General features: G+C 35.9%; 17 protein-coding genes across 43 annotated transcripts in view; 9 read left to right on the top strand and 8 right to left on the bottom strand.

The window, feature by feature from the left end:
• Positions 2,021-8,441, top strand: LOC109712357 (subtilisin-like protease SBT2.2). The gene is made up of 10 exons (XM_020235881.1): positions 2,021-2,640; positions 3,136-3,286; positions 3,407-3,804; positions 4,184-4,279; positions 4,365-4,437; positions 4,521-4,803; positions 5,388-5,719; positions 5,792-6,062; positions 6,976-7,257; positions 7,738-8,441. The coding sequence occupies exons 1-10, from the start codon at positions 2,432-2,434 to the stop codon at positions 8,157-8,159; spliced, it is 2,517 nt and encodes an 838-aa protein (XP_020091470.1). The 5' UTR covers positions 2,021-2,431; the 3' UTR covers positions 8,160-8,441.
• On the bottom strand, positions 9,500-10,665 carry LOC109712490 (F-box protein SKIP19-like). Its single transcript, XM_020236076.1, has 2 exons — positions 10,158-10,665; positions 9,500-10,007 (listed from the first exon to the last, which is right to left on the bottom strand). Exons 1-2 carry the CDS (start codon positions 10,502-10,504, stop codon positions 9,530-9,532), a joined length of 825 nt encoding a protein of 274 aa, XP_020091665.1. The 5' UTR covers positions 10,505-10,665; the 3' UTR covers positions 9,500-9,529.
• LOC109713350 (reticulon-like protein B8) lies at positions 18,666-21,811 on the top strand. The gene is made up of 6 exons (XM_020237392.1): positions 18,666-18,788; positions 19,521-19,712; positions 19,799-19,979; positions 20,057-20,195; positions 20,896-20,965; positions 21,464-21,811. The coding sequence occupies exons 2-6, from the start codon at positions 19,529-19,531 to the stop codon at positions 21,631-21,633; spliced, it is 744 nt and encodes a 247-aa protein (XP_020092981.1). The 5' UTR covers positions 18,666-18,788; positions 19,521-19,528; the 3' UTR covers positions 21,634-21,811.
• LOC109712934 (uncharacterized oxidoreductase At1g06690, chloroplastic) lies at positions 29,099-32,771 on the top strand. Its single transcript, XM_020236752.1, has 10 exons — positions 29,099-29,744; positions 30,440-30,531; positions 30,645-30,682; positions 30,806-30,967; positions 31,077-31,099; positions 31,215-31,286; positions 31,378-31,545; positions 31,848-31,930; positions 32,016-32,078; positions 32,346-32,771. The coding sequence occupies exons 1-10, from the start codon at positions 29,528-29,530 to the stop codon at positions 32,529-32,531; spliced, it is 1,104 nt and encodes a 367-aa protein (XP_020092341.1). The 5' UTR covers positions 29,099-29,527; the 3' UTR covers positions 32,532-32,771.
• On the bottom strand, positions 39,304-40,897 carry LOC109712730 (uncharacterized protein DDB_G0271670-like). The gene is made up of 2 exons (XM_020236473.1): positions 40,423-40,897; positions 39,304-40,346 (listed from the first exon to the last, which is right to left on the bottom strand). The coding sequence occupies exons 1-2, from the start codon at positions 40,780-40,782 to the stop codon at positions 39,561-39,563; spliced, it is 1,146 nt and encodes a 381-aa protein (XP_020092062.1). The 5' UTR covers positions 40,783-40,897; the 3' UTR covers positions 39,304-39,560.
• Positions 50,033-60,042, top strand: LOC109712296 (protein RRNAD1). 15 transcript variants are annotated; one of them, XR_002216811.1, is made up of 18 exons: positions 50,033-50,207; positions 50,319-50,414; positions 50,561-50,641; positions 50,998-51,072; positions 51,225-51,305; positions 51,696-51,823; positions 51,918-52,029; positions 52,121-52,188; positions 52,382-52,556; positions 53,116-53,199; positions 53,592-53,826; positions 54,353-54,531; positions 55,245-55,452; positions 56,589-56,683; positions 57,584-57,994; positions 58,299-58,764; positions 58,961-59,080; positions 59,405-60,042. XR_002216811.1 is itself a non-coding variant. In XM_020235786.1 (14 exons), the coding sequence occupies exons 1-13, from the start codon at positions 50,079-50,081 to the stop codon at positions 55,446-55,448; spliced, it is 1,647 nt and encodes a 548-aa protein (XP_020091375.1). In that variant the 5' UTR covers positions 50,033-50,078; the 3' UTR covers positions 55,449-55,452; positions 58,299-60,042. The 15 variants fall into 15 exon arrangements, 3 of the variants coding, with proteins under 3 accessions (XP_020091375.1, XP_020091376.1, XP_020091374.1); XR_002216808.1 differs by having other exon boundaries at positions 58,299-59,080; XR_002216807.1 differs by having other exon boundaries at positions 58,958-60,042.
• Positions 61,815-67,032, top strand: LOC109712731 (NAC domain-containing protein 21/22-like). Its single transcript, XM_020236474.1, has 2 exons — positions 61,815-62,300; positions 66,788-67,032. The coding sequence occupies exons 1-2, from the start codon at positions 62,096-62,098 to the stop codon at positions 67,030-67,032; spliced, it is 450 nt and encodes a 149-aa protein (XP_020092063.1). The 5' UTR covers positions 61,815-62,095.
• On the top strand, positions 67,030-69,899 carry LOC109712297. The gene is made up of 2 exons (XM_020235788.1): positions 67,030-67,139; positions 69,062-69,899. Exon 2 carries the CDS (start codon positions 69,137-69,139, stop codon positions 69,563-69,565), a length of 429 nt encoding a protein of 142 aa, XP_020091377.1. The 5' UTR covers positions 67,030-67,139; positions 69,062-69,136; the 3' UTR covers positions 69,566-69,899.
• Positions 73,395-75,891, bottom strand: LOC109712824 (CASP-like protein 1B1). Its single transcript, XM_020236591.1, has 3 exons — positions 75,376-75,891; positions 74,611-74,722; positions 73,395-73,942 (listed from the first exon to the last, which is right to left on the bottom strand). The coding sequence occupies exons 1-3, from the start codon at positions 75,615-75,617 to the stop codon at positions 73,712-73,714; spliced, it is 585 nt and encodes a 194-aa protein (XP_020092180.1). The 5' UTR covers positions 75,618-75,891; the 3' UTR covers positions 73,395-73,711.
• Positions 76,813-80,082, bottom strand: LOC109712825 (protein LOL2). The gene is made up of 7 exons (XM_020236593.1): positions 79,726-80,082; positions 79,146-79,259; positions 78,220-78,333; positions 77,649-77,758; positions 77,473-77,550; positions 77,291-77,356; positions 76,813-77,184 (listed from the first exon to the last, which is right to left on the bottom strand). The coding sequence occupies exons 2-7, from the start codon at positions 79,255-79,257 to the stop codon at positions 77,143-77,145; spliced, it is 522 nt and encodes a 173-aa protein (XP_020092182.1). The 5' UTR covers positions 79,258-79,259; positions 79,726-80,082; the 3' UTR covers positions 76,813-77,142.
• On the bottom strand, positions 81,750-86,214 carry LOC109712826 (vacuolar protein sorting-associated protein 2 homolog 2-like). The gene is made up of 11 exons (XM_020236594.1): positions 85,958-86,214; positions 85,438-85,482; positions 84,980-85,014; positions 84,834-84,884; positions 84,284-84,388; positions 84,123-84,194; positions 83,934-84,005; positions 83,151-83,231; positions 82,883-82,918; positions 82,702-82,766; positions 81,750-82,114 (listed from the first exon to the last, which is right to left on the bottom strand). Exons 1-11 carry the CDS (start codon positions 85,989-85,991, stop codon positions 82,042-82,044), a joined length of 669 nt encoding a protein of 222 aa, XP_020092183.1. The 5' UTR covers positions 85,992-86,214; the 3' UTR covers positions 81,750-82,041.
• On the top strand, positions 87,296-88,719 carry LOC109713046. 2 transcript variants are annotated; one of them, XM_020236987.1, is made up of 4 exons: positions 87,296-87,447; positions 87,838-87,974; positions 88,035-88,084; positions 88,171-88,719. In XM_020236987.1, the coding sequence occupies exons 1-4, from the start codon at positions 87,391-87,393 to the stop codon at positions 88,410-88,412; spliced, it is 486 nt and encodes a 161-aa protein (XP_020092576.1). In that variant the 5' UTR covers positions 87,296-87,390; the 3' UTR covers positions 88,413-88,719. The 2 variants fall into 2 exon arrangements, with proteins under 2 accessions (XP_020092576.1, XP_020092574.1); XM_020236985.1 differs by having other exon boundaries at positions 87,297-87,447; positions 87,838-88,084.
• On the bottom strand, positions 89,130-92,658 carry LOC109713045 (putative serine/threonine-protein kinase). Of its 4 annotated transcripts, none has more exons than XM_020236981.1 (7): positions 92,551-92,658; positions 91,970-92,108; positions 91,527-91,648; positions 90,962-91,172; positions 90,594-90,831; positions 90,269-90,419; positions 89,130-89,745 (listed from the first exon to the last, which is right to left on the bottom strand). In XM_020236981.1, the coding sequence occupies exons 2-7, from the start codon at positions 92,037-92,039 to the stop codon at positions 89,467-89,469; spliced, it is 1,071 nt and encodes a 356-aa protein (XP_020092570.1). In that variant the 5' UTR covers positions 92,040-92,108; positions 92,551-92,658; the 3' UTR covers positions 89,130-89,466. The 4 variants fall into 4 exon arrangements, with proteins under 4 accessions (XP_020092570.1, XP_020092572.1, XP_020092571.1 ...); XM_020236983.1 differs by having other exon boundaries at positions 91,527-91,642; positions 92,551-92,657; XM_020236982.1 differs by lacking the exon at positions 92,551-92,658 and adding an exon at positions 92,438-92,523.
• LOC109712421 (AP-1 complex subunit sigma-1) lies at positions 96,366-99,238 on the top strand. 4 transcript variants are annotated; one of them, XM_020235983.1, is made up of 8 exons: positions 96,366-96,549; positions 96,700-96,803; positions 97,486-97,572; positions 98,015-98,106; positions 98,183-98,291; positions 98,400-98,435; positions 98,533-98,619; positions 98,973-99,238. In XM_020235983.1, the coding sequence occupies exons 2-8, from the start codon at positions 96,801-96,803 to the stop codon at positions 99,042-99,044; spliced, it is 486 nt and encodes a 161-aa protein (XP_020091572.1). In that variant the 5' UTR covers positions 96,366-96,549; positions 96,700-96,800; the 3' UTR covers positions 99,045-99,238. The 4 variants fall into 4 exon arrangements, with proteins under 4 accessions (XP_020091572.1, XP_020091571.1, XP_020091569.1 ...); XM_020235982.1 differs by having other exon boundaries at positions 96,703-96,803; XM_020235980.1 differs by having other exon boundaries at positions 96,367-96,444.
• On the bottom strand, positions 109,841-112,149 carry LOC109712303 (patatin-like protein 3). Its single transcript, XM_020235794.1, has 3 exons — positions 111,053-112,149; positions 110,664-110,726; positions 109,841-110,486 (listed from the first exon to the last, which is right to left on the bottom strand). Exons 1-3 carry the CDS (start codon positions 112,025-112,027, stop codon positions 110,139-110,141), a joined length of 1,386 nt encoding a protein of 461 aa, XP_020091383.1. The 5' UTR covers positions 112,028-112,149; the 3' UTR covers positions 109,841-110,138.
• Positions 122,479-134,748, top strand: LOC109712894 (endoplasmic reticulum-Golgi intermediate compartment protein 3). 3 transcript variants are annotated; one of them, XM_020236693.1, is made up of 14 exons: positions 122,479-122,903; positions 123,266-123,348; positions 123,582-123,627; positions 128,420-128,514; positions 128,682-128,764; positions 129,132-129,207; positions 129,335-129,402; positions 130,156-130,240; positions 131,009-131,130; positions 131,249-131,332; positions 132,698-132,844; positions 133,078-133,186; positions 133,267-133,386; positions 134,324-134,748. In XM_020236693.1, the coding sequence occupies exons 4-14, from the start codon at positions 128,427-128,429 to the stop codon at positions 134,395-134,397; spliced, it is 1,056 nt and encodes a 351-aa protein (XP_020092282.1). In that variant the 5' UTR covers positions 122,479-122,903; positions 123,266-123,348; positions 123,582-123,627; positions 128,420-128,426; the 3' UTR covers positions 134,398-134,748. The 3 variants fall into 3 exon arrangements, with proteins under 3 accessions (XP_020092282.1, XP_020092283.1, XP_020092281.1); XM_020236694.1 differs by having other exon boundaries at positions 122,500-122,903; positions 123,271-123,348; XM_020236692.1 differs by lacking the exons at positions 122,479-122,903; positions 123,266-123,348; positions 123,582-123,627 and adding exons at positions 127,691-127,829; positions 127,925-128,021.
• Positions 135,137-140,521, bottom strand: part of LOC109713369 (probable LRR receptor-like serine/threonine-protein kinase At4g20940) — a 7,065-nt gene continuing 1,680 nt past the window's right edge. The window contains exons 1-5 of one of the 4 annotated variants that reach the window (XM_020237424.1): positions 140,071-140,216; positions 139,830-139,882; positions 138,618-139,730; positions 136,219-137,781; positions 135,137-135,990 (exon numbers count right to left, since the gene is read on the bottom strand). In XM_020237424.1, the coding sequence (XP_020093013.1) occupies positions 135,407-135,990; positions 136,219-137,781; positions 138,618-139,683 (3,213 nt within the window). In that variant the 5' untranslated portion in view covers positions 139,684-139,730; positions 139,830-139,882; positions 140,071-140,216 and the 3' untranslated portion in view covers positions 135,137-135,406. Of the gene's footprint in view, positions 135,991-136,218; positions 137,782-138,617 lie in introns of all 4 variants that reach the window. The other 3 variants (XM_020237420.1, XM_020237421.1, XM_020237423.1) reach the window with 3 other exon arrangements.

Raw genomic sequence — 140,521 nt, forward strand, 5'->3', positions numbered from 1 at the left:
ACATAATATGGATAATATTATCAATGGAAGCACATTTTAATATTGACCAAAAATTAAAAGTATTTTTAGTATTTAATACTATACAGGTTTAATAGTCCAAAAACTCGCAGATCCTTATTGGCTAGTAGTAGAAATTTCTTTTATATCACTCTCGTAATTTTTGTTTTTAATAGCTATATTCAAGCAAAAGCTAATGATAATATATATATAAAAAAAAATCCATTAATTTGTGGGGTGCATCATTCATTGCAGAGGAAACACTTTTGTGCACCATTTGTTGAGAGTGGACCCATTTTGGTATATTCCATCCAAATAAAGTTTTTTTTAAAAAAAAAAAACTAAGAACACACTGATCAAACGGCTAGTGTAGCTCTCTGGTTACTGGTACAGTGATCCAACGGTGGGCTCACAAAGTAAACTACAGCGTTATTTTTTTGGACTCACACCGCGTCCACTACCGTATATTAAAATAAAAAATAAATTAGAACGTTGGAGAGAGAATCAATGCACAGTTCCCGAGGTGGTGAACCGAGCCCTAACCATTATTCTCCTCGCCCTTTTCGTTTATCTGTATTAGGAGAACTTATTCCCTGCACCTGATATATCCCAACGCTTTGTGAACCTCATTGTATGGTTGTGAAATGGTCTGTTCAAAATTATGAATATTAAATTCACCTATTTTTAGGTGTGTATTGTTTTAAATTTAAAGCATGAAATTTGCAAATTTGAATGTTAAATTATATTTATTATTATTCACTGGATACGGTTCACGATACGTACGGATGAACCGCGTCCACGCGTAGTTTCTCCTTTATTGCACTTGAGCCTTTTTTTGGGTAAATGCTGAGGTGTTGGGGTTTCCACTCTCGGGCTGGTGCAGAGAGAAATTATTTCGTGCACCGGGTGTATACACTATATCTAACTCATTAGATTTGGGCATAAATAAAAGGGAAACTTCAAAACCCCCCTGTGGTTTCATTGTTTCTTACTTTAGTACCCTGTGATTTAAAGTGTATCAATTTGCCCCTCTGTGGTTTCGTTTTTATCTTTTCGGTAGCTTTTTTGTTAATATTTTATTAAAGGAAAAACTTCAAAAACTCCCCTTGTGGTTTCACACTTTTTCATTTTAGTACCCTGTGGTTTAAAGTGTATCAAGTTAGTACCCTGTGGTTTCTTTATCACTTTAGTACCCTGTAGTTTAAAATGTATCAAATTAGTACCCGGTGGTTTTGCACTTTATCACTTTAGTACCCTGTGGTTTCACACTTTATCACTTTAGTATCCTGTGATTTAAAAAACCACAGGGTACTAACGTGATACAAAATTAAAACCACAAGGTACTAAAGTGATAAAATGCAAAACCACATGGTACTAACTTGATACACTTTAAACCACAGGGTACTAAAGTGATAAAGTGAGAAACCATAGGGTACTAACTTGATACATTTTAAACCACAGGGTATTAAAGTGAAAAAAATTGAAACCACAAGGAGGGTTTTTGAAGTTTTCCCTTTATTTATTAAATTATATACAAAAAAACTTCAGATACCTATCTAGATTTATCAAATATTCACTTTAGTATTCTTTAATTTTAACTTTATCACCGATTTAAGAAAAAAAAATAATGAAATTGATAAGAAAAAGAGAAAAAAGAAACCACAGAAGGACAAATTGATACATTTTAAACCACAGGGGGGCAAAGTGAGAAACTATGAAACCACATGGGGGGTTTTTGAAGTTTTTCCTAAAAATAAATACACTGTTGTTAATGATATGATAATTAAACATAGGCTCTTTGAATATTATACATGGATTAGATTTCGCCATAGATGATAATAATAATAATAATAATAATAATATAATATAATATAATATAAGGTGTAGTGTACAAAGTGTATGTATACACACAGTGTAGGCAACAATTTATCTCTGCAAAGGAGGTTTATAAAATAAAATAAAATATAAAAACTTCATATATACCCCCACACGGGCCACACCTAAAACGGACTACAAATAAAGGCTCTAATAAGATGCTCTCTCTCTCTTTCCTCTCTCTCTTTTGTTTTCACCCATGGCTTCTTTTAGAAGCCCCAATGCATTGCATTAATTACTTGAGCCCCATCACAGTGGGAGAATGGAGGAGTTAAACCCTTCTCTATTTGTGGGGTTTTTACTTCCTCTTTTTGGTGATGTAGTGTGGTGAGGAGGCCTAAAAGAGGAGTTTTGTGAGCTGGGCTTGGCTCCTCTGGGGGCTATCTCAACTGGGTTTGCTTTTGTTTCTGCTGGGGAGTGGAAAGAAGGGTGAAAGATGGGATTTTGCTTGGTGGGTTTGTGTCCTTCTTTGGTTTTCTCAGCTGGGTTTGTGTGGGGGGATTGAAGGTGTTGTAGGATCTGGATGTCTCTTGTGGTGCCAGGGTTGCAGTTCCATTAAATGGAGCTCATTTTTTGGATCAATTTGTTGGTCCTTTCCTTTTCACTTCTCTGTTTGGGAGGCCTCTCCCAAGAGGATGGAGCTGTGTATATTGTGACAATGAAGCAGGCCCCTGCAGTTCATTACAACAGTGACTTGAAGAGGTTTGGGAGTAGTAGCTCAACTAAAGGAGGAGTCTCTGGGACAACGAATATCCTCAACAAGCCAAGGTGCTTTTTTTTTTTTGCTCCCCCCCCCTCCACTTGCATTCTTTTTTGTTCTTATGAACATTGCAATTTTTCTCAAGTTGGTTAAATTTGTTTGTCTCAGTAAGAATAATGGGTTTTACTGCTGTAAAAATCTTCAAGGTGGTGTTCAACTGACAAGTACTGTAATCAGGGAAATATAATAATAGTGTTAGGTAATTGGAATTTGCTACTAATTATATCCTTAGGGGGAGTTCTATGGCTTAATTACGCCATCGAAGTCGTGTTCGTAATTGTACTATAATCAAGTAGAGGTAGGTATTTTGACTGCATTCTTGTTCTATTCCTCTCCCTAATCTAAAGAATGATTCTGGGCTTAATCTGCATCCTGCTTATCTACTGTGATTTTTGTTCCTATGACTTTTACTTGGTTTATTGAGTTTCATGCCTATATTTGTGGTCCATACGCTTTAAATATTTCTGTCCCAGGTGTATGACTCTGTGTAAATGCAAATGCAGGAATTCGACAGCGTATTCAGATTACAGCTCATATTTGGTCCGTCTTCAAAATTCGCTATTGAAGAAGGCATTAAAAGGGGAGCTCTATCTAAAGCTATATAGCTATCATTATTTGATTAATGGGTTTGCTGTCCTTATCACTCCTCAACAGGTAAATTTTTGCGTCCTCTTTGAGCCGTTCTTTCGTAGCCTTGACTTGCTCCCGTGGTATCTTGTCACAGTCATGTTATAGTATCTGATCTTTTTTTTTTTTTTTTGATCCATTTTAAAGGCAGAAAAGCTCTCTAGAAGGAGAGAAGTAGCAAATGTAGCTTTGGACTTCTCAGTAAGGACTGCCACTACACATACACCTGAATTCCTAGGTTTGCCGCAAGGCGCATGGGTTCAGGAAGGTGGGCCCGATGTTGCTGGCGAAGGAATAGTCATTGGTTTTATCGACACGGGCATTGATCCGACTCATCCCAGCTTTGCCGACGATCTTTCTACGAATGGCTACCCCGTTCCTGCCCATTTTTCTGGTGTTTGTGAAGTAACAAGGGATTTCCCTTCTGGGTCCTGTAATAGAAAGCTTGTCGGTGCTCGCCATTTTGCTGCTTCTGCTATAACTAGGGGAATCTTCAATTCTTCGAAGGATTATGCTTCGCCATTTGATGGTGATGGCCATGGCACGTAAGTTCTCTACTTAAATTTTGTAATCTGTGTACTGTTCTATGTACTATTAGAATTGTAAAATCTCTTCCCCAGCTTCTCTACTTTCTTGCTATACATGCATGCACAGAAGCATATATAACGTGCACGCATGCATGCGTGCATAACATCGATTGGCTTTAATTATAGATGAGTTCATACTTTTACCAGGGTTTATAAATATCCCTTTTTCGTCTTTTGGCTCTGGCAAGCTGTCAGAGTAAAATTATTCATTCCAATCCATATGTGTGAAAAATTAGAACTTTGTATATTGATTCTTTTGTTGAGTTTTTAACTTGTGGTTCAATCAGTACTGGCTAGATTGCTCTATGGTTGCTTATGCATTGCGAACTTCATACAGGCACACAGCTTCGATTGCAACTGGTAATCATGGAATTCCTGTTATTGTGGCTGGGCACAACTTTGGGAATGCAAGTGGCATGGCGCCTCATGCACAGTAAATGTCGAATTCTACTTTTGTCCTTTGTAAATCAGTTATTGTGTTGTACTCATACTGTTGCGACCTGTCTTTCACTTTACAGCATTGCTGTTTATAAAGCTCTTTACAAAAGCTTCGGAGGCTTTGCTGCTGATGTAGTTGCTGCTATTGACCAGGTAAATGACGCCCGCACATGAATTTCGCTCTTTCTGGAAGTGTTTGTACATAGAATTTTTTTTTTCATAAAGTGACTTCACAGGCAGCTCAAGATGGTGTTGACATTATAAGTTTATCCATCACCCCTAACAGACGCCCTCCCGGAATAGCAACATTCTTTAATCCTATCGACATGGCGTTGCTTTCTGCGACAAAAGCTGGAATCTTTGTGGTGCAAGCGGCAGGAAATACTGGGCCTTCTCCCAAAAGCATGTCTTCCTTTAGCCCGTGGATATTTACTGTAGGTGCTTCTGCTCATGATAGGATCTATAATAATTATCTGGTTCTTGGCAACAACTTAACCATTTCGGGAGTTGGTCTCGCTCGTAAGTTTTCCAATTCATGCTTGCTGCTATTATTATATGTGCGGTTTTATTGCTTTTGTTCTGAGTCTGAATTTCTTCTTGCTAATCTCTATAAATGTACCTCTCATCACTGTTTTGAAGTTGATTACACCACTAAGCACTAAACTTACTTTGTGGAGTTTCACTTATGTCACATAACCACAAAGCAAGACACCAAAATACTTCAATTTTTATAACCAATTTGGTCATTTCGTCAAACTCCGTTTGATTTTTCAAAATGGAGGAATGGCGTGACAACTGAATCATAATGGTATTGAGATGACATGGTAACTTAATGTGCTGCCTTATCATCACCAGCAAATCTCTCGGAGACTACATGTAAGTGGAGTTTCATAGAGTGACCTGGTTGAAATAGAAACTGAAGTTCTGCATGTCAACTGTAACAAAGTGAAGTTTTGTCACCTTATTTTAATTTCATGATAATTTCGGTGAACTATGGCGTGTTAATGATTTTAATAATCCTCTGATTCTTCTAAAATTTTTAATTACAAAGAGATTGAAGCTTGTGTTACTAAATGTTCTGCTTAACTTGATCATACATGCAGCTGGGACAGATGGCGACTCGATGTACACTCTCGTCGCTGTAACTCATGCATTAAAAAATGATACGACTATATCTACTGACATGTATGTGGGAGAATGCCAAGACCCAACTCATCTAAATCAAGATGTAATCAAAGGAAATCTGTTGATCTGTAGTTATTCCATTCGATTTGTGCTTGGCCTGTCCTCAATCAAACAAGCTTTAAACACGGCAAAAAATGTTTGCGCAGTTGGAGTTATATTCTACCTGGATCCATTTGTTATCGGGTTCCAGCTCAATCCGACTCCTATGGATATGCCTGGCCTGATAATACCATCTTCTGATGATTCTAAGGTATGGCAATCACCTTGTGATACACCATTATTTCATTTGATACTGATCGAATGCTCTGTAACATCCATGTAGATTTTTCTGGAGTATTACAATAACTCGTTGGTGGGAAATCAAACCTCTGGAAGAATTGCTAGGTTTGGTGGGGTTGCGAAAATATTAGGAGGCCTAGAGGCCAATTACAGCAAACCTGCGCCAAAAGTAATGTATTATTCAGCTAGGGGACCGGATCCTGAGGACGCTTCTCTTTCTGATGCTGATATCATGAAACCCAATCTAATAGCCCCTGGTAATTTAATATGGGGTGCGTGGAGTTCATTGGGCACGGACTCTGCTGAATTTGAAGGTAAATTTCTACAAATTCAACCTCTTGTACGTCATTGCCTTCTCCCTTTATCCTTGGGGGAAAAAACTAGACTCACTAGCATGTTCCCAGGGTATCACTAGGTTGTCCAGCTTATAAAGTTCATAATTAGACGTCCAAATTATACCAACATTGTTGAGGGTGATGAATGAAGTATCTGACAATCCGAATCCAGGGGTTTATATACATATTAGCATTCTGTAGCTCTACTTAACAAAGCCGGTTGTATGATTTTCAGTAATTCAGCAAATGTTTTCCTTTGATATTCTATCTATATGACTTAAGTGTTTCAATATATGGTGTACTTCTTTTGCTACATTGTGTAGCGAATGGTGTTGTTTACGATCATTTTCTCCCTTTTCATTGGTTTACCCACTGTGCACATCTATATGCTGGTCTGTAAAATACAGAAAACGCCATGTATGCAGACATAATATGTGTACATTTATGTTTTCTACTAAAATTTGTCTACATACTAAGGTTAGGGATTTATCATTCCATTAACAAATTAGTGGTCACTTGTTCTTCATTTTCAACATAACTTCGATAAACAATTGTAAAAAGGTCTGCTTGGCAAGAAGAAACCAAACTTGCTCGTTTTGAGCTTGTGGGTGATGCTAATGTCAAACTCCTCTCAGCAGGGCATCAAAATTTTCTTTTTTTTTTTAAAATTTTTTTTGAGAGATAGGTAGCACGCTACCTGCTTCGTTTATTTCATTTAGAAATAAACTTAGCTGGAAATGTGAATCAACTAGTATTCGAAGTTGGGTCTTGGGTACCAACCATCAAAATTTTCATTACCAGGAAATACAATATATTAACTTGTGATTTCCCCCTAACCCTCTATATTCCTATGATTTTACTTACAATCGAGGTTTTTCGTGGTATTTCTTAGGTGAGAACTTTGCAATGATCTCTGGCACAAGTATGTCTGCTCCCCACATTGCTGGGCTGGCTGCTTTAATCAAGCAGAAGTTTCCCAGTTTCAGTCCGTCGGCCATAGCTTCTGCACTCTCCACAACTGCTACATTATATGACAGGCAAGGCGGTCCGGTCATGGCTCAACGGTCTTATAGCAACCCAGATTCGACTCAGTCGCCTGCTACACCCTTCGACATGGGCAGCGGTTTTGTTAATGCTACTGCTGCTTTAGACCCCGGACTCATTTTTGATTGTGGTATGTTCTAAACTAAAATTTCTGTATTGTGACTCAAATACTAGCTGTAGTATAAATTTCCAACTTCATTTTGGAAAAAAAAAAGAAAAAAATAATCATGAGGAGAAAGTTGGTTTGCAAAATTGAACAATGAAAGCTTCTAACTGCACTGTTATTTTTTTATTTTGCCTTTCTATCAATTTCTCCTTAAAATTTTTTATTTTTGAGTGCCCCCAGATGTTTTCTCTTTATACTATGTGTACGAAAAATAACTAGGCCTTGAAAAACTTTATATTGCAACATGTGATTTTCATTTTACCCTTTCAAAACGGTAATTTCCTATGCATATATCCTCGTACTCACAAGAGTGAAAATGCACTTCTCTTCTTTTTTGTTTTTTTACTTTTCTTTTCCTTCATTATACTGCTTTAAAAAAATTTGCGGGGTTAGGCGATTATAGCTTCCCTTACTTTTTAATTACTGCTTTTGATACATGTGCAGGTTATGACGACTACCTTTCCTTTCTTTGCGGCATCAATGGATCTGCGCCAGTAGTTCTGAACTACACAGGAAATACCTGTGGGATTTCAACAACGACTGGGGCCGATTTAAATCTCCCCTCTATCACAATAGCACTGCTCAACCAATCAAGAACTATAATAAGAACAGTCACCAACATAGCTAATAATGAAACTTACACACTCAGTTGGAGCGCGCCTTATGGCGTCTCCGTCTCGGTCCAACCCCCACAGTTTTTTATCGCCAGCGGCCAAAAACAGAACTTGACCTTTGCTTTTAATGCTGCAATGAATAGCTCCTCCGCAAGCTTTGGAAGAGTTGGGTTCTATGGTAGCCAAGGCCACAAGTCGACTATTCCGTTGTCCGTCGTCTCGAAGATAACATATAACCATACAGTAAGCTGACTATATAACCATACAGTAAGCTGACTTGTATGCGGACCTCTGTTGCTTTTGCTTTTCCTTTTCCTTTCAAGTTTGACCCATTTTTTTTGTGTTTATTGATTTTGGTGTACATTTTGAAGAATGTGAGTGTAATCTTTGACCATTGCCACTAATTTGTACAGATGGCTTAAGTTTTCAGTAGCCCGGGGGCCAGCGGTGTCGCCGAAATGTTGTTGTTGAACAATTTGTTGTGGATTTGCTTTTTGGCTCAAACATGAATTGAGTTACTTGCATTTTTAGAAAGGTGAGTTATCTTAGCATAAGCTCTAGCTTGAGGGACAAAAAGAGATCTTTTGGGGTATATAAGTTTAGTATCAATCTTTATCTACTATATATATTATACTATTCTGGGTTAGAAATTGAGAATGATGGATTGTTGATTTTATCACAATACTGTTTGTGGGATTCTGTAATAATAGATTATAAGAGTGAAGCTGAGAGAGAATGGAGATCAAAGTTACTATTGATACTGATGTATTGAAACTGATTATTATTACTAACAAGTTTGATTAATGAATAGGAAAAACAGTTTTGTTAATATTATTACTTTTGCATAATTTTGGTTAATCCATGCACAAAATAAGGAAGAATAAAGCAAGGGCCAAAGTTTGCGGAAATATTTTCACCTACTTAAATAGAAGCAATCATTATTATTATTAATATTTCCACTTGATGGAGGAACCGAAATTGCTGGTGAACACATTGCTTCTGAATGTTCCACATTCAGAAGTTATTTTCAGCAACAGCACAAAGTTTATTAAAATAAAGGAAAGGAGTTCCTTGTGGGCTTAGCTTTTGGAATAAATTTTTCACTCAAATCGCACTAATTCAGGATCAAACATGTTGATGTAAAATATTTGCCAGAATTTTGGGGAATTTCATGGACAAGCTAAGAGATGAATGCGAAAACTCGAACTCATTAAAAAGATTGTTCTGATACCATCTTATCTATAGAATTGGTACGATGGAGAACAACCTGATTCATCATAACTCAAACTCTTTGCATTCCATCACCAGTACTATTTATTTTATTTTTTTTTTTGGCTTTTCTTTTTTAGTTATTATTATTTTATTTTTGGAGCTCTCATTAAATGGGTTGGCGAGTTGCGGTTGTAATAGGGTAGATGAATCAGACGAGTAGCGCTACTGATTAGGATTCTTTGTAGAGTTGTCAAAACCAACTTAATTATACTTTTTAATCTTTTTATCTTCTTCTTTTCCCCTTTTTCTTTGTTTTTTTTTTTTTTTTTTTTCCAATCACACAATCCTGTGTTACTTCACAATCGCCAGAAGAGAAACAATTAAACAAATAAAGAAACACACTACAATGATCAAATAACATGTACATACAAAGGATCACACTCATCCGTGTCATACCCAAACTCATCAAACACCTTGGACCCCTCGTGCTCAAAACTCTTTATCCCCGAACACCACTTCACCACCTCCTCATCGGCCTCAAACCCCACGCAATCCCTCGCACACAACCTCTCCAGGTTCTTGCACCCGTGCACTATCGCCGAGAGCTCTTCCCTGGGCAAGTATGATCTGCTGAGGCACAAGAATTTGAGGTCGGGGAGGCGGTCGACGATCGCGGCGGCGTCCTCTTTCTTGATCGCGCCGTGCATTTTGAGCCCGACGACGGAGTTGGAACTGCGGCCGATCTGGGCGGCGGTTTCTAAGAAAGACGAGGGTTTGGATTCCATTTCGAGCCATTCGAGCTCTCCCCATTTCGCGACGATCTCCGGGAGGTGCGGCTCGTCTTCCGACGCCAGGTTTGGTAGGATCACTTTCCTAAGTTTCGTGCACCTGCATGAAATTCAATTTACGATTTTAATTACTCTTAACACTTCTGTTCACGTGCATGGTGGATATGCAATTGAGTATACGTATACATATATATAGATAGATACGATAGAAAACGGTTCAGAAATAGTCACGTGTATGAGCGGTGCGTACTCTTTCGCGACGTGCAGGTCGCGTAAGGACGCACCGAAGAGGAGAGGGAAGGCGAGCTCGACGGCGGAGCCGCGGCTGCGGGCGACGCAGAGCCTGAGGAATCCGGAGAAGGAGAAGCGCGGGACGGCGTAGCGGTCGGAGAATTCGCGGGAGAAGCGGCTCCACGGCATGAAGTCGATGTCGTGGAAGTCGAGCAGGGTCCAGCAGAGGGGGTCGAGGGATGCTCGGTGCCACGACTTGCACACGAAGGGCACGCCGACCGCCAAGTCCTCGAGGCTGAGCCGCCGGAAAATGAGAGATAGGCAATCGGCCGCCATCTCCGACCACCGCCGACCTTCTGATTCCATCGATCTCTATTCTCTTATTCTCTCTTTGTTGTATCTCTTTGTTGTATGTCGAATGTGTGGGTCTACATATGCATTTATGTTACTAATTTTAAGGGAGTTTGGAGAGGGGAGTGTGAGGCATTTATGCAAACAGGTGAGTGTATTTGTGAAGGTTAATTCGGCCCGGGGAGTGGGGGAGTGGGGGAAAATTTTTGCATGGACCGTCGTCCACGGTGGACCGGTTTGTTAAGCTCAATTTACGTTAGGGTGCGTTTAGTTACACGTAAAATTGTGGAAAAAAAATTTTATGTCGTTTAGTGTTTGGTTTGTAGGAAAAGAAAATTAGTTTTTCGTAACTATTATTTGGTTGAAAGGAAAAAAGATTAAATAAAAAACTATTTAATATATTTTTATTATATAAATAATTAATAATATATAATAATTAATATACTATATATATTATTATTATAATTTCTATATATAGATTAAATATATTTAAAATTATAATAAACATAATACAAAATATATTAAATAGTNGTAGATCTAATGGCAGAAAACTCGATAGTATCAAATGCTTGGTACTATCGATAGTATAGTAGCCGACTTATATATATATATATATATATATATATATATAGTCCGGCTACTATACTCTTATGAGTACGATCGCTTTCGTACTCATAAGTTGTTTTCGATGATAGAGCTTCTGAATTGACGATCCATACCATTAAACATTATCTAGAGAATTTAAAACTTCTAGAAATCAAATTTTATAATTTTTCGATATCATTTACCTTACAATCAAAAGCTCACAAAATTGACAAATTTTAACTGCCGGTATGAGATATTTGCTAGTTTAACGGTAAAAAAGAATCGAAATATGTTCAATTTTTGATAGAAAATTCTATTCACTATCTAAATAAAGAGCAATAAGTCCGATCTTAAATTGAAAGATCCGATCATCCATTTTTAGGATGTCTTTCGATTTTAACCGTTTATTTTATACCCGCTTGATGGACTTTATAATGATTTCGAAAAATTATAAAATTTATTTTCTAGAAGTTTCAAATACTCTAGATCATATTTAACGGTGTGAATCGTCGATTTAAAAATCCCAACATTGAAAACAACTTATGAGTACGAAAGGCTCTATACTTATAAGAGTATAGTAGCTCTACTCTATATATATATATATATATATATATATAAAGAGAGATGTCCACCGTGGACCTGTCTCTCATGCGGCCCGTGAAAAAGCCCCGCCCTATGAGCCGCGATTTTGGCTCGGCTCTCAGGCATTTTCATTTTCCGCCATTCACACGCGGAAAACAAAAAAGCAAATTTTACCTCAAATAGGTAAAATTATTTTTTCCGAAATTTTTTTTTTCCGACAAAACAAACGAAGTGGTAAACTATTTTTCCATCAAAAATTTATTTTCCATCTATTTTTACAACACACCAAACAACCCCCTTACTGGAAAATACGGATAGCCGGATTTCACTTACGTTGACCAGGTCGAAGCAATGATTATGGCACTCAAGTGGGGAGTGGCTGTAAAAGTCGCGCCGATCAAGACGGCACGAATAATAAAGAGCGCGATAGCGTCGGATTGACCAACGAAACGAAATGCCCGCGCGCGAATCTTAAAGCCCGTGAGTGGCCCCAAAATAAAATACGTGTAAATAGGAAGGGTGGAGTGGTAGGTGTCGGCGTCACGCCAACGAGAGGCGTGAAACGTGCGAGAAAAATGTGTGGATGCCACGGACACATTCTAGAAGTTTTCATTTCATGTCTCGGTGATTTTGTTAGGTTAATGCTTAATTATCCAGATAATTTTAATTGCTTATTCGCTGATTATACTGTACTAATCAATCAATTATTGTACATATATCTATCTCATTTACACTCCCAAATTAATATGGTAATTAAATATGCATATTCATATTTTCAAAATAGAAAAGAGAGAAAAGAAAAAAGAGTGGTCCAATCAATGGCGTCATTATTTATAATTAAATAATAATCACTTTAGACTACTTAATTGTTACAAATATTCTAGAAGGATTTATTTTTTTCACTTACTAGTTATTATTATTAGTCCACATCGTTTAAAGACTTTTAACCGCGCGTGCATCTTCAAAGATTACTCTTTCTTTCTCGCATGCGATTTACTCTTTTTCTCAATTTCTTGCTAAAATACGTAACCATGCATTTTTGACGTTGGTCACTTTCATTTACTCCTAGAGGAGATATAATGCGTGCGTGCACGATTTAGCGAGATATAATGCGTGCGTGCACGATTTAGCGAAAATATTTTAAGCGAACAATTGAAGAACAAATCCTGGATTTGTACGATGAAGCTTCTAGAATCACATTTCTCCTTTGGAGACCCCTCATTCTGTGGCTCAGGTAGTTTTCTTGTTAAGATGAAGATACTTGAGGTTGCCCCACTTTTATTATTGTAATGAAGAGCAAATTAGATTGAGATTATTAACTTGTTTAGCCGTAATTGGTCACCAATGTTAGGCCCGTGTAACATATACTAACGTCTTGTTCGGGTTATATAATTTTATCAGCCATAATCAGCTAGTTATTGCAAAAGATATTTTTGAAATTAGTTTAATAGAATAGTGGTAATTAGCTTATCAAAACAAATTACATTCATCAAAATTATATATACTAGTGTACCCATGTTGTACCGTACAAACTGGTTAAACAAAACATCAAAATCACCATTAAAAATACGCTTTCGATATCTGTGCTACTACCAACCGTTCCTAGCGCAAGCGGCAAAAGACTTGATGGTTGATACACGAGATTCCAAATTCGAATCCTAGTTGATTCACATTTTTAGCTAAATTTATTTTTAAATAAAATAAACGAAGCGGATAACATGCTAGCTATCTCTTTAAAAAAAAAAGAGAAAAAGATATATGTGTTACTTGCAAAAAAGACTAATAAATTTTTCTACACATACGAGGATCTATAAATACCTAAATTTAGTCCATTTTTTTGCTGATTGGATCAAACCAAGGTAACTTTATATTTATGATTGAACTTTCTAAGAACATAATTATTCATCTATCTATTTCTATTCAATACATTAAATGAGAAAGTGGACGTTGTCCTTCAATCTTTCTTTTCTACTTGTCCTTATCTAATTTTTTTTGTTAGAGTTTGTGTTGTTTTAATACAATGGATTAAATCCTCATATCCTTCATCAATTATTAATTTCGTGTGCTTTTTATATTTATCGGAGTGAAAGTATTAATATATATTTTTGGGCTCGTTTTCTATCAAATCGATCTTTTGACAAAGTGAAATTGATGGTCATGGGACATGATTACAAGTAGGAGTGTTAATGAGCCGAACAAACAGGCTTGTTAAAGTATTGAGCTGAAAAATTTAGCTCGTGTTCGGCTCATTAATAAGTGAGCCGAACATGAATTGGCTTTCGAACTGAACAACGAATAATAAGTTAAATAGATTAGAGTGGATATATAAAAAATAAATTTATAAAATGTTATCCATTAGACTTTGATCTAATGGTTGAAACTTTATATATAAATGAGGTTTTTTTTTTATAACTAAGCTCGGTTTAATATTTGTTAAAAAAACAAATAATAAAATATATATTATATATAATTATTTATTATATAAAAATATATAAAAATATAAACTAAATAAATTATATAAATATAAAATATATATATTCGAGTTGTTATCGAGCTGAACACGAGCGAGCTGACTCCATCTTGTATTCTACTCGTTTATTAAAGGAGCCGAAATATTCAACTCGTGTTCGGCTTATTTATTAAACGAGCGATTCGATCTCGAATTTATTTTGAGCCAAACACAAGCTGGCACGCGAACAATGAGCTGAATCACAACCTCTTCTCCTATAGACACAAAAAGTGAAGTGGGGGGAAGGTCTCTTTAAAGATAAATCACTTCTCCTTAATTAGGCTATTTAAGACACAGCATTCTTGACCATTGATTGCCAAGCTCTTTTTGTCTTCTCATTTTCAAACTTGGTAGATGGGGGCAGTTGGTACAAGACAAAACAGGAGCATACCTCATGAGTCATGAATCATAACTTTTTTTTGAGAACAGCTTTATTCACTGAAGATATGAATTAGGCTATAGCTGTGAGGCAACCAGGGCCTCGTGAAAAGGGTCCGCAAAAAAAAAAAAAAGGAAAAAAAAGAAAAAAAAAAGGGTTTAGTGTTTAGGATTTAGTCAAAGGATGTTTTTCCAAGAATCAATCAGCTGCTTGAGCCTTCTCCCCACTATAACAGGATCTATCTGTATTTCGCGAAAGATAAGATTATTCCTGGCCTTCCAGATGGTCCACCAACATGCGGCCAAATCAGTCAATCCGTTTCTCATGCTGTGTCCATCATACCTTCCCTTCCACCTCTCCCAGACGTCGAGAACGTCTTCGCCCAACTCCCCTGCCCGAACGTCATGAATCATAACTTTGTGGAGTTAATCCCTTCTTCAAAATAAAGGGACTTTGTAGGTGGTGTTTCCTTTTTAAAAAAAATATTTTTTTCCTTTTATTTTGTGGTCCTAGTGCAAGTAACCATCCAATACATATATTTGAAATCACCATGAAGACTAGTAGGTGATTGATGCATATGTTTAAATAATATTGCTTTGCCTTTCCTGAGATTAGTATTTCTTGGGGGTAGGTAATTCATATAGAATTCGTATCTAATCAATCTTAAAAATGTTTAATTCGATGTTATTATTTCTATGTAGCCAAATTAGGCGCACACCTAGCAACTTTATTGAATCCTCCTTTCAAAATAAAACTTTTGTGAATTGTGGGGTGGTGTTTTTATTTTTATTCGTGGCCCGAGTTCAATTAATGGTCAAATAATGGGTTACACATGAATGGTTATTTTGTGGTGGCCTATCCTTTCTTGTGATAGAGTTTGTAAATCTTTTTATAATTAATTTGTCGAAGGGCTATGCTTTGGCATTAAAAAGTTGTTGTCAATGGAGAAGGACATCAAAGGCAATTGTGACAATAAATGTTGGTCTCAGGATGGTCTCAACATGAGAAAATGTAGCTTCTTTGGGCCAAATCTTCTTGGTCAATTAAGTTGTTTAGTCCCTTGGAAATAAAGTTAAAGTTGTTAGGTGAAAATATCTAGCTTACTCACTTCTACAAAGAAAATTTTGTATGTAATTTATGATATGTTGTGCATATTTTCCCTTTAGGTATTATTTGGTTCGGGGATAAGCAAAAAGTGGTTATTCTAGGGATAGATATAAATTGAGGTATAAGCGGGGATTATGTGAATAAGAAATTAATCATGTTAAACACAATGCCTTTCTTACTTTTTGGCTTCTTCATTATTAGTTGTTTGGGATTAAGCACACAAATTATAAGATATATAGAGATTAAAGAATAGTGGGTTGAGAGTAGAGGGGGTGGAACTTACAATTTGTTAGATATGTCTCGAGTTCTAGAACCGCAAGGTTTTCTAACTCTATTCTATTTTGGTTATCGTATTAAATTAAATTTAGATTATATCTAATCTAATTAAGTATTCCTAGTTTTAGTGAATTTGTATTCTTAATTATATTAAGATTTAGCTATTATTATAAATATACCTTTTATTCTATTGATTTGGTGCCACAGATCAGTGTGAGAGTATGGGTGTATTTTTGAAATTAAGATTTTGTGAGAGAGGCATATTTGTACACCACTTCGATTATAATAAAGATCTCCGCTTTGTCTTCGTCAGTGGATGTAGGCCGGTGATCGAACCACGTAAATATTGTATGCTATATTTTCCTTCTCTCTTTTTTGGATCTTGTTTAGTATTTTCGTATCCGGCGAATTAGATCTTTTCCGCGTTTCATTGGTCCAAACATCAAGTGCTTTCTTCAATGAGTTCAAGTCTGCCTTCGCTGATAAGCAAGAAAGGCTCCTCCCGCTCACTTGGCTCTTCTTTTTTTCATTGATCTTTTGTACCCCTCGCTCTATGAGGATGCGTGCCTATCCAGAACGTGCAAAGTCAAGTAGCGGTAGATCAACAAAGTTTTGGGTATAGTTGTCATAACACGATTAGTAAGACAAATTCTATGTCATTTTCTATTAATTTTCCCCGTACTTAATTCCTACATTCACTATATTATTGCATATATTTCTGTCGATTATTTTGTCGAAATACACGTAGCATGATTTATCTGATATTCACCATGCATGTAAGCAGGGGTGTTACGAAAAAAAAAAAAAAAAAGGAGCTTATGTTCATATAGAAACCATGATATTTGAGGTGGTTGTGATGTTAGTGTTAAGAAACCACAAGTAAAACTATTGTACCTATATATTATTGTTGCCTATGGCAATTAGCTTATACTCACAAAGGTTACATCTGTTGCATTTCTTAGTCATTTGTTCTTCCTTCAAGTAACAAAACTATGAAGTTTAAGAATATTTTCCTAGCCTTTACAGTGATGCCTCACTTGCTAGGTCTATCCTAAGTTCCTAACTTTGAATTCCTGTTGGTAGTGGTGAAGCTAATGCACAAAAATTGGGTGTTGGTGCAGTGTCTTAAGGAAAATTGCGAACTAATACGAAATGGTGGAACTACTTCCCCTATTCAAATTTAGGTTACTACTGAGGCAACTAATTGGTGTTAAAAGCTACTGAAAAATGGATGTATAGTTACATTTTTATATAACATTAGTTGTATAGTATCACCAAACATGAATGGATAGTCGCATTTTTTATATAACATTAGTTATGTAGCATAATCAAGCCACTAATAGTCAAGTACCAAGGTTCTTGATAGCCTATTCTATGATCAGGAATTTGAGTTTCTGTGCGTGCGATAATTTGGAGTGCGAATCGGAAAGTTTCTGAGAGTATAAAATTTCAAAGAAACAGCAATTTTGTATCCAATCATATTGCCCAATATTCAAAAATGGATTGGTGGTAATTACATAAGCTGAAACTAGTTTGGACTTGATCTGGGCTCAGGACATTTGTTTAACTTCGAGCCCAGCCCGCCTCGAACAAGGTTGAGACAGTCCAAATTTGAAGCCCATCAAGCCCACAATCAGAGGACTTTGGGCCTTCTTTGGTCCAAAATCTCTTTATCGTATATAGAAACAGAAAAACTATAAAAGGGAATTGATATTGTCAAAGATATTTTTAATAGTAAAAAAAATAATAATAAATCATTGCTGAATACAATATATAGGTTCTGAAAATAGTGAAACTAGCTTTGGCAATGCTAATTCCCATAGAAAAGCTTATTTTCTTATAAGTTTAATCTTATTCATTATCATATTCAAGAGCAAGTATTTGGCTCTTGGGAGTTAGAACTGGTTGGTTCACTAGTAAATCATTTGATTCAAATAAGTTCCGAAAGTATTGGGTTCGACTGAATTCGAGAGTGGGTTCAAATTCAACCAATCGGTTCGATATAGTCTCTCTTATCTTGAGAAATAGAAAGTACGCATCGATAGATGGGTCTTCGGTTTTCTAAAAAAGCATATAATTCAAAAAAAAAATCATAAAATTTTATTTTAAATTTTTCATAGACAAGAATAGATTCAAAATATCGATTTTTTTTTTAGACAATTTTGATAACATAATAATCAACTGGATGAAAAAGTAGTGTTTCAAAATTCAAAGTTGTTGCATTGGATTCGATAAACATTATTTAAGAGTAAGGTTGAGCCAGGTGGGACCCATTCTACTCCAGGATAAAAAAGTTAGAAACACTACTAAAAGTGTTTTTTTTTTTTTATGATTATATCATTTTGTGATGAATGTAGCTACACGTGTCCACATAACCACCTCTCATAATATGTTCCCAACTGTATATCTTTATCTTATTTGAAATGCATCTCGAATAAAATAAATAAAAAATATTCCCCCCCGTGTATATTTGCTTTTTTAAATAAAGATCCTGCATTAATTAAATACCCACCGTTAATTAACTATTTAATCACCCAACAACCCTGTTTATATTATATTATATTAGCAAGAATATCTGAGCTGGGTCCCACATGTCAGTGTCACATGCCTCCTCCAACAACCAACCAATATCCGTTGTAATCGTAATTACTTAGTTTTAATTTTAAATTATTATTCGGCCAAATTAAAGCACGCCTCCCTCGTGCTTCATCGTCTCCTCCCACATGACCGTTGAAGTGCCCTTTTCCCTTTTTCGTTTCTTTTTTAACTCCTCCTCCTCCTCCATTAAAACCCTAATTAGATCCTTCCCCCTTCCCAAGATCGCGTTTTGATATCGATCTCCTCTCCTCTCGTTTCATCTGGTGAGTGGTCCTTTTTTGAGGGTTTTGGGAGAGATCGTTGTGAGTTAGGGGTCTTCTTGTGCGATTTAGTGTCATACTGTTCTTTCGTTTTATAGGTTAAAAGGTTGGGTTGTTGTAAAAGTCGTAGCTTTTGTTGATATGATAGTGTATGATTTATAATTTCGCGAGTCAAAAGAGTTGGATAAAACTTTTTTTGTAATTTTTGGGTTCTAAAGTTGTCGAAACCTGATGCGAAAGGGTGAAATCACTTCGATACCTAACAACTGATTTGAAACTCAAATTCACTGCGTATTGGTTTTGCTTGCAAATTTATTTGCAACTCTTTGCTGGGTACTTTTTGTTCTTACCATCTTATTACAAAGGTCGCTGTCCCTGGAAAATATTTAGAGTTTAAAACTGCAATTTTTTATTTTTTATTTTTCCCCCTTTCCTTTTCGCTCTGCAAATAGGAATTTGGAGTTTTCTTTTTTGGTTTTGTTATCATCTGTTTTTTTCCTTTTGTTGTGAAATCATATATATTTGGTTGAAAGGTTTAGGGGAAAACGAGAAAAAGGTCTCATTTTTTTTTGCCGCTCGAATATTTATGAGGAGTACTACTTTTATTTTCCTTTTGCTTGGTATGAGTAGAGTGCACTAGTTTTTATGTTTTTTATCTTAATTGACTTTCAACTACTTAAATATAACTAATGGTGTAGATTGTTTAATGTGATCTGGATGTTTTTCTCGAGCCAGGAAGAAAAATGTCTGAGCATTCAGAAAATGCGGCTGAAAATATTATAAACAACATCATGGAAACCATTGCCGATAAAATCCCCAGACAGAAATCGGTGAGATTTTCTGAGGAAGAAAACACGGTCACTGCTCAGATGAATAAGCTTTTCGGGCGCCAGAAGTCTGTCCATAAGATTTTGGGCGGCGGAAAACGTATCTCATTTCTTATTCCTTGTTTTCTTCCTTCATATAATTTTGTCGGTCAAATATGATATCTTTTCTTTTGTCTGCCCTCGTAGCTGCCGATGTGTTATTATGGAGGAATAAGAAGATCTCATCGAGCGTATTGACTACTGCAACAGCTATCTGGACCCTTTTTGAGTGGCTCGATTATCACTTTCTGACTCTTGTTTGCCTTGGGCTTGTTGTTGGAATGCTTATCCAGTTTGTTTGGTCCAATGCTTCCGGCATGTTAAACAGGTTTTAAAGCTTTTGAAGTACGCGACTGAATTATTGACACGATGATATAGTTAAATACTGACTTGTTCTCCCTTCAGGTCTTCTGAGGTACCTCGCGTGCAATTGCCCAATGAACTGTTTGTAAACATTGCTGTGTTTGCTGGTACCCAAATCAATAAACTTTTGGGATATCTTCAAGATGTTGCATGTGGAAGAAATTTGAAACAGTTTCTGATTGTACGTGATATCCTTCTTTTTCTTTTTTAAGTGGTATTTTTCATTCAAGTGCTCTGCATGAATTTGGAATTCCAAAGAACTAGACGCAGGTTGATTGATTGTATATAACTGTATCTAAGCTGCAGTGTTCTTGAAGTGTGGAACTGGTCTTCTATAGATGTCATGACATCCAAGTGCATCTTTTTTCATTTATATGGTACATCAATGCTATTTTTTATGACTGTAGTGAAAACACACATTAACAATCGAGCCATAATTCCAACAATTTGGAATTTAGGATTAGTATTTTTACTATGAACCGCTATCAGCTCATCTCAGATAAGGTCTTTTCCATGTCATGCGACTTCAACAACAAAAGCTGAAGAGTTGTCGCCATCAACCATTGCAGGTTATCACATTGATCTGGGTTATATGTGAACATTGCCTATATAGAAGCTCTTTATGATGCAAATCCTCCATTCTTTATAATGGAAATCCTCCATGTTGTGCAATATTCAATCTTCTCAAATGGGAAAAAAAAATAGAAGCAATACTTCCTTTGTGTATGTTTTTATATTTCTTTCAATATTCTTTCAAAATGGCTGTATTACCACTCATATTGCTTAGTTTTATTCTTGGTGAATAACTAGGATGCTGCATCACCATTTTCTTTGATATGTTTAATTCGACATGCAAGCTTAAGCTGTTGTTCTTCTTTCAGGCCGTGGCAGGCTTGTGGGCTGCTGCCATAATTGGTAGCTGGTGCAATTTTCTGACTGTTCTTTATATTGGTAAATTACCTAACTCGTCTTAAGGCATTTCATTTACATGTGAGAATAAAAATTGACTTTCAGAAGATTATGCATCTACAAAACAGGATTATGCCGGTGGAGTTCTTATTGATTTCATCTCATTTAACTAGCTTTATGAGAATTGGCTTCTATCTTTTTGGATTCGTTAGTCTGTAGAATTGATACAGTATATTATAGCGATTTATTTGCTTCTGTAATTTGTTTTAACCCTTGTAATGTATGACATGTTCCGTATAGTTAGTTCTTCCATAGAAGGCATTAACTGATAGTGTAATGCAACATGGTAATTTTAACGTTATGTTAGCTTGAAGATCATGCAAAGTACATGCTAAAATATGTTTAATCAAGTTCAGAGATAGAAATTATATAGAGGAAAGTTCGTTCTGTTGAATTTTGTGGATTGCTCTTAATAGTATCATTATTTTTCCTGTCTCTGAGGTAGACAAACGAAAATCTTAGATCAAATATTTGATGCAGGATTTATTAGTGCTCACACTCTTCCAGTGCTTTATGAGAAATATGAAGATCAAGTCGATGACTTCGTCTACAACCTTCTTGGACTACTACAGAGCCAATATCGCAAGCTGGACACGAGCGTGTTGAGCAAAATACCAAAAGGAAATCTCAAGTCGAAGAAGAATGAGTAGAGATTTGGCAAGCTATTCTCCTTGTTTGCTTGGTGATTATTTTTGTGTGACCAAATGTTATTATTCCTATGTCTAAACAAAATTGAACCTTACTTTCTGCGCTATGACTGCTGCAGATATTTCCTGTGCATATTGTTGTGGCAATTGAAGCTATTTATATTGCTGCACTTGTTATTTATATTGTTCTTCATTTTTCTTTTGCTGAGAAATGGAAGTTTAAACATGGGAGCACAGTTCTGACCATGCTTATGTTTCATTTTACCTCATCTGCTCTGGTCGAGATCTGTGGCTCCCCGCAAAATGTCTACAAAATGTTTCCAAAAATGTTGCAGTAATTAGAGTGGCTACAATTCAGTGCCAAAGATTTCTGTTTCTCTGAGATGAACTTGTTAAGTTGATTCAGATAGTTGCTTGGGTTAGAAACAGAGCAGATGAGGTAAAATGAAAGGACAAGAGAGATGAATGCGCATGACACACCTAAACAGTCACACATGTGCATGACATACCTAAACACTCATCCTACATTCATGCTGTTAGGTTTTGCACCTGAGAAAGGGTTAACTCTCAACTGTTTCCTTGTACTGCCACTTTATATACAACTCATTATGTTCATCAAAGATCATTAGAACTCAATTCCACCACCACCAATGGATCCTAAGCTCCAGTTCCTCATGTTCATCAAACTCCTCATTCTCTGCATTAGTTTTTGTGATGGTGGCCGACCGCTTCTCAACTCAGCCAAGTCCGACAATCCACCGAACATTCAACCAATCTTCCCGTTCTCGCCAGAATTTGCGACGGTCAATGCTGAACCACACTATCATAAGCCCGAGCGCAAGTCTGAGACTGAACCCGAACTGGACTCATATGCCTTACCGCCGGCATCTGAACCTTCATGGCAGCCCGACATGACCAGTGCAGGAAAATGGCTACCAATTCCGGTTCCGTTCTTTCCGGTTCCGGGCAATCCGCCAATTCCTTTCTTTCCACCATTCCCTATGCAAGGCACCCCAGTTATCCCCCCAGGGATTCCTTTTGTGTCTCCTTACACTGGACTGCAGCAGCTGAGGGGCTGGGCCGAGATATCGAACCCGTCGCAGCCGAGAATGCCGATCGGGTCATTTTTCCGCGCGCACATCACCGATGAGAATAACTGAGCACTAGTTGGTTCCAACTTTGCGAAGTAGGCCTGATTAACTACTTATATTTAGTGTTGGCTAAAGTTTGTAGTGGTGTTTAAGGGTGTTTTGGGTCATCTTTGTTGCTGTGGTTAATAAACAGATATAGTATGTTTGAGAATGATGTAATGGATGTTAATTTGGAGGAAATCCATAGTTGTTAATCCTTGCAATGTGAATTTGCTATGAATTGAACCTCAAATTTTCAGAAATCAAGCTTTAAATCCCTCAAGTTATTATTTCCTCTTTTTCTAGAACTTGCTGCCACTTCAGGAATAGAGTTTGATTACAAAACAACATAGTTTTGACAAAAGTGCACTTGAAACACAGGCTATTATACGATCTAAATTACCGGAGCTTCAGCATTATATTCTCATTTTTTATTTTAGAGTGTTCAAATCAACGATCCACACCGTTAAAAATGATCTAGTGTATATGAAGTTTTTAGAAATAAAATTTTAATTTTTTCGATATTGTTTTCTTAATAAGTAAATCATAGCAAAAATAAACGGTAAAAATTGAATAATTTTAAAATTTGAGCATAAAACTTTTGAATTCAGGATGAAGGATGCTGACTTTGATATACATAGTGTAAAATATTTTCTACACTGTTGAACTATAAACTTGTAGTAGCAATTGAAAATTGACAATTTTCAATTAATTTAATTATAAAATAAACTACATCGAAAAAATCTAAAATTTTATTTTTAAAATTTTAAATATTTTAGATCAGTTTTAACGGTATGGATTATTAAATTAAACACCCTCAGATCGAAAACAATAACTATAGTAATAAAGTTCCGGTACTATGAATATTATTCCAGCCCCTCTCTCTCTCTCTCTCTCTCTCTCTCTCTCTATATATATATATATATACATATTCAGGGATTAACTTGGGGAAAACAGTAAAAAGAATTGTTGGGTGGATTTAAAAAATGATCCACGGATCTAAACTGACAGAAAAAATAAAAAATATTTTGTGTCTCAATCCTTTCTATATATTATTCCGATTACTTCTCCTTCAGATACTTGTAGTTTATAATAGGGATAATTGCCTATATACCCCTTCGTACCTTTGAAAATATTCGATTTATCCCTACTTTTTTTTTTTCTTTCTAAAATACCCCTCATATGTTTCACCGTTATTGCAAAATACCCCCCAGTTATCTTCTGTTAAGTTAACTTGGGTTAAACGTGAGTTAAATATCTACCACAGTTAGAAAAAATTAAAATACCAATTTTGCCCTTAACTTAAGAGCAAATAAGAAATGTTGGTGACGGTAGAGAGGTATATTAGAAAAGACTAAAAGTCAAAATATTTTTTGTGCTCCTGACTTTAAGGGCAAATAAGAAAGTCAGTAATGGTGAAAGGGTATATTTGAAAGGGCAAAAGTAATTTTATAGAAATAACAGAATTAATTAACAGATTTTAACTCTAGGAGTATATTAGAAATAGGTTGTAACGCAAAAGGATATTTTCAATAATAACCTTCTAAGAGGGTAAATCAAAAAGTCAAAAATTTTTCAGGGTACATAAACAATTGCCCCTTTATAATATGCACACACTTTGCAAAACCAGCGAGAACAAAAACAATATAAGCCCAAAAGACAAAAGAACACATTAAAATAAAAAAAATAAAAAATAAAAAATAAAAAAAAACACACGCACCACACACATAGACAAAATAGGACTCAGGGAGCCGTTGACCTGTCAAGGGACCTAGTCAAAGTAGGCAGAGACTAGTTTGACCACCCGGTCCTCTACAGTCCTACGTGGCGCCCCGGGGGGGGGAACGTGCATGGATCGCTCCCTCCACGTGGTGCCCGTGCACCGCGAACACCCCTCCATGCGACTCCACGCTACCACGTGCCACGTAGGACGCACAGACCAAAGCGGAGCCACCCACCACTCTCTGGTCTCTCCTTTCACTCTCCGGTTTAAGGAGGCATCTCTTTCCCTTTTGACCGTTCAAACCTCTAATAGAAATTATTGCGCGCACCGTGGTCTATACGCCTAAGCCTAAGCTCTCCAAAATTCACATCCTATTAAATAAAAAGAAATCAAATTATTATTATTATTATTATTATTATTATTATTTTAGTTGGCTATGCTACTTTTTGAAATACTAGAAAATCTTCGCTGAATCCCATCAGATTTCTAAGTTTTTTTTTTCCATTAATTTAAGTTCATAGTTTGTGTCTATCGTCGAAGTTAACATATTAGATATCGTCGCTAGCTATATATATATATATAGAACTTGATTTCAACTATTTGAATCGCATAAAACTGTTTCCGTGGGGATGTTTAGATATCACTAAATTTGAATCTTGAAGATCATGCATGGTGTACGTATAGACCATGGTCCATGCAATGTATAATGTTTCAACTTGTACGAACTAATAAGCACAAGCCTCCGACAAGCATGTATCAGGTGAAAATTGTTATGAAGAATGCATAAACAAAAACGAAAAACCGACAATCACAAAGTAGATAAATCATAGAATAGTAAAATAAAAATAGAACAAAAAGATTTACGTGAACAAATTCTTTGTAGGAAAAAAAATTATGGGCGAAAGAGGAGAAAAGTTTACTATACTAAAAAGAAATTAAGTATAATATTATAGAAGTACAATACGCTGTATCGTCTTTAGGGCAAAAAGAAAGAGGAAGTTTCCTATCAGCCCGAGCCCTCCTCCATCACATTTTTCAAAATTTGTCGCATCCGGAGCTATTGGCGAATCAGAAACACAAAATCAAACTCGATAACCAAATTTCAAGCCTAAGCTGGAGAGATTTTTTATATGCTTCTGCCCTTTTTCAGCTATAAATAGAGAGCTTCTCTCGCTCGCTCCGAAGCATCTCCAGTTTGTTCTAGTTGGATACTGCATTAGATAATGGTTGTAGCTCGCAGTGAGAAGAAGCCCTTCTCTCTTCTTCTTCTTCTCCTTCTTTGCATGGGGCTCTTTGAGACCCATGACATGGTAATTTCTCATGATCATATGGCCTGCGGAGGAAAACATGGCGATGGGGACGACGATGACGACGACGACGGTGATGTAGCTCCTGCGGCCTAATGGTTATATCACATGCTTATCCGAGGTTAATTTAGTAGTGTGGTGAGGTCGTGGTGTTAGTTATATATCTTAGCTACTACATACGGGATGTATATATATATATAGAATAGTTACAGAATAAAAAAAGGCCTTGAGTGTTGTGTTTGGGCATGAAATATATACATATATGTGTACCATGTATATATATACATGCATCGAGAACGGGGCTTAATAAGGAACGTATTTATTGGCCTTTTCTACTCTGAACTTACATACTGTGAGTTCATCATGTGTTAGAAAATATATAAATATGCAATAATATAACCACTGGATAAAGTTTTTTTTATTTTTTTCCCCTTTCATTTCGATCTGAGCCCAACCTGCTGGGTATATATTTTTGTTAATTTCAAGGACCATGTTGAACTATTGATAAACAAGTAATTAACTGCGAATTGATTTAGCATAGACATATAAACTTTCTAAAGGAGCTATTTTATTTCCATTTGGTTCAGATGCTATTTCAATATCATGTGCTGAAATTGTTTTTTCTTTTTAAATTAAATCTTTAGGCAAGATGGTGATTCTAATATATATATATATATATTGAATTAAAGTGAACCGAGAGTGAGAGAGAGATCAGTTCTGATTATATATATAGGTTTCATCAAGTACTTTAATTTCAAGTTTTAGACAATAATAATTTTGCCGTGAAAAGGGTTTAATTAGACAAACATAAAATTGAAATTAATTTCAAGGAAATTCTGATTATGTAAGCTACAAACAACTGTTTATCATGATCGAAAAATTTTTGTGTTAAAGGTTGTGTCTTGGCTAATTGGTTCCCTTAATTGTAAACTTCCAATTTTTAATTAATTCTTTTACCCATTGCTTGCTTCTCCAAAACTAGTCTTATTTTACCAGTGAAATAACATTAGCTTAATTCATTTCTGTAATACTAAAATATAACATTGATGTTTATGAGGTTGCCTTTTGATATATGAAACAAAGGACAGTTTTCGTAGATCATGTACAACATCAACTATTGCAATTTTGCTCAATCGATATCCTCAATTGCATGCATTTCCAAATTGTTTCTTTCACTGTTATTCTTTGCCTATTTGTGTTTATTTATAGTTCCATAACGGGATTCATTTACTTTTCTAGCTCTACAAACAAATTGCAATTATGTACCATGGGAATTACACTGGTGTTTTATTTTTCTTTTTTTTTTCCTGTTTTGGGCATATATATATATATATATGTCTCGTTTGAATTAAGTTGATTCACTTCATGATCTTATAAGTTTTTATTCGCATCTCTCTTTTTGCGATGATTGGGGGTCAAAATTAGGAGACTCTACAAGATGGATTATTTCTGAATATATAGTTTTAATTCAGTTTAACATGAATTAGTTGTCAAGGATGAAATACACATTTAATATATAGAAGTTCTCTTCCGATTTCAGGTAGTGACTTCACAAAGCGTGATCAAATTATATAGCGTCTTCAACTGCAAACTTGTTATCATCGTACGTATATTGTTTACAAGGAAGGTTCTTAAGTTGTAAGATTACAACCAAAAAGTAGCATTAATTAATTGTTCTTTTTGAAATTATCATTGCTGAATAATAGATTTTCAGTAGAGAATATTTGAATGGTTTAATTTCTCTCCTTGTTGAGAGTATTCCTTATTGTATTAAAATATATAGAAGTTACAAAATATTACAAATGGTATGATATGCATAAAAGAAAACAATTTGAAATAATAAAATACAATCATAATTTCCTTTCTTGAGTGGTTGAAATCAATTTTGGTTGAGTACAATTGATTCTTCACGAGATTTCATCAACCATTTTAATTCGTCTCTTGATCATGAACATTTTCTTTTTTGATGAGAATCTTCATTACTCCCCTACAAACTAGGCAGCTGTCTAGACCATATACCGAGTTTGGTTCATAATTGTGTAAAAACAGATTTAGAAAGCGGCTTGGTAAATACACTGGCAAGTTCACGAGATTTGATCAACCTTCCTAATTCGTCTCTTGATCATGAGCATTTTCTTTTTGATGAGAATCTTTATTAAATGATTCTTCACGAGATTTGATCAATCTTCCTAATTCGTCTCTTGATCATAAAACATTTCCTTTTTTATGAGAATCTTCATTAAATGATCCTTCACGAGATTTGATCAACCTTCATAATTCGTTTCTTGATCATGAGCATTTTCTTTTTTGATGAGAATCTTCATTAATTAGATCTTTGAGATTTTCATTGTGGAGTGCAAATTGATGGATATTACCTAGTAAATAACTGCTTAATTACCTTTTAATAGGTAGAGCAAGCGCATTGTACTTACATTTAGTTATTTTTATTTCCAGTTTAGCATGCCATGTACTGTACATTATTACATACCCTTCACGCGCGAGAAGATCTATTTATGGATAATACGCTTTTAGGTAATCCAGGTGACTGATTCCAATCATCTTACTTCAGAAACGCATAATACATTAGTTTTCTACTCTCGAACGGTTTGTACAATAAATATGAGCAAAATACTTCGTTGTCGCTGTAAAAATTGGACCAAACAATAGATTTTCTCATGGCATTTCAAGCACTGATCTTGCTTCCTTATCACGGATCTATGTACTTCAGATCAAGCCTATGTTTCATCTTGTTTCTGAGGAGAGACTACTAAATTATCTTTGGTTGGGGAAGCCTTGATCATCGCTATTGTTCTAGCTATTTCATTTTCTTCGTGATGATCATCTACACTCTCGGTTTCCTACTTTGCACAATTCGATTATCTTATTAAGAAGAATATTGATCAATATTCATATCAAATATGAACGTCACAAGTTCACTAGCTAGCTAAGCTTAAGTATCCAACAATTAATAAGTCAATAATCAAAAAAACTTAACTTGATCTTCATATTCTAATGCTGTCGCGCGATCGATGGCACAACAACATGAGCTTCTAGCTTGCTTGCTAACCGAAGAAGCTGTAGCTGTTCGTGGGTGCACCACCGATCGATCTCAAGTACTACTTCAACCGATGATTTTACATACACTCCGAAAAAAAAAAAAATGATGGTCATGGATTAGATTTATCAAGTTAATCCGTTAGTTTATGCATGCATGTTACTATGTTAGTGTTATTACACAACACTAGGGCACACAGGCATCTTGTTACTGTTTGTTTGTATTTTTTTTTTTTTTATATATAAAGCCATTTTTTGAGATCTCCGAACGAATACAATGATGCCACGTGGCGTACACTCGTGCGTCCACGTTCGGAGCTTATCCAGCGCACGCGGGATGGAATCTGTAAAATTGTATTGGAACCCCTCAACTACTCGTTATTGTCAATAAGGACCCTTCCGACTTGGTTTTCTTCTAAATAAAATTACTCAAACTTTATCAAGGTACTTAAACAAAAAGATCCGAAGGACTACTTTCAAAATTTCTATAGTTGAGGGTGGGGATTATCAGACTCTCAGTACATATATCACATCCAACACTAACCCCTTCCCTATCTCCCCTTTTTTTTTATTCAACAAAAAAAAAAACAAAAAAAACAAAAAAAATCTCAGTTTGCGGCTACATTTCGATTCAAGTCCCCGTCCTCGTCGTCTTCGTGGGAGTTGGGTTCTCACGTTCTCCCATGGCGCTCCAATTTTGCGGCGTAGGGTTCTCCCCCATTCGTTATCGGGGAGGTTTGGGGGCGAGAGCCGTTGCTTCGGAGAGCAACGCTACGGCGCTGAGAGGAGCGGAGGAGGAGAAGGTGAAGCTCGGGGGTTCGGAGGTGAAGGTGACGAAATTGGGGATTGGGGCTTGGTCCTGGGGAGACACCGCTTATTGGAACGATTTCGAATGGGATGGTGATTTTTTTTTTCCTAATTTGATTTTATTTTTAATTCTCTCTCTCTTTCCAAATCCCGATCTTTTTGTGTTATTACACTCTGTGATTAGTGCTGTGGATTTTGGTGCCCTAATTTGTGTTAAATTTTGTGATTTGGAGATGTGTTTACAAGTTTCATCACTCGAAAAGAGCCATTTTTCAGCCAAATACATCTCGTTGGTTGTTGTTTTGATTTGTTTGCGTTGAATTTTATGAAACATCGTTTGTCTCTATATTTTTATATTCAACACTTTCCCGAATTGGACTGAGGACATCCTGTTTTAATACCATGTTAGGCTATATGAAACAACCGTTGTTCTCTAAACGATTAAGCTATTAGCGAACGATTTGTTTAAGTTATATATGCAACAGTTTAATTGCAGAGTTTGAAGTAGCAAAAGTAGAGAAACAATTGTAAGGAATGGTTTTGTTAGAATCTAATTAAGCCAAATTCTATAATGCAATCTTTTTATTTATACTTTACATAGAGTGTTGCAAACACCCTGCTCAATTATGTTACTGCTATTTCTGTGTTTTTAACTTGGTATAAGACAGTGGTGATTTATTATTTAGTATGTAGACCGAATGTAGTTTGTTTGCTTTTTAGCTTAGTTTTTAGTTGATATATATATAATCGGAGATCTTCGTGTTTAATTTTCTCCTCATCATTATCAGATAGGAAACTGAAGGCCGCTAGGGCCGCTTTTAATGCGAGCATCGATAGCGGCATAACCTTCTTTGATACAGCAGAAGTTTATGGCGCTGGGGTATATACGAAACCAACTATTTATTTCCTTTTGTTCTCAAATTTCACCTATTCGGTGACTTGGTCGGAAATAGAGAGCTAAATAGCTCGCATGCTTATGTTTCTTCTTTGTAGGTCATGGGAGCCGTGAATTCTGAAACATTACTCGGAAGGTACTGCTGCTTACTTACTTCCTTAGATATCTGTCTGTATAAGTATCTCTTCGACATGTTTTAACTTCTTCTTGATTGCCACTTTGGGGAATGATGTTAATTGGAATATGCGCTTTACATTAGATTCATTAAGGAAAGGCAACAGAAGGAATCAGTTGAGGTAGCGGTCGCGACAAAGTTTGCAGCTCTTCCTTGGCGGTTTGGGCGGGGGAGTGTTCTCTCTGCTCTCAGGAATTCACTTTCGCGCCTTGGACTCTCCTCAGTTGATCTCTACCAGCTTCATTGGTCTGCTTATAAAACCCATTCTTACTTCTTTTGTTTGAAGCTTTTTTTAATTAAAATACTAAGGAAAAGTGGTTTTTTTTTTTTGTGTTGTTGTTCTTGTTGTTTTCAGGCCAGGGATTTGGGGAAATGAAGGTAGTTCATACTAGACATATCTGAAAACAAGGGGAAGTAACATGTTAGCTGTAATTTAATGAACTTGTTACTACAGTACAATGAAGCGAAACATAAATTTTTGGCAATCATTTAGGATACATTGATGGCCTTGGAGATGCTGTTGAGCAGGGCCTTGTTAAAGCAGTCGGAGTCTCAAACTACAGCGGTTATTTTCTTACTTGATCCTGCAGATCATAAACATACGATTGTGTAAAATATTATTATCTGATATTTTTTTCTTTATTGTAATGCGTCAGAAAAGCGCCTTCGAGATGCTTATAATCAACTGAAGAAGCGGGGTATTCCACTGGCCTCAAACCAAGTAAATTACAGTCTCATATACAGACTTCCAGAGGAGAATGGCGTGAAGGCTGCTTGCGATGAATTGGGGATCACCTTGATTGCCTACTCTCCTATAGCTCAAGGCACAAATTTTACTCCTTTTAAATTATATTCTTGTTTTATGTGTATATGTGAAATTCATTGCTTTTGTGCTTTCTATTTCGAGTACAGCATTTAGTTCGTAGGTTATCAAGTACAGCATTTGCTTAATCATCGGGTTTGATTGACTGTTAGAAAATTCTTCTTTATTTTATAGATTACATTTCAGATGCATTATGACAATCCAGCACAGGAAACTGCTTAGTAGCATAACATAGATGAGTAAATTTCTTTTAATCTAGGTTTCTTGAGCGGAAATTTTATATACTACGTCAATCCTTTTCAGGTGCCCTTACTGGAAAGTACACTCCGGAAAATCCACCAACAGGTCCTCGAGGCCGTATTTACACTCCTGAGTTTCTTGCAAAGGCAATATCACCAAGCACTGTACTTTGTTTGTCCTAATATTACATAAGCCATTTCTATTGACAAGCCGCCGCCTTTTTTTTTACAGCTACAACCTCTCCTGAACAGAATCAAAGAGATTGGACAGAATTATGGGAAAACCCAAACTCAGGTGCTACTCCGTCTTAGAACTACTTGCTTTTAAGTTCTCACTTAAAGCTACAGCAGTACCTTGGCATTTCCAAAGAGGATCTCTAAATGATCAACGAAATACGAACTTAGACTTCGTTCGGTAGTAGTTAATATTTTTGTTTTCTAAACTGAAATGCTATGTGATCGTATGTGCTGACAGATGACAGATTCTTTCTTTGAAAACAAAAAAGGGTAAGTACCCGACCCTATGGAATCTCGTCAACTAAGTAAACAAGCTGTTTCGCAGGTGGTTTTGAACTGGTTGATATGTCAAGGGAACGTCGTGCCCATCCCTGGCGCTAAAAACGCAGAGCAAGCCACTGAATTTGCAGGTGCTCTCGGCTGGCAACTTACCGATCAAGAGATTGAGGAACTCCGCTCTGTAGCATCAGAGACAAAACCGGTCATTGGGTTCCCAGTTGAGAAGTTATAGTCCCATTATGAGAAACAAAGAGAAAATTTTCGTGCGTACGATTGGAAATGTGCCTTTCTATACAAACTTGCAATACTTTGGAGTTTGAGTATACGATACTGTAAATACACAACAATTGTGGTGGGGGGGCGGGGGGGGAGAGGAAAGGTGACTAATTCTTTTCAACTGTATTAGTACATTTGGGAAAACATGTTAAATTAGAGTTTTATGATGAAGAATATACGGAATGTTCCTGACTAACTGTTTGTGGTGGTTCTTTCTCCGTTGACATTTTGTTGTTATACTCTTGTGTCTACTGCATCAAATGCTCGAGTCTGCGGTAATTTCTTACGATCATTCTTTTTGTTAACTTTCTCATTATGGGCAAGTCCTCCTCTTGATTCAAGGAAACTACCGTAAAGCTCTACTGATAATATCATGGAAAAGTTAGTTCTAATCATTTTCGAGTTCGGTAAGATTCTTCTCCATTTGTAGTTACCATTTTAACAGTGTCATGTAGACAGAATAAATTGATCGAACCCAATATCTTTCTATGGTTCATCTTTTGCGAGAATTTTTTAGTGTCTGTTCTGAGTTGCCAAGTAGGCAGAAGCAAGAATAAAACCACAAATCTTTCTTCATCAATGAGTCGTGTTCTTGCATACATCGTAGTACATCCGTAGGCTAGTATAAGTACATAAAGAGATACATTGGAGTGATACTTTGGGCGATTATTCGTCTAATATCATCACTGTTAACTTACTAACATGTGTTTTTCGCGCTGCTCCTTTCATGGGGGGTAAATTATCAACCTTTTTGGCAACCTGGGTTGTTCTCAGATCTCTGTTTCTCTTGCAGGGCCAGGGAAGAGACGTTGCGCTGCATCATCTCGGAGTTAATTACTTCCTCATGAATGGCATCACAGAGTTGATCATGGGTAACATCACCTACCAACTGAAAAACATTAAATACAAGTTTTAGTAGCTAGTCAATTTATCACAGCAATCAAGAGGCCTCAAAATGGACTATTTTTCACAACCAGTGTTAGTCAGTATGCTCGTTTAACGGACTCATATTAGAAATAGGTATAAAAGTTCTGAGTCGAGTCAAGGTCCAAGCCGGGCAAAATTTATCTAGCCCTAAATCAAACAAGGCTAGGGTCGACTCAACTTAGCTTATTTTTAGGCCTATTAGAAATGTTTCACTCTCATTCTTAGTTAGTGAGAGTTTCACTAATTTGAAGTATGAGAATTGATGGATAATATGTGATCATTTCACTACGTGACAGACAGCGATGTAGTACATCTGGTGTGATAAGACACTGAAAGGACCTTTGCATCTCGTGGAAGGTGGGCTCTCTCGCGAACGAGCTGGGCTTGGCCAGATCCTTCTTCTTCGTCTCTCCTTGCCTGCGACATAATTGTCTTTTCTCTTCCTCCTTTGTTTATATATGTATTGAGATGAAAAAGGCTCTTCTTTTTTTTGGAATGGATATTAACAAGAGAATTGTGGATTGAGAGAGAGATTATATATATGAGGAGGTAAATGAGGTGCAAGGCCCTGAAAACACTGTGGCTAGGGCAAGTGGTTGACCGCGAACAAAAGCCGTTCACGGGTTTGACCAGTTGTATTGGAGAAATTTTAGGGAGAGGTAAAAAAGAAAAAAAGAAAAAAAGAAAAAAGAAAACTTCTACTTTATCATCTATGTTATTACTGTACGGCTCATAAAACAAACCTAAACATTATTCAAAAATCTTTAAATTTTTCTGCGTCATTTTCCTCACAATAAATTACTCAGAAACCACAAAAGGACGAAGTGTTATTTTGTAAAGTACAAAATAATAAATAGGAGGAGAGGTTTTGATAGATTTTGAGCGGGAGCCCAGCATGTGTGGACGAAAAACTTACGAACTTACTGTCCCGAACGTTACCGTAAGAAGCATTTTTTTTTTTTTTTACTAGTCTGAGAGCTTAAACTAACAAAGAGTGACATTACCGACCGTCCCTAGAGCAAGTGGCAAAGAGTTTGGTGGTTGATATTCGAGGTCTCAAGTTTGAATCCTAATTGATTCACATTTCCAGCTAAGTTTATTTTTAAATGAAATAAACGAAGCAGGTAGTGTGCTATTTATCTCTTAAAAAAAAAAAAAAGAAAAAAAAAAGAGTGATATTTTTATCATTAAATTATACGCATGGAAAATCCCTGCTCATGCCTATTAATTGGTCCCCAGTTAGGTCGTAGAGAAGAATAGGAGCAGATGAGGAGGGGTGGGACAAGCAACAACTAATCAAAATTGCAACTCATTTGTGCAGCAGCACTGATCATGGATGATGGGGTACCACCTGAACAGGATTATGTAGCCACCAAAAGATGAGAAACATCTGTAGATGATATACTTATTCTTTTCTTCAGTACTAACACTGTTTGGAATTGTCCAGTGCCACCACCTTTGTTTGTTTGACCATTAAAACTTGATTTTAGACCCTCCTCTGGGGTCCTCAGGATCAGCTCAATTGTTAGTTACTTTACCGATTGATTCCCAATCAATTAATCATTTTTTTTCCCCTATTATTGGGCTTGTGAGTTTTAATTTTATTTACCTGGCGAGGCTTTGTACCAATTTTTTCGATTAGGTATGAGAAGCAAAAATTTGGTATTTAGCTAAAAGAAACTTTTTTTTTTTTCACTAGATCACTCTTTAAATTCTACCGTAGATGATGTGACGCTTTAATAGTGCTATATCAGATAAAAAAAAATTATATATAAAAATATAAGAATCAAGAGCCCTGATTCTCCAATGAATTATTAGTATATTAGTAAGTTGAATAGCTACATTTTGTATTATATTTGGTTTTCCAGAGTCATAATTAAAAATGAAAAATTTAGAGACCCTAATACTAATACAAACATAACACCCCGAATAATCCTACATTAGATAGCGGGGAAAAAAATTATATATGAAAAATATAAGAATTAAGATCTTTAATGATAATAACTGAGCTTAAATATTTTGGACAGATAATTTAGACGCGACGAGTTATTGTGGGTATAGATAATAGGCGGAAATTTGAATAAGTAAGAGGTTTGGGACACTACCTGCAAAAATGTGCTCCTGAAACTAATAAGCACGTCCCAATGTCCCCCAATTTTTCCATTGTTTTAAGACAAGCCTCGCATTTGAACTGCGCAACCAGGTGAGTCGGTACAAACTGCGCACTGTTTTCCTTTTTCTTTTTTTTTTTTTTCCTCTCTTTTTTGGCCTTTTATCCATTTGCCTACTTTTTATTTATTTTTATAATGCAACCATCCACTTGTGAGACAAAATAATAATAATAATAAAATATTATTAATAATTTATTTATTTTTGTGGAGCCAACACCGACGAAAATAAATACCTGATCCGTTAAGACATTTAACCGCATATATATATATATTTTTTCCTTTACTGGTAGAAGTAAAAAAATGGTCGAGCGATAATAAGACCCAAGCCCAGGGCCTAAATATCGGATACTAACCTATTTATAAAAATGAAAAATTAGAATGAACGGCTAAAGGCCTGGTTTTTCTGAGTGGTTGAAAGCATAGTTAGTAAATTCGCGATTAATACGCGAATTATTCGCGTATTTTTCAAAATGCGAATTAAATGACGAATTTCGTATTTTTCCGAAAAATTCGAACAAAATACGCGATTTTTTCATCAAAAATCATTATTCGCGAATTATTCGCAATTCGCGAATAATTCGCCCAAAAAATCGCGATCGCGCGGTCGCGGACTTGCTGCCGAGGGTCGCGTCGTCGCCGCTCGCGTCGACGCCGCCAGGGTCGTCGTCGTCCTCCGCCGCCTTTGCCGTCGCCGGGAGCGAGGGCCGCGGCGGCGAATCCATGTCCTCGCCCGACGCCGGCACCAGAAAAGTGGAAGATGAACAGTAGAATATCCGGACTTTTAGGAATTGGGAGGTGCGCGGTCCACGAGGCTATTTCAGCCTCGTGGACCGCATGAGGGGGAGGTCCACAGTGGCCACAGTGGACCTCCCTCTCATATATATATATATATATATATATATATATATATATGAGTACGGCTAAGATACTGTAAAAGTACATTGGGGTGATACTTACGTGTGTTTTTAGCCTTGGATGGAGAGAGTGCAGTTGAGACTGATGTGGTAGGTGTGGTAGGGACTGGAATAGTGTTTAATCCACAGGCTATAATAATCAAAAGTAGATCCAATGGCTTAAAACCTAAACCTAAAGTCACCATGATGGTGAATAACTTTAAAACGTATCATAGCTCAACATATATATATATATCATATATATATATATATATATATAATATATTTATATTATTATAAATATATATTTATTTATTATATTTTATTTTATTTTTATATAGAAATATTTATATAATATTTTATTTATAAATTTGTAATTATTTATTATTATTTTTAAATATATAAATTTTATTTATTATATAGCCGAATTTTTTATTCCGAATTTTTAATTGGTTAACGTATAATATCCGTATAAATTACGTATCCGAATAATTACTGAACCCGTTTTTTAGCCGTATTTTTCAACGAATTTAAAAATTAAAAAATAAAATTTATCCGAATTATAGCCGTACTGAATTTTTACCGAATCCGACTTAACTAACTATGGTTGAAAGCAGCGAGTTTGATTCACCTACTAATTAATTTATAAATAATTTAAAAAGCTAAATACAATAATGCGTGATCCTATATTTTATTTATCAAATATTAAAAACTACTTAAATAATGTAAAAGTATATTGCTATAAAGTTCAACTTTTACATATTATTTCTACAAAAGTTCTGACATTTTCTGATTATGTTCTTACTGTTAAGATTCGTTAGAAAAAATTAGTTAATCATAGGTAAAATACTCAAGCTTAGTTAATTAATGAGATAAATTAACCTTTTTATTTCTTTAGCAGTTGAAATTTTTTTAGGAACATATTTATGATTGCAAAAAGATTATTTCACTTGTAAAATAAATAATATTTTAACGGTAACAAATCAGAAGAATATATTTGAAAATATTAAAATTTTTAACAAAATAATAATCTATATAAATTAAATTTTATAAAATTATATATTTATAATTTACTATATTTATAGCGACCTGTATAAAATTAACTTAAAAAGTAAAATGTGTGTGGGCGCAGTAACACAACAACGGGGGCGCTTTTACGACCACGAGCCTGCAGGGAACGACAGAAGCAGCGGCGAAATAGAAGGGAATCTTGTTACCAAAAATAGCAGCAACGGTCACAGAACACTCCCAGTTTTTCTTTTCTTTTCTTTTTTTTTAAAAAAAATGTAAAATGTAATAATAATAAAAATAAGAAAAAAGAGTGGGTAAATCGGAGGCTTGATCCGGGCTCTGAAAAAGGAAATGCGACTTAATAGCATTTATATGTTAATTAGGAAAGAGAAAATTTTTTTTCTATCTCTCTCTCCTACAAATGATAATTATTATTATTATTATTATTATTATTACTACTACCACTACCGTTACTAATATTTAATTTAATTGTACAAGTCAATATAATCAAATTTGACTTGTATTGTCAAATTAAATAGTAGCAATAATAGTAATAATAATAAAAGAATGATCACTCAGTAATTATTTTTAAATATTATTGGATTGGGAGGAGAGAGAGATTTTTTTTTCTCTCCTAATTAACAAATAAATAAATGCTATTATGTTACATTTTCTTTTCTAAATTAGATTTTTTTTTTTTGAAAAAAAAAAGGCTTGATTTAAAATATATTTTTTTTAATAAGCTAGACACTGGAGATGAGAANTTTTTTTTTTTTTTTTTTTGGTCTTATATATCATCCTATATAAAAAATTTAAATAATACGGATCTTGTATTTTAATTTTGCCCCAAATAAGTTAATCCGTTCGAATTTTTTTTGGATACTTTTGGAAACCAAATTTTAAGAGAAATTATGAAGAAAGAGCTTCTCGTCATCAAGTGTGAGAATTCAAATATTTAAACACAAATTAACGTGTAGAATTAATATTGTTTATATTTTTTATACAAGAAGATATTTGAGATACGAGGCAAACTACAAGAAGAGTTTTTTTTATAACTAAGCTTTTAGTAATCACAACAATAATCATTAAATAATTTAAATCGGATAAATTAAAAAATTAAGTATTAATTTTAAAGCAAAGCTGAGCGTAATTTAAATAAGTTTTATTATACATTATTACATCAAATCCATACACACAACTCGTTAATCGTTATTTGGTATTTGTTTTTTTTTTTTTTTTTTTTGGTTCCGCTCATACTGCTTAAATAAAAGGAAAGTGATACTTAATTAATATATATATATATATTATTATGGCAATCAAATTCAATATATTAATTCGGATCAAATCCAGTCAATAAATAACGAATTAAATTTCATAAAATTCATAGCATTATCTAAAAATTACTATTGTAAAAACGCAAAAAGATCATAACTTGGATAGAGACCATTTGTTAATGTTTATTGCTAATTTTACACCTGAACAGTTATGCATCCGCTCAATCATGCTCATGCATCGCATCGCTGTATACAGTATATATACTTAAATAAATCATCTCCATATTTCAATTCAAGTAAATAAACTAAATTTTCATTTAAGAAAAAAAGTTTAAAATCAGAATTTTAGAAGGATTATAGTGGCTAAGCATAAACCCTAAAAATAGCAAAGATTCTCGAAACAAAGATCGTAAAGAAAATTAGCGGAAAAACTTCAACGCAAAGAAAAATACTGCAAAATAGAAAAACAAGAAGAACTGCATTGCAATCTACTTATTTACAACTATCCCAGAAGAGAGGAAAAAAAAAAAAAAGAAGGAAAAAGAACAAACGGAAAAAGTAGATTAAAAAGGGAAAAACAAAAACAAAACAAACCGAATTAAAATAAGCTACTATTTTTTCCCCAAATTTTCAATCTCCTTTCTCAGAAGATTTTTTTTTTTTTGCCTGAGAGTCTGAGACTGAGAGAAGAAGAAGCCCTTCCTCAAATTCAATGGCCTGAAGCTTTGTCCTTCTCCATCTTCGACCTACTCCCGCCCCTCGCCATGGCGACCGCCGAGGAGGAGGAGGAGGAGGAGGAGGAGGCCTCGCGCTCCCTCCGCAGCGAGGAGGAGGAGAAGAGCGTTCCGAGCGCGAACACGGAGGGGCCCTTCCCGGAGCCGCGGAGGGAGCACACGGGCACGTTGAGGACGGGGGCGACGCGGACGTTGGCGGAGTAGGAGCGCTCGATGCCCCGGTGCTTCACCCGCGGCCCCCCGTTGAAGGTGCTGGGGCTGCTCGAGCTCCGCTCCAGACTCTGGAACACAACCTTCCCCGCCGCGTTCAGCCTCGGGCTGTCCACCGACGGGCCCCTCGACGGCGGCGGAGGCGCAGCGTCCCCCTCCGCCGCCGCGTCCCGCCACATCGGGCTCTGCCCGACCCTCTGTGCCGTCGCGGACCGCGGCCACGAGAGGCGCAGCCGCGGCGGGGCCTGGATCTGGCTCTGGGAGAGCTTCTCCGAGTCGAGGGAGAGGCGCGGGTGCTCGTCGTGGTCGAGGCCCGAGGAGGAGGACGAGGAGGAGGAGGAGGAGGAGGAGGATGATGAGAGGGAGAAGCGGGAGGAGATGGAGACGGAGGCGACGTCGGGGTCGCGGAGGAGCGGGAGGCTCAGGGACGCGTCGAGCGCGGGGGTCCTGGGGCTCCGATGGAGGAGGAGGCGGCGGATGGATCTAGGGTTAGGGTTCCGGGACGGGGCCGGCGCGGGCTTCTGCGGCTCCGGCTTGGGGCTCTGCTGCTTCTTGAGCCACGAAGGAAACCGACATGGAGCTTCACGTCGACGACGCGGCAGAAGACGTGCGGGGGCACCTGAGCACCGCCGCGATCCGCGGCGGCGGCGGCGCCGCCTCCTCCGCCGCCCGTATCCCCCCCTCCCGCCGCTCCGCCGCCGCCACCTGGAGCGGCACCAGCCTCCCGTTGGAGATCAGCTCGTCGGCGGGGAGCATCGCGACGGGGTCGTCGAGTCGGAACTCGAAATCCGGGAGATCCTTGAGGGATCCATCCGGATCCGGCTTCTCCGGCGATCTGGGCGCCGCGGCCGAGCTCTCATCGCCGGCGAAGTCGCCGCTGAAGGAAACCCTCGGGCTGATCCATCCATAGGCGCCGGGTATCTTCGCCGGAGCTCCGAAGGCCTCCGGCGACATGGCGACGCTGCTGTTGACGCAGGCTGAAACCATACCCTAGCGTTTTCGCCCCGTTTGTGGTGGTTGTGGTTGTGGTTGTGGTGGTGGCGGTGGTGGTTGTGGTTGTCGTGAGAGAGAGAGAGAGAGAGAGGGTGGTGATGGTGGTGGTGATGCCGTGATGGTGCAGAGGAGAGAGAGTGAGGGGGTGAGGTTCCGCATAAATAAGCGTCCTTTTGGGATGCGAACAAATAACGGACGCCTACGTGGCGCTCTGTACCAAGTGGCTTTTGCTGTAATTTCCGCCACTGTATTCTGTAGCGGTAGCGCTCGCCTCGTTTCTGCGAATTTACTTTTTCTTTTCTTTTTTTCTTTTTTTCTTTTTTGGTTGCTTGTTTTTCTCTCTCTATCTCTCTCTCTCTTTCACAGGTAAAATTATAAACATTTTAAAACATAATCTACTATAATCTTTGCCTTTAAAAAAAAACTAATGTCTATATTTACCCATGCACTCCGTACATTACACACCTTATATAATTCCGCAAAATAGAAAATGATGCATTTTAATGAATGGTATATCTCCGAGCAGTGCGAGAACAAAATACTGAATATATAGTAAGTTATAATTTAAGAATAGAATCAGATATATATATATATACATAAAATCTAAATAGCACGCAAGCTATTCACGAGAATAGCACAATCGGAGTATGCACAAAGTTAACCCTCATTTCGGCTCCACACATCTCCTAAATCGACCAGTCATCTTTTTCTGGTATCATTTAGAAGCACGCAAGCAATTCACGAGATTAGCATGAGCAGGAAAATCTTATAATTCACTCTCGTCTACGGTAGGCACGTCACTGAAATTGTCTACTTCTCTCTCATCTGTCAATTTATGCGTATGTTAGCTCTACATTGACACAACAAGTTAATCGCACACACACACACAATTCGCCTCACATTTGCCTACCACATGCTCAAAATCGACCAACCTCTTTTGTCCCCGACTTACAGACGGTTAAACTTTATCTGATGGAAAAATTCTTCAATTGAAAGTATTTCCAAAAGCTTGAAATGTTATACGTGTAAACTTAAAATTTTGAGAATATCAAGTGGAACCTGGCTAAAAAGGAATCAAACTTCACCAATTACAAGTTCGGTATCCCAAAAGTGAGTATCAAAAGAAATTTAATCATTTTGGGAAAATAATTGATTACAAAACCTACTAATAAACAACCTTGCACTAATCACTATTCTAGTGTTGAGGACAGGGCAATACTAGTGATCGCGATGTATCTTGAGACTCGTTACATACCTTTCAATAATTCAAGGTTTGTCGCGCAAACAATAATGTTAATTTGTTTCTCCACTTAATTATGTGCAGGAAATGGGCCAGATATTTTAAATATGTATTAGCAAATTTGTCGGATCTTTGGAGTTTTGTCTAATTGTACTATTACAAAAATCGCTGGCTTATGAACTGCATTAATGATCTTCTATCCAAAACAATTCTTGAATCAACAATCCACAAACTAAAGATGCGTAAAGAGTGTTACTTATCCTATGATACTACTGAGAGCAACGCTATATATCCTTGCAAAAAATCTATAAACTCATATATCTCAATTATTGAAATATTTTCTCAGCTTTTATCGACCCTTCTCAACGTAAATGGCAAAATATTTGATGATTAATACTCGAAATTCTGAGTTCGAATTTTAAGCACCAGCGGCGGAAGGCTTAATGATTGATATCTGAGTTTCTATGTTTGAATAAGTCTAAATTACTTCTCATTTTAGCTAAGCTCATTTTTTAAAAAATTAAAAGAAGCGAATTACATATTATCTTTCTCTCTCAAAAAAAAAAAAAAAATCTTAGTTTTTCTAAATCTTGAAGACCTGTTAATGAAACACTATCATAGGTGCAGAGTTTTGAGGTGGTTGTTGAATGTTTGTTTCCTGACTAATACTATCACTATGTCATTAATAGTTAATACTACTACACAACAAATCCTGGAGTGTCTTTATATAATAATTTATTGTACCTCGTGAGTAATTTACACCTTGTTTGGACCATTAAGTACCAGAGGAAGTTGAACAGCATATTAATTAACACCACTCCAAAATATTCAAGTCCTGGTTATGTAGGCAAGCTAAACTTACCTAAGTTAGATGAATCTCTCCTCTTAGAAGCAAAATTTTTATGTCTCTGCATTTTTATTTTTATTTTTTTTAACCAGACCAAAAAATTTGTTGTCTATATGTTAGGAAATTGGTCTAAGATCCTTTTGCATTTATAACAAGGACAACTTTTCAGATTGGCCAAAAGAAAGTAGATACGTAATGATTCAACATGGAGATGTGCGCTGAATCTCCAGGGGGCGTCTCCAAATGGATTAAATGTTACTTTTGGCATAACCTAACTATATATATATATATATATATATATAGAGTGAGACTACTATGCTATCGGAAGCACGGAGCCTTTCGTGCTTGGGCTCCGTGCTTCCAGCTCGTTTTCGATGTTGCGACTTTCGAATCATCGATCGGCTCCATTAAACTTGATCTAGAGTATTTGAAGTACCTATAAAATAAATTTTATTATTTTTCGATATCATTTGCCTAGTGATCGAATGGGCTCAAAATCAACAAATTTTAACGGTCATAGTGAGCCGTTTGCAAGTTTAACGGTGTAGAAATATCCAAATCACGTAAAATTTTGATAGAAAATTCTTCATATTATATAAAACAAGATCAATATCTTTGATTTAATATTTTAATGTCATATTATCACATTTTGTAAGATTTTTATTTTTAAGCCGTGATTTTAATCCCCTTCGTTCACTAGCAAGTGATCGGTAAAATCATAAAATTTATTTTCTAGGTAGCTTAATACTCTAGATCAAGTTAACGGAGTCGATCGAGCGATTCAAATCGCAAACATCGATAAATGACTGGAACACGGGAAGGCTCCGTGCTCCGATAGCATAGTAGCACCACTCTATATAATAATATATATATATATATAGTATATATTATATATATAGAGCAGGGTGCTGTGCTCTCAGGAGCACGAGCCTCCGCTGTCCTAGCCGTTTCGATGATGAATTTTCGGAATTGCGAGATCGGCTCGTTAGACTTGATCTGCGCATTTGGAAGTTTCTAGAAATAATTTTTGCGATTTTTTCGATATCATTTACCTAGTGATCGAAAGGATTCACAAATCTATAATTTTAATGGGTTGATATCTACCGTTTTCAAGTTTAACGGTTGTGTAGAAGTATTCAAATCAGTGAAATTTTGATAAAATTCTTTATTAACTATCTTAAACACAGATCTATATTTCTGATTCGAAGAATTTTATCGCTATATCACACTTTTTATAGGCATTTTTATTTTCAGCCGTTAAAATATTGATTTGAATCCTTTCGATTGCTAGTATTAAATGATATCGAAAAATCGGCAAAAAATATTTTCTAGAAACTTTAAATACGCTAGATCAAGGTTTAAGGAGCGATCGGATTCGATAAGCTCGCATCATCGAAACGGCTCAGGAGCACGGAGGCTTCGTGCTCTGAGAGTACGATGCAGCGCCTGCTTATATATAATAATACCTCACAACAGCATATCGGTATATTATATATATATATATATATGTGTGTGTGTGTGGCATACATACCGGAAGATTCAAACACAGTATTATAAATATAAGGGGTTAATTGCATTCAGTTCGCTATAAACATATTGAATGACAGATATTTTTCTATAAAGTTTATTCTTTTATTTTTATCCTTATAAAAATTATAATATTTTCAAATATAGTAAGATCCGTTAGAAAAAATATAGTTAATCATAAGTAAAAATATTTAATTCTGATTAGTGAATTAGTTAAATTGACCTTTTTACTTCTATTATGTTATCGGGTAAAATATTTTTTGAGAGGATATTTCTGTATAATTCTAACAGCTCAGGCTTTTGAAGAGATATATTTGTATGTGCAAAAATATCATTTTACTTATCTATCGTTAAAAAATAAACCGCGCTCGAACGGTAACAAACAAGATGAGCAAATATGAATATCACCGGAATTTTATGGAGATAAAAATAAAAGTTAAACTTTGTAGGAATATATTTGTTATTCGATATGTTTAAGGAAAGCTTTATATAATTAACTCTAAATATAATTTTACCTTTTCTGAGAAGTCTAAGATCTTAGTGGAACATAAAATTGAAGAAAGTGCTTCCCTAAAAAGAGAATGTATTCAGAAGGTAATTAATTTGTTAAACAGTGCTTTTGAAACGAGAGGAGTACTACACTTAAATGAATGGGACCATCATATTTTATGGTTAGTTAAGTAGATGATTTGAAATAATTATTAAAGCTTTTTGTGTTATTATTAGTGTAAATTTTAAATATCACTTCTGTAATTTCACACTTTCTCACTTTAGCATCTTGTGATTTAAAATGTATCAAATTAGTGTCCTGTAGTTTCATTTTTATTTTTTCGTCAACTTTTTCGTTAATATTTCGTCAAATTATATACAAAAAACTTTAAATACCTTACCTAAATTTATCGAATATTTACTTTAATACCCTTTAGTTTTAACTTTGTCACTAATTTAATAAAAAAATAGTGAAATTGATAATAAAAAATAAATAAATAATCACAGGGCACTAAATTGATACACTTTAAATCACATAACACTAAAATGAGAAAGTGTGAAACCAGATCGGTGGTGTTTAAAATCTTTTCTTATTATTATAGCCCTTATTTCATTTTCTTTTGTGTTCTAGAACAAGCAAGTTTTAAAAAAAGAAAACGTAGCGTGATATCACTTATGAGAGTGGTTAGGGTAGTTGTATCCGTTTCCACAAGTAGCCTAATAGATGAATTAGCGAGTCTTATTGCATACGTTTTATTAAGGTTTTGTTTAGAATTGTGGGGAGATTGCATTACGTGCGGTGGAAAATTATAATAGAAAAATATATTGTTTGTTTCCGCATGTAATATTACGTTCGGCATATTGCGATAAGTCTATTATAATATATTTTCTACCGTCCCATCGGAGAACGCAGAAGCATATATCTATATGTTTTTTTTCTAACTCCATTTTATCTAATAGCGATATATCTAAATATCAAACTAAGACCCCGTTTGGTATTGCGGTTGGAAGCCCAAAACTCCTTTTTTAAAGTGCTTGGGCTAAGTACCCCGTTTGGTATTCCAAATAATATCCCACCTTATCCAACCGCTACCGCAAATATACCCCTAAAATATGGTACGTACGAAGCATCCCGCTCGATGCTTTCTCCAGATTAGAGTTTGGGATTTGTGCGTTCTGCACAAATAAAATAATTGATAGACCAAATTATTCCTAAATTTAATCAATCCCAACATAGATAATCTAAAATGTAATATGTACTATATACTATATATAAAGACACGTGTGTGGACAGATCTTTTTCAAATTATAAAATATAAGGATAAGAATAGAAACTGTTGAAAATGAATACGTAACGATAAGAATAGAAACCATTGGAATGTATTCGAATACATAATACAATATGTAACAAACAAATTTAATTTAATTTTTTCTCTAAGAAATAAATAATGAGAGGAAAAAAATTATTTATTTTTCTATTTAATTTCAAAATATTTTTTTTTCAAATCTATACTCTATATATAAACATATATTTTAAACTTCGATTTGACTAAATAATAGGTGGAAAAAGTTTGGCTCATCTTTTCTTATGCAAAATAAATAACACAATAAAACAAACTTTTAATCTTCTTGATTTCTAAACTAATAATAATTTAAATTTAAAATATAAATTTAAATTAAATTTAATTAAATATAACGTGTATCATAGGATACACTATACCTTGTCTATAATAAATGTGCATTTATTATATGCAAATTGCAAAATATTTTAATTAATACCACAAGATAAATCAAAGTCCGTGACGCTTATCGAGTACCAGATATTTACGGTGCCCAGGAACCAACACATCGTCGTTACGGTGGCAAATCCGTAATTTCGACCATCAACAGGATCATTTGCAATCGCCGTTCTCTACCCCGTTGTAACTCCGATTTGACGTGATCTCGTCTTTTTCCTAACGGTACTTTCCTTCTCACGTCGGGGCCCACACCGCCCCGACCAATCAGAATGAGAATATATTTCCTGCACTCGGTGTATCCTCGCACACAATGAACCATGATGAATTGATAATTTATAGTACTTTTAAACTTTAACAAAGGGTAATTAGTGCGTCTACACCGTGGATAAATCCTATTTAATATGTAGTGAATACATTTTACGGTGTTAATAAGTGTAAGGTGTAAGAGGTGAAACTGTACACGGGGTCCAGGGGACAATTTCTCTTTACCAATAGGACACTTTTGCCCCTCCCCCTCGCTCTGACGTTGACCACACCTCGAGTCCCCCGCCCCCCACAACCACGTGATTCGCTTCTCCGCCGATCACGTCCGTTCGTTTTCCCTGCTATTCCATCCGACGGGTGGGATGAGATCTCCGCTTATACCCAAACGCAGGCGGATCACATGATCGCCAGCTGTCCATCGTCTGTATACTCTTTTTATACTGCGGTTACGATTCCGTACGATACGATGACGTGGCCGCTTGTCGTGACGACATGTAGGCACTAGAGTAATTAAATGAGGTGGGGTTTTTGGATGCACCCGGTGCGCCGTACAATTCGATGCGATGGCGTTCTCTGCGGCCGCGATGGATTGGAGCCTCTGAGCCCCGAGGAATTCTACACTGTCACACTTACACCACGTCATCAATAACAAGCCAATCACATTCCTTCTTTTCAAACAAAAGTATAATAAAAATACTTTTTTACAATTATGATGGGACATATATTCTTAAAAGGATTAATTTGATTGGTTTGTTACGCCACGTCACTAATATACCCGTTGCATTCTAGAATTTTTCATGAGCCCCACCACTCCTGGTTATTATCAAAAAGACCACTTTACCCTTCCCCTTCGCGCATTAAAGGAAAATCCCGAAGGACATTTCCGTAATTTAGCATGACTTGCCGACATGGCCATGCACCAAATTTCGACGTGATTAATTTACGCTTGATAACAATTTTCGATTTTTACGGAGTTAGTTTATTCCTAATGATCATCCTAATCATGGGCTCCCACTTCTCCCGCCTCCACGTCAAATTACCCCGATGCCCCTACTACTCCTAGGTTGTCCTACAAATTCTTCATTCATGGAGGGGTAATTTAGTCAATTCAGTTAAAAGTGTTAGCCGTTAGAGGGGACAGCGGTTCAGGGTGGGGGAGTAACTGCCGTTCCGTACGATTGGACGGAACGGGGCCGGCACGTTGCCACGTAGATGCGTCCCAAAATGATTTTAATTTTTACCATATTTATTATCCATTTTTTATACAATTTAAAAAATTATTTTTGTCCGTAGATTGCAATTTCGTCAAAATGCGTTACGAAAATTCGACTACTTCGACTCCGAATCCGGTCAAAATAAATATAATACATAATACTTTGCATACTATCATTATCTTTCAGCGTTTGCTGCAAAAAGCAACAAAATAATAAGCGAAAATAATAAACAGATAATTAACCAGGTACAAACTCGACTGCTTCTTTGTTTTGTTTCATCAATCACTCACTAGTTTTTCTCAATTGGAATCAAATCTCTTTCCCCATATCCACTCAACATTAATTAACCATGTACAAATTCACCACATTAGTTTTGGAGTAGTTCCACTAATCCTCTTGGTTTGTCCTTAATATATATATATATTCATACTATATATAAACATACTGATATATTATACACAGATTGGTATATATGTATAAATTATAATACAAATATGAAGCACTACTAGTGCACTACACGTTGGGTGTCTATACAGAAGCTCCGGTAAAGATTAACGAAACTAATTTTGACGGAAGTTGTGCGCTTTGATCTTTACTCGCTCATGCGGTTATTCGGGGATTTGTTTAATTCTTCAGGTATTGCTACAGTTCATGTCATGCTCCATTGAAAGGGATCATGCTCAATAGGTCCTTTTCTTTAATTGTTCATGCGTTGATTACGCTTCGATCCACGGCGTGTATGCAAACAGTTAATTCTCAGTTCTATTCTAGAACACTTGGTGCAGGTATAATTTAATTAACAAAATAAACAGAGGTGTTGTTTAATTAATTTATAAGAATTCGGTGCGTCGCATAGAGATTGTTTTTTTTTTTTAAATTGCAATAATTAGAAGCTTCATCATTTTGGTTATATTTCGGTTTTCAAAATCATGATTTTTCAGGTTAATACATTCAAACATGGTTGTTTAATTAAGGTTCAACACCCCAAATCTTTCTCCTCTCTCTCTCTCTCTCTCTCTCTTCTTTATTTCGGTTTTTATTTTATTGTATTGTATTTATTTTGTCGAGTATTGTTGTAACGCTCCAACGTGAACTGATTCTCTTGGACGGTGCAAATTCCATTTGGAGAGTTTTGGATATTATTATATGGCATATTGGCTTTATCAAGCCCATAATTGATTAATTAATTTAACTAAAATTACATGGTTTTAAGCAATGCCAGGATATATATATATATGATTTTGGCACATCTTCTTCGATGTGTGAACACGGTCAAAGACGATAGTGCTCAAATCAATGCACACAACAAACCATGGAGATCGATTGGAGTGCACACATTACATATTTGATTGATGATTTTTCCAATATCACTTTGGACAAATCGCTGCTGTCCGTTGATTTGTGCTAGTGTGTCGTATGGATTTGAGGTGTACTGTATAATTTTTTGATTTATCCTTTCAAAAATTATGCAAAGGGTTTAGGCTAATTTTCTTTTCTTCCTTTTTTTCCGTTCTCTCCCTTCTATTAATGTGGAGGTGATATGGTAATGATACGACGTAAATTTTGATATTATGCCGCTGTCTCGCTAATATTTGGTTAAATCTGTTTGATAAAATTTGACAATAACACATAATTACGATAAGAAAAAGAAATTAAAATTTTAATTAACAAATGCAATTCACCCATTTTGCTTCCTACATCCATTGATCCACATGAATTCTGCAGCGAACCAGCTTTAAGTGCATTCGCCTCCCGTAATCGGCAGCGAAACTGCTCACAGCACCGACTTCATAATCACAAGTCGAGTTGATCCGAACCGGACCCGATAACGGGATCGGATCACGAACCCAAGACCCAAATTTCGAGCGCCGTGGACTCGATTAGACCCGCTTAGCCCCACCGATTCGCAATCCCATTTTTGGTTCTCATCCCCTCGCACTTCGTTTTCCCCGACCTCGACTCCCTCGCCCATGGCGACCCCGCTCCGCCGCTACTCGTGCGATTCGGCGCCGCAAACCGTAGAATGGATGAGCGCCATTGCCGAATTTCTCCGCCCTTACAAGCCACTCATGGACGCCCACGTCGTCAACTTCTTCAAGGTACGCCTCAAACCCTAACCTAGCTTCGCCCTCCGAGTACACTTCGCGGAAACCCTAGGTTTCTTTAGGATTTTTCCGTAGTTTCTGGGATTAAGATTTTGGATTATGCAGGATAGGTTGTGGGAATTGGTGGACGAGGAGTGGATGGAATGTCTCCGGAAGGAATCTGTTGAGATTTTACTGAAGTTGCCATCGGGATTTGTTCGGGTATGATTCGATGATCGGCTCAAATCGTTTTGTTTTATATTTTTAATCGTAATAAATTTTGGTGATAGTATCAGCTCGATTTAATTTACTGTTTTATCATAAGAGTAGGTTAGATTGTTTTTGTTTAATTCCCACATATGTGACAGGACTACTGGCCCGGATCCCTGCAAGAATTTGTACTTAAGCTGAGGTCTCTCGCTGTTCATCGGGAGCCAGTTTCACATCCGGTATGTTCTCTAAGATTGTTTCTCATTACTGCAATTTTATTGCTGTCAAAAAAGGTCTCGAAGTTCATGAGAAACAAATAGGCTAATTTCTTTTTTGGAATTAAGAGAATGCTCTTCTCAGGAAAAATCTGATAATGCACTTCTTTTGCTACCATACAAGTCTTATGCTCTCAAGAAAAGTATTAGAGTTTAAACACAACAATGAAGCATGCTTAATGCGAATTTTAGGCTCCTTGGCCAACGAGCATTGACTTTCTTATCAGCTCTGATTTCATTTCTATATTTATTGTTAAATTATATAAGTCATTTTTATATGAAATTCACTTGCTTGTTATTCAAAATTTCAAATCTTGCAGATTCTACACAATTTGCACATGGCGTCACTTGGTACTGTCATTGCTCAGGGCATGAATTCAAAGAAGAAGCATGAAGTAGGTAAATGAGGTGTTGAGGAGAAATGTGGCCTCGCTTTAACTTAGATGACCTGATAAAGCTTCATACATGTTATATTTGTACTTGTAACCTATTGTTACGAGATGTATACAAGCTGTATATATAATATCTTAACTTTTTTTTCAAACAGGTAGAAATTCTCACTGGCGTAATTAGCAGGATTGCTGGTGATTACGGAGCTGAAACAATTATTGATGTAGGTTCTGGTCAGGTAAGATATCTCTAAGCATTTTGCCTATATTTATTTTATTTCTAATAGGAACTTCGCTTGCTCATGATGTGGCTGAAGGTAATGGTTAGAACTTCAAATCACTGATCTACTTGGGTAGATAACAAAAAAAAAACTTGCTAAAAAGCTTTGCTGGGCTGTGCAAATTGAGTTTGAATCTAGGGCAGGCTTAAATTAGCTTGCCTCTGACATGTCAACAAATGGAAGTTAGTAATCTTTGCCCTATTAGCTTGGTTTAATCAGCTGATTAACTGTTTATTGGGCAAATAGCAGAACTTTTGCAGTTCATTATATATTAGGATTCCTTGTTAATTATGCTCGTTCTTTCTCAAGCTTTCATTTTGCTTACACCTACTTATTTGTTGTTATCAGGGTTATCTTGCACAAGTGCTGGCTTTTGAGTATCACTTCTCTGTGATAGCAATTGACGCTTCTTTGCACCATGCAGCTGTTACAAATTCTCGTGCAGAGAGAATAAAGAAGCATTATGCGGCTAGATGGTATGAATCTTTTAAGAAATAAGGATAATATATCGTCTTCAAATTTTTTCTTTTTTACTTGTCCAAGTTCATGATTATTCCATTAATGTGTTAGTGCAGAGAATCAACATCTGAAAGTGCCAAAAACTGTCACTTGCCATGTTCTATCAAGTGAATCCTTGACCTCATTTAGTACTGCTGTAATACCTGAAAATAGAGCTGAACAGGTAAAGGAGACTGAGAATAGTTTGAAGATTAATGTTTAAGATATTTTTTTAATAAAGTATAAGTAAAGCTTCTTTTTTGTCTAATGACCAGTGTATTGAGCCTTCATTGGTTCTCGCTGGACTTCATGCTTGTGGAGACCTTTCAGTAAACATGCTAAGGTTGGTTTTTTTTTTTTTTTTAAACTATATTCTAATCTGTGGAAACGCAATTGATTAATTATTTAGTATTAATATTTATTGTATGTTAATTTCTCTTAGCATATTTTATGTTCATAAGTCGATATTCTAAGGCTGCCACACACTGTTCTTGTGTAACATTTCTATTTGTTTCTAATACTTTTTCCTATCTCAGGGCATTTATTGACTGTGAGCGGGTTAAAGCATTAGTAAGCATTAGCTGTTGTTACAACTTACTATCTGAAGAAAGCTGCGAGAAGATCAGCGCATCTTCTGGATTTCCGATAAGCAGTGCTGCTAAATTATCTTCCTTAATCCTTGGAAAAAGCATGCGCGATCTTGCTTGTCAGGTATGCTTCTTCATCCTCTGTTATCATATGTCTCCTTATAAATTGTATGGTTTAATTTCTTTCTCTGCATGGAGGCCTTATGTTTGGAAAGTAATGAAGAGCATTGAACTGTACGTAATATCAGGGGTACTATGCAAAATGCATTATTTTAGCTATTATGGATGCAGATCTTTACTTGAATTGCCTTCATTTATATTAATCTTATAGTAGTGAGGTTCAAATGAGAGATGCTAGTTCAACTCTTGCCCTTGTTTTCATCTTAAAAAATCCCAGCATTCTTTTATTCCACCAGGCATCCATTATCATTTGCTGATTCATTTGTAAAACTTTCAAGAAAAAATTGAGGAATCAGATTGCTGTGATAAAAGACAGGACATTTTTATTTCCTGACATTTTTTGTGTAACTTTTACGCATTGGATTAGGTTTCTTGCCTTTCTGTCATAGTGCTTTTTGTATATTTAGGTTTCTTGCCTTTCTGTCATAGTGCTTTTTGTATATTTCTAGTTGAGAAAGTAGCTGATGTTCCGGCATATTTTAAGTGATCTGGGTACTTTGTAGAGTGCAGAACGATGGAGAAATCTTACGCAAGAAATTGCTCTTCAGAATTTTGATGTTCATGCCTTTCGTGCTGCTTTTCAAATGGTAAGTATCCTCCCTTTTCTTCAGTATCATGGTGCTTGGTGTGTTTACTGATGGGTTTGTCATTTGAATGCCTAAGTACTTTTTATTATATATGTTATTTGTCAGCAAGTTCAACTATGGTAAACGAGAAGGAGATTAATGCGTACTATTTTAAGAAATAAGGTTACCGTCTGTAACTTCATCTTGCTGTCCAAAAAATGAAATATCTCGCTTTTATGTTTAATGTTTAATGAAAACTTAGCTGTCTCTTCATAAGTAAGCAGTTCTATTAATGCCTCTTAGCTCTGTTTTATTTGAGATTCAACTTTTATTGTTGTGAGTAACTGATACTTGTGATATCATGTGATGCAATCAACACCCTCAGCCTTGACTAATTATCTGTTTACACTCAGCTTCTTGAGAAGCACTTTCCAGAGGTCCTAAAATCCAGTCCATCAATTGGCCGCCAAGGGAAAGCTCTACGTCGTCAAAGATTTAGGAGAGTGCTAGAATCTCATTTGGTTGCGGAGGCAAGTGACAACTTTCCTTCTGCTTCCAAGGAACAATGTGTGGTTGAAGCTAGTAAACCTGTGGAGACTGAAGAGGTTGAAGCTGTTGTTGGATGTTGCAATCACTTTGAGCCAACAGGTCAAATCGGAAAATTTTGATGATCTTGCGCATGCATTGTAATTGTTATTATCTAAACTTGTCTTCCAATGTAGACCTGCTAGCTATGTATCACGGACACTTCTATAATTCTTGCGTGTCCGACACTTCTACCGGTTCTCACTTGTCCGTGTCGGACATGTCCATGTCCATGTCGAACTCGGGTCCTATGCGGACATGCCATGGTCGTGCGTTCGACATGGGCTCATGACGCTTACATATTTTTTTTGGACAATATAAATAAATTTTATATGGTGGAGAATTCTTTCCTTAAAATATATAAGTTATCAATGAAAATTTTATTAAATTTCATTCGTGCGAGAAATATAACAATATTTTAGCAAAATTAATATTTTATATATAACAAAAATATATTATTATCTTAATAATATTATATTTTATTAGCGGTGTCCATGCCATATCAGTGTCTTAACTTTTCGGAAGCTGCCGATCTTCGTGGTCTTTTGAGAAAATGAACTTTGAATAACACTTCGTAGTTTGTTTGCAGACATCACATGTGCAACCTTGGATTTTCCTAGCCAACTCGGTGTGACCGACTCTCTTGGAAAGCCTGATAAGTACATGCTTTTCAAAGAGTTTAGCAAATCTGGACTAGGCCGACTTGGTTGTGGGACCTTACAAGATGCTGATTTCTGTGAAATATGGAAGGATGTGCTACCTTTCTGTGTATGTTACCTCAAGTACTCTGTTGTTCATTCTTACTGGAATTTTCACATGCGAAAACTCATTTTTACCTGGTTTAGGTTGCAGTTGATTGTTGCATTTCTCATCTGATGGATGTTACTATTCCACTTTACTACATTTTGTAACTATAGATTGATCAACATTTGGACGACACATTCGTTTGAATCAGCTTAAGGAACATCTTAAAATTGAAAATTGCTGCTTGAAAGTTCACAGACTTCGATGTGTCATGAATCTTGTTGTTGAATAACAAAAAGGTGAAACTTTTTGAAATGAAAACAATTAGCAGAGACCAGATGTTTTATTTCTCTCGAAACAAGATGTTTCGTATGTAAATATTACTTAGCATGCTTCTTAGGTAACTACTATGTAGCTCCTTCAAGTATTGATCTGCTAAATTCTTTTTAAATCTAAAATGGTTGAAAAGTCTATTTTTTCTGCCTTATCCTTTCCCTACGTGGCTTTGTTTGATTTGTTCCTCAGACATAATTCCTTAGTCTGTCAATTAGTTCACTATACTGTTTATTTTACCATTACAAATGTTTCTTTATCAATCCCTTACGCACATGTAACTGATATTTATGTGTCCAAATTGTGAGAATTTAAATACCTTATCACTCTGTTCAGTAGAGAAAACTGACTGGTGGCTAAACAAGATATCAAGTGGATCATAACTGATGCTTCTGTTGCTGCAGGAACTTATAGGTCCTTTTTGGTCTCTTCGGGCTGCTTTAGGTCCGGTGGTGGAAACTTATATTTTACTAGATAGATTATTATTCCTTCAAGAGCAAAGCAATTCAGTTGAAGCAGTGTTGGTTCCTATATTTGATCCTATTTTATCGCCAAGAAATATGGCAATAATTGCTCGGAAGACTGATGCAGATTCACCTAGACTGTGACATGGTAATTACCCTTGCAATCTCTGAATGTGGAAGTGCATAGCAGACCATGGTAGCTTGTTGATTCCTTGCGTTGTTTCTGATGTTTTGTCTTAATATACTAGAGGACCTCAATCATCATGTAAGAAGACTGTACTTTTCCTGTTAAACCAAATAAGCCCATAATAATTTGCATGAAGCTAATTGCCTATCTCAACAGCCATTTCTGCTGTAGTGTTTCCTTTAAAGTTGTAGGATGACCATATTGAAGGAGCAGCAGCTTCTTAGAAATAAATTGTTGTCTTGGGATAAACCAAACATTGTGGGTATGCTTATTCTCTGCTTGACTTTGGACAAAAGAACATGATAAATCTGAGGGAACTTGGTTAAGTGCCTGAAACACTGTTCTCTTTCCATGTTTTCGCATTGATTGTTTTATTCTTATTCTGTTTTTTATTAGAACAGGATGTTAGTTTGCCAATGTAACACCACTGTATGTATATGTCATTTGTCACTTGTTGTGTCTTACGGAGATGATTTAGTGCTTCTCTTGTCAAATGTCATGTTCCCACTGCAAGCGTATGAGCTGCCAATGAAGATAGGATTTTCTTGACTTCGGCTAGATTTTTCGTTTGTTTGATGTGTTACTCTATTTTTCTTGAATAATGAGATCTCCTTTCTTTACTTGAGTAATCTCCTTCAAATTTTGTTTGCCCTCTATTTTTAATCTTCAATAGTTTTAAAATAACAGCTTTAGGAAATGCATAATTGTAGGTTGATCCATTAGGCAACTGAAGGCATGCTGTTGTAGGTTCAGGAAGAATCTCGAGATATGGGTTGCTTAAGAGGATCTATGCAAAAGAATAATTTTCTTAAATTACTTTCGTGTGAAATGTCATCTGCCTTGTCGCTATGTATTTCTCAAACGTGTGGATAAAGACTCATATACATCATCTAGTTCTCGTTGTGATGATCAATACCATCTCCTTTGTTGTTACGTCAGTCTAAAAAGGGCATGATATTTCTGTATCAACAGTTTTTTGGACCAACCTTTAATTTATTTTGTAGCTAACTTCACACTTACCTACAGTTACATGTTATAATTACTTGGGTGGTTAGTTGAGAGATTTGACTTCAGTTTGTGCTGCTTTATGTTCTTAGGTGGGTTGCGGCAAGTTGGTTTTTACTATTTTTGGCTACCAATACTGCATTCTCTTTTGATGTGGTGATCTAGCAAGTTGTACTTGCTATTGCTGGTAATTGATGTTTTATATTTTCTCCGATACACTCTTTTTAGGTTGTTTATCTTCACATAGCCAAGCTGTTCCTTAAAAGATAACACATTGTTTTTACATTGCTCAGCTATTTGTACTGGCTGATTCTAATGGCGACTGGTCACAATTTTATTGTCACACCCCAATAATCCCATATCGGATAGGAATGAGGATGTGATTGGGTATATAAGAGACTTAGACACTAGTAATAATAACTGAGCTTAAGCATTTTGGGCTGGTGGTTTGGGCCCAACGAGTTATTATTGCTAGGGAGTCGGGTTGTTACATTTGGTATCAAAGCCAGTTCACCAGCCGGAAATGTGTGGCGAGTCTCGGCTGAGTCAGGGTCTGAAAGACAAGGTGATAGGCTATGCCGGAGTCTGGACGACAAGACTATCGAGACGAGTCTTACATCGCCTGGTGATCTTGGGCTGTGTGTGTAATTGGACTGACGAGGTTGTCAGGGCCTTAACGGGGGGAGTCTGTCACACCCCAATAATCCCACATCGGATAGGAATGGGGATGTGATTGGGTATATAAGAGACTTAAACACTAGTAATAATAACTGCGCTTACGCATTTTGGGCCGGTGGTTTGAGCCCAACGAGTTATTATTGCTAGCGGGTCGGGTCGTTATACTTATACTTTGAGCATACATCTGTTTGCAAGTTGAGGATGATCACTTGTTTCTTTTTGATGAATAAAATATCTTTCTGAATTGTTCTTCATCCTTCAACTAAATACAGCTATGTTAAGCTCCTTATACAAGTGCAATTGGTAACCTATTATTTAGTTTTTCTAAACTAAGCATTTAAGAGAAAGTCAGCTCTTGGTATGGTTGAGAGTGACATTACGTGCCTAACAACTGCTGACTCCTCTGCAGATATTGAATCCAAAGGTCTCCACGTCATCAGCCACCACTTATCCATCGAGCCACACAATCTATTGATATTTATTAGTAATATGATATCACCCATCGGAGAAAGAAGCGTGTGGAGGTTGACTCAAATTGGGTATCCACTGAAGATGTCTTAGTATATACTGCTTGGGCATGCCATTTTGTAGCTTTTATGGAGTATGATAGTATTTCCATGGCTCGTGTGGTCATGGAAAGTGATGTACCTTTATTGTATTTGGATGTTTTGTTCTTTCTTGCCAAAGAATTTTTATTAGACTGGGTGCAACTCAGTTGAATTTATTTCTCCCTTGTGCAGGCCCGGCCCACTAATTGTGGGCTTTGAGAAGGGGCCCAGTTGATTCAATTATCTATTGGATTTGTCGTGAGTTTTATCTGGTATCTTTTCGTCCGTAATCGCTGTTGTTCGATCTCTCTCTCTCTCTCTCTCTCCCTCTCTTTTCCTTCTTTTGGATACCTGAAAAAGGATTAAACTTCTTTGGTTGATGATAGGAAACATGAAAGGGTGGATTAAACTTCTTTGGATAGTAGCAGTTGCTTTATTAATAGCATCATCAAAGATGAGATTGGGTTTACATTTGATTGCCCTGTCTTGCGTAATTTATGATCTTATTCATAGCCAGCTGGTGATGTAATAGCCTGACTCCGGATGATGTTAACTGATCTTTTAGCCCTCTTGCAGGTTCCAGGTTCTGTATCATTTGGCCTCGTTTAGCTCTATGAGATGAGGACAACTGTGGAGGTCGTGGTCATGGGTGAAAAGGATGGTGCCTCTCTATAGTGCTGTGGAGATTATTCTGCATAATAACCAAGGAACTTCAGAGCCGTCAGGCTTCATCTCTCTTGTCTCGAGAAATTGTTGCCTCGACCTAATCTATCACTTCAGCTTTGAACCGGTTCTCTCGTCTGCATCCATCAATCTCAACTTTGGTTCCTCACGATCCATCCTCAAAACAATCAACTTTAATTTGATGAAAGGTTTCAATTCCTTTGGCGGCGGCGATAAAAGTGGAGGTGGATATTGGGTGGGAGTTAAGAGAACCGGTCGATGACTGAAGTGGTGAACCAGTTCCATGCAATAATTTCTTCTTGCACTCTTGTCTCTTCAAGCCTTATCCTTTTGCACACACCTGGACTCATCCTAGAAGGTCTCGTGTCATCAAATCTTATACTTTTAATTGAAAGAGCCAACATCTGAAGTGATCTTCTCTGGAGATCGACCAGGAAACTGTTCCTTGTCTTCTGGTTAATGTGCTGGTTTCACCACAGCCGATCAACTCATACGTAGTGCTACGTAGCATTTACTCGCTTTCTCTTTCCATACTTTTTGTTTGTTTGCAGCAGTGCCCTGTTAGCTCAATTAGGAAGCTCCAAGGTCTCAACCAATTGACTGCAACAGCGTAGGTGGCGGCTGTGACCGCTACAAATTTTACGCCGCGTGGAGGGGGCCGGATATGCGCATTGGTTAGCTCTATGACCCCTGCCTTTTGTTTGTTTCGGTATGGATGGTGATCTTAATACGACAAAATACTACTGATAGAGTAGGTATGTTGAATCTCAATGCATCTCTGTATCGTATATTGTTGGTTGGGTAAATGCTATTCTTACAAACAACTTCTACAATAATTTATTTATAAATTTTAAAACTTAGTGGTTAGATTTTATTCTTTGCCTTGTTAATTACAACAATCACCTCGTTGTTGATATCATTTTACTAGTTAAATCTGATACATGCCTAAGAATTCGTTTGTGAGTACAGTATTACTGTATTGGCTGCTTGCAATGTAGTTGGAGAATCTGGATAGGTACGCGCAAAATCGAAGTGGGATTTTGTGCAGGATCAATCATTAAGCTTATCGCCCTAACATGGGCGGATGCATCGAATGCGCCTAGTCAGCAGGCCGTGCGCCTAATCAGCAGGCCACGCGAGTTGCCAATATTTTGGAAGTCTTGGTTGATGGCAATAAGACGGTCCAAAGTCTTTCCTCAGAAATAAAGAAAAGCTTCCAGACAAAAGACGGACCCGAGTCCCTGTCACCGAAAAAGCTTCCTCTGCGTGATATTACAACTGGCGTCGAAGAAGCTCGGATTTGACGCGGCTCCAATCAATTGCCAAAATGTACGTTCAATTTCAAACCGAGCCGATTCGGTGAGGGCTCGCCCCAGCTCGGTCCGTTTTACACCCCTGATTACAAGTACTAGTTTGTCGTAACGGAAGAGCATCCTATGCGTGATGAGCAATGGAGATTAGCAGTATACTGTATGCCTAAGCATATGAAAGATGGGTAAATTGCCCTCAAAACTGCGAGGCGGTGGTATTTTGGTTCTCAAATTTTAATTTGTTATAATTTTTAGCTTGAATTTTTAAAATTATTATAATCAAGTTATATAATGTAATTTAGCTGACTAAGCATTAATTTTTGGCATATTATCAACCACTTCTACATTTATTGTATATATCGATATATAATCAATTAAATTGGACTATTTATTCTATAAAAGATTGAGAGGTTGTATAGATTTCCTGCTAGTGTTTCAGGATGAGATATGCTTAAACCCTAACAATAGCAGCTACTTTAATTAATACGTAAGATGGACCCATTCAACGGGAATATGATAAAAGGACCAAAAGGGGGAAACTAAGGAATATGATAAAAGGACCAAAAGGGGGAAACTAAGCCACCGTTTGGTTCGGGGTTAAGTAAAAATTTGTTATTCTAAAAATAGAGTTAAGTTCAGGGTTAAAGTGGGGTTAGAGTAATTTTGTGTTTGGTTGAGAATTGGATTTAATCTAGATATAGATAAAGTATTGTTTGGTTGGAGTAGGTGGGATAAAAAGAATAGTGGGTAAAATAGTGTTTTATTTGGTTGGAATAGTGGGGTGGGGTGGGGTTAGAGGTGGGGTTAGCTAACCCCACCCCAAATGGACTATTCCGGAATAGCTCATTTGGGGTGGGATTAGCTAGTCCAACCCTACAAATTTGGTGTTTGGGAATAACTTCGAAGTTAAAGAGTTATTTTACTTCTTAACCCCGTACCAAACGGGTGCTTAAAATATTAAGAAATAAATGGTGGCTTGAATCGTTAGTCTCTAGGTGAAGTTGCCAACACAAGCTGAGAAATACCCACTGACGATCCTCGGATTCATGGGAGGGGGTGGTGGAAATCCCACCGCGCTTATTATCCGAAAAGCGCTTTTAAACAAAGTCCCAGGAATTTGCTTCAACCCAAAATATCCAATTAAAGCAAACATGCTATCTTCGATTAAAAACGTAACACCCCTGATAATTGCCTTGTTGTGTTTGAACTGTGATTGCGCACAGCTGTATGGATAGTTCAACGTGCTCATTAGCCTCTAAGTAGGAGAGGTGGATCATCATTTTAGGCATATTATTAACATGGATACTAAATCATCATAAATTCCATTTGGGGCAATTATTAATTGTTTGCTTAGAATTTTAGATGGACCCAATCCTGCTCCTCTCTGTTCACTTGTGCTTTATAATAAATAATAACCGTATTAGAATTGTCGCCTCTTATGCACCAACCAACACGGAAACATAAGTATTCTAACTTATAATTCCAACGAATACAACAACATAACGAGTTACAGGATGGCCGTAAATTGAATTTGATCATAGCTTCAAAAAAGGGGTGATTTTTTTTTTTTTGGTGAGTATTTATTTTTGGAACTCTGTTTGGATCTGGCCGCGACCGTTGGTTTCCTTCTCTTCTTTCCTTTTTTTTTTTTTATTTGTGAGAATTGTTTGTGAGCCTTATAATTCAAGCCAAAACTCAAATAATCTACTGCTAAAAGAAATTCGAAAAGGTTGAAAATTAAATTTCAAAAAAATAAAAAAAAATAAATGCGCACATGCATTGGGGGGGTAAGAACTAAGAACTAAGAACTAAGAACTAAGAACTAGGGGATGCGACCAGTGTTGTGGTTGAGGTTGGTACGGAACAAGCAGGTGCCGCGTGGGGTAAAGACTATAATAGGAGGGTGGGTAGGTTCTTCTTTTATTTGTTAAATAATAATAATTAATTAATAAAGTTAAAAAAAAAATAAAGAAGAAGCAAAAGAAAACAAATGATTACAAATTTTTATTTTTTCTAAAAAAAAAAAAAACAAAAGAAATGAATGACCAATCCTTTACCATTTCGCACCACATGATTCCCCCTCCCCCCCCCAACTCTCCACTGGAAGCTCCCAAAATTCCCCGCTTAAAAAGTTGACCTGGGCCACTATTAATACACCTCATAATCCCCTCATTATTTACATACATATCTCAACACCAAGCAAATTAAGCACACCTCCCCTTATAATAATAATAATAATAATATTATTATTATTATTATTATTATTAGATTTCTCAATACCAAGCAAAATCTATACACGTCTCCTCTATTCTCTTCTCTCTCCTCTCTCTCTCTCTCTCTATCTCTCTCTCTCTAGAGCACATATATCGATCGATCTCCATGAGCTTCTTGAGCATGGTGGAGGCAAAGCTGCCTCCCGGGTTCCGGTTCCACCCGCGGGACGACGAGCTCATCTGCGACTACCTCGCCCCCAAGATCGGCAAGGACACCAAAGGCGGCGGCGGCGGCGGCGGCGGCTTATTCTGCGGCTGCCCCGCGTTGGTCGCCGTCGATCTCAACAAGTGCGAGCCCTGGGACCTGCCTGGTGAGTGCACCAGTTCAATTCTAATTTTCACCACACCATAATCACTTTTCTTAATTCATTTGCTCAATATATATCCTTAATTATTACTCTATCTCTTTACCTTAGTTTCCTCCATATTTAGGTTCATTTCTTTAAGATATTAGAAACCAACGTAGCTTATGTTATTCCCTTACACATGTATATATATCTACTCTTTTTCATCATCATGCACACATGCACGAGAGAGAGAGAGAGAGAGAGAGAGAGAGAGAGAGAGAGAGAGTAAAATGATTGTTGATCTCAAAGTTGTGCCCTAATAAAGAATATATCAGGTGTTACGCACACATGGACATGGGGAATAGATCTTCTTCTCCCAGTGATATTAATTAAGGTTTTTCATTAAAAAATTAGCTAACTTAATTTAATTTACTGAGAGGGGAAGCATATATATATATATATAGGACAAGGAGAAACCTTTTAATTCATCAACCCTTCACAAAAGTATTTTATAAATTTTATATAGGCCGGCTATAAGAATAACGTAAGCATTGCACCCTAAATTATGGAAGTGCTTTTATATGTATACTCACTTGGGTGTAAGGAAATTCCTACAAAAAATACTTAATTAGTACTCTAATAAAGTACTAATCCTATATTTCTCCTCTATCTTTTGATCGAGTTAACAATTTGTAGTCATATTCTAAGTAATCAATGCAATCTCCCTCTATTCTAGCTTAGGCATAATTAGTGAGAAGCCGAAAATAAGAATTCGAATGCTAAAAGTAAAAACTCTAATTTACGGCCTTTGCATATGCTACTGTAGAAAGATATCGAAAGAAATTTAACTCGATTCGTTCGAATAATTTTACTCGAACAACGCAAATATCTCACAAAATAATTTGCTTTCTAATTTTGACTTTCCAAATTTGTTCCAAATCAACCATCATTTGTTTTACTTAATTCATATCATGGAAGCACCCCTAAACATATTCTCCTTGATAATATTCTTTTGAAATTCCCTTACAGAAAGGGAAATCCATGAAAATGGCATCCATTAATTATTATAACTTCTACATACACCTTTTCCCTGATATATGTATATCACCACACCCAAACTTTGATGCTGTTACTTTGTCTTTTTTGGAGTGGGGAACTTCTTTTCCTGTAACAGAAATATATTCTTTCTACCAAAATTTTGGTCACTTTTCAACCTCTTATGCGTCTTCATCCCTTCCACATCATGATTTTTAGCAATTTTGTTTTTTTTTTTTTTTTTCATATTTTCTTTGGTCATATAGTTTGTAGGCTTCTCAAACCTTATTAGAAGTTCCAAGCCGAATTTGAGCACAGCTCAGACTCGAATCCGGTACTTGTGTTCTCCGTCTATACTGTACCTGTTTATGTTAGTGGATTGGCACGAAAATATGAGTTAATTTATTTAAACAAATATTTGATTTTCAATTAAGATCTTCCCAACAATATATAATGAAACGGAGTTCATGTTGAACTTTCAACGGAGTAAGATTGAGTTTAAATGCTCGTATACTATTTATTGGAATGGATAAGTGTTAGTATGCTAAACAAAACGCGTAGTTTATATGATTTTCATTTTTTTTTTTTTTGTGTGTGTTAAACAACTGATATAATTTAAAATTACTTAGAAAAGTAAATTAAAAGCTGGCCAATTCCATGATGAATTAAACAAATCTGTAAATGAAATGAAGTGGAAAGTATATATATATATATATATATATATATATATATATATATATATATATATATATATATATATATATATATATGCTCATGCTAAAGTACATAGAATGGATGGCCCATTGTTTGAAAGCTAAGTTAGGAGGGAAAACTCCAAGCTACACTTATATCATTTAAAGAAGTAATTTAAATACGAAAAAGACACAATAATGTATAAAAACAGTGTAGCTCACAACGATTTAGACAAGTTATTTGTTTTATTAATTATTGAAAAATATTACACGATTATTGGTAATAAAACAGGCATTTATTTATTGCTTAAATGAGCTAGTTGAATAGGGACACATTCCATGCTATTGAAAAATAAAGTTGTTATTTCAATACACACACAAAACATGGAAATTGGAAAAAAAAAGAAAAAAAAGAAAGAAAAATGGCGTGATAACCAACTACACCACGACACCTTATAACGTTCAAATTCAAATGTTCAAATATTTGATTTTCACTTTTATTTATATTATTACTAAAACCATACTAGTATCCTAGGCTAAGTTTGGTATTACAACGTGTAAAAGCATTCAGTTTTGTACTTTAAAGATAAAAATGTACGGAATTTATTTGAATTATAGGCTAATTTGAGTCGACTACCTAACTATTAAAAATTTTAATTTTACTGTCCAATCTTACAAGATAAAAGGCACAAAGTTAATGCGTGAAGTGAAAGGTAAATATTAATTTCGAGTTGAATCTTTTTATAATAGGAAAAATTTCAAATACCATCCATGTCGTTTCATACTTTTTCATTTTAGTACCATTTGGTTTAAAGTATATCAATTTAGTATCCTGTTGTTTCATTCTTATTTTTTTATTATTGATTCCACTAATTTTTTTTTCATTAAATCAGTAACAAAATTAAAACTAAAGGGTAACAAAGTGAATATTTGATAAAATTAAGTGAGGTATCTAAAGTTTTTTATATATAATTTAATAAAATATTAACGAAAAAGCTGATAAAAAGATAAAAATAAAGCCACATAATACTAATTTGATACACTTTAAACCACAGGATGCTAAAGTGAGAAAGTGCAAAACGACAGAAGTAGCATTTGAAGTTTATTCTTTATAATAATGTAAGTATATAATTAATTAATAAGCTCTCAGGAAATTTTGTTAGAAAAAAATTACTTAATTTAGCGGCTTTATCAAAAAAAAAAAAAAAAAAAACACTACTTAAATAGTACTTTGGTCGACATCACATGCACGGACAAGTGTCGAGTGCTCGACAAACCAGCCAGCCAACCAGGATGGGCCGCACGAATCTCCAAGCCGGTACAGAGAGAGGTGGGGGTGGGTAGTTCAGAGCTTTCCGATACAGGCTGGCCCTGCGATACATGTATGGAAGGATATGGAAAGGGTGGGGGGCTGCCTGACGTTGACGTGGCAACGTTTCGACATCCGACACATATCACCAAATTAATTAATCATCATCATGGTGTTAGGTTTGATGCTGATGCCAAAGATATATCCCCTCTCTCTTTTTCTCTCTCTCTCTCACTTTCTCTAAATTCTACATTGTAGCCGATTAATATGTGAAAAAAAAACGGACCGTCTCTGACGCACGTGATAAAAATTTGATAGTTAATATTCAGGATTCTAAATTTGAATTTTATTTCATATTTTAAACTAAATTTATTTTTTTAAAAAATAAATAAAACATATAGTATGTTATCTATTTCTCTCAAAAAAAAAAAAAGTGTAAAAGAAAACATTTTGGCTTGTTTGGTTTTGTACCAGCTTGTGAAAGAACTTCACCTAAAACCATTGTCTTTTCCCGATTTCTACATCAACGCTCCCCATCTTTTGTTAGGCTACTATAATGATTCCTCCTCCTTTTTTTTTTTTAGGGTTTTTTTTTTTTTAGAGAAATATAGTATATTATTCGCTTTGTTTATTTCTTTTAGAAATAAATTTAGCTGAAAATATGAATCAAGTAGAATTCGAACTTGGGACCTCGGATATCAACCACCAAATCTTTTGCCACTTGCGCTAAAAGTAATCGGTCTTTTTTTTTGTAGAGTTTGTTTTGCTCGAACGGAGCTGTCGCTTAAACAGTTTTTATAATTAATTGTCCGAAAGAGTACGTATTGGAATGCATGCACTTCTTGATTATGTTTTAAAACTAATTAATTATTATAGGATGTTTGATTGCTTTTTGATTAGATATTCTGCTGTTGCAAATATAAAAGTTTTAAATTAGAATCTTTACTTTTGACAAAAGAAAAGTTTCTTTTAGCTCACTATAGGGTTTTCACACCATGTACAACAAAGACTATTTTTGAGAGAAAGTGTGCGCAAATTATTTCAAAGAGAGAACTTGGTCTAAAAGCTAGATTAAACAGGCATTATCACAGGTCAGAAATTATTATTATGTTAAAGCATGGTAAGCATTAAGAAATATATCTATATCTATATATATATATAGCTTTACAAAGTGATGAGATTAGAGGTAGACCCTAAACATGCAAAAGCTGTATCTAGTTAAGAAATAAGAAAGTAAATTAAGTACCACACTGAAGAATTTGCTTTTGTTGAAATGCATCTGCACTCAAGTATATAAGATCGATGTTCCTCAGTACTAACTAAAAGCTTGTGTCCATGGATATATAGAGGTGCTTATTATTTCTAGCACACACACACACATGCTGAAAATAATATTTTGTATCACACACACACACACACACACACACACACACACACACACATTATTTGTTGCTGAAAATAATATTTTGTATCAGAAACTGCATGTGTGGGGGGGAAGGACTGGTACTTCTACAGCCTGAGGGACCGTAAGTACGCGACGGGGCTGCGGACGAACCGTGCGACGCTGTCGGGCTACTGGAAGGCCACGGGGAAGGACCGGGCGGTGTCGCGGCGCAGGGCGCTGGTCGGCATGCGGAAGACGCTCGTATTCTACCAAGGCCGGGCCCCCAAGGGCAAGAAGACTCCCTGGGTCATGCACGAGTTCCGCATNGCCCCTTAACGGGTTTGGGCAGGTGCCCTGCTTCTCCAGCTTCGCCCGCTACCCGAACCCACTGGGCCTCGGCCTGGGCCCCCACCACCACCACCACCGCCATCACCCCTCTCAAGGTGAGCAAATTTATCATAGTAGAACCGTTTTATCCGCCATTATGATTCATATTTATGTTCTTTTAATGATTAGCGATTAAAATTGTAATATGCATAAAAGTTCAAAAACTAAAATAAAAGTCCAAATTACAGAACCAAGTCTAACATAGAGGAGTGTAGTAGAAATTAATGCTTTCAATGAATATAACAAAATAAATGTGCAGAAAAAAAAAAGAAAAACTTTGATAAGTAATAACTAACTCTAACATAGCATAATAATTGGCTAGGTGCAACTTTTTTTCGAAGCCGTGCTATAAATTCATAAAACTACCTTATTATTTATAGCAAAAATAATAATTAAGTAATAGATAATGTGAAACACCATTTGAGATGTTGATGTAGATAAGTCAAAGTAGCAAATTTCATGTATCACAATAATTATGAGATTAAACATAAACAAGTGAGTTTTTAGTGAAAGAGTAGTTGGTGTTAACATATTAATTACTCTTCTTCTTTCCTTTATTATTATTATTATTATTATTATTATTATTATTATTATTATTATTATTATTATTATTATTATTATTATTATTATTATTATTATTATTATTATTATTATTATTATTATTATTATTATTATTATTATTATTATTATTATTATTATTATTATTATTATTATTATTATTATTATTATTATTATTATTATTATTATTATTATTATTATTATTATTATTATTATTATTATTATTATTATTATTATTATTATTATTATTATTATTATTATTATTATTATTATTATTATTATTATTATTATTATTATTATTATTATTATTATTATTATTATTATTATTATTATTATTATTATTATTATTATTATTATTATTATTATTATTATTATTATTATTATTATTATTATTATTATTATTATTATTATTATTATTATTATTATTATTATTATTATTATTATTATTATTATTATTATTATTATTATTATTATTATTATTATTATTATTATTATTATTATTATTATTATTATTATTATTATTATTATTATTATGCCTTTCTCATTCTTTCATTAAAATAAAACAAAATAAAGAAAACAATCTACATGCTATATGTTGTTTTCCAAAAGCTACCACGTTAATTAACAGTTACTTTCATGATTACGAACCATCTTTTTTAACTATTTTGTCCTTACATGTAATAACAGCTATTATTCAGATTTCACGACTAATATTGTTGTCACACCCAACTATAATGTTGCACCTATATATGTCATCCTTTTCCCATGTTGCTTTCAAAAAAAATTTATTTTCTAGGTTCTCAAAAAAAAAAAAAAAACTACTATCTAAGCACTTTAATTCCATCTTTTATCTACATTTTCTTATACAAAAATGTGATGAAGGGTCCCATTTACATGGCTCAAATTGTAAATTCTATACATATTACATTCCAACACTAATTCAATCCAATTTATTAATACCAAAGTCTAGCTGTCCTCTTCTCCTAAACCTTATCCAACTTCCATAAAATAAAATTAAAAGAAAAAGCTCAAACAAGTGCAAGTCCAATGAAAATAAATAAAATATTACAAGCTTTGAATTTAGTCTTTAGACTTCAATATCTTACAACTTAATAATAGGTGCATACATAATCCTATATTTAATAAGTCCAAAAACTCTCTATTATAGTTCCCTAATTTGTTCCACTGCTGATTACTACATAACCATATTATATATTCAATACTCGCCCCAAATACGTACGCATATTTCATATTTTGCCTGAAAAACCGTTTGTCTTTAAAAACTTAAGCTACCTGCGAAAACAACTAATCTGCTGATACAACTACTTATGATCTACAACTAGAGCCTTTTCTTTGGGCAATAAATAATCCATATCAAGAATCAAATTCACTTTTCTTTGTTTTTTTTTGTAAAAAACAGGATGATTGGGTTCTATGCAGAGTGTTCTCCAAGCACAGAGGAAACAACAACATTAACAATGTGAAACCACATAGCATGGGAACAACAACAACAACAACAACAACAACAACAAGCCTCTATGAAGACCCACTCAACTCATCTCTCCCCCCTCTCATGGACACCTACGCCTACACCACCACCATCACCACCCCCGACGCCCAAACCCCGTTCACACCACAACAGCAGCAACAGCCCCTTAACGGGTTTGGGCAGGTGCCCTGCTTCTCCAGCTTCGCCCGCTACCCGAACCCACTGGGCCTCGGCCTGGGCCCCCACCACCACCACCACCTCCACTTGCCCTTTATGGAAAGGGGCCCACTGACGCCCATAAAAGCCCCGGCCCACTCTGGCCCACTTCCCGAGCTGGGCCCACCACCCTACGACGCGACAAAGGTGGGCGAAGCGGGTTGGGTTGCTTTCTTGTCCGAGTCCAATTTGACCTCTTCTTGGAACCCGTTTTCATGAGATTTTTCATTTTGTTTTTTCAGAAAAAAAAATATTTATAGCTTGTTATATTTCGAGCGCCTCTTGATTGGTGAGTAAGCGAGCTTAGTTTGTATATTAAGCTTACTTTGTATACATGCATGAAGTGTGTTACAGTTGTTGTTGGTTTGAATTGCTATGGACATAATTGTTTAAGTAAGTGGGGATGCATGCTTAAATTGGGTTTGTGGAGAAAAGAGAATGAATTAAATGAGGAGAGGAGGGATCTAATTATGTCATTAACATGAGTGCTTTGAGTGGCTTTTGTTGCGTGAATCACACAAGTTTGGTTTCAATAATATTCCTTGTTCTTTTATTGTGGTAGGCTCTTTATTAGGAATGAAATTTGTTCACTTAATTTACTAATCATATTTTTGGGTTATTTAATTATCACCAAATTAATTAATGTGACTCTCTTTGCTTCTGGTAAGAAAAGCCAAATTTGTTTTGTATGTATCTCCAAGACAAGTAGATGTATATATATCTTGCTCATTTTAGTTGATGCTTTCGTGTTCGAAAGCATATATAAACCAATTAAACATAACACTATATATCTCAAATATCTTCTTCAAAAGCTTGTGGATGTAGCAAATTTTGCTGCTAATTTTCTTTTCATTTCTAATGCAATAGCAAGTTTAAATATTGAATATTCTAATGTTGCTTTAATGCGCAATAAATGCCAGAGAAGTAGCACATGACGTGCCTTAATTGTGTCTTTTGGTTAGATAATCCAATTATTATTTTACTTAGCTAGATATAGGATCAATAGGAAATATTAAAGCTTGAAAGATACAGTATGCTATTCAATTTGTACGTGTAAAATATTATATATTAACCTACTATATAGTCTACTAGATTGTTGTTTTATGCCCTAATAATATATTTAACAATACAATATTGCAGTATCCTCCTGTTGCTATCAAAAATTGCCACCTTAACCGATAACCAGATTAATTAATACTAATTAAGTAATGACCTCTATCTGTTTTATAATCAATATAAAAAAAACAGTAACACACTTCAATATGTTGCGTCAATATTTAACTACCAATACTACTAGATATTTTATGATTTCATCCCAGCGCATCATTACTCTCTCTCTCTCTCTCTCTCTCTCTCTCTCTCTCTCTATATATTTTTATACAAGCTATGAGTATAAATGTTGTCACATGATAGGAGCCTAGATTTTCTTTTTTTGAGAAAATGGTAGCACGTTATCTGCTTTATTCATTGAAAGGATGAACTAAACTATAAAAGTGAGGCAACATAAGTCTCGAAGAGGGCCAAAAAAAAAAAAAAAAAAAAAGCTACCGACTACAAAAATGCCAATTGGCTGAGAGAAATTGCTCTCAATTAAATGTTCGTCGGCTGATTAATCTTATAGACTGCAAGAAGGGGGTCCGGCTGGACCTTCCTAAAGATCATATCATTTCTGACCTCTCAAATTATCTACCAGCAGGCTACCAGTCCGATTATTCTAGTACTCGTTGACTGCGTTCCAATTCTCGTCATCCAGTACCTATCTCAAACCAAGATTACGTCGTCTCCCAAATCTCTAATTGGACATTCTCCATGGTCGTCGTCATTAGAAATCTAGAAAAAACACACCGTGTAAATAAATGATCGGCAATTTTCTCTTCAAACCCACACAACACGTAGGCTGTGTTGGCAGTCCAACCTCTTGGGAGCCTAGATTTATTGACACAAAAGATAGGGACACATCACATTACATGGTCCTCCTCATTAGGTTTACAACATCACACCCTCAACAGTGTAGCTTTTTTAAGCTTCTCTTTGTTTGCTTCTTTTTGTTGTATATATATATATATATATATATATATATATATAGAGCTAGGCTACTATACTATCTATAGTACCGAGCTCCGGTACTATAGTGTTGGTTTTCGATCTTAGGGTATTTAAATCAACGATCCACACCGTTAAAACTGATCTAGGATATTTAAAGTTTCTAGAAATAAAATTTTATATTTTTTCGACATAGTTTACTTTATGATCAAACTATTTCAAAATTGTCAATTTTCAATGGCTATTATGACGAGTTTGGAGTTTAACGGTGTAGAAGAATCTAAATTTCTTCAAATTTTGATAGAAAATACTTTAAACTATATAAATTAAGGTTAACATTCTTGATCTTGAATTTAAAAGTCCTATGCTTAAGTTTTAAAGATTATTCAATTTTCACCGTCCATTTTGATATAATTTATTTACTAAGTAAACGATATCGAAAAAAACTAAAATTTTATTCCTAAAAATTCATATACCCTAGATCATATTTAACGGTGCGGATCGTTGATTTGAACGCCCTAAGATCGAAAACAAACACTATAGTACCGGAGCTCGGTACTATAGATAGTATAGTAGCTTAATTCTATATATATATATAGAGCTAGGCTACATATACTATTGGTAGCACGGAACGCTCCGTGCTACCAAGTTGTTTTCGATGATGCGGCTTTCAAATCGACGATCGGCTCGTTAGACTTGATCTACACTATTGAAGTATTTAGAAATTAAATTTCATAATTTTTTAATATCATTTACCTATCAAACAAGTAGTCTAAAATTGAATGGCTGAAAATAAAAATCTCATAAAAAAATGATGATAAAAGATTTAAATTCAAATCAGATTACTGCTCTTACTCTAAATAGTTAAAGAATTTTTTATAAAATTTTCATCGCATTTGGATTGTTTTACACCGTTAAACTCACAAACACACCACATCGGCCATTAAAATTGTCAATTTTGAGATCTTTTGATCACTAGTCAAATGATGTCGAAAAATTTGAAATTTAGTTTCCAAATACTTTCAATAGTGTAGATCAAGTCTAACGGAGCCGATCGTCGATTCAGAAGCCACATCATCGAAAACAACTTGTAGGCCGGAGCGCTCCGTGCTACCGATAGCATAGTAGCCGGACTCTATATATATATATATATATATATATATATATATATATATATATATATATATATAGTATTAAATACAAGCTCACCCTATTAATTCATTTAATTAGATTCTTGAGAGCAACACACAGCCAACCTGCTAAAATGGCCTATTCTTATGTATGATGTTAGAAGAAAATATTTCTTGTAACATCAAAGTAACTACTAAGAAAATCTAAAGCTCAACTACCCAAAAAAAGAATGTTAGTGCATGCTAGTTAAGTAATAGGGCACTACCATCCAAGTTAATCGCTTTAAACACAGGAGGATAAAAATCTGACATAATATATACATCTGCTATATAAAAAGAGAAGGAATTAATTAATGCCATCACTTTTGAAAACATAACAAGTCACACATCTTACCGACCGTCCCTAAAGCAAATGGCAAAGAGCTTGATTGTTTTTATCCAAAGTCTCAAGTTCGAATCCTAATTGATTCATATTTCCAACTAAGTTTATTTCTAAATGAAATAAACGAAACGGGTAGCATGCTATCTATCTCTCAAAAAAAAAAAAAAAAAAATTCACACATCTTGCTCGTCGCTCTCTACTTACTATTTTGTTTTCAGGAACAGCTTCTCTACCTAAAAAGCAGTAAGAAACCAACTGGTAAATAATAAAAAAACTCTCAATTAACTACTTTAAATGACTAGTAGAAATTCGAATTACAATAAAATTGTTAGTACTTTTTCAAAGAGCTCTATTTAAATAACAATTCGCTAACCGTTCTTAAACAAGCTTTTAACAACAAAGAGAATATATAGTTTTCTTCCTCCATAAACAAAAAACCATGCACGCATGATGTATACATACATATTATTACATGCACGGAATAAACCCATAATTAAAGAAAAGACCATGCATGATGTAAACATAATTCGTACACGCGATAAATTAACAATATACTACATGCCAGTACAAATATAGATATAAAACATATAACAATGATTGGTACGTATAATCTCACTTGCACAGCTCCACTGTATACATATATTTGGAAAGCCCATTGCATCAACCAACCTCTCTCTCTCTCTCTCTCTATATATATATATATATATTGAGAGTGTAAGATAATGTAGCTTAAGTGGAATGTAAACAAATCAAAACCACCCCAATAATGCAATAATTAATGCTGTTACAGAATAGCTGCGAGAAAAGGGACTAGTCATGGGCAGCTACATTCTTGCGGAGAGTGACAGTAGAGAGCACATTGAGGATGAGAAGGAGAAGGGATCCGACGAAGGACTCGGCGAGAGCGATGGCCCCGCGGCAGCAGAACGCGCCGAAATTGTCGCATATCGGGTTCCATCTCGCGTGCTGGTTCCCGTTCTTGCCCAGCTCGGCGATGGAAGCCGCTGCGGCGGCGCCCGTGGCCACCACGGTCATGACCACCTGCAACAAAACTCAAAAATGTATCACTTAGTTTGAGATATTATAAAGGTTGAATTACAGAAAATTCTCTTGTAAATATTTATTTTTTTGACCGTTCCTTTTTGAATTTGAGAAATCTATAATTTGCTCAATTAAAATTTTAAAAACATTTTCAAGAGGATACAGCATTGATGGAAAAGACAAAATCACCAAATTATCATTCTTTCTTAAAAGAAAAAAAAATTAATATATTTCTATCATTTTGAAGAGCATTTTAGATATTAAAAGAAATGTTGAGAGAGTAAAAATAAAAATTTTTAAAAGATATGAGGAAAAAGTGATAAACGGATATTTATAAGAATATTTTCTGTAATTTAGTCTAATAGAAATATACACTACGAAGGCCCAATTAATAAGTTTAATTGCACCGGTAGTGGTGCATCTCTGACGTCAGTAAAAGGCCGTTTGATTAGATATAATTGTAAATACAGTATAATAGACATAATGTAATTAGTTATATATAGGACAAGGCCCAAAAGACAGTACTGTGGGCCTTTTTACTAGCCATAAGTAAATGGACCGAAGTGGATGTCTTCAATAAAATTGCATGTATACCAAATAATAAAATATTTGATTCAATAAAAAAGAGTTAAAATTTTTGGAAAATGAAAGAGTTGGTTAATTGTTACCATGTCGAATATGAGCACCCAAATATTATGCGCCTTGCCTTTCAAATGGGGTTGTAACACAAGCACCAGTAGGTTATAGAAGCTTGCTATAGCATTAGCTATTACAAAGTACCTGCACCATTCATGTAATTATCGTATAATCTGTGACTTGGAAAAAGCATTTAAAAAGTTAAGAGAGTGAGACAAAGAGAGAAAGAGAGGAAATTCATGTGACTCTGTAGTAGTGTAAAAATTATTTGGCCCTTTTAAAAGACCATTTTTTTAGTTTTTGCAAATATGCGTGTGTGTGTGTGTGCTGTTGTTTTTGACATGTGTGTGTGTGTGTGTGTGTGTGTGTGTGTGTGTGTGTGTGTGTGTGTGTGTGTGTGTGTGTGATGTAGCTAATAGTATATATATATATATATATATATGTATATTTGGTTTTTGTCTTAATAACTTCAACACATTGTTCCAACTTTAGGACCAAATAATCCCTATATTATTAGGTCCTTGACAATTTTAAAAGCATCCAACTATAGTTGAAAATTGTACATCAATGATTCAAAAATCGCAGTGGAAGCTAAACAAGCATCAAGCATAAGCAAATGTGGAGTTATATTTCTGATACAAGGGCCAATACTATTGAAACCTGAAGACTCAAAACTACAGATTATGGTTGCAAAAAATTTGAAAAAAATATGCAATATGTTTCAAAATTAGAAGGAAAAACAAACGACTCATTGAAAACTAGTAGTAATTAATTAAGGAGTGGAGTAGAGATCTCACACAAAAGCAGGGGTGTCCTGGAACTGCGCAACGAAGGTCTGAGAGATGGGAGTAGTGCCCACAACTGCAACAACTGCGGTCTTACTCTGCTTGTTTAGTCCCATACCCAAAGTGGCTCCTCCTGTGGCAAGCAATATTGCCACCCTTAATACAACAGGTAATGACCCAGTCATCTTGGCCTTAAACTTCGAGTACTTATTTGAAGAACCAATCTCTCCTCCTTTCCCATTCTCTATAGCCATGGTCGTCGCAAAAGAGAAATGAATGAATGAATGAATATGAATGAATATGAATGAATGGCGAATTAGGCCGTAGATGAGGAGGAGATTATATGGATGGATGGGCCGGGAATGCGTGTGTAGCTTCTTTTGGTCAAGCAAGTTAAGCTAATTTGTTAATCTTTCACAAATTATGGAGATTTCATGAATCGATTATTACTTGCAAGTCTAAGGTACTGGGTGTTGCTGGAATTGGGTTTCTCTTTATTTTTCGTGTTAATGGCCTTTTTAGTTGGGTTCAATGTTGGTTGGGTGTTGTAATATGTGTGAGAGTGTATTTAATTCCTCGGAACCTTTTTTTGGTGGAAGAATTAAGTGATTGCCCATGCCCTAAGTATTGATTTGGAGCAAATTCTTGGTTAGATGCAACTAACGGGAGAAAGAAAAATTCCAAATTAGTAATAATAATTTTAAATAATAATAGTATTTATTTGATGCAAATGTCAAACAGGGGTTAATGGCGCAGTTGGCTAGCGCTCATAGATCTCAAGAAGCTCGAACCACCCAATCCTGTAAAAATAACAGAGCTGTGACGAGATACGTGCACACGTGAATCGAGGGGTTCGTTCACAACCGTCTGATTAGCCAGATGAAACTAGCACATCTGAGCTCTCTTTTTTGTTTTTGTAAATTTTTCACATCATCGATATTCGTTTATCTGATTATATGTTTCACACACTGGTTACATTCGCTCAGGGAAATAATAATAAAAATATTTGACATTTCCTACAACTAGTGAGTCCCAAATATCATTTATATATATATACACCATTAGCTGAATATATAGCTAACTAATCGTTTCACCCTATTCAAATTTGCAAAATGCCACACTACAATACTTTCTAAGAAGAAAACTATAGAATTGTCATTAGTGTAATTTCTTCTTTTCTGCGTCACATACAAATAATTAGCAACAGGTGCTCAAATCTTTTAGCATACATTCTATTTCTAGTCTAGTTCCCAGCATAAATTGTTAACATTATGTCGAAATCTTATGTTTCCACTTCGCTTCTTTGTTAAGTTGGAAACCATACGTACATGCACCACCTGAACACCATCTATGCAAAAACAATATCAAACAAAATCCCAGTTGCTCCGTGCTAAACTCCGATAACATCGACAGTAGTACAAAATCAAAGAAATAAGAGGTACCAAGAGAAGCACCGAAACAAAGATATAGCACAAATGAATAAGCAGACACAAACAAAGTGTTATACACATCGGTTTATAGGAACTATTCGCCTTATAGTTCTAACTACACTGGTCCAGGCAACAACTGTAGGACTTAATACACTTCAAATATGACGCACAGGTGCACTCATCTACAAATGAAAGAATAGAGTTCCATGGAACAAAAGTTTTCAATGCCCTTAGTTGCGTCAAATTCTCCAGAAAAACACTTATCGCGTCTTTTACATTTTACAGAGTCTGTGAATTCACAGGGGATAAATAAAGCACAGTGATACCTGGGAATCTTTACAGTACTACATCACTTCTTTCCGGTCGTAACTCCAACTACAACATTGCTTACCTGCATAATGAATTATCATACTTGTTTAAGTAACGTTGTTTTATTCTAGCAAAATCAGCAAAAGTTCAAGCCGTTAAGTTGTTAACAGAAAGCACGAAGGAGTTACCAATTTGCCCCTCTCGTCCACAGACATTGGGTTCTCTACGACAACAGTCTGGGTTTGAGTTGTTGGCTACAAGAAAAAGAAACAGAGGAAAAACATGGGTCAATCATCGTACACAAAGATTTGAACATGAATTACTAATCAACTTTGTGCACAAAGAAAAGAAAGGAGAGAAATCGACATACAGATGAAGTGGAAGGTGGTGTGTATGGAGCCTCATTAGGTCTGTGCGCTGTGGGGATGGGAGGCCTCATATTATTCATCTGAAAAAGAAAGAGGGAGAAAAAAGGTGGAAAATTTATGTTACTCAAAACTCACCCGAATTTGGAGAACAAGAAATCTAAAATCGATTTTCACATACCCCAATGTTCGTAACGTAATGGCATATGGCGCATTTCACAGATGATGCCCCATAAGGATACAACAGGGTTGTACGGCACTGGGCACAGTTAACCTGAGCTACACCATTTGCTGCACCACATCAATAAAGATCATATTAGAAATTCACGAGATTGCTTCTCCTACAGGGTTAGTAGAGAGAGTAACAGGAAAAAATGACATTAGTGAGCAATTATTTTAAGTAATAATGTGTATAATTGCATATAAAGAAAAGACGTATAGAAATTCACATATCCTAGTGTTTTCCGATGAACAAAAATTGTCTACATAAGTACATTAGACTTATCAAACCGTTGCATGGTCGATTGACATTCAAAATCTACAAGAGCCTGATTGACATTACGGAAGATTTGTGGTGTTATGCTTTAACACAGAAGAGAAATTAATGAAAATGCCCCTATACTCTCTGTCAGAAAACACAACATTACTTGAAAAAGTCGCCATCTATGTCAGTGAGTTTAGCAATTTATCTAAGAATTGCAGATACAACTTGCCAACAGGAAAAGATAGAAAAAGAATATTGATTTTAGTACCTGATCTTACAAGATTTATCGTGTTGCAACAAGAGCATCTAACACTTGTAGCTCCGCGATTATACATCAGCAATGTTCTGCAACCTCCACATATAAGTTGAGCTGTATCCATTCCTGCAAAACATTTATATTCAACTCTTCGTAATCAAATTAACCCCAATACAAGGGCCGATGAAAACACACCAAACATAACATACGCAACATGACAACCAACATGGCAACTCACAGAACAAAAGCTTTATTTCAACTTAAAATATAGACACTAGGTGGACATTGGTGCGGTCAGTGTTTTACGCACTTGGGTTCTATCAATGGGCCGTAGAGAATTTCAAGTATACGAAACTCAAAATTACTACAGCGAAATGGGAGGTATGGAAACAGGGAAAAATAAAAAACTAACTAAAAAAGTAATAAAAGAAAGTAAATCAAGTAAATCAAATTAAGATAGTAGAGGAGTTGAGCATGCCTTCTCTCCCATATACAAAGAATGAACACACTACACATCCATATTTTTATAACAGCTATTGGCACCACATGACAAACGACCAACTCTTCCTCCATTACCTCAATTACACTGAGAAATTAATAATCCACGGAGAACACATAAGATGAGTTTTCTGTCAAGGAGATTGACCATACTGTACAGTATGATAAGGGGATATTTTTAATACGCTTCGGTGTTTTCGGACTGTGACAACACATACAGAGAGAGAGAGAACGGCAGATTGCCAGTTATAAAGTAATTGTGTAGGCTCAATGCATACAACATTTTCAAAAACAAAGTCGGACGTAAAATGCACCTATGGGATTACCGCTCTTTACCTAGACAGGCTAACATTGCTTACAAACAGTGGAAATGGGAACTAATCTAAAGAAAGAACAAAACTTTAATTTAGTTCTCACATGCAGAAGATGTAGTAAAGTACCTGGAAGCCGGACGGGAGATATAGTGTTACATACAGCGCAACATACGCTGGTCGCCCCTCGTGGGTAAAGAAGAACGCTCCTGCACCCGTTGCACACTATTTGGCTCTGCATACCTATTTTTCAAGTTTCAGAAGATCAAACAGATGGCCCATGCCGTAGTAGTTCATAATCACGAAACATATTACATGAATAAACTAACTGTTTATCCACAAGAAAGTATCACCGCGACACACGCACATGCTGTAGTAGTATCTGTTCTTAATTGGCATAAGTAAATTAGAATGGCAGCAATTCCAGTTCATACGGATTTTCTTTCTAATTATGCAATTTCAAGCATCGTACACGCAAATAAAGCATTTAAACTTCCTGGTACATGTCAAAACATCAGGAAAATTTTCTTTTATGCATGAACTGAATAGATTATTTCAATCAACAGGATGCCACAAGCATGCGTACTAATCAACTATATTCCTGTAAAATCCATCATAATAATAAAAAAAAAAACGCAAAAAGAACAAGAAATCACCGATTAAACACAAAACACAAATTTAAAGAATCCAAACAACGACTATGGATTACCTCTCTTCCACAGATCAGCAAATAGACCTCCGAAAACCTCTAAAATCGATTCAAAAAAAAAAACCCCCAAAATAAAAAAAAAGAAAAACCCTTTTGGCCAACGCGACGCCGCGAAAACCCAATCCGAGAAGGGTTTCCTCGCGATCGATCCTAGCGAGAACACGAAGAAGAAGAAGAGGATTATGGGGGGGAGGGGGGATCGAAGGGGATTAGGGCAGGGAATTGGGGATTTTTCGGAGAAAGAGGAACGATGGAGAGGAGGAGGTTTCGTGGATTTGGTGTTGTGAAAAGGATGCAGAGCTTTAAATGTGTTATGGAATTTTCCAACCGCATGAGAGGAAAAATAAATAAAAATAATAAATAATAAATAAATAAATAAACGAAGTAGAATGGGGCGGGTCGACGAGACGCGGTACTGAGACGGAGCCGAAAATTCCATCTACCTTCGACATACATAATAATTAGCTTTTAATTTAGATAAACGCGTGGGGCTGCGTTACAACCCAGTGAGAATTTAAAAAAAAAAAAAAAAAAAAACTAAATTACAGAAATTTTTTTTATCAATATTTATTTTTTTCATAATTCAAAATTTTATATTTTGTCATTTTAAAAAATAAAAAATATTCATTTTGACGTCGCTGTTAGTGTTCCGTTAGGGTTCGTTTATATCCTATCTTTTATACCCAAAATACTTTTGAAATTCTTCTTCTTCCCCGTTCTCGGCTGCGCCGTCTCGTCCTCGCCCATGCCCACACACACGCCTTGCCTGCCTCCGCCGCCTCACCCTCACCCTCACCCTTCTCTCCGTCCACGCTCATTCTGTAAAAAAATAAAGGATAATTTAGTTATTTTATCACAGTGTATCCGTCGTGTACATTTTTTATGTTTCAAGAGGATAAAATGTAAATTTTTGAATGACATGAGAGAAAAATAAAAAAGAGAATATTGACAGAAGAATTTTCTGTAATTTAGCCAATTATTTTTTTTTTAAGGTTCTTAAACTTTGTCCTGAGTAATAATAACAATTCACCATCCAAGTTGGAAACTCCTTAAAATTCACCTTCTATCTACTAAGTATGCATCTACGTCAATTTGGTCAAAAGGTATTAATCTTGTGATCAGATAATAATATTTATATTGCAAGTAAAATGATCAAAGACGGTGAAATATTGCAAAAGAGAAAAATGACAATGGTGATAGTGATTAAATTTTCGTACGTGTTTTCAAAACCTGGGCTTGGTCAATGGAAGCTTCCCTCATGGTGTCATCTTATTGCAAAACCTGGGCTTGGTCAACGGAAGCTTCCCTCGTGGTGTCATCTTGTTGCGGCACTATAAACATTAGAATCCAAAAATCCTTCATAGATTGGAACACATGATGAGTAAATTCCTCGCATAAATTGTCTATATTATATTATGGCAATTGATTTTAGATCTTAACCAACGTATTTTTGTGCCTCTTCTTCTAGTAAAACGTTTGGTAAATAAAAAATATAAAACTTTTGTTATGGAGAGAACTTAAAATGAGATTCAGTGTTTTAAAAAATAGAAGCTACAAGGAGAAAATGTTTTAAAAAACCTCAAACAAAGTACTTCTCTTAATAGCAGCATTTCATCAGTAATGGGTTGGAAAAGTGAAAGGCATCATCACCCCCTCAAGGATTGGAATATATACTGTTGTTTTTTAAAACATTTTCTCCTTTAAAAAACCTCAAACAAAGTACTTCTCTTAATAGCAGCATTTCATCAGTAATGGGTTGGAAAAGTGAAAGGCATCATCACCCCCTCAAGGATTGGAATATATACTGTTGTTTTTTTTTTTTTTTTGCTGGGTTGGACCAAACAAGAACATGAAGGATTGGAATATACCAAGTTCATGTTTGCCTTACCTCCAAGAACAGGTATTCTCTCCATTAGGAAGTGAGACATGAAAACCAAAATAAAACGGCAAAATTAGACAGTAAAATTTGCCGAAGAAACGATCGGAGCTGAGTAACAAACTAAGTTACAAAACTACCCTGTATATCCAAAAGAAACAAGTTTAGTATTCCAAATATGTCTCTTTATATAGTCTTCTTGTATCCTATTATATAATGTAGATTATAAGATGGTCCCTTGTAAATCTTATTACACATTAGCAGTTCGCATACTAGTAAGTACAAAGGATAAAAAGGTTCATGTGCTTCTTACGTTTACGCGAGTGTCCACCTGAGAGCAGAAAATAGCAGCAAATACAACGGCAATAACCAATTGTTTAACTAGTAAAATGAGATAGATATACATAGCAGCAGACATCTAAATTTCATTCTTTAGGTGGTCAGATGCGCCGAAGAGACGCCAGCCTCTTCTCCAAATCATCAACTTCGGAAGAAGCTTCAGGAGCTGCAGTTCTGCAAACACACCACATGTACGTGTGTGAATGTAGTAAAAAACAAAGACTAACCTTGATCAAAAACAAGAAGTTTCTAGCTTAGAGCCAGCCCTCCTCCAATTTTCTAATTGAATCTAAGTTGCTTCAGAGAAATAAGTATCATGGAAAGCTTTTAGGTATTTGGCAGAATAGCTTCGGTGATCTATTGTCAAAAAATGTGCCACAAAAGCGAAAATGTTCAGCTGGGGCATCATTGATGTCTATTGAGTAACACATGCATTTTCTGCGTGAGTTAAATAGCTAAAGCAGTTCCCATCACTTACATGTTTATTTAGGGACAAGCAGATTACAGTTTTCCAACTCGTCTCCCAGAATATGGTTCTTTAGAAATGAAAATTCTTATATGAAGAGACATCATTTTACACCAGACTATACCTCAGGATTTAACAATTTCTCTCGGTAGCAGCAGAGCTCGCTTACATTGCAAACAGTAAGTACTGTTATGCTAGCTTGCTTAAGAGGATACTATCTCAATGGTTTGTGAGCAAACACTATCTAGGCAAAAGAAACATGTATATAGCCAGTGAAAGATATTTGTGTATATACCGCTTTGGGATGTTCTCGACCTTCTTGTTATTCACTGCTATTCGACCTTTAGGAGCTGAAGAGAGCTGCACAAAGCCACAAGAGTACGTAAAATTTGTAGTCTATCTACATAATGCACATAAGCATCAACATACAGTAGTAATCAAGAGAATATATATATAAAGAAAAAAGAGAGAGCTACCTGAGAGGCAACGTCTACCCCAATTTCATCAAGCACCTAAAAAGGGCCGGAGATTAGAAGGAGCTCAATTTGGTTTAAAATTGTAAAATGATTTAGATAAGATGTGCAGCTAAAAACCCCTATAAGATGTGCAGCTAAAAACCCCTACTGGATATTTGGGTTAAGTGATATGTGTATCAGTCAGTGGGATGGGAAAAAAGACTCCCTTGGAAAGAACCAAGTCTTGTATTGATCCTTGACCGACATTCAATGAAATAAGACAACTTACCTGGTTAGTGAGCTCTTCTGTTTCCTCTTCGGCTTCATCTTTATCCAGAGTTTCATCTATGGCCTCTGACATCATCTCAATCTGCATGGCACAAGCATAAATTTCACATTGCAAATGTCTACGAAGGAATAACATAAACATCCTCTTTAAGAAGAAAAGATAAGAGAAATGAAACAAAGCTTTAGAAGGCAGTTGGCTGGTTGCTACTACAAATCAAGTTCAAAAGGGGTCCTAGAAATAAAGATTCTACAGAATTAGGAAGTTGCATCCTACGATAGTTGATGCAGTCTCAGCACAAGTGATGAAAATTGTAGCAGGAATCAAAATATCTTGAATCAAGAATGACATCTTGTGCCATATAAAGAAGCATCACAAAGAAACATCACTGAAACCTGCTCCCTATGGGGTTTCTCTTTATAAATACACTTCAGAATTTTGCAATTTTTAGCTCTTATGAAAGCTTAATAATTATGAGTTTTCAAGATAGGCTATATGTACAATACAGTTGCAGAAATTTTTTCGTAGACCCAAAACCAATTACCATAAGCCCCTTGAGTAAATAAATATACATGTTAAAAAAGAAACTCCTGCATCCAACAGGCCTTTAATGGATGCACAAGAGGAATGCATGAAAAAAATTCTTCCATCCTCCCAAATCCTCCCATTAGAGTGCAGATTCTTTGGAAACTTCTTTCTTGGAAAGCATGAGAAGAGGTACATAGTAACAAATAAATATAACTAAAACAATGAGGGTGCTGATGAAGAGCTTCCATGAGATTTTACCGTCATATCCATCTGGGCTGATTGCTTCTGGAATTCCTTCATCACCTTCACCTGTTTAGCTGGTTCCATTTGCTGAAACATTCCAATCAATCCGAACAGGTAAATCACTTGTTGCATATTACATTGGCGAGCACAATCTATTCAACATATATTTCTTTATGCACCATAAAGTCCTGTTTGTTACCATACCTTGTTCATTGCTGCCATTGCTTTGCTTGCACCCTTCATTCCAGCAGAAATTGAAGTGCTAGCATGCATAGCCTGTTAAAAAAAAATGCCATAGTGTTCTCAATTCTGGGAATATTGCTCGCAATATATATGAATATTATTGACAGCTCAAGATTCCTGACCTGGGTATGAGTTGCTACACCTCTTATCTGTGCACGGGTTCCTTGCAAATTAAGGATTTGTTGCCTGAGCCGAATAAGCTGTCGAGCTAAGATTCGAGTGGCAGCCTGAAAATGAAAGTATCCTGTAAGTTGCAATCTCTTATAAAAGAAGAGCAATTGCCCATTTGGCCCAGGTCCTGGAGAAGTGTCTCTACTTGAGGAGTAGAAGCAAAAATAGTGTCGCTAACTATATGCGCAAGAAGCTAAAATGAGTTTCCACGCTCAAAAGTATAAACCCTAATTTAAAGCATTTGCTTCTACCTACAAAGTGTACTTCTCAAGAGCTTTTAATTAAAAAAGCTGTTAGAGCTTTTTTGAACAGCTCTATCCAAACAACATTTGTACAAAGATCAAACCGAAAAAGATCCTAAATCACTTGTTTCTAGTACAATATTGTAGCTAACATAGTCAACATGATGAAACTCAGCACGTCAAGCAAATGCAAGCATAAACACAAAGAAAGCTGGTAAAACAAGTAACAACAAAGCTAAATAAATTGGAATATGCTTGCCTCATTTCCAGTTTTTGCAGTCCTCTTAATCTCTGCGACCAGTTTTTTCTCCTGAAACAAATAACGTCCGTATGAGATCATAAAAACAACAAACCTTCGAAAGAATTTGACTAGATAGATGCTACAACTTGGACAAGCAAGCAAACCTCTAATTGCAGAGAACCAATCTCCCGCTCGATGTCTGAGGATTATAAAAAAAAAATATTTGAGAAAAATTAGGCCTTACGCTTAATTGCAGACTATGATAATAATATATAAATTGTTTACTTCGATGCCAGTTCATGATAAGAATATTGGCATGTGTAAATCAGATTTAATGGGTCGTTTTCTTTTCGGGGAAAAATGCCTCGAATGCACCCGAATTTCTGTGCAATTTTGAGATCACCACCGAGCTTTAAAAATGATATAAAATTACTTGAACAATACAATTTTGCGACACCAAAAAAAAAAAAAANTTTCAGGCAGTTTAATGTCGCTTTCAAAGTTTTGTAGTTTTTTTTTTTTAAGAAGAGAGGTTGGATCACATAAACTTTTAACAAAATTTTATAATACTCAAAGAAATTATATTTAAGCACTCAATTACATACAAAATGAGCACTCTCACCTCTTGTGGCCGCTGACATTTCTCTCTTGCTCGTCCTGAGAGCATCTGCATGACATAAAAGCATAATCGAATTTAAAATGCGTAGCCCATGGAAATTGCGACAAAAAAAAATCTCAAACAGCTAAAAGAAACCATAGTTTGGTGGCAAATCTGAGGCACAGAGCCGAACAAGAACACCAAAATCCCTTTTTTTTCCCCTCTCATTCCAGAAGAAGAAAAAAAGAAACCAAAAAAAAAAAAAAAAGCGAATCTTTCCAATCAATGTCCCAAATCTCGTAAATGAACATAATATAAAAATTGACACATAAAGATCGAATTTGGGAAGCGAAATCGAGACGAATCTCTAAAAAATCTCTCTCCTTTCATGAAGAAGAACAGTATCTCCTAAAATCCACTTTGAATCCATCAAAGAATTTACCCAAAACAAAAAAAACAAAAAAAAGAACGTTAGATTCCAAAATGGAGAGAGAAATGCGGGAACCCAAACCAAAACCCTAGCCCGAACCCTTCAAAGCCTCACCTTTCGCGGAGGTCTTCTTCTTAAAAATGTTCATGGCTCCTTCCTCCTCCTCCTCCTCCTCTTCTCGCTCGAGAGATCCGAATCGGAGATCGAGGGGAAAGGGGATTTGGGGATTTTTTGGGGGATTCGGAGCTCTAAAAAGGGCAATGTGGGAGCTGCTTCTTCGTTTCTTTCTCCGACTCTCTCTTTACATAAAAGGAGCGCTCCACGAGAGTGGGTCGAGTAGCCGTTGCAGAGAGAGTGGAGACCCAGAAGCCCTAGCCAAATAAATAAATAAATAAATAAATAAATATAAAATAGCCCCCTAAGGTTTTTGTAAATTACAAACAGTACCTTACATTTTGAACCTTGTCTGTTATTTTTGGTGGTGTTTTATGTGTAATTGTATCAAATCGAGATTTTTATATAGGTAGGTTGAATTTAATACAAATTTATACTACAAAATTTAATAACTAAGACTCTAGAAAAAATTTTATAAATCGAATTCTCCATAGTCCAAAATTATAATATATTTTTTTTATTAAATTAGAAAAATAAAATTATAATAATATATTTATTAATTCTATAACCCGAACAAATTTGATACTTTTTTTAAACAAAATCTATTCTTCTACGTGTATCAATTAATTTTTGACAGTTCTTCGGGATTTAAAAGCAATAAAAAAAAAAGAAAAAACTTAAAAAAACCCCCTGTGGTTTCATATTTTTTTATTTTAGTACCATGTGGTTTAAAGTATATCAAGTTAGTACTCTATGGTTTCTCACTTTATCACTTTAGTACCCTGTGGTTTAAAGTGTATCAAGTTAGTACCCTGTGGTTTTGTACTTTATCACTTTAGTACCCTGTAGTTTTAATTTTGTATCAAGTTAGTATCTTGTGGTTTTTTAAATCACTTCAGTACCCTGTGGTTTCACACTTTATCACTTTAGTATCCTGTGATTTAAAAAACCACAAGGTACTAACTTGATACAAAATTAAAACCACAGAGTACTAAAGTGATAAAGTGCAAAACCACAGGGTACTAACTTGATGCACTTTAAACCACAGAATACTAAAGTGATAAAGTGAAAAACTCCAGAGTATTAACTTGATATATTTTAAACTATATGGTACTAAAGTGAAAAAAATTGAAACCATAAGGGGGGTTTTTGAAGTTTTCCCAAAAAAAAAACGTGGGGACGCAAGCAAAGCTGCAAAACCATTGATCCCCTAATCCGAATCAATAGATAACTGAATTTTCTTTTAATTTCAAAAAATAAAAGGAAAACCGAAAGTCCTTTTCCGTAAATACAAGAAACACAAGGACGTTTTTGGTGCAGCAAACGATAAGAAGAAGAACCCGAGGAGGGGGCGCTCTAGATAGAAAAATAACCGAAAAAACAACAATAAATAAATAACTAAATAAATAAATAAAAGGGTTCTCTCGCAGCTGATGCCCAAAGATGCTCAATCGCGGCGCCGTGGAGACACCGATAATAATGCGAAGATCGTAATTAATTCTCTCTCTCTCTAAGAAAAAAATTTGAATGATAATTTTTGTTTGATTTTATAGCTTGGTCATTTCTTGCTCTAATTTGTAGTACACTATTATTTGCTATTACTTCATTTCAGTCGGAAAAGTTCATATTTTCTTTCTTTTCTGTTTTTTTTTTTACTTTTCCCCCCTAAATTTTGAATTTGTGTTCTCACCGGTTTTTTTTTGTACTAATTTGCAGTAGAGTTTGTTTTAAAAAAATCAATTTTTATTCCTTTGAAGAAAAAAAAATCCTAAATTTTGACCGTATTTTGATTCTTCCTAATCTAAACTTGAGTGGATGGATGGTGATGGTGGTGTAAAAAACAATGTTTGTTTGTTGGTTAATGGCTTAATTTGATGCAGTTCCTCATGATCATAAAAGGAATATTCCGGAGGTATGAGAGGTGGAACCCTGTCCATCCCACGCTGGGCACATTCTGGGGCATGGGAATCGGCGTCGGATGCGGCGTCGGATGGGGCCCGGGGTTCGGCCCCGAAGTCATCGGCTATGTCGGCGCCGGCTGCGGCGCCGGCTTTAGCGTCGGCATCACGCTGCTCGGCGTCGGCATCGGCCTCCCGCAAAATGGCCTTTGCCAAATCCCATTCAATGGTAGTTTAAGTTGCCACTGCTTCTGTACTGCATGAATTCGATTTGTGATGGATGCTCTGATAACAAATCTGCGCCCTCGACTGCAGCTCTTGCGACGAGCACCTTTCTGGAGTGTGCAAGAACATATGCTGTTGCTGTCCTGCAGAGCCTGGTTCGAAACAGGAAGGAGTCTCGCGACAGGTTCCTGAGCTTTAAGCAGAATGTTCAGGCACCCGAAAGGGTCGATCTTTCGAAGCTGCACAACGCCGTGTCAGGGAGCATTAGATCCACCGCGGAATGTTTAGGAGCTTTCAAGAACCAGCATTGGCCTCCTGGGAAAGTTACATGATCTTTCTTTTTCATTGTATTTATGAAGTTGATACGAATTACAGCTATGTCATGTTCTACTTAAATACATCTTGGTGATGTGATTCCTAGCTGCGGCCCTAATTTGCAGAACATTACGCTAACAATGTCAGATTAAGCAGCGTAAACGAAAGTTTAGTTTCAGCAATGTGATAAGTGCAGATGTTGTTTGTTTTTTCTTTCCATGGATATGGCCATTTACTTTACTGATTGGTGGTTTTGAAGTGTGATAATCTCTATTATGTGAAGTTTATTTAAGAATGAAAAGAAACTCTGTGCGGCTATGTGCGTCGAGTTGTTATGTTCTCTGATTCCTTTTCGTGACAGTTTATGTGTTGATTTTGGATTCGAACTGAGGCCTTGAAGTGATATTCTATTAATGGCATGCGTAACCTGAGCAACAACTCTCAAAATAACTATTATCTAAGTAATACTGAATTATATGTACACATTTTTCTTGGTTTGTGTAAATTTTGCAAGGAATATATAAACTGAACAGTGTCCTGCTTGTTTGTTACCAGTTTCCAAGTGATGCTTTATTTCTCTCTAAAACCAAAACAAGCTTTGCTTGTGATCTGAGGTATCTGAAAAATGGCAACAGATTACAAGTTCTTTCGCCCAACACTCATCATGCAGCTAAACATACAACAAGATAACAAAAAATAGGTCTACATGCACAATGAAACTTTACAAGTTCTGCTCAGAATCAAAAAAGTTCATTGGGAGTGCTTTTCATATTTTCAGGGTAAACTTCCAAATATGGACCTTGTGATATAATGAATTTCACAGCAGTGACCACTGTCTTCGATCTCAGTACAAATTAATTAATTACACAAGCGAAGCCACAGAAAACAAATGTGAAAATGTACAACAAAATAGGGACTGTTAATGAAGTTTACCTATTTCTTTCTATTTTCTTTTAACCCTTGCTTTTGCTATCTCACTGCGGTCGTAGTTAATCGTTTATCCTCCAATGAAGACCTTAAGCAAAATTGCCTTCGGGGCTTAAACACTAAGACCCATTTAAGATCATGAGATCAGGGTAAGCCTACATTTAGCCCAATGGGTTTATGGGTGCGAACTTTTAGGTCCATGAAGTCCGAGATCAGGCCTGGCTTCATGATCTCCATGTCGGTGTCGGTCTCGCCGGTGAGCATCTTGATGACTGTTGACATGGTGGGTCTCACTTTTGGCGCGTCTTGGGTGCAAATGAGGCCGACCTTCAAGAACCTGCAAGCTTCCTCCGGATTGAAATCGCCGTTCAGGGAAGTGTCCACGATATTCACCAACTCACCATGCTCGTACAATGCCCATATCTTAGGGGAAAAAAATGATTTGTGTGAGTACACAATTTCTTAGATTCTGCGTAATCAATTACTTTGAATACTATTGCGTTAAAGGAATGGATTAAAAGTGAATCCTTTACATCAGTTATTACTCTACTTTAACATGATGACCATTTGTCTCAAAAATAAAAGATAGTTTTCAGTTCATTCGCAGAATTCAGTAAATAACTGTGTCAAAATATGCGAATTAAAAAGTGAATATCAGATTGATATACATAGTTAATGTAAAAAATTTGCACAAAAGTCACCAACAGAAAAATGAATGAGCAAATTAATGTATACGGAGACAATGCGAACGCTGGACTCGACTCACATCATATTCGGTAACTCTCAATTCTTTAAGTCAATTTTCCATTCTGTATTATTTTTCACATGTGAATCAGAAAACAAATGGTGATGAGGCATCATTATCTTACGCCGCTGGCAGATAAAATAGAACTATCGACTATCAAGTCAATGCATGTTTACTGCAATAAAAAAACAAAATGCGTACTCTTTCCAGAAGAAATTGATCTTCATAAGGCAATCTGGTATTTGTGTTACACCTGCCGCTAACTATTTCCAACAGAAGAACACCAAAGCTGTAAATATCCGCCTTCTTTGTCAATTTTCCATGAATAGCATACTCCGGCGCCAGGTAACCTCTGAAAAAAGAAAAAGGTTCATATGAAACATTACGAAAAAGCATGAATTGTGTTAAGAAGGTTAATCATCGTTGCTTTAAAGGTGTCGAATCCCTCATCGTCAAATTTAAATAAGATGTAATAAAATAATAAAATGCGCTAAAGAGATGAAGCAAGCAAAGTCGGAGAACTCACATCGTTCCAGCAACTCTAGTGCTCACATGCGTCATACTATCTGGGAAGAGTTTCGCTAAACCGAAATCTGAAATTTTAGGAGTGAGATCCATATCGAGAAGTATATTACTTGCTTTGATATCTCGATGCACGATATGCGGTTTGACTTCCTCATGAAGGAAAGCGAGCCCACGGGCGACTCCAATGCAAATATTTGTTCGTGTTCGCCAGCTAAACTGGATGTTGCTGCGGTTTCCACCTGATACATGGCAGGGGCCAAAAGAAACACAAACAAACAAGTAAAATCTATTAAGAACAGATGCAGTGTTCTTTTAGATGATATTGTTCATTATGCTACTACTTTAACGGGGTAAAATTTAGATTTTTACCAAGGAGAGTTTCTGCGAGGCTGTTATTCTCAAGATAATTGTAGACCAAAATCCTCCGATTTCCTTCGACACAGCAACCATATAGGGTAACAAGATTCTCGTGCACTATATTTGCTATCGTGCTAAGCTCATTCAAAAATTCTCGCGTCCCTTGCTTTGACTCGGAGGAGAGAACCTTAATAGCAACAACTGAACCATTTTTGAGTTTCCCCTGGACGTACAAAAGCAAATAACTATTAATGTTCATCAAACGTTCTGTTCACGTTGCTTGAAGATTTAAGTTTTTGTTCGGCATCGTTTACGCTTCTCATTTTGTTTCCCTCAACAAAACTGGTATTGCTCGGCAACACTGGTATTGTCGAATTGATTACAAATCTATATTTGCAGAAATTGCTCGACAACAACGAACTTTAGAAACTAAGCAATAATCATAAAATTAAAGAAGTTCATTACTAGGTTCCTTTAACCATATTGAATTTGAGGAGGAACAAAAAACGAAAAATATATATATATATATATAAACAAATGTCAAATGAGGGCTAAGATCATAAAGTTTAGAACTTACCTTGTATACGGAACCAAAACCACCCTGACCAATTTTATTACCAGGAGAAAAGTTTTCGGTGGCGCTATTCAATTCCTTGTAGGAAAAGATTTTCACATTCTCAATCCCCGCAATATCTGTAGCTAACGCGAAAATGCAACAAAATGGTAAGTTCTTATGTTAACAGGTTGCGGGGGAAAGTGGATGTTCTATAGCAGGTCACAAAACATGTATTCTATAAGGTATTGCCGCCGCCTTTTTGGTTTTCATTTCACATAAGTTTTTATATTACAGAGTGTGCAAATGGATACTAAACTACTTGCAATATACTCATATTTACGATTTTTCGCCATCAAGCAATATAGAATAGAAATTATATTTTATAAAATCTGAGGAAAAACCAAAAAAAAAAAAAAAGAAACTAAAAAAGACATCTTAAATCTACTGAATCTGGATTGATTTACCTTCATCACTCTGAACAATTTGCTGCCGCGAAGTCCGGCTACTTCTAGATATGCAAGAGAAACAAATCATTACTGTGGGGGTTAAACCAGTGATGGTGTTTGGATATTGAAAGATGCTCCAATGAACTATACACTCTCCCTGAAAATTGATTGGATCAAAAAATGGATCAGTATAATTCACAAATATAACCTAAAGTATTGAACATGGAACAAATCCAAGATGCAGAATTTTGAGCTTCATAAAAAAGCAGGAACTTCAATAACTATAAAAAAAGAAAATTTAAAAAAAAAAAACCCAAATTTTATGAACTCCCATCAAAGCATAAGGAGGAAAAATTCAAATCTGCAACAATATTTCAACCAAAAATTAACTAGAAATGGAGAAAAAAGGCAAATAGAACAAAGATTATATGCTCAAAATAAAAGAATTAACTAATAATAATACTTCCTTTTTTTTTTAACCCTCACCAGAAGCTTAAACCAATTTCCTAAAATTCAAGCAACACATCTCATGCCAATATCGAACCCAAAAAAAAAAAAAAAAAAAAAAACCCCAAAATATTAACCAAAAAAACAACAACCTGCAGCCGATCTTTTGACGCGGCGCAGGTTAGCCTGTGTCAGTCAAAGTGCTGTTGCTAGAAACGAAAAAGCAATCGAATAAATAAAACATATTAGCGCGACTTATAAAGCAAATAATGATTACTATATAATATAATTTATTAATAATTAATTATATTATTTTAATAAAAATATTTTTTATTAATTATGGTGAAATAGATGAATTTTAAAAAAACATTTGATTAATTAATGACGCCACATCAGCCATATAAATAACGTATTTTAACTTTTTGTTTTTTCTCATATGGAGGGTCCTGTAGGCGAAAAATTCTAGAATGCAACGGGTATATTAGTGACGTGGCGTAACAAACCAATCAAAATTAATCCTTTTAAGAATATATGTCCCATCATGATTGTAAAAAAATATTTTTATTGTACTTTTGTTTGAAAAGAAGGAATGTAATTGGCTTGTTATTGATGACGTGGTGCAAGTGTGACAGTGTAGAATTCCTCCCTGTAGGCAAGGAGGCATCGTTGGTGATAACTAATAAGAGGCTTGAGTTGACCCGTTTCACTTCACGTTGAATAGTACCATAATTAGTTATTATAAAAAATAATGCAATAACGTATAAAAATTTTAAATAAATTTTCTATTACATATATAACGTTGAAAAAAAACATTATCTACATTTCACTTCAACTGAAAATTATTTTTATCATAAAAAAATTTACGGATATTTAAACATATCCTTATTAGTATATTTTAATGTTAGAAAAAAATGTGTAGAGACTCTCCTAAATTTTATTAGTTTAATGTACTGCTCTTTTTCTGAAAGTGACGTTACTGATCATACAATTTTTTCAGTCATATATTTTATATATAATCTAATGAAGCTTGAAAAAGTACAGTAAAATTTAATTTTTCTAAAGGACCGGTAGAAAATTACAACAAAAATTACAGGTAAGTTCAATATTTTTAATTGTTATATTTAGAAGAGAAAAATAAGTAGAAATCAATTTTAAATAGAAAATTAATTTTCTTATTTGACTGACAAACTAAGTAGAAATCAATTTGGATAGGAAATCAATATCTTTTTTACTAACAAAAATCAATCTTGGAAGAAAAAAATTGTAGGTAATTTTTCAAAGGGACCGATAGAAAATGTCACTTTAATTGTTAAAGTGATGTTTACTCTTCATGAATGTTTTTTTTTTTTTTGAGAAAAGGTAGCATGCTACCGTCTCATTCATGAAGAAGATAAATTTAACAAAAATGAAAAGCAACTAGGCTTCCTTAAACCAAAAAAAAAAAAAAAAAAAAAAAAACTACTAGACGCAAGAAGAGTTCCACTACTCTTCATGAATGTTGTAGCCTCTTTTTTTCTTTTTTCTTTTTTTTTAGCTAAGATTCAAAATTGCTGAGCAATTTGTATCCTTGAGAATATTTATCTCTGAACCACTAAATTTGCAAATTCTAATAAAAGGTCAAATAACATTACCCAAAATATTCTTTTTTATATTCTTTGAAGTTGAGAGAGCTCCAAATATGTATAAGAAAAAGCCCCAACATCCCATAAATAGATAAATCACATGCAATGTGAACACAGAGAAAATGCAAACACGCTCGTTGCTCAAAATATCGTGCTACGCGTCACAGCTTAAACTTTGTTGAAACTTTGACATGTCAAACGTTTGACTTTGAGCATACTTATTTATTAATAAATTGTGTTCTTATTCTCGATGGTATTAAAGGTTCAATGTCGAACGTAAGATTTTTTCTTTCTTTTTTTTTTGGCTAAATTATAGAAAACTCTCCTATAATAACCCGCGTTTTCACTTTCCCTCCCTGACATTTAAAAATCTACATTTTGCCCCCCTGTAAAATGAAAAATATTCACAGGAGGATTACGGTGTGTAAAATGACCATTTTGCCCCTCGCCATTGTCGTCTTCTTCCCCATCTTCCTCAACCGCCCCTTCGTTCAGCCGCGATTCCCACCTCAATCGGCCGCGATTTCTCTCCATTTTCTTCTCCACCTGCTCCCCTTCTCCTCTTGCACCCTCGCCGCCCTCGATTTCGGCGACAGTAGGAGAAAACCAAGGTAGGCGACAGTAGAAGAAGGGCAAAGAAGGCGAAGGTGAGGCGGCGGAGGACGGCGAAGGAGATGTGGGTGAGGGCGAGGCAGTGGAGGACGGCGAGGCGGCGGCGAGGTGGCGAGGCCGCGGCGAGGTGGCGAGCCGGAAGGAGTCGAAGCAACAGGGAGATGGCGGAGGGGTATTTTCGGCATAAAAATATATTTTTAACGGAACCCTAACGGTAAGGGGTGAAGTGCACATTTTTTATTTTACAGGGGGGCAAAATGTAGGTTTTTAAATGTTAGGGAGAGAAAGTGAAAAAGCGGGTTATTACATGAGGGTTTTCTGTAATTTAGCCTTTTTTTTTTAACAAAATCCTCGGACATTTCCTTGCCTCGAAAACGCCTCCACAAACACCGGTCCAAAAATCAATTTCAGATAGAAATACAAACAGAATAGATCTGAAGCCAAAAAAATATTCTCTATTTTATTTATATTTTCTTATCAGGTCGAACAGACTATAATAAAACAGGAAAACTTTAAAAACCCTCCCCGTGGTTTCGAAGTTTCTCACTTTGCCCCCTTGTCGTTTAAAATGTATCAATTTGCCACCTGTGGTTTCTTTTTTTTCTTTTTCTTATCAATTTTATTATTTTTTTTTTTAAATCAGTGATAAAGTAAATTTAAAGAATACTAAAGTGAATATTTGATAAATCTAGATGGATATCTGAAATTTTTTGTATATAATTTAATAAAATATTAACGAAATAGCTACCGAAAAAATAAAAATAAAACCACAGAAAAATAATTTGATATATTTTAAATTACAAGAGGTAAAATAAGGAACTACGAAACTACGTGGAAGATTTTTGAAGTTTTTCGCGACAAAATCACGAACACCGTGATTGAGACTGTTTACTATGCCCATTAATGGGCAACAGTGATAGCATTAATACTTCTACTTAACCAGTTGGTGTGTGTGCAAGTTGCACCCATTATCTCAGCATTTTCATAAAAAATATTATATGTTCGACAAAAATAATGTAGAGCTCTTAAATTACATTTTGCATACAAAATATTATATACATTTATCCAAATATCTACAATATTATAATTATAAATAACATTATATGGGACTCCATCCAAAATATATTTTTTTTAACATAGCATTTGACCCATGTACTTTTGATATCATATTATGTAAAAACCAATCCCATAAAATTACTATTACACGCAACTTTTTGGAGAAGGTTCTTAATAAATATTTTTTCAGACAGTTTGAAAGATGTATAATTTATTCCTCATATAATTTTTAAAAGTCTGTTTCAATCTTTTTTTTTAATTTGAATTTTAATATTGTATTAAACGGCAAATTTAGAGGAACCAACAAACTTGAGCGATGAGTTTCTCATTCAAGTTTTTTTTTTTTTTTTTTTTTTGGGTTCAATATTTGGTGTTTAGTGTATATATATTATTTATTAGTACAGTTTATATGCTGAAAAACAAAAATCTAAAAGGAGACTAAATGAGGTGATCAATCGGGTCCAGGTTTTGCAGGTCCGGTTCAAGCCTTAAAATACTGACCCATTCGCTTACTTGGAACCGGGCTCAATATAAAAACATATGGGCCGGGCTCAATCAAACCAAAACAACCCAACTCCAATTAGCCCGAACCGGCCTATCTAGCCCAGTTTAATCAAACCGGTAAAGCCATATATACGGGCGATCCATTAGAGGCCCAATAATAGCCCATTGGGAAAAAGTCGAGTATGTGGAAAATTTCTTCGTCCTCGTCACGCTCCCAATTCCGTATTCGACGATCCCCCCCAACAGCGACGTGTATGCGTACATTTTCCACTCTTGTCGATCGTTCCCTTTATTGTTACGGGTTTTGATTCGTGTTTATACGGAGATCGAGGCATTTAACGCTGTAAATTTCTTAGGGTTTGTGATCAACTCCTTCTCCAAACCTTTCCTTTTGTTTTTTGTCGATTTAGTTGTTAATTTGGTGATTATTGATGTAATCTTGTTGAATTGGATCTGTTTGGATCTCTTTTTTATTCAATTTTATGTGTTTTGAGTTGGTTTTTGGAGTAGGGAGCCTCCGCTGTGTCGAAGATATCGTATTTGAGAAAAATTGCGAACAAGAGAGGAGGAGAAAGAGCGTTGGGCGATTTGGATTTTATTTTCCAACCATGGTATAATTATTAACATGTTTAAGATAAGAATTATTATAATCATGATTTTGTTGTATAATGATACTTAGTTTATCTGAAAAGTTGCTAAAGGGCTGGGTGGTTGGTATCCGAGACCCAAGTTTGAATTCTAGTTGATTCACATTTTCCGCTAAATTTATTTCTAAATGAAATAAACGAAGCGGATAGCATGCTATCTATCTCTCTCTCAAAAAAAAGAAAAGTTGCTAAACCATGGTATAGTAGTTAGCAAATCGGTGAAATTAATTTTACTTCATTAGATCGCCATTTACAGTCCATTTTATGTGTTATGTTGTTCATATAAAATTTTTGTTTCTTCTTATCGATATTATTACATACTCTACAATTGCAAGAAAACTTTTACTTATTCTGTTGATATTTAATTAATATTTTTATTTTTGATTTTTTCCAAGCTAATGAAAGTATGCTTTAGGTACAAACAGAGCACACATGTTTAAGTTTTTTTCTCTTAATTGGAGTACTCTTTTTTTTTTAAAAAAAAAATTTGGGTGGCGAATTTGATCATTGTAGTATAACACGAATGTACCAAAGCTAGTAACCGTGATCTGAACTTTCCTGTTGAAAAGATATCACTTGCTCGGAGAGTTTTGAAACAATTACTTGCATCGCTTTCTCACGTCGCAAACATTTTTGCCTTCGGCAGATCAATTTCGTGCTGCTGATCAGCAGACAAGGAAAGGTGAGACTGACAAAATGGTACTCCACGTATTCACAGAAGGAAAGAACAAAGGTAAATGTCACGCAGTAATCAGATTTTTATTCCGTTCGGTAGTTCATATTTCTTGTTAGGAGTTTATATCCAGATCCATTTTTAAGCCTTACCAACTAATGGCTCTTCTGTGACCAAACCTAGTCGGTATGAATTTGACCGTCGCCAAATTAATTCAATCATAGCATGTTGGCCTTACCAACATAATGCCAAGACCCACTAATAGTTATAGGTCTAATATGATCCGTCGCTGTTGTGTGAACTTTGTCATAGCATTCTTAACTTGTCATAGCATGTGTAATATTTTTCACTTCTATGTTTCTCGAGTCTTGGTACCATATACCTGATACAGATGCAAATTTTGTGTTTCATTTGTTGAAACATAACCCAGTATGAAGTTGTAATTTAGTAAGGCTGAAGCTTCAAATTTTCTCCTTTTAATTCATTTGTTCATTCTGTAAAGGTTATCCGGGAGCTTAGTGGAGTAATTCTCTCACGAGGCCCGAAACTCTGCAATTTCGTCGAGTGGAGAGGGTACAAAGTAGTGTATAGAAGGTAAACAGCAAGCATTAGTTCTATCAATATTCTATTCCAGGCAAAATGATCTTCTACTACAAATGGTTACCTGCAGATATGCGAGTCTATATTTCTGTATGTGCATTGATCCAGATGACAATGAGTTGGAAATCCTTGAAATTATTCATCACTTTGTTGAGATACTGGACCGTTACTTTGGCAGTGTGAGCCTGTTTATTTCACCTCATGGTGCTTTTTTTTTTTTTAACGCCCTTCGCTTTGATGGTCATCTTACTCGGAATGTTTTTTTTTACCCAATCCTACTTTTTTAGGTTTGCGAGCTGGATTTGATCTTCAACTTTCATAAGGTGCCCTTGTTTATTTACTGCTAGTTCAATGCTTGATTGATGTCTGTGTAGAAGGTTACTGGTTTTTTTTTCTTTTCCCTGACCTTTTGTTTCGCAGGCCTACTACATATTGGATGAAATTCTGCTTGCGGGTGAACTTCAAGAGTCGAGCAAGAAAACAGTAGCACGACTTATAGCTGCACAGGTACTAAAACTAGCATATAAGCTGACCTGAACTAATTCAAATTCCATGTTTCTATTGAATTAATTTTGTTTTATCATTTCAAGTCGCACCATCTGTTAATTTAAATTCAGTTTAGTTATACGAAAAAAAAAGTGCGAATAGTTTTATGCTAGACATCGGCGAGGGAATTGAGTAATGCCTTCTCCTTACTAACTAAACTATGGCTCATGCCGAGCTGCTTATTTTCGTTCTTATATTTCTACCAGATACAAATTCGAGTGACATTTAAAAATTTCGCAGCGGACCATGTATCTTTGAATCGAAGAACAATTCATAAAAACTAGTTCTTAATAAATGTATTGTTTCGTTTGCAGGATTCGTTGGTGGAAACTGCGAAAGAGCAGGCTAGTTCAATAAGCAATATAATTGCACAGGCTACAAAATAGGAAACCAGGTCCTCTATTCAACAGGTTCATGCATTTTCCCAACCCTCTTTTTTCTTTTTTTTTTTTCTTTTTTCTTTTTGAAATGCAGCGTTTCCCTTTGCTGTTGATGATGTTGTAGTGTTCTCTTGGTACTAAAATGTTGAGCTTGTACTCTGAAGTGCTTTCTATATTAAGTCTTTATATTTGTTCTCTCACGGAAAAAATATATAGAAGAAAAAAAATAAAAGATACGGACCGTCCGATGGTCAAACTTTGGCGATCTAACGGTCCAGACGGTTTTGTACGATACTATGATCATACTCATCCCATACTTCAAGGGATGTCAATGAGTATGCATACTCGAAATTTTATCAGAATCCGAACCCGAATGCAGCGGATATGTTCAATACTAAATGGATATGGATTCGAATGTAGAATTTGACTGTATCCGAACCCGAACCCGAACTTGAATTTATTTTGCATTATATATAATATATATATAAAAATTTAATGTTATATATGAATTTGTTTTTTAAAAATTTAGATTTAATCTAATATATTTTGAAATATTGAAAAAAGAAATAATTATTTCGGGTTCAAATTTTTTGGTTCGGGTTCGGGTTTGGGTCTCGGGTTTGGAGTCGGGTTCGGGTTCGGGTTTTTGAAAATTCGGCCGAATCTGACACGTTGACATCTCTGGGTGAATTCGTCCCAATGGCGAGTAGGCCCATGAATTGTGAAGGCTGGTTCGTGGCTGTCAAATTTATGCCACATGCGGCCCAAGGCCTAATTTTCAGAGTCGATAGGGTTGAGTTAACTGGGCTGGACGGGCCCATTATGGGCCCATCTCCAGATTTTGGGTTGATTTCCAAAAGCCTTTGCTTTTATACTTTATAAAGTCCAACAAAAAAAAAAAAAAAAAAAAAAAAAAAAAAAAAAAAAAAAAAAATCAAAAGAGCTTCCAATCTTTCCTTCTCTGTCATTATAAAATTGCAGTGACAATTGCCGCGTGGGAACTTTTCCGATGACGGTTGCCACCGCAATTTTATAGTACTTCGGGCCTTTTAAAACGTAAAATGCACGTGCTTTTTAGCGGCTGCAATATTAAACTAGGTCTGAACAACGCCAATCACAAACATGATTAATTTGTCCACTCAATTTTTTTTAAAAAAAAATCTATATAGAGTATGTCTCTATCACCCTGTCTCCATACTAATTTGGTCAAATGTTATGCTTATGAATAAATTCAAAAACAATTCATATTTAGAATTTAGTAGTTAGATTTCATTCCGGGTCTTGTAAATTGTAACTATCATTTCATGATTGATATATATTTCTACCATCAATATAGCCACATAAGTAAGTTTATAAATTATTATAAAATTTATTTGTAAGGATAACATTTTTCTTATATAAATATATCTTGGCAATGATATATTTAAGCAGTGTGCTTTTTCTACATCTCAATTTTTAATAGTTATGCATTAAATAAATATTGCTTCGAAATTCGTATTGCTATATAATATTCATATATCTTTGTTCCTTGTCTAGGAAATAATAACATTAATATCCTGTAACGCTCATAATAGAGTTGCTGCTTGTTTAAATGGGATGATCCAACGAACACTACGGATTTATTGCACCACCTTTTCTTCTTCTTTTTTTTTTCCTCTCTATGTGTATTTATATAACTTTTAATTCAAATTTAAATTGTGGGGTATAGGTTTGGGGGTGGGGGCCCACCAAGTAGGGATTCCATAAAAGGAGGAGCAAAAAAAAAAAAAAAGGGCCTAGTCCCCAACCACCACTCCACAATTGATGACTGATGCACCTTTAATTCAAAAACAACACAACAACAATATGTATTTTAATAGCAATCCCCTTTTTCCTTTTGATTAAATACGAAGCAAAAAGGAATGAACTATGGATGTTAGGGAACACAATAATGATGCTAAGATCACAAAATTTTGAAAAATTTAAAACCTCAAGCCGCCAATGTTGAAGAAAAAGGAGGAGGAGGAGGAGAAGAACCTACTTTTATCATCACATGTGGTTCAATGAGTGGGAAGTTCAAATGCCCTACCAACCATATAGATGTTACTAAAAAGATCGATCTTTTGACAAATGGTTTAGAAATAGTTCTAATAATCCAGGCTATTTTCTATCAGATCAATCTTTCGGTGTGATAACAACGTATTAAAACTGATCTTAGGCCTTGAATTTACGCCTCTTCACCTACCGCGTGCAGTGAAGCAGATAGCGAACGTGAAATTGCAATAAGAATGTCTGTAATACCATGTTATCTAAAAGACCGATCTTTCAGAAAACGATGCGAAAATAGTCGGAATGTTATCAAATCCAATAGGGTACGGAAGTGGGCTGAAACAATTGGGTGGACCTGGGCATCTGATAGCACAAAGGCCTTAGTCATGTAGAAGGCTCACATGGTCCCCATGAACCCATATGTGGTAAAATCGGTGCTCATCCGCTCCTCCCTCATTACTTCATCAACAAGCCTTTACTATACAAGTTTCCACAATCAGGAGAAAAGGCATGTAAGGTATGCTTGTCTCATAAGAACCTCTCTTAGCTCTTTCTTCTTTTTTTTTTTTCTTTTTTTTCTTTTTTTTTTTTATTGGGTGGTTGGTGCCTTTAAAGTTCCACTTCTAAGAAGTTTCATCAACAGGGCCTGTTATAATTAGTCCATCAGACGTTGGCGTGTAGAGGAAGTGCCGAAGTTGCCGATGGACCGACGGTGTTTTGTCGGTTGAGGATTTGAGGGGTAAGGGAGTGATAAAAAAGGATCAGATTAATTAGTAGGGTAGATTTGGAAAGATACTTTAGGTCCACCAGTGGAAGAATTTTGTGTGAGGAGGTGCGAGCGGTATAGGATAGCCTACGTTTAATTAAAATAGTTAAGAGGAGGAGAGCATGATTTTAGCATGGAGGGGGGGTATCTATGGATGTAGCATTGTTATGTCTCCTGTTTTCGAACAACCTTCCCTTAACCTCATTTTTTATACTTATCCATCTCAAATTAATTCTGATTAGTTTAATCGTACAACTACTTTTAAAAAAAAAAAAAATCAGTTTAAGCTTTTCATAGATGTATACAAGACAGTATATATATAGTCATCAAAGGACAAGTAAATCGGAGATACAAGATAAAATCTTTTTCGTGTTCTGTGAGAAATAGAGAGACAAGATATAATCTTCAAATTGCTACCTCATATCAATGACACAAAACTATATATATTGTTGGTACATAGTACTAAATCTTATGAGAACTTTGATCATCTTTAGCATTATATATTACTCAAAGAGATGGCATTAAAGTTGCGTTTTATTGCTCACTTCAAGCCCATCCATTCTTAGCTTTCTATGAATTGTTAGCATCATATATAATAAATAGATGTAATCATAGAACCTATACTCCCTTGTTAGTAGTAACTATCATATTCCCTGCCTTGGATAGCTACTAATACAGTAATACTCTCCTTTTCACTTTGGCTCGATCTTTTCTTATTCTTGAAGGGTTTGGAAAGTGAAATTTAAATCATGATACCTTTTTTATGAGTTACAAATTGAAAAAAAAACAAAAAAAAAGTGGTGGGCTCTCACTCAAACAAAAAGGTGGTGGGGGTCCAAATTTTCCTTTGATAAGGATTTTGCATTAGGTAATCCCTTACATAGATTTATTAACGAAATAGTAACACTACAAGGTCTTATTACTGGTCATTGGGAGCACTCATGTTAAATATGAACACACATCCAATTGCTTTTTGTTAACAACCGTCAAGTCGACTATCGGGATTTGAATTCCTGATCCTCTGTTCTGATAATATGTTAACAACTAAGCGTCTTTGAAAAATTATGCTAATTTCGTAAATATCTTGTACTATTTAAATGATTTTCTAAGCAAACATGCATTGAAAATAAAAAACAGATATAAACTAATTTGCTCGACATAATTTTAATATCTAGTTCTCAAAAAATTTTTAAAAAATGAAAAGGTCGATGCTGATTCAACGAAGCTTTGTAGTTTCTGCTGATCAAAATCCTGAGTGTTGCGTAACCCCCAAAAAAGATGTAATTAATTAAGTAGTTCTCTACCGACACCGTGATAGATGCCATGTATCTGAATGTATCACTTATCGCTCTATATTTTTGCTGTTACATTGTATTCGTAGATAAGCTAGCATGCACTCTTTATCGTTTAAAAGGGCGCATTAAAGCTAACCTTATAAATTTGATTAGATTCAATACATCTATTTATACTGATTAAATAAATCAAATACGTTAGTTCCGCTCATGGAGGGGCCGAACAAAGTTAATTAGCTACCAGAAGTTGTACTAATGAGCAAAATAGTGAATATTTAAAGGATTAATTGCTCTGTTGTTGTACATAATGTTCCCCAAATCTCAAGATACAAACAATGCATTATGGTCCAGAATCCAAAAGCGACTAGTGTGTGGCCCTTGTTGCATTGATTCTTCATTATTATTATTACCATTTTTATTACTTTTATTATTACAAATTATTATTCTCGAGAACGCTTCATTACAGTATTAATTAAGATGGATCTCAAAGCATTATGAGTAACACTTTGGATTAAATTAATGTAACTTAACATTAGTGCCAATTAACTACTAACTACTCTAGTTCTCCTGAGATTTATACACCGTTTACGAGACAACTACATATGCAAGTGGAAAGATGCAGTAAAAACTTTGAGATCTATCACTGATCCAGGAGATACCCAAATAAGCAATTGGTTAAAAAAAATTAAACCATGTTTAATTTTCTTAATTATTCACTTACCTTGCTGTGTTCAGCAGCTTAAGAACAAGGTGTGAGCTGTGACTTAGCACATGTGAATTGTAATCTTTATAACCCGCGTTAATACATTAGCATATTTTCTTAAGAAATTAAATAAAGCTCCTTCCAGGAGGTTACCTAGCTCCTCAGAATCTTATTTAATTAACTGGGTCTAAACTGTGTCAATAAGGACAAACGTTTGTATTATGTGTCACAAGTATTCAACTAGATATGCATTTGCGGATTGTTTTCGCACGTGTGGGGCTCCGTGAGATTGGAATCTTAGGAGAGCACAGTTGACCCTGGTATAGTGTGTAGGAAGTTTCCGACGCGTTCGTGCGGATCCAGCTAATAAAGACCTGTTCTTTTCTGGGTTAGAAACCGTACCCGCCTCGCCATGCGATCGGACGCCACGTGTTTCATTCAAGCATAAATTGTTGGCTTAAATGGATCAGCATCCTGTTTTATAATGAAAAATCATGTTAAGCCGAGTCATATTTAAAATGGCACAAGACTAGTTGGGCCAAATTACAATTGAGATCCGTGGACGTTCTATCTGTACACTTTAAATGAATTGATTGTGTATTTTTAACCGCTCGAGCTTTTGAAATTAATGATTAGCGCCAACGATCCGACATAAATTAAATAAGTTTGTTGGCCACACATCGAATTGTTGCTTGTGCTAAAGCAGAAAGCCGCTGAAACATTTCAACGTCCAAAGAGCAGTTTCAACACTTTCAGAATACGATCTAACAGTTATAAAGCTTTTTGCGTACGTATCTATTCTTGTGCTTCTCAAGCAGAGTTTAGCTCTGTTGCTTCTTTATGGGATTATTAGATAGGCCGAGCTTCAAAACGCGATAGAGTTAATTAATCAGATTTAACATGCCTACTCAGATTATTAACAGTTCATGCTTGTTATTATCGCTCTACCTAATTAAGTTTGCGGTTTGGCTAATTAACAAATTTCAGATCAATTAATTAATACTCAGTAGCTAAGATGCCCTGGCAATAGCAAATAGTGAAGCAGTGGTCCTCTACTCCTCTGTTCCTTGGGTTGCTTTTGTTTTTGTTTTTTTTTTAATTTCTTTTTTTTAAAAAAAATTATTTATTTAGAATGAAGTGTTCCTTGGGTTGTAATTGGCTAATTGCCCGAGAATCTATCAAAGTGTGATCTGTATAACATATTCAATGGAGTTGGAATGGGACGCGTGGCACTTGCAATGGAGTTGGAATTGGACGCGTGGCACCGGATGCCGTGGAAGGTGCAAGCCAGGTTGCACAAGTTTCATCCAACCGGAGTGCCTACCTTCCAACCAGTCCATAGGATTTTTTTACTCTCTATTTTCTAAATAGAGAGAGATGATGTGGGTGGATTTCTCCTTAATTTTTACTCGAAAATTAGACTAATTTTTATCTTTTTATCTTTTTAAAGAATTAAAAATTGGCCCTAATAGAAAAATATATATATATATATATTCTTCAAGAAGTTGCAGTATTTTAGTTTTTTAAAATGCAGCAAATTGTCTATTTTATTTATCTTTTGTTAAAAATAGATTCGACTAAAAATATATTTCGAATTTTGTATCTCGAATTTTAGCCAACTGTACGCTACAAGAAAAAATTACGCCATAAGAGCAGAAATGAAAATAGGATCGGATCCACCTCCCGCCCTTCTTCTTCTTTTTTTTTCTTTTTTTCTTTTCTTTTTTTTTTTATACGGATGAGGGCGAATTCAGTGATTGAATCTTACTATATTTTTTGCATTCAATTACTCCTCTATTTTGAAGGGTTAAAAATGGTAGTATATTTTTTCACATATCGAAATAAATTTAAAAAAAAAATCCTTCGTGACTTCCACCCTATTATTTAGTGAATAAAAATAAAACAAAATATAAGAATTAATATGTTATCTCCTTTATTTAATAAAAAATTGACTTAAGCTATAAAAGTGAAACAGCCAGACCTCGGAAGAAAAAGAGACAGAAAATAATAAAAGACAAAAACAACGAGTAAAATAATCTGGCAAATACTAGCAAAAAAGAGTTGCATATATATTTTGGGCCAGTCGTTCGCTCGTTCGCGTTAACCTCTCACATCTAATTCTTCCGACTCCATGCAAAGGGTTCGAACTCTTCTTATTGAAGATCATGTTATTTTTGTCTAATCAAACTGTCTATTAGCTAGCCGTTAGAATATATATATATATATATATATATATAACTACTTTTTCAATGAATCTGCTGGAAATGCTTGAGCGCTTTAGGCTGAAATACTATTAATAGTAAAACGCTTTTTTTGCTATCAAATTTTTAACCCTTGGATGAAAAATTGTAAGGTCAGGATGATATTAGTTGGTTAGAGTTGAGTGGTCTCCCTAGGGTTGAGTGGTCTCCACTGGATTACAGTATTTAATCCAATGGTTAGAAATAATGAAAAGGGTTGATCCAAAGGCTAAAAAATTAGTAGCAATAATAAAATTTTGCTACTAATAGTAGCCCAGTCCAACTCTCTCTCTCTCTTATATTTATTATATATAATATATAATATATATATATATTAATATAATATTATATATATATTATATTTATATTTATTTATTTTTGGCTCTTAGATTTTTTATCTTATTCGAGACGGATTGGGCGCGGGGCGGACCGCGTAGCCAGCAACAACCGCGGCGGCGGGCGACAACTGCAGTGATGAGCGGGCAGCAGGCTGCCGAGGGAGATGAAAACGTGGTGGGTGCATGTGTGTGGGAGTGGGGGAAGACTGAAGAGTGAAAATTTGGAGGAGGAGCGGGGGACCCTCGATTCACGTAAGTTTTCCACCGGCCGCAAATCACGTCGCAAGGGACGGGGGCGTGACGCCAGCCCCACCTCTCGTTCATTCCCTTCTCTGCCCCCAGTCAACGTGGAGGAGGCTCCTTTTTTCGAGAAAGTCTCCCAGTCACCTTACATAGTAAGCATATACATATATAGAGTAGACCTTGTGTGTAAATGTGCTTTGCTCTTTGGCAGTGTGGCATGGGGATAAAGGGTGGAATAACTCTTTATCCCCATTTTATATCCAAACGTTAATTTTTTATTCAAAAATAGTATTTCTCAGTTATCTATAATAATCGAGTATAACTATTCCGACCAACACCTTCATTTTCTATATATAACTATCCATTATTTTTCTATTCTATATTATTTATCCAAACGTTATTTTTTTTATCCCCGGGAACAACCCAATTTTTATCCAAACGCTATTTTTCTTATTCCCATATTTCTACCTATTCATGTAATAACTAGTTCTTGTTTATATCCGAACCAAACGCTAGTCATTTTTAACAATAAAGCTTTTGAATAGACGATCTGTTTCGTTAGACTTAATTTATCATATTTAAAATATCTAAAAAATAAATTTTATAATTTTTCTATATTATTTACCTAACAATCGAAATGATTCAAAATCAATAATTTTTAATAGTTTATATTTATTGTTTGCAAATTTAACAGTGTATAAGTATTCAAATCAGATAAAATTTTGATAGAAAATTCTTTATACTATTTATTGTAAGATCAATATCTCTTATCCAAAATTTTAGTGTTATATCACCACTTTTCGGGAGATTTTTATTTTCGCGAGATTTTTATTCAATCGCTATGTAAATGATATCGAAAAATTGTAAAATTTATTTTCTAAATACTGCAAATATGGTAAATCAAGTCTAATAGAGCTGATCGTCGATTCAGAAGCTCCATCATTAAAAACGGCTTAGGAACACGATACAACAGACAAGACCTATATATACTTGTAATATCAAATTAGCTATTTTTATAAGCGCATAGTTTTTGGTACGATTAACTTTTTTATCATTGGATCATCCATTATAAAAGGCTCCAATCACTAGACTCCATTATTTTGATCTAATGACAAAAATGACTTGATCCAAGGTTTAAAATTTATAGGTATTAAAAAATTGATAGTTCTAAAAATATTTCAACGTGGTATATATTATATATTCAATTATCATATTGTCTCTGATTTACTTTTTTTTAATTAAACTAACATGGATTTATTATAAAAGAATTAGGAGCTGCTCTGCTTATGCGCTTCCCTTTCCTATTCTGAGGAAAATGAAAGCTCGTGGTGGTGGAAACGGGAAAATGACGGGTCCGAGGTTCCCAAAAATCTATTGCGTGGATCCAGTCCACCACTTCGGCGAACAAAAATCTTTTTTTTTTTTTTTTGGTTTTTACAAAATGGTCAAATTCAGATAATAAATATTTACTAAAGTAATTTGATAAATTTATCTGTTAATTCTAAAATCTGCTATGTTTGTAGCACTGTTCTTTTTTTCTTTTATTTCAAAAATCAATTATCTAAATATTAAGTACTTTTAAAAAATAACACTGATAAATAATCCCCTTAGATATTTTAGAAGTTGTAGATCGCATTCGGTAAATTCGAAACATCTATTTACAAACCTCTAGGGTTGAGTATTAGTTAATTGGTCTACGGCGGATCGGGTCTAGATTAATTGTTTCAATCCCAAGTCTCCCCCACGGTCCCACAGTTAAGAACAGTTAGAGGAAGTCCTTTTACTATGCATCAACTACGGCATCATTATAAAAAAAAAAAAAAGAAAACTTCAAATATCCCTCTTGTGGTTTCGCTATTTCTCACTTTAGTACCCTGTGGTTTAAATTGTATCAAGTTAGTACTATGTGGTTTTGCACTTTTTCACTTTAGTGCCTTGTGGTTTAAAGTGTATCAATTTAGTATCTTGTGGTTTCATATTTTCTCACTTTAGTATCCCATGATTTCGCACTTTCTCACTTTAGTACTCTGTGTTTTAAAAATCATAGGATACTAACTTGATACAAAAATAAAACTATAAGGTACTAACTTGATACAAAAATAAAATCACAGAGTACTAACTTAATACACTTTAAATCACAGAGTACTAAAGTGAGAAAGTGTGAAACCACAGGGTACTAACTTGATACACTTTAAACCACAGTGCACTAAAATGAAAAAGTGTGAAACCACAAAAGAGTTTTTTGAAGTTTTCCCCAAAAAAAAAAAATACAACTGTTATTAGATATCACTTTCTGGGAGTTGCAATTTTTGCTGGACCCAGTTCACCCCTTCGTCAATCCCTTTCTTTGATTCTCATTTATCTCCAACGAAACAGTTTTTGGAATCAACCGTGTTTGAAAAGAGTGATGATTATAGAGAGCAGATAACTGGATGGTCCTGTAACGCTCGAAAATGGTGGACTAGGTTCATGAATAGTTTNGGGGGGGGGGGGGGAGGGATGGGTGGTGGTAAATAGGGAATCCCTGCATCCCTCCGATCTCACCACGTGAATCACTCACCTCCTGGTCTCCTGTCCCCCTTCCACCAAAATGTAACTGTATTGTCCTTCCCTTTGTATTTATCTAGTTAGCTCTCGAATATTTAAATTAGAAAAAAAGGAAAATCTAAGAAATTGAGGAACTTGGTAAACTCCACCAATTTAAGAAGGCAATAGTCTTCTTGAGCTATATTAATAATGTTAACAACAGCATCTGAAGACTAGTCCAGCTAATTTTCCTCTAGGGATCTCTGTAAATGCACGTAAACTTAATTTAGCTCCAGCGCCTGCGCTCAAGCTTAATGTTTGCAGGTTCTTCTATAAATCATTAATCTTTTTGAACAAAAGGTTTGTTTTTATTAAATTCATAACTTTGAAAAAATCATAGTTATTGGTGTTTATTTAGACGCTGAAATCGTGAAATCATTCGAACTTTCACTCATAATAATATGCAAATCAAATCGCCGTTTCGACTTGTGGTTTTCAAACAGCCTAAATTATTCGTAACAAATACAACAAGCACAACGGATGAATTGAGTCATTTACTTGATGGCTTAAATTCTAAACTAGCTATAATGCAGCAAAAAAATGAGTTATAAAAGGGACTTGATGCTAAATCTCATGTACCATGCAGCATTAATCAAGTGTATAAAATTAGGGAAACCGGACGAGGGCGTGATGTGATTAACTTGGAAACATGCCAGCCATTCAATTTGTACATTCGAACATCAATCAAACATGGCAAAGGTCTTTAATTTGATCACCTCAAAAACACCGGTTGATCCATCTGCATCATCCTCCTCCTATCAACATTCACCCATTTTGTACTACCCGAGAAGCACACAAAGAGGAGCTTTGCTAAATTGCAAAGACTCATTAGACAATCTATAACTAATTAAGCATATAGATCATATACAACGTACAAAATTAATCAGTTCCCTAACAATTCCCCTCAATCTCTGTCTACAACACGGTGGTGGCTGGGCGGCGGAGATGGAGTCGCGGCGGTGGACGAGGCTAAAGAAGAAGTCGTCACAGTAGACACGGTTGCGGAGGACAAGCGCGGAGTCCCCGCCGACTTCACGGCGACGACGGGGATCGGGCTCGTCTTCCGCCGGCCGTGCTCCTTCACGAGCTCGACCGCGCACCACTCGAGCTTCTCCGCATTGGTTCGCTCCGAGAGCTTCTTCCCCCGAAAGAGCACCGACTCCGCGTTACGCTGCGCCAGCATCTCCTCCGCCGCCCTCGTCGCCTTCTTCGCGTCCGTCGTGGGCTTTGAGGCCTCGAAGGGTTTAGTCGCCTGAAGAAATTACATAATTAAGATTTAATTACGTTTAATTACACTTTACTGTACTATTATTTTTTTGAATTTTTATTTTCTTATTTACTATTTTTCAAAACAAAAAAAAAATAAGCCATATAGATGTTAGGGGTAATTCGGTCATTTCAGGTGGAGGGGAGAAAGAGGAAATGGTACCTGGATGCGAATGTAGTTGCTCGTCCTGCTGTGTCCGAATGCCATGGCGACCGCTTGATCCACCTGATACATTTACAAAACAGAATGTTGAAAAATGAAATCGTTAGTAATTTAGAAAATATGATTAAATTTAACGACGAAATTGCCCTGCAAAATTGCTACGGTCGATCTGGACCGTCTATTGACCGCAGGAGCGAAGTACAGATCCCGAGCGATGGACGGACGAGATTAACACAGAAATGGTGATCGACAAACCGACATTTTTGTCAGTTCGTGCAGAGCAGAAAAATTACTTTAACCCAACAAAGCAATAAAATGCAAATAGAAATAAAATAAAATAAAAAAAGAGATCGAAAACAGCTGGCGGGAAGTAAAAGTGCTCGTCGTACCATGTCGGCCGCGCTCTCCGCCGCGATCCGCAGCATCTCCGCCGCGGACGGCGGCGCCGCCGTGGGAGTGGGCGTCGCCGCCGCCGAGAGGTTCACGCGCATGGCCTCGCCGCACCCGAGGGAGACGACGAGGAGGTTCTCGACCCCGGCGGCCAGGGGGAACTCGCGCTTGTTGTTGAGCACGTGCGTGATCGCCGCGGCCGCGGGGTTCCCCATCGCCACCCCGGCCCCCACCGCGGCGATCCGCGCGCGGCCGTCCACCGACCTCATCTCCACCGCCGCCCCCGCCGCCGCGCACGTCGCCGCGCACACCTCGCGGAGGCGGAAGTCGAAGCCCTCGCCCTCCACCGCGTCCGCCCGCGAGAACAGGAACGGCGCCCCCGTCGCCAGGTCGTAGCACGGGATCAGCACCGGCCCCACCGTGTCCCGCAGCGTCGCCTCCCCGAACACCCGCCGGAACATCCCCGCCGGCGAAGATCGCCGGAAAATTCCCCGGAGGACCCGCCTCCTCTCGCCGGAGAGGGCGCCCCTCCGCAGGTTCCGCGCGAGGAACCCCAGCGCCTCCTCGACCGAGAACATCGAGCGCCCGTCGGGGCCCCGCGCGAAGAGCATCGCCGCGAGGACCCCGCCAGCGCCCGACCCCGCCGCGACGTCGAAGTAGTCGGCGATCCGGGAGCCCGGGTCGCCGGATCTCTCGCGCAGCGAGGCCTCGAGGCGCGAGAGCGCCACCGCGGCGAGGATGCCGTCGGCGGCGCGGCCCCCGCCGTCGATGGAGAGGATCCGGACCCTCCCGGCGGGCGCCGCGCACCTCGCCGGGGTCTTCGTCGGGGTCTCCGGGAGCGACGCGGCGGCGGAGGAGAAGAGCTTGGGCTCGTCGTAGCCGAAGAGGAACTTGCTCTCGAGGATGGAGAAGATCTCGTAGCTGAGCTTGTCGACGTCGAAGCTCGGATCGATCAACGCCGCCGCCGCCGCCATTGCTAGGGTTTTCGAGGTGGTTTTCTACTACTAGTACTAGAGATTGAGGGAGAAAGAGAGATAGAGAGAGAGTGTGTGTGTGTGTGTGTGTCTGTGTGTGATGGGGAATCACGGAGGGCTCTTCTGCTTGTTTATATAGCGGAAGACGAATCAGCGCATGTTAGCCGCGATACTTGGGCGCACGATAGCACCACGTCGTGACCACTGACACCCTTCCCGATTAATCGCCGATTCGGCGTATGGCGAATTTTATGGACGAGAATGCCCTTGTACTCCAGATCAATAATGAAATGAATCCTAGCCGTCGATAAGTAGCTTACAGCTCGACCCGAGGGAAATATGGTCCCTGGAAAGTGGTACGAAGAGTCCTTTGGTTGGTAACTAACTCGTGCCGGAGATCACAGTGACAGCTATAGAATTGGGTGCACCAGGTGCATCCCCATAGAAAGAACTCTCCACTGTTCATCATCCCCTTTCATCTAACACTTTTTGCCGAGCAAAATTTGACGTATGTAAAAATCTACTTCGCTGCGTTTCACCGAATAACTAAACTTTGGGCCAGGTGTAATGTGCTTTATCTGAAACCTGTAATACCAAATAAAACATCAATCTAGCTAGCAATCTATTACTATCAGATCGATCTTCAAGTAATATATAGTGCGTGCGCTTGTTTAATACCAATTGCTCATGTACAAAGTAGGATGTAGGGCCGATAAATGCGCATTATGCCGGTGCACGCGGAGTGGGTTCAGGCTTTTCGATTTGTTCCCTCGTGCGACCGCGGGGGGCACAAGGGGCGCACGTGTGGCGAGCCGGGGGATCGGGTCACCACCCACCGACGCGGTGCGAGCGCGCGGGGTCTAGCGAGCAATAATAAAGCGGGGGAGTCGGAGATCGCACGGTGGAGATTTGGGAATCAGCGATGTGTCGGGGAAGCGCGCGACAAATGACTGAGCTCGGAGAACGGCCACACCGATTTCGACTCCCCTCCAGATGCCGCCACGTAGCCACGTCTCTGTGTCGGAGAGGCCAAGCCAAAAATTTGATCAATAAAAAGTTTAAAATAAAGCTCGGAGATAAAGTTACTGCAGAGTAAAATGCAAGAAAATAAATTAAAAAAAAAATCTCTCTTCTCTTTACTTTGGTAAAACGGGAAAAAAAAAATGATATATCTAATGGATTAATTTTATATAAATCCTTATAAATATAAAAAATTACAAATATATTTTTATAAAGTTAATTTTTATACGTTGTTCTTATAAAAGTGCTGATATTTTTAAATATATCCCTACCGTTAGGATCCGTTAAAAAAAATTAGTTAATCATAAGTAAAATATTTAATCCAAGTTAGTTAATAAGTTAAATTAATTTTTTCGTCCCTCTTTAATTAATAGTTTGAACTTTTTGAGGGACATATTTGTGATAACAAAAATGTTATTTCACTTATAAAATAAACAGTATTTTAACCGTAACAAATTAGAGGAATATATTTGAAAATATTAGGAGTTTTGCAAAAGCAACATACGACAATTATATTTGTAGGAATGTATTTATAATTTACTATATTTATAGGGGTCTATATGAAATTAACCCATATCTAATATGCTCTTAAAGACTAAGAAGTATTTAATGTATTTCTAACGGGCTAAAATGCTCTTTAAAATTTTAAACAAGTCTTTTGAAACATTCCAGAACTCTTATAAGAGTATGCTAATGGGATTCAATTTTAGAAAAATATTTCCCGCATAGAAAAGTATAATTAAAATTTTGAATAGTAGTAAAAATTAAATAAGCAAGAGCTCGAAAGTAAAATACATCCTAAGTTTTCGCTTAAATACGCTTTAAGATTAATGAGAAGTAAAAATTTAAAGATACACAAGAGTACTATATAGACCTGAAAAAAAATGTATCTGACAAAAATATTAGCTTCTCTTTCTACAAATAATTTTTAAGAAAAGGAATAATTAATTAATCTACATATATAATAAAGGAGCTCTTAAAATAATAATAATGAGATTATTTGATCAGCTTAATTGGTATACTCTGATGAAACCTACACGGTGCACCAAACAATCTCTTATGCCCGTACGTGATGCACATGCGTGTCATACATGGTCTCGTAGTAACACATGTTAAACAAGGGCGAATAATTTGTACAATATTAAAAAAAAAGAAGATATTTTAGAAATATCAATCCAAATTTGATAAAAACTCTCCATAAAAGGAAAATAAGGGGGAATAAATTAACAAAAATTTGGTTTATATATATATATGTTTCTTTGCAGGTATATATTATAGTGTTTTTTTTTTCCGCCTAAGAAAATACATTATTTAGTAACCCTATGAACCACTCTATCTTTCATAATTTTAATTGTTCATTCAATTTAAATTCTATTAATATCATAAGTGTTTCGGTCGAACTTTAGGAATCCTATTATTAGTGATCAATAGATAATGAGGCTAGCTGTTAATTAAAAAAATAATTAAAATAGAATTGATTGAAAATGACTCAAATTCAAAAAGGTGTGAATAAAAAAAGTTTAAGTTTCTATGCCTATTTCAAAATGGCTTAAACTATACAATTGCACCAAATTTTTTTGGTCCCTTTTTATTTAAATACTCCTTCGATTATTTCATAATAATTTGAAATTTGCCAATTACTAATTAATGTAGATGTTTTTTCCCCCTATCGTCTTAATTACTATGCATTAAAGTGCCCTTTGGCACCATTAGAGTACGTCTTGTCGGTTTCGATCAGCATTAATCATGTGATTAGTTGTTAATTTTATGATAATTAATTAATTAAATTTAAGGAAGGCTCGTATTGTTGCGTACATGTTTACATGTGTTGGCGTGCTGAAGGGTTGGTGCCATACAAAGCATGATTAGAGAAAATAAAAAAAGAGTAAAAAAATTAATGTATGGAGACCCACTCAAACTATATATGTGTGCCTTTTTAAAACAAATCACTCAAATTTAATTTTTGATTCGACTTATTTTAGTTAGTTAGGTAAAATAATCTTATTAATTAATTCTAATAATATATTCTATCAGTTATTACCAATTATCTTTTTTTTTCAAACTAATTAAATGTGATAAAACTTTAGGTTTAATAATTTCCAAATTATTAAACCTAAAGTAAAATAATTATATATTTTTAAAGATAACCATCCGAGTGCTTTGCCTAATCAAACGCCCCTATCAACTTTAATTATTTTTCCCACCCTTATTAGCGTTTGAAACCTCTTTTGGCAATACATGAGAGCATGAGTTCATTATTTTATTTTATTCCACATGATGATTTTAATGATATATGATTGGAATTGGAACACCCACCTTGCCATGGTGGCACGTGGCAAATTTGAACACGACTAATGCTTTGGTCCAATTAATCCCAATCTTATTTTATGATCCACCTTTTTTTCTAAAAAAACAAAAGAGTGTGATTGGATTATTTAAATTTTGTTTTATGGGTTAGGTTCTCATGATGTTCCCACTAATTATAGGATGAATGTTGTCTAAGTGTGTCTCCTACAATCAATTAAAGTGGGGTGGGGTTTTTTATTTTTATTTTTATAACTCTTCTACGCTAAGGAGAGCACCCATTGATGGCTCCATAGTACAATATTTTCTTTGGGCTAATGATCTCATTTAATTTAAAATTTGACTTTTGTGTATCCTTAATTACTTTTTCTTATAGTGCTGTGTAAGCCTGTTTGAAAGCTACTTATGACATTTTGATCTTTTTGACTTTCCAAATCACAGAATCTCAAGGTTCTTCCAACTTAATTAATTTCCTATGATGCNCCCCCCCCCCCCCCCAAGAAAAAAAAAATTTGCTGCTACAAGCAACTCGGAAGAACCTTCAAAAAGCTGCTACTGATGCGTCTCGCGTCCTACACAATATAAATTTTTTGACTTTCTATAAGAATTTATACGTTCAGTCGCTGATATAAATAACGATTGCATATCAATTTGGCTTCTGATAGATGCTAAGATAACACGTATGGCAAAGCAACACGATATTGACCCTACTCTACAGTTTTAGATTAAATGAAAATAGAGGACGTGGGCATTTTGCAATGTAATTAAGTTGCATTAGAAAAGAGTTATTAATTAGTGCTCATCCGTATTAATTCTTTTTTAGTTCTCCTCACCCTACAAGTAGAACATTATGACACTTGAACATCCAAATCCTGCGACATTAGCGAGTAAACAATTCGATATTCATATGGAAGTATCGTAGAGAAGCAATTTTTTAAGTAGAAGTGTCCAGCATCTCTTGTTTAATTATCACGTGTACCATTATTCATCAAAATTGCAATACGTACGTATGTATTAGACTTAGATACTGGATATATCTACAAAAACAAGCTAGCCAAACATTGGACTCCACTTTTCTACAATTTGAATTATGCCGCAAATTATTTATCGAGTATAACCATTTCGTGACAAATCAAACTTTTGATTAATTTGGCTTTGGATAAGTACATACGTAACTCTTCCCACTCATAAAAGCAACATGATGATGTACACTTTGTAGTTTTATATGGATAATGAAAAAGTTATATATATGTGGGTACCTTCCATTATATACACTACATTAAAGGGGAGTAGTGTTGGAGTGGTCCAATTCATAAGTACTAGATCTCCACCTACAACTAGAATGATGTTCTGCGACACAGATTAGTAAACAAATGAATTACACGACAAAATATGTTATAGATGTGAATTTAATGTAGAAAAGGTTCATGTTTAATTTGTAGCTAAATTTTATGCATGGAGTCGCCAACATAAATCTTTTGTGTCTTAAGACAATGTGGAAAATAAAAAAAGTAGTACCAGGCATGCATCTTATGATCACAAATATAAATATATTTATAGTTAATTTGTTACGAAGATTATCAATTCTACTACTGTTACCTACTCTTTTTCTTGGATATATATATATATATATATATATATATATATATATATATATATATATATATATATATATGTATATATATGACACACAAGATACGTAAAAATTTCTAGCTTTATTTAACATGCTATTATTGTATGATTAACTTGTGATACATTCGTCGTGTTAGAATTATTCGATACATATTTGTAAAAAAATTGCTTCTCAGTGTGGATCTCTCAAAATGCTATCTTTATGAACTGTTAACATGCATGCTGGCACACATGGCGCAGAGGATTAATTATTTATACACGAAATTTAAAGTGTAATATATTATTGCCGCACATGAATAACATTTAGGAACCAATTGTGGATGACTCAAAAGCATTTCTTTTTGTGGAAATCCAAGTTTAATTTTATGTGCAGTAACAATCAGTAAAGTTCTGACCCTTCAATTTAAATCCAAGTTAATGGGTTCATAACAGTCCTGATCATAATAATTTTAAACTTAAATTAACAAAGTTTGATCAAATTGCAATGTTCCAGGATTAAATTTAATCGCCCTACCGACACATTTTCGAAGTACGTTCATCAAATAATGCATGGTTCACCTTGGCTCTGTACAGTTAACGTGTCACCTCAATTTGAAGGACAACTTTAACTCCCCACACACCTTTTATGTTCCCACTCAATCAAGTCCTTGTGTAGCATTATTTTACTAATAAAGTTGATGCATTTTGCTCCAATTTGTTAGGGATATCAATTATATATGATCAGAACAAAAAGAGAAACCATGTAATTTTTAAAATTTATGAAGTTAAATGTAATTTCTAATATGATAGTTAATGACCGTGTTACCAATGGAAATATAAACATATTCAGAGATGCTTTTGTGGCTGTTTTTGATCGTATTGTCTCTATCTCCGATGTCGTTTTCGTGCATTAATCGAAACCCTTGAAAAATTGAAGGACATTCTTTAACTCCCTACATACCTTTCTGTTCCACCCCAGGCCTCGTAGCATTTAGTTATCAAGCTGCAACATGCCTTCAATTTGTATACCAATAACATATGGTAAAAATTGCGCACATATTCCTGCAAGATAGAAAAGATCGTGAATTACCAACTTTTAGCAAATTCCATCCTCATTGTCAACTAACAGTAAAACATTTTCAGAACATCAGAGTTTAATATACGAGTATTAGAACTTAATTTCCCATAATAAATCTGTAATTTTCGAACTTCGCAGGATATTTGCCCCCAATAGTATTTATACACCACTCTCTCTCTCTCTCTCTCTCTCTCTCTCATCTTTTGGGGACCAAGTAATTAAAACTGCTAGAGTGAAGAACATAGAGTTTTATGGTCATCTGAACAATGGCTTAAATGAAATCCTGTAACACTTCATGAGCTACAAATGTACCTAGCTGTCTCATTACTTACTAGTAATTAACTAGCCATTATTATATACATGCATATGCATGGGCACATATAGCTATAGCCTAACAACTAATTAAGAGCATGGTGTGGAACTTCATTCTCGTGATCATTGGTAGGTTGCCTTGTCAAATCATTTGGAAACCACCTTTTAATTAGATGAGAAGTGTTTGGGTACCCCCTAAAAGATCCTCTATGTGCGTACGTGCTATTGATGTATTGCCAAATCAATATGATAGTTTAGATTGTGTCTACGAATCAAACAGATTTTCGCACAGTGATTCCACTTCAGGTGAAAGGCACGGTAACAAGCTAGTTTCTGAAGACATCATCCTAACTAAACTTCTCAATTTCTCGTATCGTTATCTGAGATATTAAAATTCTCTCCAATATATTGAGAGGCATGTTAATTTGCTAACATATTTGTAATTTCTAAAACTAACATTATGAAGAACCATTATATCGGTACTCACCGATGCATAGAGATCTTCATAAATGATTCCGTGCGCCTGTCGATGTCCGTGTCACCGTACATGGGAAAGGTTTATGGTGGTTACAAATTATTGCAAGTACTATAACTTTTATGTCTTGGACCAAAATTTGGGGTAGGAGAATATGTTGGGCGATTGAAACTTGGCATCAAATGCTTTGGGGTTTTTGATATCTATAATTTTACATATACTCGGTTGTTTCTTTGATTTATTGCAACATTGTTTCATATACTATTCATGATATTACCAACCTTCTTAAGGAAAATATATACCTTTTAAATCATAAAAAAAGGACTAAAATTCGCATGGCTGCTGTGAAAAGTTGGAAGTTTACGATGGAACGGAGGACATAAAATTTATAGGCAATGCTCGAAGGACGGACGTGATGCATTGGGCATAAATAATAGTTTCTCAACACGCATAGATACACTTTTCTGTGTTTACACACTAATCTAGCTCTAGCTGAAAAAAAAATCATTAAACATAATAATTAGTTATAAGTTTATATGTTTTCATTCGTGCGCCTTCCTTAAATTTTGTCTCCTTCTTAAACCTATTTTTATCTGTGTAATATATATGTAGCGAATTATCAAATTATATTGCGCAACTTGTTAATTGAATACACTTTATGTAGTAACATCATAGTGTCGTTTCATACAAGAGTTGCATGGAATTATTAACTAGCCTAGCTATTATATATGGCCCTGTATCCAAACTTATCATTATCAATAATTAATGCCATCCTCTTAGATGTCCATCACTGTTTCAGGATATTTCCTTGATTAATTCTCTTTTACAAGCCACTACTGGTATTTGTGGACTCAATGCAAAAGCTTTGTGGTGCAACAAGAGCCAATCATACACTCAAACTTTTTTGAGTTCAAGTAAGGAACTAATTAAGGACATGTATGGTCACAATTAAGTTGGGAACAAAGAGAATAAGCTTAATTTGTACTCAATCCTTTTTTCTTTCTTTCTTGTTATGATGGAGAATATATGGCCTAGCATTATGTGGCTTACTGGTGTATATAACCTACATCTTTCTACAAGCAATGAGTAATGCTTTAGGTACCTCATATACTCTTAAATTAAACCTTAAATTTGATCAGATACAATATTAGAATAATGTTGGAGGCGAGTAAGATATATATCAGCGATTAGAATGCATTGAGGGTCACGATGTGTGGGAGTGACTAACACGAACCAGTAGTGATCGTTATGCTCTAGTCTCTTAATCAGACGTCGATAATCACCCTGTCGCAATTATTGACTCAAAATATTCGTATTGGGGTCCCGAATTTTTATAATTTGATCGTTATTCATTTCTATCTAATGTGAGACTATCCTTGGAAGCTCCTACAATCCTCGACGTATTTGGTCACAAAACATTTCACTTTTTCGACGTTACTCTCTTGTTTTTACTCGTTGGGAGCGTCGTAACGGATTGGAGTGATTCTAAACCAATCAGCTGTTGTCTTTCCTGTAGCGGCGTGTCCCATCACCAATCTGCTCGGTGAGCTTTTATTTGGGCCCAGCGTCTTAAACGAGGTTGAGCCATGCAATTCAAGGAACCAACAAGGGACGTACCCTGGATGCACGGGGAACTTAGATATTTGTTAGGAGAAACATCTACATCAAATAATGTTAAGTGATCTTTGGAACTTTCCCATGGAGTTAAGTTGAGGAGACTTAAAATGGGGAGAAAGAGAAAATAATAAAAGGAGCCAGCTGGGGCAAAGGGTTCCACAAATTATTATCATTATCATTTGATCATTTGATTTGAATTACAGTACAACAAATAATTGGAAATGCGCGACGTTGGACTCGAAATTAAATTGATGCTCTTTTTGCATTGTGGATCGACATGCATTTGTCGTCGAGCACTTTGTAGATTTGATAGGTGAAAGAGTTCTCATGGAAATGGCTCACATAGTCAGAAGCTTTAAACGACGTTACAAAGTTTGTATTTATTTGTAAGTTGAATATTATTTCTAGGAAATGTTAACTCTAACCAAAATAAGAGTTCGAGCCTTTTAACTGTTTCGGAATAATAGATAGTTTCACTACGACTCAACTGGGTTCTTTGATTCGTGCTGTTGCCTAAGATTTAAAGCACATATATACTTGCATTTATGCAGAGATTACTAATCTATATGCAAACTGGTTCTTTCGCTGGGCTTGAATTAATAGAGTTGCGTATCTTACCATATGGCACAAAGTGAATTATTCATAATTTTATTCTAACTAATTTAATATAGGGACTGAGGATTTAAATTTTTAACTATTTATGATTATCTGGAATAGTAAAAAATGGTAACTAAACTCTATAATCAAAAAAAGAGAAAAGGTACCAAATTTAGTACGACTTCTATCAGATCAACATTTATGATTCTTGTTTTTTATTGAATAGACAACATATATGCGCAGAAATAATTCATTAGTAATAAATTGCCACCCTTGTTTGATTATCCACCGACGTTCCGAGAAATTACATTGAAGGTTTGAGAGGACAAAAGCAGTGCCCGTATAATCGAGGGAAAGAAAATTCCAACAGGATAAAGCACAAAATACATGCATAGAGGTCACACTAAAAAATAAGATAAAAAAAAAGAGAACTCCAAAAAAGTAGTACAAATTAAACTACAAAAAGAGAAACTTGTAATGGAATTGGGACTGTGTAGGTTACAGATATAAATGGATGAACAAATTATGTTTTTGTTTGGTTTTTGATATCGAATATGAAGTTTCATATATTGATTGGAAATAATATATAGGGGACACTTTGATTCACGCTATATGACATTTCTAGCTATTTAAACATAGCCATAAATCTAATTTTTATAAATTAGATTACTACTAATATTGTATTAATGTGTTTGATTTAGTGTAGCAATATAATATCGAACATGCATATATATAAGATTACTGTATTTGATTTGTCTTTCAGTAATTTTGTGTTTGGAAGAGAAAGAAAGATAGAGTATTGATTCAAAACCTTAGAACAGAAAGATAGATAGGAGGATAGAACCCTTTATGATTGAAACGAAGAGGTGAGAAGAGATTTATGAAGTGTAAAAGAGTAATTTGGTAATTTTTCATAAGATATAGGATTACTCTATACCGGTTACGCAAGATACCCACCTCTTCTATAATAGCTAATAATTTTGTATTATTGACTGAATTACATATGGAATAAACCAAACACAGTAAAACAAAAAATCAAATACAGTAATCTAAAAAGATTTATGTAAGATTTTTATTAATCGCAGTTAGATAGCGCGAGCCTAACACACCGGTAGTAAAATATACTGCACCTATAATTTGAGCTGGGCCATGACATGCATTGGCCTAATCAAGGCCCAAAGTTACGGGTCTTTAATTTTAATTACATTTGGCACGATTTGGATCAGTCCAACGGCCCAACGGGTTTGGCCCAAATTATCCGCATCCGAATGCCTAAATATTAATGAGCCATCTATAACCTCTATTAATCCCCGTTTTTCTTTGCCACGTGTCATGTTTACCTTAATCCTGACTAATTTAATCCCACGTCACCACGCCACGTCAGATCCCATTAGTTACTTTGCTTCCGCCTCTTCAATCCTTCCCCCACTCACGCTGCTTCGATCCCTGCCCCGCCTCTTCAATCCCTCCCCCTCCCACCGCTTCGATCCCTCCCGCCGCTTAGATCCCTCCCCAGCCTCTTCGATCCCTTCCCCGCCTCTTCGATCCCTCTCTACGCTTCCTCATCTCCCTCCTCAAAACCCTAATAACCAGATAGAAAAAAGATAGCAAGGGGTGGAGATGCTTTTCTCAACAGGGCCATGGCGACGGCGCCGTCGCCTCCCGAACCCTCTCGAAACTAGAAGCTTCCATTGATGTCTGCTTTGTTGGACTCAAAGAAACCCTATAGCACGCTCCACGACAGCGTCACGGCGACTGTGGCGGAGGCGGTGGTTCTCACCTGCGCAAGGGGTGTCACTGGCGGTCGAGAATTCTTCCTCGGCGAGTCAGCCACCTCCCACCTCTCCGCCGCTCGCGTCAATGTGAGCACTCCCAAAACCCTACATCTCCCCCTCTATGATCCAACATTAAATTTATGGCATTAAAAGCTTTATTAGATTGGATGAAAATTACTACCACTACATGCGTGCAATATATTTAGTAGGATATAGCAAGATGTATTGCAACAATAGATACTAAATTTGTTTTGTATCAGTATTTGTTTAATCTGAGATTGGTTTGTTTGGGTTTAAGAAGAGTTCTACAAGGTCATCATTTGTTCGGAGATCACGGTATCACATTTGTTTACCATGCAAGCCAGCTATTCGATGCATTTTCTCTAAGAGTTTAAATGGCATTCATAGATTCTGAATCATTATTAATAATATATTTTTTCTTTTTTTAGAGCAGCTCAAAGCTTGATTCTATGATTAGTGAAGAAGTTAACAAATATCAAATGCTACTCCAATATAGTAGACAAGCTCTACGGTCAGGCTCTTCCCTTTATGTTTGTATTTTTTCTTTTTTTAATGTTCACTGTGGCTTACAGATTGTTTGGTGATACTGCAATGGTTACCTATTGATTTGAATCAAAAATATAGTTTGTGAGGTTGCAGATGATGGTGTCAGCAAAAGCATCTTTCTTGCATCTTTCATATCCTTTTGATTATAGATGGTTATATTTTATCGACTTAAGCTAATGTTTCTTCTCTGTATTGCAGCTATCAGAGACGCCGATCTCACTTCCAGGACACATAGACATCAGTGGTTAGTAACATATGTTCTGTAGCGAATATTTCAATATTTGTTGCTCCTCTGGTTGCTAATAAGCGCTGCACACTTGCTATTGTGAATAACCTGATATTTGTATGCAATTCCATGCTCTAAGTTGCTACGTGCATCTTCATTAGCAATTTTTTTTTGCTAATATAACTTTTGAGTCTTAGTCTCCTATTTTAAGTTCTAATAGATTTTCCACTTTAATTATCATGCTTCCGATGACTTTAAGATCTATTTTGTGGACACTATTATTCTGACCCTGTTAGGCAACTTGGCCTATACTTTTTCTTGCTAGGAAGCTACATTACCAGGTAAATACAACAAATTACCAAAAATCAAGCTATTAAATATGAAGTTTTAGGAGCCTATAGATCCTCTATAGTAGTCGCAGGTGTTTTTTTTTCTCTTTTTTTTTAATAAATAGAACATTCCTAGATATTGCTTTCTTGCCCAGAGGCCCAACCCCAAGAATTCTTCATAAAATTTACAATTTGTTAGCACCAAAGTTAGGAAGCTGAGCATCCGATAAAAGCACATGCAGGGTTCAAAACCTCGACCTCAACACCTGCTCTCAGGTGCCAAACCACTGCATTAAACAGTTGATAATTTTGTTCATGTTATTCATGTTATCATGTTATCAGTAAAATTATTTGAAAATTGGCATAAATGTACTATATTTTGTTGGTTTTGAGTAGAAAAGCTGCAGAGAATTTTGCATATACAGTAGAGCATGAACTGTGGAGTGGCAAATTAAGAATAGTGTTACTATGGATTTCCGGGCTAAAGCAGCAACAATGGAAAAATAATTTTGTTTCTACATATGCAACAAATTTCTCATTTCTCTCTTTTTTTACTCCTTTTTTTTTCAAAGAAGGCCTGCGTATTTAAAAATATTCATGGTAGGCCGTCCTGGTAGTGGTGTAGAGACGCCTCTAACTTTAAGATCAGGTATTTTAATTTTTGATTCGCAAGAAGAAAATTTTTGTTTGTTTTGAATTACTTAACTAAGCTTATTCAGATTGTTGGCAGTATTTGACTATTTCTATTTTGGATGCTCTTTAGCTGACTCAATGCTGGTGTTGTTGGCTATTATCAACTCATTAGTTATGAAGCTGATAAATCCACAGTTTTTTTTTTTTTTTGAGAAAAGAGGTAGAGTAGCTACCTGCTTCATTCATTGAGAAATGAACTAGGCGAAATAGTATGGAAGCTGCTAGGGCTTCCGAGACAAGAGACAAACAGCAAGAAAGAACAGAAATCCAAAAAAAAAATGGAAAAAAGACGAAAAAGTTCCAAGAAAACTAAAAGAGTTAAGCAAAGAGGATTAAATGTAGTGTTGTGCGTTGGGTGATGCCTCAAGTTCAGTCCAAAGCTTCGTAAGTAGGACAGCACGCTCTAGCGCACGGGTGGCGTTGGGGCTCTTCGAGAGGAAGATGAGGTTGTTCCTTTCCGTCCAGACAACCCACCAAGTAGCCGCCAAAGAGGTTAGGGCCTTGGATCCACAGTTAAAGTTAAGAAAGTAGTTCGAACTAACATAATTAAAATTGAGAGGGCGAACTAACATAATTAAAATTGAGAGGGTGATAATTCGAAATCAAATATGGTCTCATTCAAAGATACGAATGTGATAGTTCGGCCAGGCATCAATGCATCAATCTTTTGAGTCAACATAGAACCAGAAACCTTGAAAGTGAAATTATGAAGAAACTAAAGTGGAGCAAAAAAAACATATCGCATACAAACCACATATTAAATAGAATTAGGGAGCAAAGGTGCATGTTGATATTGAAACTGTTTTGTTCATTCATCGCACTTGGTTTGGTTAATTGTATGTTATTTTTTATTAATACTATTATTTATATTATATTTTGATACTTTACTCACCACGTGGAATATATATTGAAGAGAGCAAACATTATGCTTTTAGTTTGAAAGTGCAGTTTGACTTTTTATTTTTTTTTCACTGGTAGATTTTGGTGAAGTTATGTGGTCTTTTTTCTCAAAGTGTTTGCTTTATCATTGCTGAGCTTGGTATGCTCTTTTTTTTATCGCTTAGTTCTTGGTAGCATAATTTCAATCATCAAGATGTAAGAATTGCTACACATGACTTAACAATATGCTATTTCTTACATGCTTTGCTTTACAAGTCATGACTTTCTTCTCGGCTGGTATAGATTGGACATTTTTGTAATAAAACTATACAATTGTTTTATTGTAATTTGGCTATTTTTACTTTCTAAGATTATTGAAACTATGTCTTTGTGTATATTCATATTGTGTTTCATTTAATTTTTTTCAACCTCTTTTGTTATCACTGAATTTTTATTTTTTTGTCTTCAAATACTTTTATTTTCACTTCTATCTATTTTAATTTTATAAGTATTCTTTTACCTAAAACTCGAGTAATGTCTTACTACAGATGCATTGAAGATTCTGCATCAGAAATGGAAAATGAATGAATGTTGTACTTAGCATTTAAAATGCCATGTCTTTTGAAGAAAAATGTTTTGCTCAATAGTAGATAATGTCCTTATAATAGTTGCCTAATTATTAGGAGCACTGACTGTTTTGGATTAATTTTCTTGACTAAACAATTATATTGCTATAAACCTATTAATACTGAGAAATACTTTGATGGAATACATTTATTTGCAGTAATGGTGACTTCTACATGTATTTATTATTTTATTTGTTTACTTTGATTTATCTAATGTTTTGAAATTTTTTTTTTTTTTTTTTTGCTTCAACTACTAATATGCCCTCTACAAATGAAAAAATAGTTATACTTCACTATTCGCCCTACTCCTGACGGAAGAATGGTTATGATTCACTATTGTTTCTGTTTCATTTGTTGCCGACAACATACATGGTTTGATATCTATTGCCATCATTCATTTTTTAAAAAAGAGATGTTCAAAAACAAGACTACTATAAATACTAAATTAATTTTCTTCTGTTACCAATTATCGAACTTCTTCTACTTATGAACAGCTTGCAATTTTGTAAAATCCTATCGAATTTGCTGCTGCATCAGCACTAGAATTGATGTTAATATTGTAGATTTGACTTTTCTGTAATGCTACAACTTTTTGGTCTCAGCAACTGATGAATTAATTATTAAGTGAATAAAAATTATTTTATATATATTTTTGCATTATATTTAAAATGGAAAAAGAATTGTTTTTATTTATCATATCTCAAAAATAGAAAAAATTAAAGTTAGATATTGAATATTATCTATCCGCCGCATCGCGCGGGTCACTGCACTAGTAGTTAATTAATTTCTTGGGATGCTTCTCAAAATTTGTAGCGCCTTAAGATTATAAGATAATTAAAGAACTTAATCTTTAGTGCTTCTCATTCAAAGATATGTTACTATTTTCTTTTCAATTTTTAGTTTACAAAATTGATAAAACTAACAGAGAAAAAGCTGATTGTGGATGAGGATGTTGTAGCGTTACAACTTATTTTGGATTATAAATGTAGCAATGCTGTTTTTATAAATTATTGTTAGAGATATTGATATTTGATATATATTAATATAATATAAAACAAAAATGACTTAGGAAGTATGGTTGGATTGCCTTCGAGTCACGTTGCCAAAATTTTATTAAAAAAATCATTATTATCTCCCGATAACAATTTGTGAATTAAATTTAAAGTAAAAGTGACAATTGCTTATATGCTTCTAAAATTTTTTTTATTTTTTTTATTTTTTTTAGAACACTGATGTTAAAAAATATTTTTTTAAGATTTTAAATTATTTCACATATGTACTTAGTTAGAAACAATCGTTATCTCTGTAAAATTACTATTCTATAATTTTAAATATATTCCTTTATTATTATGAATTTTTATTATTTGTCCTTAAATTAGGGGCGAAAAAAGTATCTTTCGCTTTTTATTTTTTCAAATATATTTTTCTACCGTAATTAGTTTTTTTTATTTGTCCTTAAGTTATTGAGAGAATAAGTATTTTAAAATTTTAATTTTAATTTAATTTGATATAACTTAAATAACAAAAATAATATACTATGGATATAATTTGAAATAAAAAAATTAATAATAAATAAAATATTTCAGAGCGATATAGGTAATTATATTCAGAAAAAAAAAAAGAAAAAACACACAAAATCCTTCGCTCTCACCCTTTTGGCTGTCTGGCGTCGCGCCGATCGGGAATTCCTCTGGTAAGCGATACGGCCTCTCTTCTCTTCTTCCCTCTCCCCTCTTTGGAGATCTCTCTTCGAAACCCTAATCGCCCTCGCTCATTTCCAACAACAAGATCGGGCGCTGCGGCGACACCTCCTCCTCCTCCTCCGCCCCGAAGCTTCGTTGTCGCCTCCAGATCCTCTTCCTCTTCCCACAGGATTATAATCTCAGTACGCTTTCTTGCGATTTTCTCCTCTTGTTTTCTAGGGTGCCTGCGATCGGTCCCTCTCTTCGATCCGCTTTAGGTTTCGTTTTTGAGTTGTTGAAACACGGAATTTGCATTCATTTTCTTGCGCAATTTCTTTTGTAGCACTAATTAATACGGTGAGGAAAAACCCTAGGTATCTTTTGTTTCCTGGATTGAGATCGTTTCTTTTCAAGAAAAGTACACATGTAGGTTTAAAAGTAAACCCGGATGATTCGTTCCTTATGCTACCCGTTAGGTCAATTCAATTGGACTGATGTGGATGGATTAATTGTCATATTGTGCGTAATTGGAGCAGTTATTGTTCCACATCGTGCCCATGATCGTGATGCCATGTTCTGGTGTGTTTTATTTGGGCAACAGATCGACGATGGGAAAACTGCAAGCTTTGAGGAACTTTAATGCATTTCCCCACGCAGAGGATCACTTGTTGCAGAAGACCTTTTCTGGGGCCATTGGTGCATACTTCTCCTTATGTGATGCATAACTTTTTTTTTTATTTATTCTTGATATTGAATATATTTCATATTGATGGGATCCAATTGTGCTTTATCTTACGCATCATAGCAAAGTGGCATATTTTCGTGCTCATAAACTGGAATTCATTTTCTTTTCTGTCCTGTAGTGTCCATTGTTGGCCTCACTATAATGGTGACCTTGTTCGTACATGAGCTCAAGTATTATCTCACCACATACACGGTGCATCAGGTTTGTGAATACCTAATTCTTCATCAAGATGGTGTGCTGTATCCTCTCATTGCTATGACATTTTGCAAGTTATGCATGCTTGTTATCTGTGGGAAACCTTGAAATTACGGTTTTTGAGATATTATGTCTTGGATACTTCATTGACAAAATTAGTGCTGCAATATACAATTAGCATTTCTCGGTGTCAAAAGAAAATTATGGTAATGAATACTTGTAGGTGTGCTTTTTGTTTTGTGTTTAGCTGTTCTTTTTTTTTTTTTAACCCTGATTATACTTTTGAGACGTTAACAAGTTGCTTGGTGATGGTGGTGGTGTTATATAAGTGAAAAGAAGAGAAGGTGTTGGTAACAGTTGATGCCTTTGGCAGATGTCTGTGGATCTGAAACGAGGAGATACTCTTCCTATTCATATAAATATGACATTTCCGGCTTTACCTTGTGAAGGTTAGTTTGTATATTCTCTATACGTGTTACCATTAGTTTGCATTCCCACTAAAGAGATCTTTGCTTTCTCCTATACCACAACTTTTGTATTAATGCTTCTCTACTGTTACTAATGCCTAATATTCAGTTTTGAGTGTGGATGCAATTGATATGTCTGGCAAACATGAGGTGGACTTGGACACAAATATATGGAAGGTATGACTTAATTTTTCTTGGGTAATGAAATTATCTTTTCTTTTTTCTATTGTACTATTCTACATAGTATGAAGCATTGGAAGATGCTACCAACTATGCCCTTATTGAATCTTCCCTTTAGTAGTTTGAATATTATTTCTTGATTCATTGATATATTTGTTGTAATGACTCTTATTTGCAATTCATATTGTGTGACTTTGCCCTATGAAATTGTCCCAAGTGTGAATCATGAAACTGACAATATACTATTTTAACATGCTAGGTGTATATGCTTTTACTGTTTTACGTATGATGTTCTTACTATGAGCCTTATCTTAATATATTGGACTTTGTTCAGTGGGTCCTCCAAACTGTCTTCCATTTATGCTCTTCAAAAGTGAGAATATATTACCTGAATAAGCAACTTTTGGTGTTAGCCATGATATTGAAAGCAACCTCTGCCCAAGGCAAGGACCTTTTTGCTATCTGTAACTTTGGAGACGTAATGCCTTGTTATGAGTGTGGTGTTCATATTAGGGCATTATCATTAGTTGCCCATTGCATTTGCTTGACATCAGAGGATGTTTCTGTTGCAAATCATCTATCTCCCAATAGCAAGTTTGAAATTCCTGATTGTTCATCATTACGGAATTTAGTCCACATGTAAACCTATAACTATTTATATAGTGTAAAACTTTCAACGTCATTAGTCCTTGTACAATTATTGTCTAATTTTTTTTTTCCTTCCGTTGTCCTTTTAAATTCACAATGAAGCTTCGCTTGAATAGAGAGGGTCATATCATTGGCACTGAATACTTGTCTGATCTTGTTGAAAAGGAACACTCTACTCATGAGCATGGTAAGTTTATCAAAATCTAATCTGTTGGTATAGCAATTGTTTCTTTTCAATTGGTGTATGTTTTAATGATTAAGTTTCCATTCCTTTTGCAATAAACTAGCTGTAGTATGGTTAGATTTAGCTCCTTGAATTATTCTCATTTTTGGTAACTTGAATGCAAGCTTCCTAGCAGCCATGAACTACTTTTAGATAATTTTTGGCATAAACTATACCTTTTTTAATTTTGCAAAGATAGTAGGTGTTCTAAAGCAATTACAACATATTAGGATAATTAAGATAAGAACAGAAAAAGGAGTCAGGCTCAAAAATGTGCCAAAGCATGTGAGTGAAGGAGCTACATGCAGCGTCTTGCATGTGTCAGGGCAGTACATACCACAAATTGGCACAGTGCCGCGCACCGCATGGAAATTCTTGAACAAGAGTACTCTGGCTTGGTAACAAGAAGGGTCAATATTATTTGGTATTGTAACACATTCAACTGTAAAATCCACTGCACTTTAGTGTAAACAGTGATCATCTTATGAACATGAGATAATTTGACAAGTGCATACAGATCTCATCATTTTTTTTGTCATGTGCTGGGGGCATTGACTGGAATTAACAAATATTAGGCAACAATGCTTGCTGTGTAGCACAATTGTAAAAACTACAAAGGTTAAAACCTTGTTTATGTAAAATAGACCCTCACTCAGCCTATTCTGGATTTGTCTAATCCCTGTCTTAGAAAACATTTGTTTATGTATTGATTCTTTGTTGATTTTCAAACAGATCATGGTGATGATCATCATGAGGATTCTTCTCAAAAAAAACAAGAGCATACTTTTAACTCAGATGCTGAGAAAATGATTAAGAATGTGAAACATGCAATGGCGAACAGTGAAGGGTGCCGAGTATGTTATCCCTATGTTCATTATAATTTCATTCGTTCTACGACAATATTGAATGCTTATGTCTTTTTAGCTGCTTTTTTTTTTCAGGACTAACGAAGTAGAATGTCAACTTTCACAGGTATATGGAGTTTTAGATGTGCAAAGAGTTGCTGGTAACTTTCATCTCTCAGTGCATGGATTAAATATTTTTGTTGCTCAACAGGTTACTTATCTAAAACTCTCTTCTGGTATTCTATAATCACTTAAATTCCTTATAAATATGCCAAATGATTTTTCTCGGAAATTCTGTGATAAACAAACTTCATCATTATGCATCTTTTAGCAGTAAATACTTAATCTACTTGACTAAATTAGGTGTCAAGTGGGTACCCAATGTTGACCCACTACAGTAAAGTGTTTGGGCAAGCACCTTTGATGCTAAATTGAGGCTATGATGGAGGGAATGAGATGCCACAAACATAGGTTATAGAAGGAATACCAGACTATCTGATCATGCTGCTTGCTTGCAAGATGTTTGTCCTTGACAATTTATGAATTACTAAGTAGATCCTGGCACGACTAGGGTTTGTTTTTTTTCCCCTTGAAGACAAAAACTGGAAGTTCTACCTGTTTGTCACATTTTTAGAGGTCAACTGAGAATCATATTCTTGCATACTGGCTGATCCGACCTACCTCTTGGTAAGTCATTAAGGATTCTATGTGTAGCAATTTAATCTTTTCTGTTACTAGGTAATTCTGGCTCAAAAGTATAACGGTCTAAATTTTTTACTAAGGAGCTCTAAATTTAGATTTACCGAGGGGCTCAAAGCTTTAAAGGAGCCGAACTCTTTGCCTCCGTTTGGTTCGGGGTTAAGGAAAAAGTAGCTATTCCAAGGATAGAGTTAAGTTCAGGGTTAAAGTGGGGTTAAAATTTTTTTGTGTTTGGTTGGGGGTTGGAGTTAGTCTAGAATAATGAAAAATAATGTTTGGTTGGAGTAGATGGGATAAGAAGATAATGATTGGTTGGAGTAGGTGTGATAAGAAAGATAGTGGGTTATTATGAATAGAAAATAGTGTTTGGTTGGAGTTTGGTGGGGTTAGGTGGGGTTAGCTAACCCGGAATAATTTATTTGAGGTGGGGTTAGCTAACCCCACCCATTTTTTGAGGTGTTTGGGGATAAAATGGGGGTTAAGGGGTTATTCCACCCCTTAACCCCCAACCAAACAATAGCTTTAGGTTATACCTGACTTGTCACTTGATAGCAGTTATTGCCTGACTTATCACTTACTCGTTGGTGCTTTTGTGAACTGTTACAAATTCACGGATGCAGTTTTTCATCAGATTATCCATCCATGATGGTCTGAAAGTACTTTTTCGTGAATCAGTCATTGGATACCTAGTGTAGAGTTATGAGATTCCAATATTACCTTGTGCTAGGGGAAAAAAATTAATTCGAGCATTACATTGTTTTGAATTGTGCTCTTCTTTCTAGCAAAGTTTTCTGTTCATATGATAGATTTGTCACGTTTAAATATACATCTTTTCTTTGTAAACTAGATACTGATATCATCTTTCCTCTGTGTGAAGATTTTTGAAGGATCAAGTCATGTTAATGTCAGTCACATCATTCATGACTTGTCATTTGGCCCAAAGTACCCAGGAATTCATAATCCACTTGATGGAACGACCAGGATCCTGCATGATGCAAGTGGAACTTTCAAGTACTACATCAAGGTAAACCTTCCTATTATCGTATAGTCTTCCTACTGTAAAGAAATAGGTAGATAGTTGTACCCTTGTTTTCTTTGTGAACAGGGTAAAATATTGAAGGCCAAACTTATATCAGAAACGAGAAAAATTTGCGGAGTGGAAAATTGTAGATCAAATATGATACTTATAAACCTAAAGTTGCATAGTCTAGGTCTTGCAAAATTTATTTTCCTGAGAATGTGTTACTTGTCATGCAGATTGTACCTACGGAGTACAGATATCTCTCAAAAGAAGTATTGCCTACAAATCAATTTTCTGTAACAGAATACTTTCTACCTATACGTGAGACCGATAGGTCTTGGCCAGGTTGGCAATATATCGTACATGTACAGAATTGTTGTTCACCCTGAATTGCTCTATATTTACAACCCTTTTTCATTATGCAGCTGTTTACTTTCTGTATGATCTCTCTCCAATTACTGTGACAATTAGAGAAGAACGGCGCAGTTTCCTGCACTTTATTACACGTCTTTGTGCAGTTCTTGGTGGCACATTTGCGCTCACAGGTTCTTGTTTCTATGTCATTGCATGCTTTATTTTATTCAATTCCTTGTGTTGAATTTGTTTTTTTTGTACTGATCAATCATTTTAGTTTCTACCTTCGATGATATTAGTTTTGCTATTATCGGACCCTAAAGAAGAAAGAAGATTAACTTTGAAAAAAGTCATCTGTCAAACTTGATTATAGCAATTTTAAGGTGAATATAAATAAAGATTACGTGGTCTTTAGGCTTTTTGTCTCTGGAGTATGAACCCTTTATCTAGGAATGAATCGTAGATCAAATCTTTTGGAAATTCCTTGTTAGCAGATGTAGCAATTATGTTTGAATTAGATATATTGACGTTGACGCAATGTATTTGCGCAAAGAGGCCTACTACTTTCTACTACTTTTCCAAGTTCTAGAAATGATCAGAAGGAATGTCTGTGCGCTTAATAACATCAAACGAATAGTAAGACCACCCATCTGATCATTATTACTTTTCCATTTTAATTACTCTAGTTCATGAAGAATATACCAGGACCCAACTTGGTTAGTAACTAACATTTGTTGTCGAAGAAATCATGATAGGAAAAGATTGCTGGTTAATTCACAAGCCTTGCGAAAATTCCATATGCAATATTCCTGAGAACAAACTCTCATACAGTTTTGGTTACCATAAAATGGTGATTGGCATTACGAGCTCATTCCCCTCGCATATCATTTGTTCTTTTTATTGGATAAATCATCTTATCAAATCCTCTAAATTTACAGCTTTTAGTAGATTGTTCAGGCGTAAAATTGTTGTGCTCTTCTCTATTTTTACTTGCTTAATATACGAGTTCTTCTGTTGTTCTCTCTCTATGTTGGTTGGGGATACGTCATTAGTTTTAGCTATCTTCTTCTTCTTCTTTTCAGGGTCTGTTGCGAAGTTCAATACTAACATATTTTCTTATCAATACAGGAATGCTCGACAGGTGGATGTACATAATCATTGAGTCGGTGTCGAAATCAAAGACCAGAAGCGTACTTCGGTGATTGGGTTCTCCAGAATCTGAGAAGGCCGGCTAGCGAATATAAAGCCCATGTGCAGTAATCTTCTTTCATTCGTAATGTTTTCGCATTGTCATTGTCTATGCATCAGGGCTAAATAGGGTACCCCATCCGTTACAAGTGCTCAGTGTGGTCGATCCAACCAATTTAAAGAGCGTCCAACTTTTCTTAGCTGTCAATTTTGCAAACATGTAACTGCTTATCCGTGCATCATTTTGTACCAAAAAGCATAGAACTGCGGATTTACTTTCTTTAGAACAACTCTGAGATAAGATTGTCATAGAAGGCTTCCATGGCATTTCAGTGCTAAAATCTGCCAAGAGGCGGTTAAATTTAGGATTGTGAGACTATTAAATAATTTTAAATTTTCAAATTAAAAATCATAGCAAATTAAAGTTTGAGTAAAGTGTCACCTAACTTACCCTTAAATTTATTAGTTCACCCCTAGAAAACATTAGTTTTACAAGTGCTATTACTCTTAGGACAAAAGCAGCTTTAGATTAACATGCAGCTGCAGAAAACCTTGTAGTAACCATAGTGCGCAATCAGAGCTCATAAATTTAGGCACAAATCAAAAACAATAATCAGCGAAGAAAAAACAAAATCACAACGTACCACACTCTACCATACCATAGCATGTCTCCGGTTCGATGCTGTATTCTACTTTCTACTCGGCTAGTTTGCAGGCAATCACAAATTCACACGCACTTAAAAATACCGCTAATGAAACAACAGAGAAAGCAATTTATCCTAATTCGGTTGGATTGCTATTCACAACCTCAAAAACCATAAAGTTGACAAGAAAGGTACTCTTAAATTAGTAGATCTTGCCTACTAAAAAAAATACATTAAACTGGAAGCCTAAAACTAGCAAACAATTTACGATGCAGCCACCACCGAAGGCGATTTCAATTGCCGGCATCAAGGGGATGCCAACAGTTGCATTTTCACAAAACGATGTTTTACACTACGAACACTGCTAGCGCTCCCATCCTCAAATAGATGACAGATCCTCATACACAGACTTGATACCTGGCCGCTCTGAAATGGGTCTGATACATCGCAACGCGATACCCAGCACTTCCTTCATTCCCTTAGATGCGGCTGAGTTAGCTAAATCAGAAGCCATGACTGGATCGAAACAATCCGACCCGCGCCCTTCCGCCACCCTTAGTCGAACCCAATCAGTCAGATCAATACCACCCTCCTCTCCAGAAATTACATCACCTGCACATTTACCGGTCAGAAGCTCCAAAAGAATCACACCAAAGGCATAAACATCCGACTTGAACGAAGGGGAGGGCTTTTTGGAAGCCGCGAGCTCAGGTGCGCGGTATCCGAGGACACCAGAATCGAGGATTTGTTCGACTGTGCCGGATTGGGTCATCAGGCGGTGGAGGCAGTAGTCCGCCACACGGGCATTGAGATCAAGGCCGTCGAGTAGGATATTAGTTGCTTTGAGATTCCCGTGTGGGATGGCACGGTCGAAATGGAGATAGTTTAGGCCACGTGCAACATCCACAGCTATCTTGAGCCGCTGGGCCCAGGTTAGCGACGGGCCTCTCCTTCCAGGTCGGTCTGAAAAAAGTAAGCAACTCAAATGAAAAATACACAATCTGGAAGGAGCAGTGTTTGTTGATACAAATAATGAATTTGCACAATTTGTACGTAGGAAGCTTCTAAGTTCGGAAAGAGAATAAATCAAGATTGCCAGGTATACACGAAAAGCAAAATATGCTCCCATGTATTACTCGTCAAACATAGCCAAGTAATGATAAAATAATTAAATTAATACGGAAACCATACCATAAAGAAAACTGGCAAGACTCCCTGGCGAAACATAATCTGATAAGATGAGTTTCTCATGCTGTGTAGGGCCCCAATAATACCCCCTCAACCCGACGACATTAGGGTGCCTAATATTCGCAAACTTCCTAGCCTCTTTTGAGAATTCCTTCTTTGGTTTCGCTACGCCTTCTCTAAGCCATTTGACTGTCAAGAAAACCCCATTATCAAGCGTCGCCCTGTAAGAAGTTCCATGACTGCTCCTGCCCAACACTTCAGCTGGGGCCCGTGATAGTTCCTCCGGCGTTAGTGTTATTGTTTCATCCAAGAAGTGCAATTCACCTGCCAACTTATCCGGCGATCGAACATCTAGTTTTCCAAGGCTTTCGTGAACGTACGTCTCACCAGATTCAGGTGACCATGAAAATCGGCTGTTTTTAGAAGGCGAATATCCACCGATAGCAGCCAATTTCTCTTCTGGATTAAGTGGGGTAATCATCTCAGATGTCGAGCCTTTCCGAGAAGCCCTAAGGTCATCAGCTGAAACCACAGAAGCCCCTCCACCAGCTTCTTCACCTTTACCACCAGCAGTTTCCGGCAAGCTCTTTCTCTGAGCACTTTTATCTGACACCTTTTCTGAGCCAGATCCCCTTGAAATCCTCTTATAATGGCATATAATGGACAAAAGGATTAGAATTAGTAGAATAACTATACCACCTGCTATTATCGCAACTTTGATGGATGTTTTGAGTTGCTTGTGCCCAAAATTTTCAGATGGAGTGTTACCAGAACCAGGTGGGCCGCCAGGGAATTCTAATCTGGAGTTTCCAGGGTGGAAAGAAGAATCTGGAAACATCCGTAGGTTCTCCGGGACAATACCAGATAGGTCGTTATAGGACGCATTAAAGAAAGTAAGCGTGTTCGGTAGTGTTGTAGGAAGAAGACCGGTAAAGTGGTTTAGAGATATGTCTAGAGATGTGAGAGAAATTAACTTAGTAACAGCAGGAGACAAAGTACCTGAAAAGTTATTTGCTGATAAATCAAGCACTTGAAGACCAGTTAAAGAGCCCAAATCATCAGGAAAACTGCCATTAAAACGGTTCCCAGAAAGATTAAGCACCTGAAGATTGGATCTATTTGATGCTGACGGTGAGAACATAATGGCCCCTATCAATAAATTGTTTTGGAGGTAAAGCTCTTGTAAAGTGGAGGAGGTAAGCAAATCAGTTAGTATAGGACCACTAAATTGGTTGGAACTGAGGTCTAGAACAGTAAGTTTGGGATATTGGGCAATAATTTCTGGAATGGTGTTCGTTAGGGAATTATGCGAGAGGTTTAGATAGTTTAGCCGTAAGAACTGTGAGGTCACCTCTGGAAAGGAACCTGTCAACTGATTCTGGCTAAGATCAATGTATTCAAGGTCATTTGCCCATTTAGCAATCACAGATAAATTTCCACCAAATTGATTGCTTGATAGGTCTAAAGTAGTGCAGCTTCCTGTAAGCAATGGAAGATTTCCAGAAATGGCATTTGATGAAAGATTAAGGACTCGTAGAGTTGTCGATGTGATCATATTGATATGCCCTGTGATATCCATAGTCATGTTAGTACGCTAAAAAACAATGGTAAACAAGAGATATGAATAACAAAGAGAACACAACATGCATGTCTTGAAGATTCTGCGCTATTGCCTAAACTGATAATTTGTGACCATTAAAACTCAAAAAGTAATTTAATAAAAAGCTTGCAAATTAAATTAAAGAATATCAAACTAAAAAGATGACTTTATGAGCATCTATCTGCACAGATCTAAACACTGATACAAACATATCATATAATATACAGCACAAATCAGTGAAATCAAAATGCTCACAAATTAGAATTTAATCTATGTCAGGTAACTATCAATGGTCGCAGCATAGATTGACAAAATAATGTGAAAGAGCAACCATAAAGAGTTATTAATGATTAATCAGAAGAATGTTAAAACTTTTCAAGCTAGCATTTATAAATGTCAACCTTATCAACAATATCTTTACTGGAGTGAAAATTATGTCTCTGTAGTAGTGCTCAAAGGTAATAATACTCTAGTTACTCAGCATGATATTGTATACAATAATACTCGGATTGTTCACCATCCACAGTAGATTATAACACTATGGTTACTCAACTGTTATGCTTGAAGGGAATAATACTAGAGTTGCTCAACTTGTTAATTTATAAAATAATATTCGCATTGTACACCATTTGCAGAAGATTATAACACTTCTCAAAGTCTCTGACAAGAAATAATCATAACATGTACTAGCACAGGCAATGAAAGCAAAAAGATAAAAATGGGAAGTATATTCATTTTGTTCAATTCCATTTTTGAACATAGTATTTTGCATACCTGAAAGAAGAAATAGTATTTTGCATACCTGAAAGATTATTAGCACTCAAATCCAACTCACTTAACACCAGAGTGTTGTCCTTGAGTAGACCACTGGGTACAAAACCAGTGAAAGCATTGTTCCCAAGCCGCAAAACCTCGAGATCATACACATAATTGAACCCAGGGAGATCCCCTGATAACTGATTATTGCTCAAATCCAGCACTTTCAACCTCCCAAATGTGGAAAGCTCCACTCCGTCAATGAGCGTTCCACTCAATTGGTTGTTGCTAAGATTCAAATACTTAACAGTCTCTGAAATTTCTGCCAAAGCCTTGAGCTCCTTTGGGTTTGCCGTAGTGAGTGAATTCCCACTGAAGTCAACATGAATAACACTTGATTCGACCAGAAATTTCCAATCCACACTGCCATCTAGTTGGTTCCAGCTCATGTCAACATACTCGAGAGTAGAAATCATTCCGAGCCCGGAGGGAATTTCCTTCGTAAAGGCATTATACGAGAGATTTAAAGAAACCAAGCTTCTAAGACTCTTCAAGAAATCAGGAAGCGGGCCCGAGAAAGAGTTCCGGCTTAAATCTAGAGACTGAAGAGAAGAAAGCCCACCAATTGAATCAGGAAGAGGCCCCGAGAAGTCGTTCCCAGCCAGCGAAAGGTTCTGCAGGCTCTGGAGCTTCCCGACGCCTTCGGGGAGCTGCCCGGAGAAGCCATTGTTGGAAACATCCAAATACTTCAAGCTCCTGAGGTCACCCAGATTGGCCGGAAGGCTCCCTGAGAAGTTGTTGTCGGCCATGGAGAGCTTCACGAGCATCGTGAGGTTGGCAAAGACGGAGAGATCGGCAATGCCGGAGATTCCTCGGTTGTCGAGGATAACACCCGCCACATTTGCTCCGTTACAAACTATACCATTCCAGGAGGAAGGGCAACCGTTGAAGTCGATCGACTCCTCATTCCACGAATCGGCGATGAACCCGGTCGGGTCGTGAGTTATCCCCTTCTTGAATGCAAGGAGGGCCAATATATCTTGTGATGGAAGCTGTGCTAAAGATGAGACAAGAAGCAGAGATAGCAGGAACACTCTTACGAGGAGCCCCATTTCCCCCTCCAACAACAACTCAAAACTACTGTTTCTTAAAGAAACATCTGAAGCATTTCAAGAAGGGTTTTGTGCATATCAGAGAGAGAGAGAGAGAGAGAGAGAGAGAGAGAGAGAGGAGCTATAAATAGCTAAAACTCACTGGCCTTTCAATGGAAAGCCCACAAGTTGTGTCCTTTCCGCCCAAAATCTAGCACACCTACAGTGAAACATTAACCCCATGTGAGAACCTACCACATTACTCCTTTCTAGGGCCAAAATCCCTTCTCTAGATAATAAATAGGGAATCTGAGGTCGATCAAAAGAGAAAAACCTCGTCTTCAAAGAGATCACAGCTCTAGAACAGCTAACAAATCACAACTTCGCGGAAGGGGATCGGAGATTTACCAACGAGATGGAAATGTGGGCACATTAAGGGGAGCAACTACTCCACCGATGCGAGGTACCAAAGCATCTAAAAGAAGCTCCACATTATCAACTCCGAGCAATGAATGGCGCGGGCCCGCGAAGATCCCCCCCTCGACGATCCAAAAGCGTTAGAGAGATAAAAGGGGAAAAAAGATAAAGCAGGAAAAACCCTAGTCGACTCAGGGGGGCGGTTAACCGAACCCTAACCCTAGAGACGATCCCACCACTGAGAAAGAGAGAGTGAAGAGAGTGCGCGTGGGAAAATGGGGGCGAGGACCTCTTTTTTTTTCTTTTTTTCTTTTTTTTAAGGTTCTGAGCGCTGCGGTTTTTGCTAATTTATTTTGTCGATACGGATTACAGAGTGGTGTTTTTACCCGCCAAAAAAGCAGAGGCCTCGCGGACCCCAAATGGTGTTAGAATCCAGCAAATT

Source organism: Ananas comosus, linkage group 7 (assembly GCF_001540865.1).
Source record: "Ananas comosus cultivar F153 linkage group 7, ASM154086v1, whole genome shotgun sequence".
In the NCBI taxonomy this organism is placed as follows: domain Eukaryota; kingdom Viridiplantae; phylum Streptophyta; class Magnoliopsida; order Poales; family Bromeliaceae; genus Ananas; species Ananas comosus.

Coding starts and splice junctions, on each gene's coding strand:
- LOC109712296 (XM_020235786.1), top strand. CDS start 50,079: ATGGCGACCCCGCTCCGCCGCTACTCGTGCGATTCGGCGCCGCAAACC. Junction 50,642..50,997: donor GGGAGCCAGTTTCACATCCG/GTATGTTCTCTA, acceptor CAAATCTTGCAG/ATTCTACACAATTTGCACAT. Junction 51,306..51,695: donor TTGATGTAGGTTCTGGTCAG/GTAAGATATCTC, acceptor TGTTGTTATCAG/GGTTATCTTGCACAAGTGCT.
- LOC109712824 (XM_020236591.1), bottom strand. CDS start 75,617: ATGGCTATAGAGAATGGGAAAGGAGGAGAGATTGGTTCTTCAAATAAG. Junction 74,723..75,375: donor CAGGACACCCCTGCTTTTGT/GTGAGATCTCTA, acceptor TGAATGGTGCAG/GTACTTTGTAATAGCTAATG. Junction 73,943..74,610: donor GGGTGCTCATATTCGACATG/GTAACAATTAAC, acceptor GTTTTGTTGCAG/GTGGTCATGACCGTGGTGGC.
- LOC109713046 (XM_020236985.1), top strand. CDS start 87,391: ATGCCCAAAGATGCTCAATCGCGGCGCCGTGGAGACACCGATAATAAT. Junction 87,448..87,837: donor CCGATAATAATGCGAAGATC/GTAATTAATTCT, acceptor AATTTGATGCAG/TTCCTCATGATCATAAAAGG. Junction 88,085..88,170: donor TTGCCAAATCCCATTCAATG/GTAGTTTAAGTT, acceptor CCTCGACTGCAG/CTCTTGCGACGAGCACCTTT.
- LOC109712297 (XM_020235788.1), top strand. CDS start 69,137: ATGGGAACAACAACAACAACAACAACAACAACAACAAGCCTCTATGAA.
- LOC109712303 (XM_020235794.1), bottom strand. CDS start 112,027: ATGGCGGCGGCGGCGGCGTTGATCGATCCGAGCTTCGACGTCGACAAG. Junction 110,727..111,052: donor CGGAGAGCGCGGCCGACATG/GTACGACGAGCA, acceptor TAAATGTATCAG/GTGGATCAAGCGGTCGCCAT. Junction 110,487..110,663: donor GCAACTACATTCGCATCCAG/GTACCATTTCCT, acceptor TAATTTCTTCAG/GCGACTAAACCCTTCGAGGC.
- LOC109712826 (XM_020236594.1), bottom strand. CDS start 85,991: ATGAACATTTTTAAGAAGAAGACCTCCGCGAAAG. Junction 82,767..82,882: donor GGGTAGACGTTGCCTCTCAG/GTAGCTCTCTCT, acceptor GGCTTTGTGCAG/CTCTCTTCAGCTCCTAAAGG. Junction 82,115..82,701: donor GTCGAGAACATCCCAAAGCG/GTATATACACAA, acceptor GTGTGTTTGCAG/AACTGCAGCTCCTGAAGCTT.
- LOC109712421 (XM_020235980.1), top strand. CDS start 96,375: ATGTGGAAAATTTCTTCGTCCTCGTCACGCTCCCAATTCCGTATTCGA. Junction 98,107..98,182: donor TACAAAGTAGTGTATAGAAG/GTAAACAGCAAG, acceptor GGTTACCTGCAG/ATATGCGAGTCTATATTTCT. Junction 98,292..98,399: donor TGGACCGTTACTTTGGCAGT/GTGAGCCTGTTT, acceptor CTACTTTTTTAG/GTTTGCGAGCTGGATTTGAT.
- LOC109712357 (XM_020235881.1), top strand. CDS start 2,432: ATGGAGCTCATTTTTTGGATCAATTTGTTGGTCCTTTCCTTTTCACTT. Junction 2,641..3,135: donor AATATCCTCAACAAGCCAAG/GTGCTTTTTTTT, acceptor ATGCAAATGCAG/GAATTCGACAGCGTATTCAG. Junction 3,805..4,183: donor GATGGTGATGGCCATGGCAC/GTAAGTTCTCTA, acceptor AACTTCATACAG/GCACACAGCTTCGATTGCAA.
- LOC109713350 (XM_020237392.1), top strand. CDS start 19,529: ATGTCTGAGCATTCAGAAAATGCGGCTGAAAATATTATAAACAACATC. Junction 19,713..19,798: donor GATTTTGGGCGGCGGAAAAC/GTATCTCATTTC, acceptor CTGCCCTCGTAG/CTGCCGATGTGTTATTATGG. Junction 19,980..20,056: donor GCTTCCGGCATGTTAAACAG/GTTTTAAAGCTT, acceptor TTCTCCCTTCAG/GTCTTCTGAGGTACCTCGCG.
- LOC109712934 (XM_020236752.1), top strand. CDS start 29,528: ATGGCGCTCCAATTTTGCGGCGTAGGGTTCTCCCCCATTCGTTATCGG. Junction 29,745..30,439: donor GAACGATTTCGAATGGGATG/GTGATTTTTTTT, acceptor CATCATTATCAG/ATAGGAAACTGAAGGCCGCT. Junction 31,100..31,214: donor AGGGATTTGGGGAAATGAAG/GTAGTTCATACT, acceptor GCAATCATTTAG/GATACATTGATGGCCTTGGA.
- LOC109712730 (XM_020236473.1), bottom strand. CDS start 40,782: ATGGTTTCAGCCTGCGTCAACAGCAGCGTCGCCATGTCGCCGGAGGCC. Junction 40,347..40,422: donor CGCCGCCGCGGATCGCGGCG/GTGCTCAGGTGC, acceptor TCGTGGCTCAAG/AAGCAGCAGAGCCCCAAGCC.
- LOC109713045 (XM_020236981.1), bottom strand. CDS start 92,039: ATGATTTGTTTCTCTTGCATATCTAGAAGTAGCCGGACTTCGCGGCAG. Junction 91,649..91,969: donor AATTGTTCAGAGTGATGAAG/GTAAATCAATCC, acceptor TTTTCGCGTTAG/CTACAGATATTGCGGGGATT. Junction 90,832..90,961: donor CCTCGCAGAAACTCTCCTTG/GTAAAAATCTAA, acceptor GCCATGTATCAG/GTGGAAACCGCAGCAACATC.
- LOC109712825 (XM_020236593.1), bottom strand. CDS start 79,257: ATGCAGAGCCAAATAGTGTGCAACGGGTGCAGGAGCGTTCTTCTTTAC. Junction 77,357..77,472: donor CACCACCTTCCACTTCATCT/GTATGTCGATTT, acceptor TTTTTCTTGTAG/CCAACAACTCAAACCCAGAC. Junction 77,185..77,290: donor TGGACGAGAGGGGCAAATTG/GTAACTCCTTCG, acceptor TTCATTATGCAG/GTAAGCAATGTTGTAGTTGG.
- LOC109712490 (XM_020236076.1), bottom strand. CDS start 10,504: ATGGAATCAGAAGGTCGGCGGTGGTCGGAGATGGCGGCCGATTGCCTA. Junction 10,008..10,157: donor GACCTGCACGTCGCGAAAGA/GTACGCACCGCT, acceptor AATTTCATGCAG/GTGCACGAAACTTAGGAAAG.
- LOC109712894 (XM_020236693.1), top strand. CDS start 128,427: ATGGGAAAACTGCAAGCTTTGAGGAACTTTAATGCATTTCCCCACGCA. Junction 129,403..130,155: donor TGGACACAAATATATGGAAG/GTATGACTTAAT, acceptor TTCACAATGAAG/CTTCGCTTGAATAGAGAGGG. Junction 133,187..133,266: donor GACCGATAGGTCTTGGCCAG/GTTGGCAATATA, acceptor TTCATTATGCAG/CTGTTTACTTTCTGTATGAT.